The 121,896-nt window shown below is 37.2% G+C and overlaps 2 protein-coding genes across 2 annotated transcripts; one reads left to right on the top strand and one right to left on the bottom strand.

Moving 5' to 3' along the window:
* Positions 1-1,813: 1,813 nt before the first annotated feature.
* On the bottom strand, positions 1,814-52,372 carry LOC140148619 (E3 ubiquitin-protein ligase MARCHF5-like). Its single transcript, XM_072170638.1, has 5 exons — positions 52,317-52,372; positions 49,599-49,861; positions 28,267-28,472; positions 9,747-10,231; positions 1,814-4,004 (listed from the first exon to the last, which is right to left on the bottom strand). The coding sequence occupies exons 2-5, from the start codon at positions 49,685-49,687 to the stop codon at positions 3,888-3,890; spliced, it is 897 nt and encodes a 298-aa protein (XP_072026739.1). The 5' UTR covers positions 49,688-49,861; positions 52,317-52,372; the 3' UTR covers positions 1,814-3,887.
* Positions 52,373-56,799: 4,427 nt separating this feature from the next.
* On the top strand, positions 56,800-92,769 carry LOC140148610 (cytoplasmic polyadenylation element-binding protein 2-like). The gene is given in 9 exon segments (XM_072170626.1): positions 56,800-58,196; positions 58,198-58,212; positions 63,904-64,015; positions 73,929-74,078; positions 75,630-75,719; positions 76,397-76,515; positions 77,676-77,790; positions 80,114-80,295; positions 86,745-92,769. Coding segments are annotated over 9 exon segments (2,256 nt in total). The 5' UTR covers positions 56,800-56,948; the 3' UTR covers positions 86,970-92,769.
* Positions 92,770-121,896: the final 29,127 nt, after the last annotated feature.

Genomic DNA, 121,896 nt, shown 5'->3' with positions numbered 1-121,896 from the left:
GACATAACCTCAATATTTTCTTTGCCAAACTGTATTGCCAGAGAAAATCAAATCATTTGTGCTAGAAAATGCTCTTAGTGAATTTGTTACTCCAGATTCCAGGCTCAACTCAAGATCTAGTTTCAATACTGAAACTTTTAATGCAACATCATATTTAGGTCCTCAAGGGCTTAGTAAACAAATCAGACTTAAAGAGAGAAATGGAGAAATCCCAAGCTACCACAAAACTCTGCAATTTATTACATGCAGATAGATTGCCTCTTATAAGTTACATTCATTTTTCACTATATAATTTGCTCCTCAAAAAATACAGGCTAAAAATATTTAGCCTCCTAAATACTAAATACTCGTAATGTCCATTATGCAATGTTTACTTCGTTAACATTGTTAACTTTTAATACCTAATTTTCACATTATATCATGTAGCTTTTAAATATTCTGTCACAATTGATCATTTTCTGGCCCTTGTATCAATATAATAGTGGTGCAATTGATGCTTGAGTGAAGGATTCAAATTTGAATGAATGCAAAGCAAATTACAAGATGACCCAATAAAAACAGGCTTTTCAAATTCTAGCACTGTTGACCGTTAAGTACTAGAGAATTATAAATGAATACTTGCTGTGGAAGAGTACAGTGTGATTTTGCCATCTTGGATAATTTTGTGCAAAACTGAAGATACCAAGTTACTTATCCATCACAATTTGATATATATCCAAATGATTGAATTTTTGGATGTTTAGTCTTATAGTTGGGCCATCCCATATTGTTCCTTGCCATCCAAAGGTCAGCATTCTTGTTTACCACCTCTACAAATTGCCTAATGAAGCATTGAACACACAACTAGGTCATGTCAGAGCACATTCATTTGTTTCATTGTTTACCTCACTATCTCCAAGTGAGGAACCTTTACTAGGGTTTCATTATGTCTCCCAAATGTTGACTAGCTTCTGTAATACACTAGTAAGGCTTCTGATGTATGTTAACAGGTTTCTCTTTCAAACACCAAACCATGCTAATACAATCCGCCAAAACCACAAGTGAAATTCAACTTAATAAAAAATAAGATCCAAGGTATTACAATAACTACTTGTACAAATTCTTCTTTATGATCATTATCCATTCTGGGACACTTCATTTACTGTCAACTCATCAGAAGAAGACAAATCGACTGCTTAGTGCCAGAAGTGGGTAAGTGCAATAGCTGTCATGTACTGTATGCCACTGTGTCGATGAGTTCGATATAATATGTGTAAATTGCTAAATGTTCACAGGACAGCTATTACACTTACCCACTTCTGGCACAGAGCAGTCAACATGTTCTTAAGTCTGCACAAAAAGAAACTCAGCTGTTATAAACACGCCTATAGCTTCAGAACTAATAATCGTTTTCACAATATTTCAGCATTGAGGGAAGGATGCATTATTTACGCGTATTTTGATACCCCATTTGTCAAATATTGTTCAAATATTAACAACACAGTAGTGTTTTTAAAGAAAAATGTCAGAATTTAAAAGTTGCAGTTTACATCGATTAATGGTTATTATGCCAGCACGGTAGCACGTAAAGTCCGCCATTATCTTCACGCTTACTTCAAATCAATACAAATAGCTGCAACTTTTAAATTCTGCTATTTTTCTTTCAAAACACTGCTGTATTGTTAATATTGAACAAAATTGGACAAATGGGGTATCAAAATGCGTGTAAATAATTCATCCTTTCCTCTATGTTTAAATATTGTGAAAACGATTATTAGTTCTGAAGCTATAGGTGTGTTTATAACAGCTGAGTTTCTTTTTGTGCAGACTTTATAATAGTGTACACAATCCCCATGACAATGCAACTTTTCCTTACAAAAACAAGTGGCAAAGTTTCACTATGCATCATATGCTGTAACTTTTATGGGCATAATTTTTTGTAATTTTCAAGTTGTGATTTATCCTTAGTGTATAAGAGCACAAAATACTAATAGGATTAGAGTTAGGATTAGAGTTAGGATTAGAGTTAGGGTTAGGATTTAGGGTTAGGGTAGGATTAGGGTTAGGATTATAGTTGGGATTTGTTTGGTATTCTCTTACACGAAGGATACACCCAAGTTGTGGGGCATTGTGTGGAGTCTTGCATGTCCAGGATTACAATGCCCATTTGGTATTTTGTGAAATAAATCGCTTCAGTGCAAAAAGAACAGAATATATAAATTAGTCATGTGCATATAGGCCAACAACCTACCTTGGATTCAATTATCTGTGTTGTGTAAATAAGCTTGATACCTACTTTATGATAAGTGCTCACATAATGTGTGATGTAACATGGCTTTGATACACTGCCCTTCTCATAATCATTGATAATTATAGTACTCTGGATGCTGGCTACTGTATATTGAAAATTAGGTAGTGATACAACAATGTGTCTACAATAAATAGTTTTGAGCATAGAAAGCATAATTATTAAGATTCACTATCACTTGTCATTGCTGAGATCAGAAAAAGCCCAGGATATACTATCAGAGGTGACATGTAACTCTTTGTGATCACAGCAGCTGAAGGGAGTATCCCATTATGCTTTGCGGTACCATTATAGAACTGATTGTGCCATAGAAAATGTACACAAAATCCCACACTTCAACTTTCAATTACTCTCTTAAATCAGGGAAGCGTAGATTTCTGTTTGAAAAAATATCACCCATAGAGTATTGTGAATTTATCAATAGCTCTCAATATCTAAGCGGCTCTTGTTTATATTTTGTATACATTTGCTATGGAGCAAGCAGATATACTGCAATGCATGATGGGATACTCCTTTCAGCTGCTGTGCTTTGTGATGATAATGGCTATCACAAGCCCAACACCATAAAATGCCACCTGATGTACTAACAAGTGATAATGAACCTTTGTGATATTTGAACATCAATCTAGTCAAACTTGAACAAAAATCATCTAGCAAACATATGTATCTTAAAGATGAAACACCATCGTAAATCACATGTGTCTTGAATGAACCATTGCTTCAGATAAGGGGATTAGGGAAACCAAACAAACCATTGATACAGCTCTATGAATAAGATTAGTATGGTAGTAAAGAAGGTTAAAACAGTTCTCATATATTCTTAAAATATATTAATGTTATTATTGATCCATTCTGTTTTCATTCAAGATGGGGAGGAGGGGTCAGCTTTGTTACATATCTGGTCACCTTCAACTATATTAGCTGAATTTCGTTCTTACATAAAATGCGTAGTGATTTAGTGTTGCGCCCTCTTTACAGAGGTTTGTGAATCTTAATTGGTTCCCCTATTCAACTCAAAATGGGCATCTGTTCCTACTAATCCTGTACTGCATGCCCCGATTTAAGTATCACATGTCTTTATTCCATCAGTGCCACTCTGCTTGCATTTACTGATACACAAAAAGTATCTGGAGGCATACATTACAACTAATTTAATTTAATTAAGTTCAGCATTTCTAACAAAGGGTGTAAATAACTTTTAAAGAATATCCCTGCTATAGAGGCTTCTCCTGCAGGAAGCAATACTAGATACCTGCCTCAATAGTAGACATTGGTACAAATAACTAAATTGTTTATATTTCCAATTTTACTTGTTTTTTTTTAATTGAAAACTTTTAACAAAATGGTTTTGATTCTCATAATGCATCTGAGGCATAAATGAATCTGAGCTGGATTGACAAAACAATGTATGCCTAGCTTCCCAGCTAAATAATCCAAACATCAGATTCAATTAAGCCACAAATCCATCACCCTCCTATTTATCATGAAATAACCCTAATCAAGTAGCAGCGGAGACTCCCGTCATCTCCCCTCTGGATGGATAGATGGTCCGATTGCTTGCTTTCTTCATGTTACACACCCTCTCTGTACAGTGCTCATCTCATGGGCCATTCTCATCAGGGAAGTCTTGAATACTTCTATGTGCTTGTCGCAGGAACTGTTGCTGTTTATAGAAGACCTTGAGGGCACCTTTGATGGTTACAAAAGCAATTCCTCCCTGTATGTTGGATGAGGTAATAGAAAAGCAGTACATTCACAGAATTAGGTTAAATCAGCACATAAATTCATGGCAAGTCAATGCAGTACATAGCTGCTTTGAGATAAATATACAAAATAGTACTTTGTTTTATAACAACAAGGGTGCTTGTAAAAAAACAGAAGTCCTGGGGATATTTCTAACCTATTTTCCCAACTCTATACTGAGCTTAATGTAGTAAGAAGTGATTGAAAGAAACTAGAACAATGTATTCTTAAAGAGGAACCAAAAGGATTTAACAATTTAAGGCAATTTTCTTATCGTAACAGGCTTAGAACTTTATTTAAAACGTTACATTGCACCAGAAGACAAATGATGTCTAAAAGACTTATGATGACGATGATGATAAATAATGATGATGCTGATACTGATGAGATTTTAAACCAATTCAACAACTTTACATGCCTAACAAATTGAAGCACTCAGGTTTAAGTGATGTGGCTGTTTAAATGCCTTCCTAATTTGAAGAATTTGAAATTCTCATGGTATAACATTTCAAACTTGTTGAGTTCAGACCACCAACACCTGCCCTACCATGCTTGCTTTCAATTGACAAGTCTACTTGAAAATTCCAATTCAAAAGGAGCACATATTTTCATGTTATTTTCTTGATCATGTTTGACCAGTTAGATTTGCCTATATATCTCACATTGAGAAAAACATGCATCTCTTCATTTCATTCTTTAATATAAGTTCACTTGAATCCAAAATTTTAAAATTCTAAAATAATTATCACTGAATTCATGGAGGGAAAAATCAAAATCTGTCATTTTATGAACAATTGCTAATTTGTGTTATACCATTACCCAAACAGAAAAGAAGTAAACAAGATCCATGTACAAATCAATACTATCATACCCTACTTAGGTAACTTTTCTAACAAAATAAAGTTCACACACATAAATATAACCTTTGTCCCTCCACAAACCAATTGAAACAAGACCAAAGTCCTTCATTACACAGCGTGAGGATCTGTGACTGATCATACAGTAGTAAAATATACTATACACATAAATAGTGTATAAATAGAGATTAATTATCTAATAACAGACAATTAACCTTTGACCGGGCTGCTTAACTCTCTTCACGCGGGTGTCGACTGCAGACGACAAGTTTCAATTTTTTTTTTAATTCAAAAATTTCAGAAATGTAAATTTTTATGACCATATTTGGAATCAGCATAAAAAAATGCATTAAAATGAGTACAAACAAGCCTAGTATTGGTTCAGTAGTTCTTAAGATAGCTCTTGATATTTTGAGAAAATATTTTCAAAACTTTAAATTTCTGTTGAAGTGCATGGCTAGCATGCAGATCATTAATAATTACTGCGTCTCACAACCCAACCACTTTGAAATAATGAATGAAAACACAGTCACATGATATTTTCAGTCATTCCCAGATTAGACCTATATATGACATGCCTGTAACGCATGCCCTTGTCGCTTTAACAAACTCTGCAAAGGCCAAAAGAGATAAGGAAAATAGTATTCATAAAAAAAGAAGACCAAATAGAGCAAAATAAATTTGTCAAGGAGCATTTTGTTCTTTTTGGTTTAAATCGATGTGCTATGTGAGGGATTGTTTCCCTATTGTATACTGTAAAACCAGAAATATTCGCAGGTTTAAATTTTCGCGAATTAACCATATAAGCCATATTCGCGGCATGAAAATTTCGCGATTGTCAAGTTCAAGCATTGCATGTACATTTATAGTGCATGTTGCCTATAACAAATTTAAGCTTACTTCAGACATGTTTGGATAAATTCTGTTGTAAATGCTGACCCTGAATGTCGAAATTCCACTGGGATCTATTAGAGTAATATTCCATGGGGCAGCAGTCATAGTGGTATCACCTCTGAGCAACAATAATTTTTTTCAAATATTTTCCAAATCGCAAAATTTGCCTCGTGAGACCACACCACCGGAACAGGTGCAGGCTGGCAGCCATCTTGGTTTTAGCCATAAAAATGAACATTTTCTGAAAGTAAATAACCATCACATCGGTAGTGGTCCAAAAAAATTATTATCAATTAATCTGTGTCTTTAAAATGTTTTAATATTATTTACTAAACATCCTTACATGTTTACTTTATTTGTTTACTATCATTATCCTATTGTTTTGTTGTTTCTAATTAGCATAATTCTGAATGAAAAGTTTTGGCATTTTCCATTCATCTTGCGGGGGTGGTGGCTGATGGGGAATAATTTTTTGCTAAACTCAACAAAATGGATTTCAAAATATGATTAAATGCTTCATTTATCGGGTTCCTCTATGTCTACTGATCTTCTAAAGCTGAATACTTACTCTATAAAAATTTGTGATGAAAAATAAAAACTTATGTATTCAACATTTGGACCCCTACACACAGACGCAGTAGGTACAAAATGGCAGATGTGGATGACACACGTCACACGGTCATGGTCGGAGCATCTCAACATGCAACCGCAAGAAGATGGGGTATTATTTTTTTTATCAAACTGATGAACTTCAACATTTATTTTCAAAGAAAACAAAGGTATTACAATATTACAGAACTGATCTTCTAGCTTTAGTTTTTATAAAGGTATGCCAATACTTCATGTAAGCTTACTGCCTGCACTGGTGTTTTAAACAGGCATGAAGTTGGAACAACTTTTATTATTGATAGTACGGTGGTCACTTTGAGCAAAATATTCGCGGCATAAAATTTTCGCGACTCAACATCATTCATGAAATTCAGCGAAATTAAAATGCACGCTTGAACATTTCTGGTTTTACAGTACTTGGATCCACCCACATTGTAAGACTTTGCGCCATATGTGATTTTGTTTTTACTCATGAAGATAAACCCAAACAAAATGTTATTGCACAAAAATTGAGTTTATGTTAGGGTTCTTCTGAGAGACTGTATGTCTAACCTGCATATAGTAGGCTTAGGCATATTTCAATATTCTATAAAATCTGTGATATTATCTATAAATAAATGACTAGATATCTAAAAAGTGCATGTTCAGCTCTTGTTTTCGTTAGTTCCATTTTCTGTCCTATTTCCCCTCAGTTACACCATGTATATTCCTTTTAGCTAATAAACTCAACTTATATCTGTCAGTGTCACCACCTACTTGAAAATTCAATACACAACATTTTAACCAAAAAGGCAAAAACATTTTTATGAGATATCAAATTTCTCATCCGTTAGCAGGTTTTGCAGATTCTGGGTTAAATTCCACCACCTCCTCTCTCTCATCCTCTCTCGGAGCACTAACTTACACCTATCCATCCAGTGGCTTAAATAATGACTGCAAGCTAACTGTAATAGATAGTTCTATGGAAACCTCATGTACGTACAAAATTTTAGGCTACATACGTAGGTGTCAAAATGTTACACACCTGGGTATGATCTCACTCTAGCAAAATTAAACCTAGTTAATTCATATGCCACCAGGAAAACTCTCCCCCACCTCTCTCCACATAATTTTATCGCTATGTGTGCTTGTAGTTGAAATCATCCACAAACAGGTTTCTATGCATAGACAGTCCCAAGCCCGTACGCAGGATTTCATTGGGGGTGCTGATTTTGAAAAAGTGGACCTTTTTCCAAGGGGGGGGGGGCGATTTTGTGAAAAGTGGACAAAATTTGGACCTTTTTTGTCAAAAAAAGCATAAAAAACCTTGATTTTTTTTTAATGAAATTTTGGGACTTATTGTATACTATTCCAAATTCAATGCATCTTACTTACGAGTAGGCCTGTTATCAACTGTCGTATGTGTCGTATTATCGTCGATATGACCCTAAATCAAAATAAATTGTCCTTTTTAGACACTTTACGACACATATCAAAAAGAAAAAGAAAATTAAATTTCCATGCTATTTTGTCCAAATAAGATAATTAAGATTACCATACGATCATGTTTTCATCTGAAAGTCAAAAATTACCTCCCGAAGTTGACCCGAACCCAGAAGTAGAACGAACCAGGAAGTATGTTTACACCGGAAGTCGGCAATCGTAACTCATATCGGCGTGATTTTAAGCTTATCTATCGACTTTTTTCAGCATTTTAAAATCTCATTACGAGTTTCGACACGTGTCGATTGTCATATTTTTTTTCCCAACGAAGTGTTGAATTAGAAATCATGTGTCGATAACAGTCAAGTAAACCATATTCTGGTTGAAAGGGGTTGGCGGTTTATTTGACTCCACAGCATTCCCAATCATTTCTTGTTTATTTCTACTGCACATTTGCATTGTATTTTTTGTATTCATATAACGGTGCTTGATTGATAGGTGCTTGATTGATATAATGATATTCATTTTCAGTTGGCTTGAACACAATAACCAATTTCAGCATTTAAATCTCATTAAATTCATGTAAAAATGTCCTCAAATCAACCTCCAGAGCCCCACTATGGAACAACAGAATTGGGTATTCCAAGAATTGGGTATTCCAATTCTGGTATCAAAACTACAAACGAGGCATTTTTCTGTCTGAATTTTGCTTTAAATAGAGGCCACATCTGTTAAAATTTTTGTGTGTGCAAAGAACATGAACAGCATTTTGATCCAATATATTTTTAAGTTATCTGAAAACAATATTTCAATTAACCATGCATGATCAATCTAAACATAAAGAAGAGCAACAACAACAACAAAAAAAAAAAGATGTTCTACTTTCTTTTCCTGTCAAAATGATCTAGTTTATTTTGTAAGTTACAATAGGTATTCACTGTGATAGTCAGACTTCATTCGCCAACATTCCTATAAATGTGCTTTTATTGCCTCAGTCTAATCAACTGACATACAACTCAGCAAAATGAACATGTTGAACAATTAAGATTACTTTTTTTCATCCATTAGTCTTTCCATATTTCACAGGCATTAATATATGCAGAAACCCTACAAAAATTGAACTCATGGCTCTCTAGGAAAAATGCTTTTCTTATTGCTGAAAACTGTTAACAACAATTGAATGTTCACATCTTTTGTTCCCAACTAGCAATCCATTTCAGCGACATCTATCTCATTTTCCCCACTCACATCACCATTGTCACTTTCAATTTCTTCTATACACCCCCTCAACATCTCCTTTTCCCATTTTCAAACCATCAAGTCTTTTGATGCTAAATGATGCTGAATTTGCCCCAGTGTTTGGAGAAAGCATCATGTTTTCATGTCACAAATAATGTAGTAAGATTTGTACAATCTACATCAAGAACCACTGAAAACTTAATTCTGAAGATGTTAGTACTTATTGAAATGTATTATATTAAGTTCATGATTGAATTGTATAAAGCATATTTTGGACATTTAACCAAAAATAAACTTACATCAATGATAGTACACTAGAGTTAACTTAGTAGTGTAATTCTGCCTTTTTATTTGAGGAGACAAAGTCACACAAATAACATTTACAGGGAATATGAGAGCTTAGCAATGATGAGATAACAGGGAATACTGATGAGATGAAATACAAGATATCCAGTTTTTGTTTGTTTGTTTTCAAGTATATATTTTTCCCTGGTGTTGTTGTGTACTGTTGTAATCTGTAAGTATTTTTTGCTGTGTTTCTCCATGCCTGGGGTCAGTCAGTTTCCTTGTGCTTGTTTTTATTAATTAATGAGGATGATTGAATTTAAAATGTATATAAAGCTTGTGATTGCTACATCACAAAGTACACATTCTTGCATATTTTGCATATGCACCGATACACAAGTGATACTTACAAGTATTGTTCTTTGTAGATTTGAGTTGAGTGATCCAAACATAAACTTTCCGCACATTGTTGCAATCGTTGGGAAGATGAGGGCGCCACACAGCACTCTTGTAGCCGAGATTGGATCTGAGATCGGTGCTGTGTCTGCAGGGATACGAGGCACTGGCACGCTGGCCATATCTGGAAACAGTTTACTCCAAAATGGCAGTTTGGGTGAATGTTTACGCCACAGTTTCAGTACATAATCCTCCCAGCGGATCATTTTACTTAGGGTAAGCATTAAAGGGATTGTAGGCAGGCCTATTAAAAGAAAAAGAGGATCAGCTCTTTCCATGACATCAAGTCCTTCTTTATGACCTAGTACTTGCATTACTGTGACTGCACCATATGTAACGGCTGACCAGTATACAGATCCGACTACGATACCACCTGCGGCAAACGGGCAGACTTTGTAGATGAGTCTATCTACTGCATCTAGGAAATACACAAACGGACCTGCAGAAAATCAAAACAAAATAAATAAACCAGTGGTTTAGAATCGGTTGTTACATCTATTAATTTCTATACAGCTGGTAACGTATGGCTATAACACAGAAATTCTAAGGGAGTGGCACAATCTTTTCATGTTCTGCTTTACATTGTGCCCTCCAATTACAATATGTTTCCATATTTTGAGTTATATTGCTCTAGCAGTTTTGATATGAAAAGCAAAAATGTGCATAACAATGCCCCATGTTATAGTCATGATAGAATACACTTTCGGTGTGGTTACCACAATTTCGTCATGTTTTTACCATAACTTTTTAAATACTCAAAAGGTAACCTGAATGGAAATAATTGGGTGGGCACATAATAATTCATAGGTTTGCATATATATGTTATAAGTACAAAATGAAGAGAAAAAACAATAAAAAAAACATAAGAAAATGGATAAATTATGGTTAATAACTTTGCATCCAAGTATTCAAGAGACCTGGGGATTCAACATCGGTAATTGTAGGCACTGAGCAAGTTAGTAATGGTAGTAACTCAATTTTCAAAATTTCTGATTTTAGCCTCAGTGGATCAGATTGGGTCACATATGTTTTTATCTTGGGGTGGGTGCGTAGTTAATGGAACAAATACGGTAACAATACACACAAAACTGCAAATCTTAATGGAAAAAAACTCTTTCATCCATATGGGCAAAATGAAGTCCACTAATAAAGATTATTATGCGTGTACATACAAGCCAGACAATAAGATTGAATTATACTCAAGACATGGTACTTGATTGCAACCAAGTCGGGGATTCTGAAAGTATTACATTTAAATGGACACAAGTATCCAGGTGCAACCTTACTTGACCAAGTTACCTGGTGAATCAATAAAACATAGCAAATATTACACACTTTATTTTGACATTACCATGCAGTAGTAAGTAATGAATATGCTATCCCATGCTACAATGGGCAAATTATCACAGATTCCCCGTGCAGATTGGACCAAAATACAAGTGATTTTGAGGTTTGTTTATTGCTTTTAAGTAGGAGAATCTAAAGTAGACTGGCATAGTTGTTGTCACTGATGAAGAGAAAAATAGTGTACATACTACACTATCATTTTGATTCACACTTCATAGCATACCTACAACACACCTCAATGTCTTTGTGATTTGTAGCACACCTGGAAATTACAAGTGCAACATGCATAAATATTTGTACCACTCTCACTAGAACATGTTGAAACTGACTTTTTAATTAGATTTTGGGTTATTGTAATAGAACGCTTAAGGGAAGGGGTATGAACGTTTGGGCAGTATTTATTGTGGGGCATTAGAGCACATCAGACATATCGAATCGCATTCTGAATACTGAAGAATGTCCTTCTGATATCAAATAATTTTGATTTTTGAAATTCGCAATGTAATACACATTTTATGGCAAATCATTAAAATTGATATTTTTGATATTTAACAGTACTCAAGTAAACTTTATAAATATGATGATTTATACTTAAAGTGTATGTAGGTGGGATGAAAAGCCGGCGATCAATTGAAAAGTTTGACGTTGCGTATTGAAGATATGGATTTTTTTTCCCAAAACACCAACAAAAATAGGTTTTTTGGGAAAAAATCCATATCTTCAATATGAAAGGTCAAAATTTTCAATTGATCGTCGGCTTTTCCTCCCAGCTACATACATTTTAAGAATATATCATTAAATTTATCAAATTTACTTCGAGGACTGTTATATCTCAAAAATGTGAAAAATATCAAATTTGATTAATTTGTCATAAAATTTGTATTATATCGTAAATTTCATAAAATGAAAATTATTTGATATCAGAAAGACATTCTTCGTATTCAGAATGCAATTCAATATGTCTGATGTGCTCTCATGTCCCACAAAAAATACTGTCGAAACGCTCAAAATGCTCATTCCAGTTCCCTCAAGTTCAAGTACACTTTTTTGTTCCCATACATGACAAGACAATATGGTGGTGGATTTCCTGTCTAGTTATACAAATGCTTTAACGTGTCCACACTCCCCTAGTCTAACTCTCTTTCATTTTATCATTGGTAGTATCCAACACTTCCTGTAATGGATTCTGGGAAGAACAGAGGAGCATCAAGTAACCTACCTAACAAGCTAACCTGGAAAAGAAAGAAACACTAGCTACTTGGACTATAAGCAGGTAACCATAGCAGTGAGGAGTAGGTTACAGGCAATGTCTCCATACCTTGCTAAAAACACCTGGCTAGACCATAAGGCACTAATATCACAGAGCTTGAGCTTCTATTAGATTGCAACCAGAGATGGGCGACATGCTTAAATGCTTGTTACCATTGAACGAGGGAGATTTAAAGGAGCATTTTAGAGTTTGAACGTTTTCCCACAGATTTTGTTTAAATGCTGATTTCACAATTAACATGCCATGTACAACTGGTACATATATTTTGAAACTTATTTTGGCATGTTACATGGATCATATGTGACCATCCACCACAAAGGTGTCATAATGTCGAGCAGATTTTGTTCCCAGCAAACACAAAACGTCTTAAGAATGTTTTTAGAACGTACAAAACGTTTTGCTGGAGGTATGTTCCAATAAACATCTTAAAAAACAATAAAAAACAAAGAATTTCCCAAAACATTTTTTACCCCCTTTCAATCATGCAATAGGGACAATGGACATGTAATATCATTGCAAAGCTTATTTTGTAAAGCTAAAATTTGCCTGTTCAATATCTCAAAAAGTGGGAGTGCCAAACCAGTGATCCCATGTTCAAAATATACAGGCAATAATAGGTGATTGTACTCTGTACTTTCAAAATCTATGCATTTATTAGAAGCGGGGGGTTTAATAGAGCAAATAAGGTATATGATGTGTGCTTTTATTCTCTCCAGGACTAAAAATAGCAAAGAATACCATAATATTTACATGAGTTAACTTTTATTCACATACTCGGACTAGCATACCTTAAATTATGAGTTAGACTATGCCAATGTTTAAGAGTAGATGAAAAATAATAGAGAGACCCTGGTAAGTTTCAACAAACTTGTTCAAATAATAAAATGCTGTTGCAACTTTTCAGCAGTTTAAGTCTTGTACCACATGGACATTCTAAAAAAAACGTAGCTGACCATTGCCACCAAATTTGTGAGTGTCACTTTAAAAAGAGAAATCTAATCTTGTTTATTTGAAATGGAGATCTCCTTGTAAAGTCAGGTCACGTTGAGAAACTTCAATGTCCGGTAGAGGCGTGTCCAATTGTAAGATACACTCCTTGATAAATTTGGTTCAATTCGGACTGCTGGTGATCTGATGTTGACCTACTATTTAGGATCATACATGTGTCATAGTTCTATCAAAACAAGCATGTTATTCTCTTCAACTTAAATTTCTAATGACTACCGTTAGTAGGTTGGTCTGTATCTATAAAACATGGCTAAGTGCATTATTTATAAGGCATTCACTTAAAAGCCTGAAATACAATTCCCTTTGACAGGTTCGCTTCAATTTCTCCCATAATCTTTAAATCTTCACTTAAATGTGAGTATTCAAACTCTGCACCACTTTTCCAACACCCAATAGCAAAATAGTCTTCTGTGAGCACTCCAGATCAAGTGAGAATATGAAGCTTCTGGGAGCTATTTGCTACTCAATACTTGCAAACATCTACTATGTGGGGCTTTGCATCACTACTAGAATTCATAGGCACATCAGCATTTAAAAGGAAACGTAACATGCTTAATTCCAGCTAGACATGTTGTACACCGTCCCCTTCAAGCCAGGACATAACATAGTAAATTGCTACAACACCACCACAAGATAAAATATGACATAGGATCACAATCTCCCCAACACCTACGCAGTCTGAAATTATACTAAATGGGGCCCTTGTATTTGATTCACATCAATCACTTCAGCTTATCACTCGATATTAAATATTACTGCTGCATATTATCCACATAATCAACCCAAATGCATACTATTAAAGAAACACCAGTAATAAATCAGACAGACACCCACATTATGATTGAAATACAATAATACCAAAGACTAGTTTAATCTTATTTTACATGTATTCCTCTTTCCGTCAAATATAAAATGTCCTACTTAAAGGGGCATTTTGTGATTATAGCATCATCTTTTTAGGATGGTTCAATAGATATCTAAAAGAAGTTTATTTCCAAAATACGAGTTGATTCGGACATCAAATTTGTGAATTAAGCAAAATGTATTACAGCCCCATACTGTCTGTTGATAGATGGGAAATACAATGGGATGACATCATTGTCAAATCTGCAAGAAAGCTTCTTCTTCTTCTTCCTTTAAAGTGCCTCCCTCATATGTATGAGTATTATCGCACTGCGTACAGACAAGCTGTACTTATTTTTACTCTGGAACCTAGAGTAGATGAGTGTATTTTGAAGTACAGTCAACAGTACCGGGATGATCCCCTGCTCTTTTTCGAATAGCCTGTGATGTTCTTTAACGTGCACACTGCATTAATGTCAGAAATACATGTACACGGGACTGACAGCTCAAAATGCCCTCCAAAGCACTAAGCAAGTAGAGTGAAGTGCCTTGCTCAAGGACACAAAGAGCCCGCCGAGCTCAGGCGGACCTGGGATTCGAACCCTTGAACCTTGGATTCACAGTCCAACGCCTTAACCGCTCAAACAGTGTGTAGTCCTAGGTTTCTGATGCTATACAAATCTCAACTTTTTTGGATTGAGTGGGGTGATGAGGCTGTGGATCATGAAGCGCCCCTTAATAAAAATCATGCAATTTTGAGCCTTAATAATAATGCACAACTTGTTTTCATAAAAAACAAACTTATATAATTGTAGTTTCGCAGTATCAAATACTCACCATTCATGTATGAACATGAGATGACAATGTGAGTTTTACATTAAGCTTAAGGGGGTACTACACCCCTGGCCAATTTTGTGCCTATTTGTGCAATTTTCTCAAATATTTTAGCACATTGGTGACGAGAAAGATATGTATATTATAGGGGCAAGGACTACAACTACTGTACTGAAAATTCAGCAACTCAAAGCAAGTAGTTAATTGATTTATTGATCAAATATTGGTTTTCCCTCATTTTTGACTGTAACTCCACAACTGTTGTCTGTGCTGAAATAAATTTTTCAGTGCAGCAGTTGTAGTCCTTGCCCCTATAATATACCTTACTTGTCACCAATGCGCTTTAATTTTTGAGAAAAATGCAAAAATAGGCACAAAATTGGCCAGGGGTGGAGTACCACCTTAATACACAAGGTAAAATAATAAGAAATGCAATGTTGCAAGGTAGTCAATAAAGAAGACTAATACACATTTAATTTTATATTCAATATTGTTGATATATACCTCCTGCAATTTATTCAAATTTAAATTTGAACCAAGACAGTTTGAATACATTAACACTTTCTTCCATTGCTGGATTGAAAGACTCGATGCTTGATATTACTCTTCACAAACCGTTTCTCAAATGTATGAAAAGAAAAGTAAACATTTTAGTACTGAAGAAACTGACTGCTCATTTTTACCATTTTATTTGTTTAGAATTGATACTGATACTTGCATCCATAAGCTGAATTCATACTCCATCGGTGAGCGACGAACAATTGGTTTCTAGCCAATGAGCGATTGGTTTCTAGCCAATAAGGTAGTGCGCATTTTGTTGCGCTGTGAAAGTGCACTACCTTATTGGTCAATCGTCAAATACTAATTGCTCGTCACTCGACGATGGAGTATAAATTCAGCTATAGTAATTTCCAAAGTCAGTACCCCTTCCACAATCTGCTAATACTAATAGCACACATAAGCAGGTGCCATTTCAACCTAGAGAACAGGAACCAACGTTGTGATAATGTTATTCTATAATAAGCAAACATAACACTGACACATGCAGAAACATGAAACAAATCACTCCTGATTTATCATGCCAATTTCCATCTCGTTCTAAATTCACTCATTCCAATAGTAATCATCAAGGGAGAAGAACGATTGGGATTTTGTGTGTCTTAATGGGTGTCATTAATTGCATCCAGAAGATTTTTCTCCCTTCTCACAAAATTTTCCACTACTTCTCTTCCCATTATTGATTGCTATCTTCCGTTTTTCATGACAAGCGAGCAAAATGCCTGCATGAGTCAGATGCATACCAATAGAAGCAAAGTAAAGGAGGGAATTATAGCATACTACAAATCTGACAAAACATTGAATTTGAGAATCTTAACCATCTACTATTGCAATATAATGAGTGGTAATTAGATAAAAATACGCTACAAAAAGTCGGTGGTTTTGCGGATTCGATACCAAATACTATAATATATATATGCAGTTGCAGCCACATTATTGATTCCATTGCATGAATGGATCCTACATGATATTAATAATTTTAAAAATATGGGCAGAGAGAGATTCTTATTGTAAATCAGTAATCACCATGAATAATAACACCTTCTTTTTGTCCATTTTTTTTAACAACTGATCAAACAATGTATTAATCATATTAATAATCAGCCCAATCCAATGCTTATATCTTGCCTTATAACTCACCTAGTTCTGGGTACATAATAATGTATTCTGTGTTACATTGAGGACAGCTTATATCTTGCCTATAACTCACCTAGTTCTGGGTACATAATAATGTATTCTGTGTTACATTGAGGACAGCTTATATCTTGCCTTATAACTCACCTAGTTCTGGGTACATAATAATGTATTCTGTGTTACATTGAGGACAGCTTATATCTTGCCTATATAACTCACCTAGTTCTGGGTACATAATAATGTATTCTGTGTTACATTGAGGACAGCTTATATCTTACCTTATAACTCACCTAGTTCTGGGTACATAATAATGTATTCTGTGTTACATTGAGGACAGCTTATATCTTGCCTTATAACTCACCTAGTTCTGGGTACATAATAATGTATTCTGTGTTACATTGAGGACAGCTTATATCTTGCCTTATAACTCACCTAGTTCTGGGTACATAATAATGTATTCTGTGTTACATTGAGGACAGCTTATATCTTGCCTTATAACTCACCTAGTTCTGGGTACATAATAATGTATTCTGTGTTACATTGAGGACAGCTTATATCTTGCCTATATAACTCACCTAGTTCTGGGTACATAATAATGTATTCTGTGTTACATTGAGGACAGCTTATATCTTGCCTTATAACTCACCTAGTTCTGGGTACATAATAATGTATTCTGTGTTACATTGAGGACAGCTTATATCTTGTCTTATAACTCACCTAGTTCTGGGTACATAATAATGTATTCTGTGTTACATTGAGGACAGCTTATATCTTGCCTTATAACTCACCTAGTTCTGGGTACATAATAATGTATTCTGTGTTACATTGAGGACAGCTTATATCTTGCCTTATAACTCACCTAGTTCTGGGTACATAATAATGTATTCTGTGTTACATTGAGGACAGCTTATATCTTGCCTTATAACTCACCTAGTTCTGGGTACATAATAATGTATTCTGTATTACATTGAGGACAGCTTATATCTTGCCTTATAACTCACCTAGTTCTGGGTACATAATAATGTATTCTGTGTTACATTGGGGACAGCTTATATCTTGCCTTATAACTCACCTAGTTCTGGGTACATAATAATGTATTCTGTGTTACATTGAGGACAGCTTATATCTTGCCTTATAACTCACCTAGTTCTGGGTACATAATAATGTATTCTGTGTTACATTGAGGACAGCTTATATCTTGCCTATAACTCACCTAGTTCTGGGTACATAATAATGTATTCTGTGTTACATTGAGGACAGCTTATATCTTGCCTTATAACTCACCTAGTTCTGGGTACATAATAATGTATTCTGTGTTACATTGAGGACAGCTTATATCTTGCCTTATAACTCACCTAGTTCTGGGTACATAATAATGTATTCTGTGTTACATTGAGGGCAGCTTATATCTTGCCTTATAACTCATCTAGTTCTGGGTACATAATAATGTATTCTGTGTTACATTGAGGACAGCTTATATCTTGCCTATATAACTCACCTAGTTCTGGGTACATAATAATGTATTCTGTGTTACATTGAGGACAGCTTATATCTTGCCTTATAACTCACCTAGTTCTGGGTACATAATAATGTATTCTGTGTTACATTGAGGACAGCTTATATCTTGCCTTATAACTCACCTAGTTCTGGGTACATAATAATGTATTCTGTGTTACATTGAGGACAGCTTATATCTTGCCTTATAACTCACCTAGTTCTGGGTACATAATAATGTATTCTGTGTTACATTGAGGACAGCTTATATCTTGCCTTATAACTCACCTAGTTCTGGGTACATAATAATGTATTCTGTGTTACATTGAGGACAGCTTATATCTTGCCTTATAACTCACCTAGTTCTGGGTACATAATAATGTATTCTGTGTTACATTGAGGACAGCTTATATCTTGCCTTATAACTCACCTAGTTCTGGGTACATAATAATGTATTCTGTGTTACATTGAGGACAGCTTATATCTTGCCTTATAACTCACCTAGTTCTGGGTACATAATAATGTATTCTGTATTACATTGAGGACAGCTTATATCTTGCCTTATAACTCACCTAGTTCTGGGTACATAATAATGTATTCTGTGTTACATTGAGGACAGCTTATATCTTGCCTTATAACTCACCTAGTTCTGGGTACATAATAATGTATTCTGTGTTACATTGAGGACAGCTTATATCTTGCCTTATAACTCACCTAGTTCTGGGTACATAATAATGTATTCTGTGTTACATTGAGGACAGCTTATATCTTGCCTTATAACTCACCTAGTTCTGGGTACATAATAATGTATTCTGTGTTACATTGAGGACAGCTTATATCTTGCCTTATAACTCACCTAGTTCTGGGTACATAATAGTCCCAAACAAAATGTTTGGTAGACTCATAACCGGTGCGATCTTACCTTTCCGATGTTGATTAAGATACTTCTTGCATCGATCCCGAGATGCGGAAAAAACCAATAGTCATTTTGTCCCACATAAATGAATAAATAACAAAAACCCCGATCCCCGGTGGACTCACCCAAAAGGTGACGTCACACCATATGATCGCCCTTATCCGACTTGGGATCCCCTACCGGACCAAACTTGTAGGGGTGGCGGGGTCGGGATAATCAACATCGGAAAGGTAAGATCGCACGGTTATGAGTCTACCAAACATTTTTGTTTGGGACTAGACTCAGTACACCGGTCGATCTTACCGCTTCCGATGTTGATTAAGATACTTCTTGCATCAACATCTGAAAGATCGATCTAGCAAGTAACCGGACGGATGGAGGTACAAGATTGGTCAGCATCTGATCAGGGATCGGGGCGGTAGCGATGGTTTTCGCGAGGTCAGAAAATATTTTCCCCAACGGTCGGGAAACAAAAAGACCACGCGATCACAGACATAAACCTCCTTACTTAATAAGTTTGGTGGTTAAGAATAGCGACACTGGTTCTTACCATGCTGAGTATTCTGTATAGTCTGAAAACCTGGTACCCGTACACCACCGTATTATGATCGCCGAACAATGTCCCGGTAAACCTCCCGCCCGTCTCTGATTACTAACGTAAACGGAAGTATCGTGAGAGAAGGCGAAGGTGGCTTCCGGGACACCGCCTGCTAGATCTCCTCAAGGGACAACCGAACGGTATACCCAAGATGATGAGTCGAGTCGAGTGGGTCGTGGGACGCGAAACCTTCGCGATCCCCCGGACCCCACCAACACCTGGACCAGCCATTGCGACAGCGGCTGGACCGAAAGGCTCTGTAAGGGTGATGAATGCGGTCGTGAGTCCTCGCAAGGCTTGTGTTCGGAAGAAATAGTGCTGCAGCGCCTTTATCGGACACCCCAGCCTATCTTTGGCTTCAGCCGAACCTTGCCCAGCCCTGGGGATTGGAGAGGGACGAATGTCGGTATGCACCGCGCCCGTTCAGAGTCACGAGAACAGAGCGCCCGAAACAGTGTCGCTCCAGTGTTTGTGAACACGGAAGCTAACCTCGAGACCGTGTGCAACTCAGCACCGCCGTCCGAAGCCAACGCCAAACCGGAAAGCCATCTTGAGAGTTACGTATTTAAGCGCCGCTTTTGACGGAAGGTCAAAAGGGTGACCCTTAAAGTAATCTAAGACTGTGTTGGGATCCCTTAGGAGGATCACTTTCCTTTTGGTAGACACTGCGTTGAACATACCGTCGAGGCGTGAGACTAATAAGGTAACCATCGGCTATGATAGTCGACCCGCCTCGAAACCTCGGTGAATGGAGAGGACAGCTGACTTATAGCTGGCCCCAGTGGCCCGCTGATGTCTTGCTTGGAACTTTTCTGTCAGAAACTCCGGAACTAGCAGGACAGAGGCGATGGCGGGTGGGCTATTTGTGTCATTGCTCCAAGCGTAGTATGGAGCCAGACTCTGGCTATACGCACGGAGGGTAGACTTCCGTCTAGCCCCGGCGATGAGAAAAACAGCTTCTGATGAAAAGTATCCCTCCGCTGCGTGTTCCTGGTAAGGGCCATGCAGCTAACTGCAGGTGCTCTAGTGATAGACTGGTACCTCCGCTCCGGGCATCCGGAGTAGATCTGGTACTGGGAGTGCCAGCGGCCTTGCCGCTAGCAGAATGACAATGCAGTCTTCCCACCCGATCTTGGCCACCACCCTCATGAGTAGTGAGATCGGAGGGACTGCATAAGCTGTCATCCCTCCCCAGTCTATGGACAGAGCGTCCACGGTGAATGCTTTGGGGTCCGCGACCCTTGAGCAGTACACCGGCAGTGGATGATTGCGATGAGATGCGAACAGATCTTTCGAGGGGTGGTACATCCCTTGAAGATCGCCTGAGCGACCTGCGGAGCAAGGGACCATTCTGCTGGTCCCGACACACGTCCTCGTGACAGATAGTGCGCGAGGATGCTGGTGACGCGCCAGCGATGTGTATCGCTCTCATCGTAATCTGCCTGAACTTGCACCACCCTATCAGGTGTCGTGCATGCAGGCTCAATCGTGGTGGCCCGGAGTCCCCTTGTCTGTTGGGGTAGGCTACCACGGTTGTGCTATCCGTCAGGACAACGGTATGTGATTCCACGATCACCTCCTCGTAAGCGAGGGAGGTTGATGTGAAACTCTGTCTCTATGGCCCCCATAGGCCCGAGACGGAGTCTCCGTGGATGTGGACCCCCAGCCCCGCTTTTGACGCTATGGTTGTCACCACGTGACATACCGGGGTGCAGGAAACCTGACACCCTGGGTCAAATTGGGCTGATGGGTCCACCACCAGAGTTCTCTCGCGATCTCCGACAACGGAACCGCGAGGGATATTGGGTGACGACTGGGCCTGCAAGCAGGCTAGAAGGTGTAGTTGGGTAAGCCTAACGTAGAAACGGCAGTACAGCACGAGGTCTACCATACTGGCCATTAGGCCTACCACCTTCATCCATGCCACAGCGGGTTTTGCCCGAGACTCGCCAAGAGTCAGGCACACCGCACCATGTTCGTCACCCGCCGGGTGAGAGCACCGCGAACCCCTCCGTGAGGGTGATCCGGCCCCTACAAATAGTGGTGTTCATGCGTCGGGACCACGCTGGACTTTTTTGAGCTGATCAAAAATCCAGGGTCCCGCACCCCCACGGACTATCAACCCCATGAGACCCGTAGTCTTCAGTGGAGTGCGTCCGTGATATGAGCCAAACGTCCAGGTAGCAACTGATGTTGACACCCCTGTGCTTCAGGTACGCTGCCACCGCTCTGACCAAGAGTGTTAAACACCCTGGGAGAGATGGACAGGCCTGATGGCCGGTATCAAACTGGTAATTTTGATCCTGTACCTAGAAGCGCAGATGCCTCCGATCTTGAGAGGCGATTGGCATATGCAGATAGGCGCCCCGAGAGATCTAGCGATGCTGTTCCCATGCCCCTGATGGGGCAGGCTAGCACCGAGGCGAGAGTCCCCATTCTGAACCTCTTGGGCCTGAAGAACGTGTTCAACAGCCTGCGGTTCCGGATGGGGCTCCGTCGCCGCTGTCTTCCTTGGAGCCAATGGCTCCAAGATCACCCGTAGAACGGGGGGTAGACCGGGACAATCGCCCGCTTCGTGAGAAGCTGTGTGATCCCTGTCAGTAGTGCCCGACGCTGGGGGCCGTCTGACGGTACTACTGTGGACCTCTGAAATGTGCAGACGAATGTGGGGAGACTGGGTTGCCAGTCTGTAACCCCCACTCACCACTGACCATACCCAGGCGCTCAGAGAGATGGTTTCCCACCTCTGGGTGAAAGCCATAAGCGGCCCACTGGGAGATCCCCTGTGGAAAAACCGCTGAGCCCCCCAGGAATGCTCTGCCTAGCTTCCCTTGGAAGAGCGCTTGCTCTTCTTCGGGGCTTGCCAGCTGATCCTGTGCTACCCTTGCGCCTCCCAGAAATGGGTGCTGCAGAGGTAGTGGGCTCGGGTACTGTTGGTGGTGCACGGCCTGCTGAAGTCGGAGCTCCTACCCATGGTAAGGGCAGTTTCCGACCTCTTCAGAGTGCTCCCGTTGGTAGCTTATTTGCACGGTCCTCCACCGTAGCGCAGAAGCCTCCAAAGAGAAAAAGGACCCTGCCTTTCCATCGCGTTGAGCGATTGGAGTGGCAGGCCCCTCCCCGGGCGCTGAGTGGACACCCTATGGGCTAGGCCCATGGAGCTCTCGTTGAGGCTAGCGGTTAGCACCGCTAATAGGCTCACCTCGCGGAAGAGCTCAGATGTTGTCTGAGCGTGAGACGCTTGACGACATCTGGGTCCCTCTCGGATCCCCTCAGGTAGGTCCCGTGGTCCTCCCGCGCTACACGCAGAAGAAGCGTGCAAGCACGCGGCGTCATAGCTCTACTGAGCTCGACAGCCCTACGATATCTACCCGTGAGGTTTGCCGGGAATGAGAGTGCAGGCGTCCCCAGTGAGGAAGCAGCAGCTGAGCATCCTACTGAAAGGATCCCTGGTCCTCCTCCATGGACTCCCCCTTAGGGGTGTCCGGAGGAAGATCAGTGCTGTTGCTCCCCTCGCGGGCAGCGGGGAAGGAGACTGTAGTGATGTCACTACCGGACTCAGCTTCCGACTCCTTTCCCTCGCCCCCAGTATCCGTATCATGCTCCGAAGATGACGGTAACTGAGGACGGGCATCTGAAAGCGGGTAAGAAGGCATAACCACTGTGTGGCTCGCCGACTACCTGCCAGCAGAAGAGGGAGTACTCCCGCAAGACCCTGAGGTATCCGCCATGGCACCACTGGGTCCGCAAGATGCTCTCGCAGCCGTCGTCCTAGCGCTAGCAGCACGGGCCTACCCTGATCAAGATCTGGGTTAGCTCCATGCCGGCTGGCCTGGTCAACAGCTGATGTTGGTACTGCGTGGCCATCGCTAGGCGACACTTGCCACGGTGCTAGGCCGTGGAAGAAACACCCTGCGGCGGGTACCACGGGGCATACCCAGCCGGCAGCTGACCCTGAAAGGATCCGCCACCAGGGTAACCCCATGGTACTGTAGTACCAGCACCGCCTCCCCCTTGTTGCCACAGAGACTGTGGCGACTAAGCGGTGCTGCGGTACCGGGTGCGGTATCAGCGTGGGTACCCGTGAGGGTTCCCAACTGTGGACCGCTGTACCCTCGCCACACTGCGTTCCCTGTTTGGGGGATCAAGCTGTGTGCTGGCGTGGTACCGGCGCGGTACTAGCATGGGTGCCCGTGAGGGCTCCCGGCTGTGTACCACTGTACCCATGCCTCACTGCGTTCCCTGCAAGGGGATCAAGCCGTGTGTATGGGTACCCCGCTATACCGGCTGTCCCTTGGCTAGAGGGAGCTTGCCTAGTACCACGGGTAGCTGAGCGTGCAGATACCCCGATCAATCACCTCGCCACCTGAATAGGCAGCGCCAATCAATGGAGCTATGCCCTGTTGATTTGACAGTGATCGATCAAGAGAGGGTCATTGACCCATTGACGGTAATGGATCACCCACGCTCCGCTGGCTCTCGAGGACATAAGTGGGTTGTTGATCAGCTAGGCTGTTCAAGCTACTTACTGTACCCTCTAGAGCTTCGCCCAAGGTCGCTGTGTGTGGCGGACCACTCACGGCAGCTATGGGCGGGTGCATAGCGGCTACCACTGAAGTCAAGCCGTAGCTCGCCTTTGTAGCTGCCACCGAATGCACCTGGGTCGCTGTCCCGTGAGAGACTGCGAGCCCAACCCCTGAATAATCGCCAGCCAGTCCCTGTGGACAGCCAGCAGCTATTCTAGGGCCCAGGGTATCACTCGGCGGTCCCGCCATGGAACGCTGCCGTGTGACAACCCCAGTTGGTTCTGCTAAGACTACACCCACAGCGTTAGCAGCGGTATCGCCTCTGCTGAACCCATGCATGCTAGGGTTCAACCCAGGCAAGCCCGGGTACCCTTGCATGCTGCCCGTCGCTGGCTACTACTGTGGCTGTTTGAGCCTGTAGATATGCCTGCAACAGACGGGTGTCCTCCTGCTAAAAACCCGTGAGGATTTTCGCTAGAGGACTGGTATCCTCCTGCTACAAACCCGCTTAGGGTTTTCGCTGGTGGTTACCGCTCTGCTGCCTGCTACTTTGCTCCGACGTATAGTCAGTGCTTTTCGCTGGCTGCTGAGCCTTTGGACGCTTAGCAGTCCCGAAGGAACCGCCTGCTTGTCCGGGACCGGAGCCCCTTAACAGACCTGCCATGACCCATAGGGGCTGTCACAGCAGAAGAATCTACCGTGTCGACTGGTATCCTCCTGCTGCAAAACCCGCTAGGGTTTTCGCTGGTGGTTACCGCTCTGCTGCCTGCTACTTTGCTCCGACGTATAGTCAGTGCTTTCGCTGGCTGCTGAGCCTTTGGACGCCGCTTAGCAGTCCCGAAGGAACCGCTTGCTTGTCCGGGGACCGGAGCCCCCTTAAGCAGACCTGCCATGACCCATAGGGGCTGTCACAGCAGAATCCACCGTATCGACCTTACCAGTGCCCTTGGTAGATTTCTTCTTCGTCTTATGGCGATGACGGAGCCTATCCAAATCGTCAAGCTGGAACTCGGAGAGTCCTAAGCAAAAGAAAGACATCTAGAAGATCGTGAGCACTCCCTGTGGGTGAAACAGAGCGGGTGTGGGTCCCGCTCCGTCACCAGGGAAGGGCAAGCCCGACAGGGCCGAGGCGAAGCGAGGAGAAAAGGGAGGGGGGCACTACCCCCCCCCCCAACACGCGACTCAAGCCCAGTAAGCAAACCTGAGCACGGAGGCTGGTCGCTAACGTTAGTGGTAAAGTAAGGACTGGCTAACTTTATTACTAAAATGTCAGACGGGTCCCTACCAATCCCCACCGTATGAATATCTGATTAACTCGTCTTTATTGGACGGTAATGAAGACATAACGATAGAGTAATCACCCTAACATAGCAACAATAACCTACCGTACATGAAATACAATGTGTATGTACAAACATCTATTGTAACTTACAGGCTGCAATGGTTGTTTACGTGGGAAACAAAATGAAGGGCGCAACGCGCGGCCATTTTGAATTGCTCGTGTGTCCCGTATACAAACTGAGGCACGATATGTAGCTAAGTTTTGGATCGCTTTTTGTCACTTTTTCGTCAGAAAATGCCGTCAAAACTATCCTCAGTCGAACAATACCGGTTTGGTTTTACCTAAGGTGTGAAACTACAATCGATATCTCGCCTTTGGTCGAGAAATTGATACACAGTGCTATGAACAATCGATAGGCACGTCTGTGTCAGTCGGAGACCAAGGAGGATAAGGGCGATCATATGGTGTGACGTCACCTTTTGGGTGAGTCCACCGGGGATCGGGGTTTTTGTTATTTATTCATTTATGTGGGACAAAATGACTATTGGTTTTTTCCGCATCTCGGGATCGATGCAAGAAGTATCTTAATCAACATCGGAAACGGTAAGATCGACCGGTGTACTGAGTCTAATGTATTCTGTATTACATTGAGGACAGCTTATATCTTGCCTTATAACTCACCTAGTTCTGGGTACATAATAATGTATTCTGTGTTACATTGAGGACAGCTTATATCTTGCCTTATAACTCACCTAGTTCTGGGTACATAATAATGTATTCTGTGTTACATTGAGGACAGCTTATATCTTGCCTTATAACTCACCTAGTTCTGGGTACATAATAATGTATTCTGTGTTACATTGAGGACAGCTTATATCTTGCCTTATAACTCACCTAGTTCTGGGTACATAATAATGTATTCTGTGTTACATTGAGGACAGCTTATATCTTGCCTTATAACTCACCTAGTTCTGGGTACATAATAATGTATTCTGTGTTACATTGAGGGCAGCTTATATCTTGCCTTATAACTCACCTAGTTCTGGGTACATAATAATGTATTCTGTGTTACATTGAGGACAGCTTATATCTTGCCTTATAACTCACCTAGTTCTGGGTACATAATAATGTATTCTGTGTTACATTGAGGACAGCTTATATCTTGCCTTATAACTCACCTAGTTCTGGGTACATAATAATGTATTCTGTATTACATTGAGGACAGCTTATATCTTGCCTTATAACTCACCTAGTTCTGGGTACATAATAATGTATTCTGTGTTACATTGAGGACAGCTTATATCTTGCCTTATAACTCACCTAGTTCTGGGTACATAATAATGTATTCTGTGTTACATTGAGGACAGCTTATATCTTGCCTTATAACTCACCTAGTTCTGGGTACATAATAATGTATTCTGTGTTACATTGAGGACAGCTTATATCTTGCCTTATAACTCACCTAGTTCTGGGTACATAATAATGTATTCTGTGTTACATTGAGGACAGCTTATATCTTGCCTTATAACTCACCTAGTTCTGGGTACATAATAATGTATTCTGTATTACATTGAGGACAGCTTATATCTTGTCTTATAACTCACCTAGTTCTGGGTACATAATAATGTATTCTGTGTTACATTAAGGACAGCTTATATCTTGCCTTATAACTCACCTAGTTCTGGGTACATAATAATGTATTCTGTGTTACATTGAGGACAGCTTATATCTTGCCTTATAACTCACCTAGTTCTGGGTACATAATAATGTATTCTGTGTTACATTGAGGACAGCTTATATCTTGCCTTATAACTCACCTAGTTCTGGGTACATAATAATGTATTCTGTGTTACATTGAGGACAGCTTATATCTTGCCTTATAACTCACCTAGTTCTGGGTACATAATAATGTATTCTGTGTTACATTGAGGACAGCTTATATCTTGCCTTATAACTCACCTAGTTCTGGGTACATAATAATGTATTCTGTGTTACATTGAGGACAGCTTATATCTTGCCTTATAACTCACCTAGTCCTGGGTACATAATAATGTATTCTGTGTTACATTGAGGACAGCTTATATCTTGCCTTATAACTCACCTAGTTCTGGGTACATAATAATGTATTCTGTGTTACATTGAGGACAGCTTATATCTTGCCTATAACTCACCTAGTTCTGGGTACATAATAATGTATTCTGTATTACATTGAGGACAGCTTATATCTTGCCTTATAACTCACCTAGTTCTGGGTACATAATAATGTATTCTGTGTTACATTGAGGACAGCTTATATCTTGCCTTATAACTCACCTAGTTCTGGGTACATAATAATGTATTCTGTGTTACATTGAGGACAGCTTATATCTTGCCTATAACTCACCTAGTTCTGGGTACATAATAATGTATTCTGTATTACATTGAGGACAGCTTATATCTTGCCTTATAACTCACCTAGTTCTGGGTACATAATAATGTATTCTGTATTACATTGAGGACAGCTTATATCTTGCCTTATAACTCACCTAGTTCTGGGTACATAATAATGTATTCTGTGTTACATTGAGGACAGCTTATATCTTGCCTTATAACTCACCTAGTTCTGGGTACATAATAATGTATTCTGTGTTACATTGAGGACAGCTTATATCTTGCCTTATAACTCACCTAGTTCTGGGTACATAATAATGTATTCTGTGTTACATTGTGGACAGGACACTTTGGTAGAGCTATTGCCTCTCTGTTTTTCATCTATCCATCTCTGTAGACACATCTGATGTACCCATTTGGTGGTGCCACGGCAGCGACATGGCCTCGTCCAGCGTGCACTTCGGTCATCATCTTCTGTAGCAAAACATACCCAACAGGTTCTCCTATAAGAATAAAAGAAATAGTAATATTGAAAACAACATATTCAATGGTAGTACCAAAACCTTCAAAGAAATTATTATACATGTAATTCAAACATGTAATCTTTCATGCTCAGTAGAAGGACTCCTTTATTCCGAAGAAGAGCAGAATCTAGATTCATAACAATTTTTTACTGTACCGGTACAAATTGTATACAACTTAATATAAGTTTATTCTTAGACATGAGAGAGGTTTGGAAAGCATATAATTTATCCCTCTTGTAAATCAAATTAGGCAAATATGTCATACAATCCAATTCTCTGAATATCTTTTCTGCAAAATAAATTATTTAATATCAGAATATGTAAGCTCAGTGTCATGACATACAAAAAGTCTAATTAGTATGAGATATGCAGCTAGACGTAGGCAATGTATGCTAAAAGCACTGCTAAAAGCATCTCTAATGACACGGTTGTAAAAATTACTATGTAATAAAACATACACGAGTAAATGGTACAGCACACTGAATTCCAACTACAAATGGTGTTTACCAGTCTCTGCACACACTATTTTGCTGAATTCATTCCTATATGCATTGTTTTCTAATTTGGAATTGTTGTGAGATGTTGTGGGCCCAATTTGCTCTTACTTTTTTCCCAAGAGACATTATATTTTACCTTTGATTGTTATCAAAGCAATCATATTTTAGTTTGAATATATTCAACTATTAAATAGTCTCCGATGAAACAGCATTATTGCAAGGACAAAAATCGGTCAATAATTAAATCGGAATTGCAAAACAGGTGGATTTTATACGCTTTTATTTATCTATGTCAAAATGCATCCACAAATATCATTCTCTGCCAATAAATATCTTACTGACAAAGAAGTGTTTTTGATATTTAATATTAAATAACTTGTGTGTTTACCAATTTTTATTTTTATTGAGCCCTAGTTTTATGAAGGTTTCACCATTCCATTGCAGTGCAATTAGGCGTACTTGTATTAAGGGGGTACTACACCTCTGGCCAATTTTGTGCCTATTTTTGCATTTTTCTCACAAATTATAGTGCATTGGTGACAGAATATGTATATTATAGGGGCAAGGATTACAACTACTGCACTGAAAATTCAGCAACTCAAGGCAAGCAGTTATTGATTTATTGATCAAATATTGGGTTTCCCTCATTTTTGACTGTAACTCCACAACTGTTGTCTATGCTGAAATATAATTTCCAGTGCAGTAGTTGTAGTCCTTGCCCTATAATAATGTACATATATTACTTGTCACCAATGCGCTATTGTTTTTGAGAAAAATGCAAAAATAGGCACAAAATTGGCCAGGGGTGTAGTACCCCCTTAAACCCACAACAGCAATTCGCAATCTGCCAATAAAATTTAAAAGGTTTATCAACTTATCATGGGATTGTCAGCAGGCAAACATTATTTTCTTCTCTCTTTTTTTTGTTCTCAATTTTGTTAAGTACAGGTTTTTGTATACTAACTACTAACATCTTTGAAATTAAATTAGGCACTTCTCATCAGAACTGAATGGGCAGATAATTCATCGAGAACTGAAGGGGCAGACTCCTGTTTCTGTAGCCAACTTTACTGAAAACAATACCTTCATTTAACTTCTTTACACAAACCTGAATACGAAACTTATTTTGCATTGATTTACAAACAAATAAAAATTATTGTTTGAACATATTTCATGACTGTGATTACTATTCCTTAGTGTACATCAAGTGATGCGATGGTCAAACATGTACTTTCAGTGTAATTTTTCACTGGAGAGTCTGACCCACTTGAAATGAACACTGATCAATGTAATTGGACAGTGACTAATTAAATATGCAAATTAAGTGCTAAAATGTACATGAAATTAATATCACCCTTATGGCTTCTTCCTATAGGAAATCAATATACAGGGTTGCTAGCAAACAAAACCATCTGGTCTAATGACAAAATAATGGGTCCCTTCTCTAGATACTCCATTAAATTTATACACCAAAAATCAATCAATCAGTCTAATGAATGAATTCAATTACACATTTGAAGTAATGGTATAATAGCAAATTATTGACCATCAAACTGACCCATGTTGATCGTAGGGTTGCCTGTTTTAATTAATACACCGGTATGTGACTTTTGTGGTCAAGTATGAATCCATCAATTTCTGTATGAAACATCAATATCTTAGTGAATGAAGCAATGACTAAGAGACAGAATAAGAGAAATCTCTTTGTTAAGTATTCATTCATGTATAATTATATCATCAATTGTAAACTGACTATACATTGATAGAACAGTAATGAGTGAATTGATATAGGCCTTCATTTCAAACTATTACTTGCCCTTAGCTATGAGCCATGAGTTGCACTTTTGGGGCCATAAGTGAAGAAAAGAAGGAAAGAGAGAGCAGTTCAAATGCTAGTTTTATGAGGCTTCTTCAAGGGACTCACTTGTTTAAAATCCCACAATTTCACATATCATAGGATGCCACACTTTAACATCAACTTTACTATTGTTTGCTACCAGGTTCAATGTTCTTCGAGTATAGAAAGCAGAGCAAAAAAATATAATATGCTGGCAAACATACAAAATAAGCATGATCTTAACAGTCATACTCCATAGCTAATACCGGTCTCTTGAGGATGTAGCTTCCATACTTTGAAGTTCTAACATATACCATGTGCAAAGTATGAGTGTATTCTTGGTAGCTCCAGGGAGGATGAAATAAGAGCACACTTCCTCTCCCATAATAATCTTCTCTATTCTACACCTATAGCAACAGTGTTCTGCCTTGCATTTTGCCTTTATCCTATACAGTTTATCTCAGCTAAGGTTTTTTTTCCTATCTTCTGGTGTCACATTTCCAAGTTGAGCCCACGCAATATCATCAGCATCTATTCAGCAATCATAAAATGGGCCAACTCTACATTCATGGTTTGCATGTAAATGTGCATACAGGTGGTTCTATGATTTACACTTTTTGAATTGCAGGTGTACTGTATTCTTTACTAAAAGGCACTCTCTATTAAACACCTCCCCATATTATTAAAGTAAAAGGGACTGAAATGCAGAAATTGCCATGCCATAGCATTTGTTAGGCATCATGATCGCCAAAGTGGCAGAGCCAGAAGTAATTTGCCATAAAAATATAACTTAAACAGGAGGTAAACTGGAAGTGACTTGTATTTTGCTCATTTTTAAGCTTACATAACACAATTTGTTGTCAAAATTGAAAATTCTAATTCCCCCTCCCCCTTTTTTGCATTGCATTTTCCCAGGGGCTGTTTATTGGAGGCAGATTTTTAATGCATAAATAATGTTAGCTTATTCCATCCACAGGCGAAATATGATTTACTTCCGGGTCTGCCATTTTGAAAATGTTGGCCAGTATAAATAGTGTTTGTTCTACTGGTTTGACAAATTATACCAAAAATAAAAGAATACAAGTAAATAGTCCAGAAATGAACCATGGACCATGAACTTTATTACTACAAGTTCTGTACTACATGTACATGCTGTATTCATTGCATACTGACCTCTGATAAACTTGGACACATATCTAATTATAATTCTGATACAAACTAAATTTAGAACTTCTTGAATTAATCTGAAATGGACCATGCATGCAATTCACACGGTAACAGCATACTCATAAGTCCTATGCCTTGAAATGAATACAAGTTAAAGGGTATTTTATTTTCTCTGTGATCGGTATCACATATTGGTAGGGATAGACAAAACTTTACACACCAAGTGATGGAAGTAGCAAATATGTGTCAAAAAATTAATAAAATAGCATTGTCCCAAACTAATAAGGGTTTCAAGCTAAAACTTATATTTCAATATTTTGGAGCTGGTTATTTTCTCAAGATATATTATTGAAAAAGATGAAATCGTTAGGCCAACTTTAGTTTAATAATTTGTCTCAAAGCCCTTCCCAAGTTAAAAATCTAATGCGGAAATATGGAGCAACTTCAAGTATTGTAAACGAAAGCAGATTCAACCCATCGTGGGACTTTTACAAACAAATTCAGGCTACCGGGCGATCATGCATATCACGCTATGCATGACTGGTAGACGATTGACCGGCAGCCTGGATTAGTTGGAAATCTGCTAGAAAACTTTGGCAACTCGCATTACACTTACAGTATCTAGCATTACACTTTGGCCGTCCAAAATAAGGGACCAGATTGAGATAAACAAAAATCTTTCAACCCCCACTGATCAATTGTATACAAAAAAAAATGCAATACACCCTTAATGAGGATGTGTAAATGAGATTCAAAAGTCACAATTTTGGCCAAAAAGGTGTTTTTTTGCACAAAATTTATAGTACACATACATGTACATTTAACTGTAAGGTGGCTCAATTTAATGAGCATGTTGACCTCTACCATCTGATACCAAATAAGCCTATGTAGCACTTGTAATTTCAATATGAGCTGCACCAATATGTTTGGTGTTACGACCAGGGCTCCATAGGGGTTTTACATGCACAAATACATGTTACAACTTTGGCTCTGTGTGTGTAGAATTTTGCCTGTGCATGCAAAATTTGTGTTATTCAGCCCATTTTGAGGAAAAAATTACGAGTTGTGCATGAAATTTTATTTTCTAAATCGACCCCATGGTTACGACTTTGGAAGAAAATTGCACATCATCTTATCTTGTTTTACACCCGGGTTTTACACCATTATGCATCAATTGATATGTACAGTATTTTGTGTTGTTGCTATCTTCAGTAGATAGCAGGTAATACTAATTAATATACTCTTTATGCTTCAATTAATTTTGTCATTAAGTAAATACTAAGCTCTTACAATATAATTCACAGAAAAAGCTTACAAATGAAATTGGGACAAAATGTAACTCGCTTGCGGTTCGTTCCCGGGTTAAAATCCTATATGGCGGCACCCACGTCCCACATGTTGATTAATGTAACCTTCTATTTCAAGTGTTTCAATGTGCTTCTCATACATGTATTATGTATACATGTATATGCACTTTGTTTTCCCCCAACCTTCACTCTTTGAATACTATTTTATCCAGCGAGATCCAAAACAAAAGATGAAAATTTGATATAAACACTTCACACTTGGGCAGACATCTTAAAAACTGTTAGATGCTATTTTACATCAGGTGTGTACTGTATAATGGGTTTAATATGGTCATTTTCACAGTAAAGGGTGTAACTTTTGATTTTTAGGGTCAAAATTTCAAACCACTTAAATATGTTTCTGTTTACTGAAATCATGCATAGAAGCAACTTAAATTCCAGTAAAATAATGTTTCAAGGCTTAAACCTTTTGATTTCTAATAAAAATTTGACATTTCCATAACATTTTGGTTAAAATCTAAGAAAAAATGTATTTTACATAACCTCAGAAAATTATGACATGAAAGCTGGAATACATGTGAAATCCCATTCCAAAGTAAGTCAACAGATATAAGTTAAATTTTATACCATGTTTTGCTATGTTTGTAATTGCAGTTTTGAAAATTTTTAACATCAAGTGTCATTTACAATGGAAATTTCCAAACCTTAAACATATTTTTAAGTTTTAATTGGGTTCCTAAAATAATTTGAATGTCTAACTTCATGTACAAATACTACTTGATGAAAGGAACCTCCCAGCCAAGTTTCACAGAAATTGGAGTTATTTTTAGAAATGGCAATTCAAGCGATGTGTGTTTCGGAGGCTTCAGTTAACAACACAGGTGATCATAAAAGTAAAATATTTGGCTAACTACTACAAGTTGACATCAAAAAATAGGTAAAAAATATCACAATTACCAATTTTCATGCTTTGCTTCTAAGTATTGAATTTCAGTTGTGACAAAAATTAGTCCCAAACAAAAATGTTTGGTAGACTCATAACCGGTGCGATCTTACCTTTCCGATGTTGATTAAGATACTTCTTGCATCGATCCCGAGATGCGGAAAAAACCAATAGTCATTTTGTCCCACATAAATGAATAAATAACAAAAAAACCCGATCCCCCCGGTGGACTCACCCAAAAGGTGACGTCACACCATATGATCGTCCCTTATCCGACTTGGGATCCCCTACCGGACCAAACTTGTAGGGGGTGGCGGGTCGGGATAATCAACATCGGAAAGGTAAGATCGCACGGTTATGAGTCTACCAAACATTTTGTTTGGGACTAGACTCAGTACACCGGTCGATCTTACCGTTCCGATGTTGATTAAGATACTTCTTGCATCAACATCTGAAAGATCGATCTAGCAAGTAACCGACGGATGGAGGTACAAGATTGGTCAGCATCTGATCAGGGATCGGGAGCGCGTCGCGTAGGGTGACGCGGGGTCACACGGTAGTTTCCCCAACGGTCGGGAAACAAAAAAGACCACGCGATCACAGACATAAACCTCCTTACTTAAATAAAGTTAAATGACAAATGAAATTTTTGCATTTAATCACAGATTAAGATTGGCAAGGCGATAAAACTTTCTTGGTCATAGTCTATTGGCTGGTTTCAAGTGGTTGTTATTTTCCACTGGCATTATTGATTTATGGATTGAATTGGTTTCAACATGTTCAATGGGTTTTCAAATCATTCTTATGTTTGCTGTTGAGAAGTGAAGTCATACATGTATCTACCTAGTGTTCCAAATTTTTAAACTACTGTAGGCCTACACTGCCTGATTAATTTTCTTTGTTGGAAGTTGATGGAAACTAACTTATTATTGGAGTGACCATATTCTACTATGGAATAGAAATTTAAAGGAGATCAAATAGTAGAAGTACAGGTAAATAATCTGTTGGGTAAATCATGAACTTATAAATCATTTGTTTCATATTTGGATTTATTATTCGCTTTGAAGATTCTCAGAGAATTATGAAAGATGCTGGGCCTATTTAGCATCTACAAATCTATAATTTGGCATTAGAGAAGATTGAGATCCTGCAAGTATAAATAGACCGGTCTAGAAACATAGATTATTGTGAACATTCATTAAGTTTGTTGTTTTAATATTTATTATAAGAATTTATCTTTTTAGTATGATATTGGAAAGAGCTAAGTGTGAAGCAATAAGCATCAGTATTCAAGACTACATGTAATAGCCACAGCAGTTGAGATTTATTAACGCTGCATGTAACAGGTCCAGAGTAGGTAATAAAGAAACACCAAAACATTGGTAAGTTGGAAATGACAATATGTTATATGTTATCATAATTTATTTGTCCTAGTATTTAGTTTAACATCAAGCAGTGTACGGCAGGTTTTCGAGTAAAGGTGATATATTATTACAGCACATTTGATTTTAATTTTCATTCTCTAAAAACACAATTTTAATAAGAATAGACGATGGCTTAAGGACCCATTGGTTATATAAAAAAAAATGGGAGCTAGTGTTAATTTCATTTTGTCAGGAAGTCAGAGATTTAAAAGGAAGAAGGGCAAAACGAGATGGTGCAGGAGCATCGATTGATTGCAGACTATCACATGAAAGTATTGCATTAAATGAAACTAAGTATATGCCTATTTATAGTATTAAGATGAAAATGTCACCTGTATGAGGGGATGTGATGGTAAGAGGGGGTTTAATGATTTAATTACCTGGTTGATGATGTTAGTCATAGTAGATACCAATATAGCGGCATCACATATAGAAATGATACAATAATCACATCCGGTTAGCTTCTTGCAGCGAAGCACAGATTTGTGCATTGCATTAGACAAATTTTTCTTAATTCATATTAACACGTAATCATGGTGTATTATTGAAGTTATGTGAAACCCCTCCATTAAATATATTAATATTACAATTAGACATGATCATCTGTCCTATAGGTCATGACAAGTGTCAGTATAAGAGAGATGTAGAGAATATGTATCAATAAATTTTTTTATTTATTATGGATTTCATTTTGATAATCGCAGTTGATGTGTTCAGACCAGTGACTACTTGGGGCAACACCAAACAAGCCAATATAGAAAAAGTGTGGTAAAAACACAGTTGTATAAACTTGAAATTATATAGGTAAATGGTTCAATTATATAAAAAACATGATTAATATAGTAAGGCCCTAAAATCAGTCAAACGGAGGTACACAAGTTGAAATCAAAAAACAAGTTGATTATTGGGGATAGGTAGATAGATTGCTATTAGGGAATTGGTATCAGTCTATATAAGCCTACAGCTTGAATAACAAAGGAAGTTTCTTTCAGCTTGTAATTTATTGCAAGAATATACAGTTACACAATAGACTACTCCATAGGATTTGCAATTATATAGGTAAATGGTTTAATTATATAAAAACATGATTAATATATGATTAATATAGTAAGGCCCTAAACGGAGGTACACATGTTGAAATCTAAAAACAAGTCGATTATTGGGGATTGGTGGATAGATAGCTATTAATTGGTATCAGTCTATATATATAGCTTGAATAACAAAGGAAGTTTCTTGCAGCTTGTAATTTATTGCAAGAAGGTACAGTTAACTTTTTATAACTGTTAAAATACTAGCTTTGAGTGGAATGGTATGTAGAAAACTGTGAAAACTTGACATGAACAGCGCAGATTATGGTCATCACAAATAATCAATTTTGCTGTTAGTATAGAATAATCAATATATTGGTTTAAGTTAAGTGTTATCATCAGATGGAAAGGACATAAACTTGTCAGAAAGCATTATTCTATGGCATGGATATCATGTGTTCAATAAAAGCTAAAAAGAATTACTAATAAGATTTTAAGACATCAATTTATAGTACTATTTTAAGTGAGCTACATAATTGTTGTTATCAAGGGGCAAGTTAGTTATTATTTAGTAGTCACTGCCTCCCTGCTACACATTCCAAAGGTTTAAAAACAATAATTATCAATGTGTAATTAAATAGGATATACCCGACTAGGTGAAGAAGTACTTGGCACACAATAGTATTAAAACATTTAAGCGGAAATCATCAATAGTTAATACATCGATCTTCATTGAACTAAGCAAGCTGTCAGATAGGCCTATCTCAAATGGGTATATATTAATGCTTGAAACCTTGATGGAGACCAAGCTTTAGAGTTGTTGCTAATTAATTCTGATCAATAACTCAATATGATTTAAGAAGATGATGATTGGGCATTTATCAAGGAAAATTATAAAGCTTAGGCCTTTATTTAATTATAATAGGCTTACATTAAGGTTACAAATTATCAAATAACTTTGCTTGGGAAAACATACATAGAGTTTCAGTTTCATTTACCAATTGAGTCAAATCAATCACAACAAACGGTATTACAATGGAGGGATGACCAAAAAAGAGCACAAGGCTCGTACAAGTTTGGTCACCCTGAAAGAAATTTAATACTTAAATACTATTTACGTGCAAAGACGAGAGACATTAGGAAGCGACAAAGCTACAACGTGCAAAGCGAGACAGGACAACACAGGTGAGACAGACAAAAATGTTGGCAATGACGATATAATCATGATAATAAAAAGATGATTACGAGACTCAAAGTCACAATTTTGAGCCAAAAGTTGATAAATAAAATAACATTGTAATTCAATTCACTCAGCAATTGAAATTCTACTTATGATGAGATGATTAGAAATTAAACAGCATACATAAGTGGCAAACTATATAGTTTGAGTTTTATTTGTTTTCTGTGTCCGAGTACAATCTTAATAAGTTTGGTGGTTAAGAATAGCGACACTGGTTCTTACCATGCTGAGTATTCTGTATAGTCTGAAAACCTGGTACCCGTACACCACCGTATTATGATCGCCGAACAATGTCCGGTAAACCTCCCCGTCTCTGATTACTAACGAAGCGGAAGTATCGTAGAGAAGGGCGAAGGTGGCTTCCGGGACACCGCCTGCTAGATCTCCTCAAGGGACAACCGAGCGGTATACCCAAGATGATGAGATAGCTCGTGTCGAGTGGGTCGTGGGACGCGAAACCTTCGCGATCCCCGGACCCCACCAACACCTGGACCAGCCATTGCGACAGCGGCTGGACCGAAAACTCTGTAAGGGTGATGAATGCGGTCGTGAGTCCCTCGCAAGGCTTGTGTTAGGAAGAAATAGTGCTGCAGCGCCTTATCGGACACCCCAGCCTATCTTTGGCTTCAGCCGAACCTTGCCCAACCCTGGGGATTGGAGAGGGACGAATGTCGGTATGCACAGCGCCCGTTCGTAGTCACGAGAACAGAGCGCCGAAACAGTGTCGCTCCAGTGTTTGTGAACACGGAAGCTAACCTCGAGACCGTGTGCAACTCAGCACCGCCGTCCCGAAGCCAACGCCAAACCGGAAAGCCATCTTGAGAGTTACGTATTTAAGCGCCGCTTTTGGACGGAAGGTCAAAAGGGTGACCCTTAAAGTAATCTAAGACTGTGTTGGGATCCCTTAGGAGGATCACTTTCCTTTTAGTAGACACTCGTTGAACATACCGTCGAGGCGTAGACTAATAAGGTAACCATCGGCTATGATAGTCGACCCGTCTCGAAACCTCGGTGAATGGAGAGGACAGCTGACTTATAGCTGGCCCCAGTGGCCCGCTGAAGTCTTGCTTGGAACTTTTCTGTCAGAAACTCCGGAACTAGCAGCACAGAGGCTCTAGCGGAGAGCTATTTGTCTCATTGCACCAAGCGTAGTATGGAGCCAGACTCTGGCTATACGTCACGGAGGGTAGACTTCCGTCTAGCCCGGCGATGAGAAAAACAGCTTCTGATGAAAAGTATCCCTCCGCTGCGTGTTCCCTGGTAAGGGCCATGCAGCTAACTGCAGGTGCTCTAGTGATAGACTGGGTCCCTCCGCTCCGGGCATCCGGAGTAGATCTGGTACCTCGGGGAGAGCCAGCGGCCTTGCCGCTAGCAGAATGACAATGCAGTCTTCCCACCCGATCTTGGCCACCACCCTCATGAGTAGTGAGATCGGAGGGACTGCATAAGCTGTCATCCTCCCCAGTCTATGGACAGAGCGTCCACGGTGAATGCTTGGGGGTCCGCGCCCCTTGAGCAGTACACCGGCAGTGGATGATTGCGATGAGATGCGAACAGATCTTTCGAGGGTGGTACATCCTTGAAGATCGTCTGAGCGACCTCGCGAAGCAAGGGACCATTCTGCTGGTCCCGACACCCTTCCTCGTGACAGATTGTGCGCGAGGATGCTGGTGACGCCCGCGATGTGTATCGCTCTCATCGTAATCTGCCTGAACTTGCACCACCCTATCAGGTGTCGTGCATGCAGGCTCAACCGTGGTGGCCCGGAGTCCCCTTGTCTGTTGGGGTAGGCTACCACGGTTGTGTTATCCGTCAGGACAACGGTATGTGATTCCACGATCACCTCCTCGTGGCGAGGAGGTTGATGTGAAACTCTGTCTCTATGGCCCCCATAGGCCCGAGGCGGAGTCTCTGTGGATGTGGACCCCCAGCCCCGTTTTGGCGCTATGGTCGTCACTACGTGACATACCGGGGTGCAGGAAACCTGACACCCTGGGTCAAATTGGGCTGATGGGTCCACCACCAGAGTTCCTCTCGCGCGATCTCCGACAACGGAACCGCGAGGGATATTGGGTGACGACTGGGCCTGCAAGCAGGCTAGAAGGTGTAGTTGGGTAAGCCTAACGTAGAAACGGCAGTACAGTACGAGGTCTACCATACTGGCCATTAGGCCTACCACCTTCCTCCATGCCACAGCGGGTTTTGCCCGAGACTCGGCCAAGAGTCAGGCACACCGCACCATGTTAAATCACCCGCTCGGGTGAGAGCACCGCTTGAACCCCTCCGTGAGGGTGATCTGGGCCCCTACAAATAGTGGTGTCTGCGTCGGGACCACGCTGGACTTTTTGAGCTGATCAAAAATCCAGGGTCCCGCACCCTCACGGACTATCAACCCCATGAGACCCGTAGTCTTCAGTGGAGTGCGTCCGTATATGAGCCAAACGTCCAGGTAGCAACTGATGTTGACACCCCTGTGCTTCAGATGCGCTGCCACCGCTCTGACCAAGAGTGTTAAACACCCTGGGAGAGATGGACAGGCGGATGGCGGTATCAAAACTGGTAATTTTGATCCTGTACCTAGAAGCGCAGATGCCTCCGATCTTGAGAGGCGATTGGCATATGCAGATAGGCGTCCGAGAGATCTAGCGATGCTGTTCCCATGCCCCTGATGGGGCAGGCTAGCACCGAGGCGAGAGTCCCCATTCTGAACCTCTTGGGCCTGAAGAACGTGTTCAACAGCCTGCGGTTCCGGATGGGGCTCCCGTCGCCGGTCTTCCTTGGAGCCAATGGCTCCAAGATCACCCGTAGAACGGGGGTAGACCAGGACAATCGCCCGCTTCGTGAGAAGCTGTGTGCTCCCTGTCCGTAGTCCCCGACGCTGGGGGCCGTCTGCCGGCACTACTGTGGACCTCTGAAATGTGCAGGCGAATGTGGGGAGACTGGGTTGCCAGTCTGTAACCCCCACTCACCACTGACCATACCCAGGCGCTCAAAGAGATGGTTTCCCACCTCTGGGTGAAAGCCATAAGCGGTCGAATCCACTGGGAGATCCCCTGTGGAAAAACCGCTGAGCCCCCCAGGAATGCTCTGCCTAGCTTCCCTTGGAAGAGCGCTTGCTCTTCTCGGGCTTGCCAGCTGTTCCTGTGCTACCCTTGCGCCTCCCAGAATGGGTGCTGCAGAGGTAGTGGGCTCGGGTACTGTTGGTGGTGCACGGCCTGCTGAAGTCGGAGCTCCTACCCATGGTAAGGGCAGTTTCCGACCTCTTCAGAGTGCTCCCGTTGGTAGCTTCTTTGCACGGTCCTCCACCGTAGCGCAGAAGCATCCAAAGAGAAAAGGCCCCTGCCTTTCCATCGCGTTGAGCGATTGGAGTGGCAGGCCCCTCCCCGGGCGCTGAGTGGACACCCTATGGGCTAGGCCCATGGAGCTCTCGTTGAGGCTAGCTGTTAGCACCGCTAATAGGCTCACCTCGCGGAAGAGCTCAGATGTTGTCTGGCGTGATACGCAGCGACATCTGGGTCCCTCTCGGATCCCCTCAGGTAGGTCCGTGGTCCTCCCGCGTTACACGCAGAGAAGCGTGCAAAGCAGCGCGTCATAGCTCTACTGAGCTCGACAGCCCCACGATATCTACCCGTGAGGTTTGCGGGAATGAGAGTGCAGGCGTCCCTGTGAGGAAGCAGCAGCTGAGCATCCTACTGAAAGGATCCCTGGTCCTCCTCCATGGACTCCCCCTTAGGGGGTGTCCGGAGGAAGATCAGTGCTGTTGCTCCCCTCGCTGGGCAGCGGGGAAGGAGACTGTAGTGATGTCACTACGGACTCAGCTTCCGACTCCTTTCCTCGCCCACAGTATCCGTATCATGCTCCGATGATGACGGTAACTGAGGACGGGCATCTGAAAGCGGGTAAGAAGGCATAACCACTGTGTGGCTCGCCGACTACCTGCCAGCAGAAGAGGGAGTACTCCCGCAAGACCCTGAGGTATCCGCCATGGCACCACTGGGTCCGCATGCTCTCGCAGCCGTCGTCCTAGCGCTAGCAGCACGGGGCCTACCCTGATCAAGATCTGGGTTAGCCCCATGCCGGCTGGCCTGGTCAACAGCTGATGTTGGTACTGCGTGGCCATCGCTAGGCGACACTTGCCACGGTGCTAGGCCGTGGAAGAAACACCCTGCGGCGGGTACCACGGGGCATACCCCGCCGGCAGCTGACCCTGAAAGGATCCGCCACCAGGGTAACCCCATGGTACTGCAGTACCAGCACCGCCCCCCCCTTGTTGCCACAGAGACTGTGGCGACTAAAAGCGGTGCTGCGGTACCGGTGCGGTATCAGCGTGGGTACCCGTGAGGGTTCCCAACTGTGGACCGCTGTACCCTCGCCACACTGCGTTCCCTGTTTGGGGGACCAAGCTGTGTGCTGGCGTGGTACCGGCGCGGTACTAAGCGTAGGTGCCCGTGAGGGCTCCGGCTGTGTACCACTGTACCCATGCCTCACTGCGTTCCCCGCAAGGGATCAAGCCGTGTGTATGGGTACCCGCTATACCGCTGTCCCTTGGCTAGAGGGAGCTTGCCTAGTACCACGGGTAGCTGGCGTGCATACCCCGATCAATCACCTCGCCACCTGAATAGGCAGCGTCAATCAATGGAGCTATGCCCTGTTGATTTGACAGTGATCGATCAAGAGAGGGTAATTGACCCATTGACGGTAATGGATCACCCACGCTCCGCTGGCTCTCGAGGACATAAGTGGGTTGTTGATCAGCTAGGCTGTTCAAGCTACTTACTGTACCCTCTAGAGCTTCGCCCAAGGTCGCTGTGTGTGGCGGACCACTCACGGCAGCTATGGGCGGGTGCATAGCGCTACCACTGAAGTCAAGCCGTGGCTCGTCTTTGTAGCTGCCACCGAATGCACCTGGGTCGCTGTCCCGTGAGAGACTGCGAGCCCAACCCCTGAATAATCGCCAGCCAGTCCCTGTGGACAGCCAGCAGCTATTCTAGGGCCCAGGGTATCACTCGGCGGTCCCGCCATGGAACGCTGCCGTGTGACAACCCCAGTTGGTTCTGCTAAGACTACACCCACAGCGTTAGCAGCGGTATCGTCTCTGTTGAACCCATGCATGCTAGGGTTCAACCCAGGCAAGCCCGGGTACCCTTGCATGCTGCCCGTCGCTGGCTACTACTGTGGCTGTTTGAGCCCGTGAGACATGCCTGCAACAGGCGGGTGTCCTCCTGCTAAAAACCTGTGAGGATTTTCGCTAGAGGACTGGTATCCTCCTGCTACAAAACCCGCTAGGGTTTTCGCTGGTGGTTACCGCTCTGCTGCCTGCTACTTTGCTCCGACGTATAGTCAGTGCTTTCGCTGGCTGCTGAGCCTTTGGACGGCGCTGGCAGTCCCCCCAGGAGCCGCCTGCTTGTCCGGGGAGCGGAGCCCCCTTGAGCAGACCTGCCATGACCCATAGGGGCTGTCACAGCAGAATCTACCGTGTCGACTGGTATCCTCCTGCTGCAAAACCCGCTAGGGTTTAAGCTGGTGGTTACCGCTCTGCTGCCTGCTACTTTGCTCCGGCGTATAGTCAGTGCTTTTCGCTGGCTGCTGAGCCTTTGGACGCGCTTAGCAGTCCCGAAGGAACCGCCTGCTTGTCCGGGGACCGGAGCCCCCTTAAGCAGACCTGCCATGACCCATAGGGGCTGTCACAGCAGAATCCACCGTATCGACCTTACCAGTGCCCTTGGTAGATTTCTTCTTCGTCTTATGGCGATGACGGAGCCTATCCCAATCGTCAAGCTGGAACTCGGAGAGTCCTAAGCAAAGGAAAGACATCTAGAAGATCGTGAGCACTCCCTGTGGGTGAAACAGAGCGGGTGTGGGTCCCGCTCCGTCACCAGGGAAGGGCAAGCCCGACAGGGCCGAGGCGAAGCGAGGAGAAAAGGGAGGGGGGCACTACCCCCCCCCCCCAACACGCGATTCAAGCCCAGTAAGCAAACCTGAGCACGGAGGCTGGTCGCTAACGTTAGTGGTAAAGTAAGGACTGGCTAACTTTATTACTAAAATGTCAGGCGGGTCCCTACCAATCCCCACCGTATGAATATCTGATTAACTCGTCTTTATTGGACGGTAATGAAGACATAACGATAGAGTAATCACCCTAACATAGCAACAATAACCTACCGTACATGAAATACAATGTGTATGTACAAACATCTATTGTAACTTACAGGCTGCAATGGTTGTTTTACGTGGGAAACAAAATGAATGGCGTCAACGAGCGGCCATTTTGAATTGCTTGTGTGTCCCGTATACAAACGGAGGCACGATATGTAGCTAAGTTTTGGATCGTTTTTTTTGTCACTTTTTTTTTATAAAATGCCGTCAAAACTATCCTCAGCCGAACAATACCGGTTTGGTTTTACCTAAGGTGTGAAACTACAACCGTATATCTCGCCTTGGTCGAGAAATTGATACACAGTGCTATGAACAATCGATAGGCACGTCTGTGTCAGTCGGAGACCAAGGAGGATAAGGGACGATCATATGGTGTGACGTCACCTTTTGGGTGAGTCCACCGGGGGATCGGGGTTTTTTTGTTATTTATTCATTTATGTGGGACAAAATGACTATTGGTTTTTTCCGCATCTCGGGATCGATGCAAGAAGTATCTTAATCAACATCGGAAACGGTAAGATCGACCGGTGTACTGAGTCTAAATTATCACAGCAAGTCATTTTTTTTTTGTTTCGGAGGCTTCATGTTAACAATTGTTAAACATTGCAGAAGTAGTTTTTTTAAAACAACAGTGTTGGGATCATCTAAGCTGTTATTTTCTTGTGTGTATTGAATCAATGATTCTATGTGGCAGATATTGTAGATTTATCACATGTTAATTTTTTCACCCATTTGTTAAGTATGGTGTTTTTTGCATGTGAAGCCTCCGAAACAGGCTCTTTTGGGTATCAGTAAATTTTTCAAACATTAACCATAATGTCAAATTTTTTTTTAATTTATGACATTCTGCACATATCAAGTAATAATTACAATGCAGATATCAGTATGAAACACACCAATTTAGATATGCATAGATGATAATTAATCTTATTGTTGTTTCGGAGGCTTCATTTGTTTCGGAGGCTTCAATTGTTAACGGAAAGTTTGTATTGGGTCCCATTTTCAAACGGTGATATATATCTCCACGATTTAAAAACATGTGACTTGAGGATCTACTTTGCTACATTTTGATAAATAGATTGGATGAGCTCTTTTATTTATATTTGCACAAGCTTGCTGAACAGTTTGTTTCGGAGGCTTCAAAAAGTTAACGGAAAACGGCTCTTTGAAGTCAAGATTTTATAAAAATTTTAAAAGCTTGCAAATCGACTAATTTTTGTTACCCATTTCAAGTTAAGATACATTGGCCGTGCGACATTTACGAGAGAATAAAATCATTACATGTTCAATTAAGCGGCTGATCCGCCATGAGCTGTTATGGCGTGTGGTGGTGAGCCAACGACATGTAATCGTTAGTGCACGCTGGTTCGAATCCGAACGGTTCTGATTTTTCTCTCCTTTATTATAATGCCAGTTTGTCTGAGCTCCATTTCTTTAATTATTATATATTTTCTCAGGCATGTATCCTCTGGATCCTCGCATTTAATATTAAATGTCTCATATTGACTGATGTCATGCTATGACACAGCAGATAGGCCGCCCTCTCTAATTATAATTAATTTACATTGGCCGTGCGACATTTACGAGAGAATAAAATCATTACATGTTCAATACGCAGGCTGATCCGCCATGAGCTGTTATGGCGTGTGGTGGTGAGCCAACGACATGTAATCGTTAGTGCACGCTGGTTCGAATCCGAACGGTTCTGATTTTTTCTCTCCTTTATTATAATGCCAGTTTGTCTGAGCTCCATTTCTTTAATTAAGATAACAACTGTTATGAATCAAGAAGAAGTGAAGAAATAACCAAGAATTATGAACCAAAGCTACACCCACAAAGTTTGTTAACAATTGTTAACGGAAAATGAAGCCTCGAAACGACAAATATCAAGTCCGGTTCTCAAAAATACAGGGCTGTTCACAATTAAATCTAATGTGGCAGTGTTTACTGAACATATGACTGTACTTTTAGGATAAGAAAAATTATCCATGAACTAACTGAAGAAAACACAAGGTTTTACAAAAATGTTACTGTTTTTTATAGTTTTTCAAAATGGCAATATTAAGTACATTTAAGCCTGCTAAAACTGAACGCAGTAACTCCCAAAGCTGATTATGCTACCCAAGGTAGCTGCTAACTAGATGACTTATGTGGCCAAAAATCATGGAATTCTGTGGCTTTATTAGAACACTACGGATTAAAATGTTAAAAATCCAAAGTTACACCCTTTACCGTGAAAATGACCATATTCTTAGTCAAAACGGAAGTACATATAGCAACATTTCTTCATCATACAATAACCTATTTTCCTTCACAAATTACACCCTACAGTTTCAGTTATAATTCCATCCTGCTGATTTGTCAATATAGAACTTCAGAATCATTTTTATTACTACTTCATGATACCTGTTCTTGAAATATGAAAGACAATAAATGAATATGACACAACAACAACATGGTTCAATAGCTACATTTTTAAAACAATGACACAAAATGACACCTAGATGACCTTAGCCCTTAACCCTAACCAAACTGAATCTCACTAAAGCTCAATATGAAAAGCACTGTGCATGCATGATATCACATGATGCGATGACGCAATCAGCCTAAGTCATACTCAGGGAATCGCTGGCCGGGCCAGTGAAACCGCTGTGGGTACAGGCCGCGTAATTTCTTTCTGCAACCATAATGGGCCGCAATACGATAACATAGTACATACATGTATATGATTACATGTAAGTATAGGCCTATGAAGCTAGATATAACACAAGGTTATTACCATTATTATTTCCTCTTACTTAATAAAATAAAAAGAAATTGCTACAAATTAAAATTCTACAACGGTTTACCTAGGGTTCGAACCCACAATCTATGGATCCATAGTCTAATGCCTACACCACTGTGCTATGAGTCGTTGTGCCAGAAAAGTGTTTGTTTATCATACTTACTGATTACGGAATAAAGTGCATACACACAATATATTATTACTAGTAGTATATTAGTACTATTACATAACATGTATATAATCCTAACCCTAACCCCTTACCCTAAACCTAAACCCTAACCCTGAGACCCTAACCCTAACCCTGACAATCAGGGTTGTAGCTAGGCCAATTTCTATGCCAGGTGGCAAATTATTGCGAAGCCGAGTGCGCGTAGCGCGTGGAGCTCTCGCGCTTACGGCCGGGTGTCCAGGGGCCAGCTTAAGGGTATCACCCCCTAAAAAATTTTTTTTTTGCTCCTCTTATGATGAAACAATCATTTATTAAAAAAAAAAGTTAAAATACATATTTTTTTTTGTGCCGGGTGCCGGGCGGCCCGCCCGGCGTAGACTATGCCATAGTCGAATTTGATTAAAAATATGTTATTATTAGTCATGATGAACCCATTTCGTTGAACTCAAAATTATACTGATGTTTATTACAATTAAAGTATTCAATAGTAAAATGGTCATAAAGAATTAAGAATATCAGATGATTAGTGACAGTAAAAGTAATTGAATGCAACATTATCTTGCATAATTATAATGGCTTACTTTAATACTGAACAATTCTGATTTTGGAATCTACCAGTTTATTGATAGCGAACCACGAAAATCCGACTATGGACTTTGAATTTTAAGCAGAACTTTGCCCCGGGACTTTGCTCTCTAAAAACACACTGTCAAGCATACTTGTTTATCAGTCCATTAACCACAAGTACTAAGCATGGTATAGTACAAGACGCGCTAGATGTTTGATGAGAGATTAACTTTCGCGTCAACACAAAAGCGCCGCAAACACCACAGATACATGTAGTTGTGTACGGTGTAATTAATGGTAATGGCGCAGGCCCGGAAGATTTAAACCATAGCCCCCAGGACCATAGCGAGATATGGGCGACCAATCACAAGGCAGATCCATTTAAAGATGCATTACATCATGGCCAATTTTAGTTAGGCCAGAAATTGGCCTAACTCTCCATAGAGTCCTGTGTTAAAAATCTTAACCGCAAGGCAAAGTCAGTAGTCCACTTGGGAAGCTAAGAAACAGTTGCATTCAAATCCATCATGTCCATTAAATTGTCTGATCAACATAGCTTACTACTCATGGACCTTTGAGTCCAGTTTAGGCCTGGCATTTTTCGGGTAATTTTGTACCCGGTACCAGTGTTTTTCGGGCGGGTAAACCGGTACCGAAATTGCAAGTTGTTTTTTTCCGGTTTTGTAGTGTTGGTGGACCTAGACCTAAATGCTAGGATCATTCATGGTTGACCTAAAAAAAAAAATATAAAAAAATTCAAGATGTTTTGTATTTTAATATGAAAATTGATAATTTGTATTCATGTCATACTCTATTAATGATTTCAAAATGCATTGAATTTGAATGCATTTTGAAATCATTAATAGAGTATGACATGAATACAAAATATCAATTTTCATATTAAAAATACAAAACATCTTGAATTTTTTTTTTTTTTTTTTTTTTAGGTCAACCATGAATGATCCTAGCGTTAGGTCTAGGTCCGGGACACTACAAAACCGAAAAAAATAAAAAACTTAAAAAAAAAAAAAAAATTATGACATTTAACATATCAACCAGGGACTAATTTTATATCATCAATAGGAATACACTCTCCAATGCATTTTTAGATTTGTACCTACGATTGGTTTGAAAAGTGCAATGGACATCAAAAAACACCATGGACGTTAAAAACACACTTTTTAGCGCCACACAAAAGTACGATGCTTACATGTAGCTTAGAATGACTCACATAGGGTGCAGAACCTATGTAAAGTGTGCTTCGCGTATTGCATGATCGTAAGTTTGTACTTTATTGACGCATCACATGCAGTAACAAAATCCAAATTATTTTCGCCAGTTACGTAACCACTCGGGTATAAGCCCACCCCCCTAGATGGCAGATTTCACTTCAAAAATGGGGGTGGGCTTATAACCGGGGAAGGGCTAGTGCATGAATTTAAAAATAAGAACAATCTTCCCCCATTTGTATATGCCCAATGTACCAGTAATTTCTATCATCTATGTCAATTTCTTAAAATTATAAGTGTGGAATGTTAATCATCAACTGATATTTTTTTTATTTGTTCTTAAATATGAGAGCAAAGCATTGATTTGTTTTAAGAACTTGGCCAAAATTTAGTACTGGGCTTATACCTGAGTGCACCCTTGTTCCCAGAATGTTTTGAAAAATAGGGGGTGGGCTTATAGCCGATGGTGGGCTTATACCCGGGTGGTTACGGATATACCAATGGTTACCCAACTGACCCACCCATCTGACCCACAAGAAGTAGCTCATGGGCCCAGTACGACTCAGTGATTTAGTGAATTTTGTGATCCCGACTATGGCTTTGGGTCAAGTCAGGTTGGGTGGCACACAGACATTTTCCTGGGTGCCCTGCTCATCTCTATGTGAGAATTTATCTGGCATACTTTTTAGTTCAATTATTTCCTTCAAGTTTCGGCACATCAAAATATTATTCTCCGAAAAGTATTCAATAACTTACTTGTCATCCATACTTCTGCTCCTGGTCACTTTGTGTTTACTCTCCTCTATTTTATCTGGGGATTCGGGCTTACTCTCTGTGGTGCTCATACTGACGGTGCACAAAGAATTCGGAAGACCTCAATCACAATGGTAATGCTACTGAGCTCCTATTCTAAAGGCCATGTATGAGTTGGGGTAGCTGGAAGATCAGTTGTTTCACTAATGCTATTCGTAGTAGAAGAACATGGATCCCCGGATCACACATACACACAACTGTACATCCTGGAGTAAACAAAATAACACAAAAAACAAGTTGATTAGTCAATTAAGAAGTATGTAAAACATGGCTCCGATGAATAACAATTTCAAGTGAAAGAATACAGATCTTAGTGTTCATAAATATTAAGAGATCTCAAATTCAGGCATGGACAAATGTGTCTGCCCTTAATCTCATGAATTGGACTTTTGCCCTCTTGTAGTTGTAATTGAATTTGTGGCCGGGGCCTCATTGATACCATTTAACTTTTCCATGCAAGTACCATAATAATTCATCAAGCTTTTTGAACATATTTGTAAAATTATCTCAAATGACCCTCAGATGACATCTGTTGACATCACACGAGTCAGACAAGTCCCATTGAAATCAATCATATTACTACCACAATCTGCGGTCTTGATGTGTTTTTTTTGCTGGGCCTCCAGTATCATCAAAAAACATCAAGGCCACAGGGCCGGCAGGCCTTAGGCCGGAGACTTCCATATGACGACTAGACACTCCAAGTGAGTTCCAAAATAGAAGTGCCCAGCACTGGACAAGAAAACAACAGTAAGCTTGACACCATAGAATATATTCTACTTTTTAAAACTTTTACCCCATAATTTTCCTCATTCAATTTCAAGCCCTGCCCTCTATCGGGGGCTAATTTATAGTTAAAGCTTCTTGGATGTATACATATTTCTTGGTAATAATGAGTGAGTTATTTGATGTAAAAAATAACATTCTTTGTTTAATATCTAGTTGGATATCCAAATTTAGTGGTTAGTGGTTCTTTTTTGAGAGAATCTTGCGTCATTGCATCTAAAAGCGGGTCAGTCTTATTTCTATAGATTGGTTGCGATTCATGAGATGCTAATTTCTATTGTATTAATTTCTAATGAGACATACTTGCAGCTTTTCATTTCTCACACACTTCATGGACATGAAGAATATAGTTGTTCATGTCCAACTTAGTTTTGTCAGCACTGCCACAGACATTGACTGTTAATGTTATTTGGACAATAAGCTAGTCATGAAACGTGTAGCAGAAGCTTGTGGTTGTCCCCAGTAAGTGTATCCACACAGCATGCTAGGACTGAGCCAACTTGACACGGCGAACCTGTGTGTTTTTGTTCGGGGTCCAATTGAAATTGTGTGGCAGGCACCATTTCCAATAATTGAAACTCCCGACTCCGACCTGGACTGGAGTTCCAACAGGTGCAGTGTATGTGTTTATACATGTGTTTAATGTGCATTCACATACAAATGTAGCCGTTGGTACGAAAAAAATTGTTGCTTAGTATTAATTGTTAGTATTTAATGAGTGGCGCTGGTCGGTCGTCAAAACAACTTTGATCAAGCAAGGTTGCAGAATTAAACAGACTCATAATATGGGCGGAATTTGTACTTCAGCGCTTGTGAAGTTGCGTTTCCGGTGAAAGTAAGTAAATACTTCAGAGATACATAAATGTTAGCCTAGCTAAATTAGAGCCAATTGGACAATCTAAAAAATTGTTTTGATGCGTTTTAAAACTGAAGACGATATGATGACTGAACGTGTTATACTACCACCCTCTATCCAAGTTCTATCCACACAGTAAACTATCTATCGTGTCGTCGTGGTCGTGGATAATAGATAAGTAGGTATCCTAGGTGAATTCAAATTTGCCATCAAATTGCATCGTTTTATATATCAAATTAAAGCCCTTGAGTAAACTAAGCCAAAACTGAAAACCTTTTTTTCATAGCACTTTCCGTAGCAAAGTTACATCTTGTCAAAGATTGACTTTCATCAAAAAGATTCAGCTAGCAAAATTCCCCAAAACAGCATTTCGGGGGTGTTTCTAGATCTTAGTCTCATGGCGATGGCAGCTTTTTTAATGGAACTGCTATCAAAATCCTCTAAAATTCCATGTGCGACTTGATTATCACCATAAAAATCATATATTTGGGTCAAGTGAAGTATAGAAAACATATTTATGTAGGTTTCCTTCACCCACCTATTCTCGAAAAAAAATTCAAATTTCTATGTAAATATGCATTGTGTTGGGGCCCGGTCTCGGCGAATTAAGCTGACTAGTAAATGTGTTAACTAAGGTTTGGCTAGGTTACCTATAGATAGATTTCTCGATCAACACGAGCACTGCACTGCACTGTCAAGTCATGAATAGATTACGTATTTGTATTGTTCTTTAAAAAATGGGTTTTCTACCTATCATGCCTATGGCGCCCTTAAATACAGCAAGATAATGTAAGACAGTTTATATGTGAACCTGTTTAGGTATGTCAGTAAGGACTAAGGGTGCCGAATTTTGCACCTTAACCTTTTCGCCCTAAAAATATCCCCCCTTTCAGCATATTGCGTGAATAGAAACAACTACTAAAGCACCAAATATTCACTGAAAATCTTCGCTGAAAATGTTCAACCCAGTATAAGAATTGATTTCTATTCACATTAATAACAAACATCAATTTGCTTACCGAAATGGGAGAGTCTACGGGTCAAACACGTAAAATGGCGATCCAGAATGAACCATTTTGCAAATGGGTGATGGCATTAGGTATGTAAAAATAATAATAGAACTTGATTACTTGAACCAAAATTGCTGCTCTTTTCGTCGTAATATTTTCAACGGATATTAATAAATATAAAAATATTTTTATCGCAAATAAGCATTTTTTATCGGCAATCAATTTATTTAATGTTATTATGTAATTTGTTACAATGCTCCAACCTAAAATATAGTCGTATGGCCTTCATGTCAATTAATCAATTATCAATTATTGATCATAAGGGATTAAAGTTCCTCTTCACTGTTTAAGGGGTACTACACCCCTGTGGTAAATTTGTGACTATTTTTGCATTTTTTTCAAAAATTAATTACACACTGGTAAAAAAAATAATGTATATTATTGGGACAAGGAATCCAATTACTACACTGAAATTTCAGTGAATCAAGACAAGCGGTTCAGTAAATATGATAGGAAATGAGGTACATCCTAGCGGTACCTCATTTTCTATCACAAGTATTGAACCGCTTGTCTTGGGTCATTGAAATTCCAGTGTAGTAATTAGATTCCTTGCCCCTATAATATACATAACTTTGTTACCAGGGTGTTATTAGTTTTGAGAAAATGCAAAAATAGTCACAAATTTATTGAGGGGTGTAGTACCCCCTTAAGGGTTCTGTAACCCATATTTGCTCTGTTTTTGCACAGTATTTTTTTTTTTTTTTTTTTGCGGGACCTGAGAGCACATCCCAATGATCAGATACACCAAATTGCATTTTGAATACTAAAATATATAAACTCTTTATGACCATTTTACTATTGAACGCTTTAGTTTAAACATAAACATCAGTAGGCCTAGGCCTATAATTTTGAGTTCAACGGAATGCGTTCATCATGATTAAATAATAATAACATATTTTTATCAAAATTCGACTATGGCATAGTCTAATAAAAGGCACATTTAGTGATTTGCTCATCCGGATGATCGTAAAAAATCATCAAAAATTCAGATTTTGGTACCTTTGTCATTTATAGCATGAATGATGTGCTAATATATACTGGCAGTATATAAATAAGCTAATATGATGAGGCTTCAACTTTGTCAATAATGTTATTTCCTTGTTGTTTGCCCAATTTTTTCATTTCAAAAACACATAATGACATTTGAACTTTTTGATACTTTCGCTGAAATCACTGAATGTGAAAACAAAATAGTAGGTCTTTTGGGCAACTTCATGTATGTTTTCAATACAAAAGGTCAAAGTACCGGTATTCATTTTGTTTTTTTGGGGTTTTTTTTCTTCTGCACTAACAAGTAGAGGGTCATAAAAATTCTCAATGAAGGCCTATGCAGCGGTGTCCAATGGCGAATATTTGAGAAATCCATGAAATATTCTATAGTATACGTGTTTTAAAACTCATCCTTTGTGATTAAAAACGAATAGAACAAAAGTAGGCCTATATATGCTTCTGTATATTATTGCTTCATCCAACAAATGGAAGTAAACCCCTGCATAAATTGGCATTATGGCATTATAATTCAAAAATGATCAGAAATCTTCAGTGTCTATTAAAAAAAAATCAAATTGCTGAATTTTCCCTTTTAATACCCCCCCCCATGTTGTTTTTACACCAAATCTGTTTATATTTCCTTTTAAAAATATACACTTTTATTAACGTAGGCCTAGGGCCTATATACCACATCACGTTTTAATCAAAATAAATTATAAATAAATAAATGATAAATAATAGCCTAGGCCTATAGGCTATAGCAACAAAAAAAAAAAAAAAAAGCGCAGTGATTTATAGTGCGCTACGCACAGGCACAACGCCTAGACGTTGATCCACAAGCCTCAGCACACTTTTTACAGGTTGTCGCTGACCACTACGGCCCACGAGTCATTCCACAAACCATTAAACAACAAATCAGGGACTTTGCTGCTTAAAGGCTTAATGTACGATTTCCTTCAAATTTTAAATTTGTCATTATATACTCAAAATGCTGAAATAAAACTAGTAATAATGATCGGGAATGGTTTCTGTCCATTTTGAGCTGAAATAACGAGGTAACGTGAAAGAAACACTTCTTGTTATTTTGGCCGTTTAACACGTAGTTCTATGGGCGGACATAAAGTCATAATTTGAATTATGACTTTATGTCGAACTTTGCTCTGTTTACCTACAAACACAACAAATTTGGCTGATTCCATTTAGGTGCAAGTTGTGACATGTGTAAACATTACAAATATGCCAAAAAAAAAAAAAAAAAAAAAATTAACCAAATTCATATTATAAGATTGTACATTATGACTTTAACCATAATTAACAGCAGAATTAATAATAATCAAATAGGTCTATTAGGGCCTATAAACAATAATAATAATAGGCCCATAATAATAATAATAATAATAATAATAATAATAATAATAATAATAATAATAATAATAATAATAATAATAATAATAATAATAATAATAATAATAATAGTAGTAATAGTAATAATAATAGTTTAACAATTTTAATAATATAAATAGATATAATGTAATTAATATTATAATAATATTTTTCAGATATGGAGCTTATTTATAGGTTAATGTTTCACTACCTATGTGTGTATGTAAATAAATAGGGCCCTATTGTAAATATTGCAAGTAAACAATCTTGTTGACTGCTTTTTTTTCATGAAAATTGAGTTTAAAGTTCTTTGTCCATATTTAGGCATTGCGTATTTCTATTTCTTCAGCTTTATTTTACCACCCGCCAGGTCATATCTCTGTGTCTTGACCCGTTACCTGCCTGCGGTTTTCTCGGGGGTTTTCTTTGTCACTCCAGCTTTGTGTTGTCTGTTTAGTGAGAGTTTTCGCGGTCACCCCATTGTATAAGTCGCGTGCCGTAAATTAAAACACAGCTCGTTAAGGGTCGGGGAATCCCTTTATTCATTATTGCCTAATGACCCACATCATCAGCTATTGTTACGTCATTGTAAAAGTTTGAAAACAGAGTGCTTAAACCGTCCCGTCTAGCTTTTCAAATTCAATTGAATTCATCTGACTAGGATACCAGCTGTTATTGTTTTGTTTTGTTTTGTTTTTAAGTTTGGGTCTTTGAGCTTCTTTGTTTGGTTTCAACCCAAATTTGCTTGGTAGAGGGTAGTCCAATAGGTCTAGTTCATAGCCAATATACCGGTAACTAAGTAGACCCCCTTAGATTAGAATACATAGGGGATAGGCCTAATATTAGCCTATATTTACACTATTTTGTTCGATTTAGCTCCCGATTTAGCCTAGATCAAAATGTTATCAAAATTTCACTTTAAGCCTAATAGGCATTGGAAGCTATTGGATTATGAATGTAGTCCTGTTTTATTTGACAACATATTTTTTTCTGGAATCCCCTGGAATCGGAGAGGCAAAACATCTGAGAAACCATCGGGAGAAACATATCAAGGCATGTGCATCATCAGATCCATGTATGTTTTTGTATTGAAAAGAGGAGGGTATTTTTCTTGGGTCATTATCATATTAAACAAAGGAGTAACAATTGAACACTGAACATTGAACAATGAAAGTTAAACTAAAGTTTACCGTTGCCACGCGAACAGGGCGCCAACTTTTGAAAACTTCGAAGTTTAAACCCATAAAAGGAAAATGTGAATCATGAAAAAATACAGGGCCTGAAAAATACCGCAGACTATTTAGACTAGCGCCATCACACATTTTACATGTGACCTGCGTTGACCTAACATATGCTCGTGACCAATAGTTTCTAAATACCCCGGTGTGTACCGGCATTCTCGTAGCTATCCTACGCAATCTTTACACGGCCTGTTTCTTCATTCCTTTGTGATTCACACGAGAGCAACACAATCAAATATACGATCTGTAATAGAAAGTTCCTGTTTACAACAATCATGGAATTTTGAAAAGGATTTTGTCTTAAACAGAGGAGGAAATACCGTTTGCCGGTTTCTTTGCTCATTACGTAATCAGTCGGGTATCGCGAAACTGCAAAGGTTGCCGATATTTGCGATTTGGTCAACACGCATAATTTTGCAGCTGTAGCAGGAGTGCTTGTCAGGCTAGCGACACTCCGGCACTTTTTGGAAGACATGAAGTACAGCAGACAGTTACATGTACAATGTGATTTTCTCATTTATAATTAGGATTACGTCATTGCCAGAATGCCAGAGCTTGTTTCATTTGTTCATTAGAATGATTGACAGCGGTGGGCGGAGCAAATACTCTAAAATGTGATTCTCTAATAAATTATAGGTCACTAGGTCAATTCGGACCGTCTCTTCCTCAGATCTCTATGTAGGACTCTATGGTATCTTCTCATTACACGTTCGTAGTAAGACTTGGCCGGCGATGACGCCTGTCTTCAACCGCTGTATAGCACGGTATAGGCAGTTTGCAGAGAGTGTCGCTTCTCTACCTTTATTTTCTCTGTGCTTGTTGATGAACGTAAATGAACCGGCGCGGTCTCACGTTGATGTACGTGTTCGCCGGCTTGAACATACGGCAGGAATCTTGGTAGAAATCATCGAAAAATAACATTTGACCAAATCCAGCGTACTGATCTTATTCTTCTCATGTGCACCTAATGGGGGATATCGGTATTGTGGAGAATTCGGGCAACACACGGGCTTTGTCACCTTTAGAATTATACCCGAATTTTAGCACTGTGTCTTTGTTTTCTCCTATAGCTCCTACAATGCAAGATGACATGCTGATGGATAAATCTACAGGCAAGCAGCAACTTTTGCAGCAGCTTTCTCCGAATCCCGCCGACTTGAGTCCTGATAGTTCAGACCTTTCCCCAGGTTCGAAATCAAAATCTGGCGGTTCTAGCCCGCTGACAGTTCCTGACAAACACAAAGCCCCGGTGGACTCCGCGCCGAATATCCATCTGACCAGCTCCCCGTCTGTTCTACAACAGCAGCTCGCCTACAACCACGAAGCCCAAGGCACAAATATTGGGGTCAATTCTGCTCCTACCACTAGTGTATTCAGTACGCCTAGTTTATGGTCAACTGCTGGAACTGCTGAAGAAACATTTTTCCAGGGTTTACCAGCTATGAATCATGTAAATGGCATGCAATTTCAGAACTTTCCGCTCAACTCTTCGCCGTTATTCAGCCCAACATTACCGTCGCCGACACCCGCACAGCTGGCCAGTATGCAGCAACAACAACGCCGCAGTCTACCGCCACAACATCAACAGACCCCACAACATCAACAACAAACCTTGTTTCCAACAACCATGACCACGAGCCAACTTCAGCAAGCACAGGCCCAACAGTTACAGCAACAATCTGGAAATCTATATCTACCCAATCCCAACAAACATCAGCAAGGATATACCACAAGCTGGAATAGTCAGCAGCAGCAACAACAGCAGCAGCAACAACAACAACAACAACAGCAGCAGCAGCAGCAGCAGCAACAACAGCAGCAGCAACAACAGCAGCAGCAATCAACGTCATGGAGTTCCCCAGCTCAGCAAGCAGCAGCTGCAGCCGGTATGCAGAGTAACCCATGGGGTACAGTAGGATCACCCCCAGCTCCAGCGACAAATACAAATATGGCAAATCAGCAGCGAAGGTCCATGCCCCCAATGAATATGCCGGGACAGCATGGACATGGTCAGGCCACCCAACACCAAGGATCCATATCTCCTTTGAAAGCACGAGGCCCCTCGAATCCTGTTATCTCGCCCCCAAAATTTCATCGCAGTACCTCCCTACCAGGCAAGGGGTACAACCAGCCACCATTACATTCAACTTTAAACGCGGCACCAAACTATGAATTTACAAGAGATCATCCAAAACGAGATTTCAACACTAACACGCTTATTTCCATACCAGGTAAGAACTAGACTTTAACATTCATGCATTTAATTAAATGTTAACATTTCAATTTTTCAAATGTTCCCGATTACAAACATTGTGCATTTAGACTTACTCGAGAAGTCAAGCTTTGAATTTACTTGCCAATAGCTTTGCATTCGAGTCCCTACCCTCAAGTAGAAATTGATGAAGCATGACGCCATGCAACATAATTTGGAAGTTCGGAAGTTGCCAAAATTGCATTTCAACTCAATTTTAGACTTTAAAATCTGCAATCTTTTTTAAAGATACAGTTGACGCATCTACATGTACGGTACCGTACGGTATTAAATATCCCAATTTTAACATTGACACTGACAGAATATTTAACATGCATTGCAAAAGATGTCAATGCTGATCTACCGAAGCATGATAGCTTGGGACTCTATTCTACATGTAGCTTTGATTGAACCCGGCTTTGAATGAGGAACTATTGTGTGCAAATTCAAAGCAAGACTTCTCCAGTAATTTGTGAAAAGAGTATAGAGCAAAGACCCTGCATTTTTAAATGCTCTGGTTTCAGCCCCTCACTGCTTTATATTCGTAGCATACCGTAGTGTTGTAAATTTAAGACATTCATTTCTGTACTAATTCTCATATTAAAGGAGTATTTTGTGATCCTAGCATCCTCTTTTTATGACATTTTTCAGTAGATAAAAAAAAAAAAAAAGCTTATTCCCAAAATTTCATTTGATTCCGATTTATGCTTATGAGTTATGCATGATTATGTGTATTACACTGCTCCATAGACTCTGTTGTAATTTCGTTCTGGTATACCAGAAGTCCCAGAACGAAATTCAAATTTCACGATATCTTTGCTAAACGAATTAATCTGCAAGAAATGTTTTGTACATAAACATTATGTAGCCAGAGGTTTCCAGTGATATAAAAATCTCAACTTTTTTTGAGAAAAGTGGGGGGGATGATGCTGTGGATCACTAAATGCCCTTTTAAAGGAATTGAGGATGAATGATGAACTTGATCATGATGGTCTTTAATCTGAATTTGCATAATTAGACGAGAGTCAAGGCCAAGCCAAACATTGATACCACTATACATGTATGTTCCAGGGATCAAAATACATGACCAGGCCCAGGCTAACTGAGATGTTTCTCCATCTGGAGATTTGATGATTGTGCTTTCTGTTGCTATGAATGATGCACATTTAAAAAAAAATACACAAGGCCTTGACATTGATTTAAAATAATGTGACCATGGAACCTATTAAAAAAAAAAATTTTTTTAAAGATTTTGGATTGCATTGGCTCAGGTTTTTTTTTATCTAGTGATTATAGAACGTTTGTCTGCTCTATTTTAGCAGCATCTAAATTAGTACGGTACATGTAGGCCCGGTGCTCGCAATACCACATGCATACATGCACAGATGCATGTAACTTTAAGTGCATGTAGAATTTTGCCTGTGCATGTAAAATTGTGTGAAAATCAGCCAATTTTTAGGAAAAAATCGAGAGTTGTGCATGTAAGTTTTATTTTGTATTTCGACCCCTGTGTAGGCCTAGAATTTCATTGCAATTTGCAAGAATCCAGTTCAAGGATTTCTAGCAACAGTATTTTACCAGTGCACTGCAAAATCTACGAGAATTTCTTTAGATCCACATAAATCGCGGATTCTCAATCTCACCAAATTTGTAGTCCAAATAAGTAAAAAAATCTCCGGCTCAGAAATCCTTCACAAAATCAATTCACGCAAAGATTCTTGTAAAACATCAAATCCAATTCCGACACTGGCGATAGTTTAGAGGCCAGAGCAAGGAAAAAATACCTTCCGACAATGCCCATTAAAACCATTAGTTAAGCTTAAAACTCAAGCGCTAAAATGTGATGCGATCAAGCAAAATGAGTCTGATGTCGATCAAAATCAGAATTCAGTTTTCAATCTCATTAGATGAGCCATTTTCAGAGCTATATTGTGCTGAAAACCCCATCATAATCAGACTTATGGTTCTAGAGATATGGCGAATGGCCATTTTAGTGTTGCTCAGAACAATAAAATACAAAGAAGTTGAATACTATTATTATTGATTATATCTCAAAATCAATATTCCCGACATCTGACTCATTTTGCTTGATCGCATCACAAATGACGAACTATGAACTAGAAACACCGACTTTTGGTTCACTTCCGGATTTCCGATGCAGATTTTCGCCAATTATTGCTGCTACATGTATTTATTATCGACCAAGTGAGCAACTTGGGAAGCTTAACAAGATAGCATTTACAAATGTATATTAGGCCGTATAAAATTAATGTTTTGGTTCTCGTCCAGAGGATTTTCATGAATTGATGAGGGAGGGAGGTTTTTTTTTTTTTTTTTTCAATGTAAAATTAGCATTGTCAGTAGTTTTCGGTCTTCTCCAACAGTGCTCGAGGAAACGACGAGGCCCTTTTTTTTTTTACAAATGTGAGATTCTGAGGGATAACCCCCTAGAGTACCACAAAAAGACTTGGAAGTCATGCTTGTTCTCTAATAAACTTATTTATATGTATGAAGATTTCATAAATCATTACAAAGTCTAAAAAAATTGAAAAATCTTTAAAAAAAAAAAAAAATCTGACAAATCCCAGAAATTGAGGAGGGAGGGGACGAGAACCAAAATATTAATTTTACACGGCCTTAATGAGCTTTTTTGCATATTGCATATTATTAGTAGTACCGGTATTTATAGAGCTTTGTAATAATTGATACACCTTTGTGTGGGCCACCTTGATTACGAATTATAATTCTAGTTTGTATACTGTATGTGTGTTATTTTATAAACTATATATTCTGAGACAGAATTAGAAAGACTAGTCTGATGTCACTGTTGGTCAAACTCCCCACGACCCTAGATTGATTTAGTAGCATGTAAAAGGAAGGTTGAATCATCTGTTACCTTCATCAGAGAAAAGGAATTGCAGTTGGTATAATTAAAACCCTAGAACCACTGAGCCATATTTTGTAACTCCAACTAGGAAAGGGGGATTGTTGTAACCCTCCAATTTTCAATTACAAACATATTATATAGGCCTAAGTAGATGCCATTATATTTGGTACCATTGTATGTATATGGGTCTCCTCTCCTCTATCCAGTTATACCAAAAGAAGTACAAATTTTGCCCACATAATGTTGCTCTGAGTATGACGTCATAATGTGGCAAATTCTGGCTACAAGTACAAGTACATAAATTGATTGTCAGCTAAAAAGTCTACAAACATGCAATTTTCCCGAATTTTCTCCTAAAAAAGGAAATGACTAAAATCACTAAATGCAACCTATGAAGTAAAAAAAGTAAATTCTTTGGAATCATTTTACAAGAGTAGGGCCTAATGAAAATCATGGATTTGACTGTAGAAACCTCCCCGATCATCTTAGATGGTGGGTCCAGCACCTATCTATGATTAGCTTAAAGGTCGTTTGGGCGTAAATGTACATACCGTATTTCGTCAAATAAATGCCCCCGTGGGCATTGCATTTACCCAAGGGGGGGGGGGTTTATTCAAGGTCAATTTTAGAACGATAAAAAACGCTAAAATGACAAAATATGAACTAGAAACACTGACTTCTAGCTCACTTCCGGGTTTCCAATACAGATTTTCGCCAATTATTGACGCTATTATCGACCATGTGGGGAACTTGGTAAGCTTACTACACAAGATGGCATGAAAATATCGGCATTTTTGAAACATCTTGGTTGAAAAAAGTGGTGGGGGCGTTTATTTGAGGGGGGCAACTATTTGACGAAATACGGTATTTTATGACAGATGAAAAACCTGAGGCTTGGGAGACTTGGTATACCCCCCCCACACTTTGTAGTTCTAGGGTTGGTGATTGGGGTGATGATTAGGCCTACATGAACATGGAAATTATGGGAGGCTGATTCCAAGTTCTAACACTGTAACAATTTTACATGTATCATGTTTTCAAAAATGCTCTTGGTCCAGATTCCTGTCCAAATTGTATTGTAAACTTGAGGATGCACTTTTTAAACTGTTCATGTTTACATCTATTGTGTTTATGATGAGGCACCATTTTGTAGTCTTCTTTTCAAGTAGATCAATGCTACAATGGCTAAGAGGATCAACAAGTGTGTGAACAGGGCTAGGCTGAGTGTAGTATTGAAAATACATGAGAATTTAACAGTTGTGCTGGCTATTGAGTTGGTTTGTAATCAATATCCCTGCAAAATGTAAACAGAACAAACAGCCTCTTTCAATAATTTATCAGTACTGTATCTCAACTGAAGTTGTGTGTGACACAGTGCCAGCTTATATATCCAGCCTGCCAGGAACAATAAAACAACAATGTACTGAGCTAAAGGCATTAGAGCAGGTATTTCAACCTGGGTCAAATAAATTTCAACATTTTCTAGCACTTTTTGTTCCCCTGCACTTGATGTGTTTTTATTTTTTCTTTAAATATTCTAGTTTTAATAACTTGATCATATTTGCAAAGCACAAACTATGTGGCTCATCATGTCAATATTTGTGTAACAATTTGCAAGATTGTTACCAACAACACCAATTGAATGGTCATAAATGTATTTGTCATACATAACATAAAACTACATGAAAATAAGAAAATCCAGAGGGAAATATGATGAAGATTTATCTTTACCTTGAGTTTAATTAAGAATAAGTAAGAGTTGTCTGAATTGGAAATGCAAGGATTTAGATGAATAGTGAAATTTATCTTTTTTTATAAAAGGTAAAACAGCTTCAGTCACTAACACTGCTTCCCCAGCAGGCCTTCGTACAAAAAAGTACTTTAAAATTCCACAAAATGTACAGATTAACAGACCTTCATTTTTGAGGAGCTCAATTGCACCAGAGCAGGGGTAGCATAGCTCCTACAGCTCTTCTTAACAACATTCAAGGAGTATGATTTTACTGAGCTCCTCACTACTTGAATCCCTAGATGTGTATGGGTATTTACACCTATTTTTCAAAAAATAGAAAATAAAAAGCCCCTCTAACTCCCTTTTTTAAACCCGGACGAGAAACATGTTTTTATTTTTACTCGGCCTAATTGCAGTCTTAATTGCCAGCCCATAACATACTAAGACGCTGTATATCATGAAATTCAGATGCAAAGTTTAATGTGTTTCATTATTTTGGACGCACCTTTGTCTTCTTTGCTGGTATATCGGCTTTTTTTACCAAATGTATGGGAACAAGTCGCGCATATTTCATTCTGAAATAAAGGGGTATTTAAATACAGGGCTATGGGGCAAAGGGTGAGGGTCATCATGGGGATAATACAGAAGTTGGGACCATATTCAAGACGGGGTTTATCATGGTTATGCTCATAATCCAGGGTTCACATTCTTTAGGCTTCAGATACCCTGTGGGGTAGGAACAGGTCTATTGACTCAGGCAGGTATAGTAGTATACCAGAGCAGTGATCACATTGCCCCAATGAGAAATGTAAGGCAAAGGGTATACAAAACAACTTTCACAATTAGTTCTTGCTTCTTACTTGGCATGGGCTGAAAAGGTAAAATCATAGAAAACTGGATGGTTTTGCAGATTTTTTTTATATCTGCTTATACTAGTGATTAATTATATTGTTGTCTTTTCTTCCCTTGATCTATTTCCCAATAAAATGAAATAATTGTATGTAACCATCACTAAACAGTCATTGTTTCTCTGTTTTCTTAATATGCAGCAGGAGAGAACTGGAAATGCCAGCATTGACCACTTGAAATTGTCTTCATTGGAACATCAGCTGTATGACATCATGAGGGGAACTGAGAATTTGGAACAATATGCCCGTAGCTCATGTAAGTACTACTGGTTGCCTAAATTTATGTCACTTGATAAGGCCAATTACAATTGATCCTTAGTTTCCTGTTTCCCTCACGCGTCCAAAATCAAGAATGGAAAAATATTTAATTATTTTATTTTTATTTAGGTATTTTCATCTTTTAATTGACTTTTTAATTACTTTTATTTGCTAATATCTGTTTTTGATCATCTTAACTTTGATTATGAATATAAAACAAGAACATTGTAGGGTCCCCTACTAATATTAATGTAAAAAATCAATTATAAAGGTAAAATAATTAAATCCGTAGTCTTAGTCAAAATGACCAAATGGACTGTTGATAATAGTCATGACCACATTTTCAAAATAAAGAAAGTAATAGATAATTAATAATTAATAGATAATTAATAATTAATAATTAAAAGTCACCTCGTCCCTTATTTTCAAACTTGAAACAGGAAACTAAGAATTAATTGTGAAGGGCCTAAAGTGCCAGTTTTTATTTTATACCTGGTGAAGGTTCAACAAGTGCAGGTTGCACCTGTATTTTGACTTTTTTTTAATGTACAGCTATTGCTATTGTGTTTTTCATAGCTCATGTAAAAGTACTGGGTACCCTGAACATTGGCAAACATTGGCAAAAATTAATGAGCCTTTTCAGTCATTTTTAAAACTCAACTTTATTGATAAACGATAAAAACAAAATGATACAAAGAATATAAATTGATATATTTTGACAACCATATGTCCATTTTGCTTCAAACAAAAGGCATATGGGATGATATGGATAAGTGTGCTTTGCTCTGCTTTATATAAAATAGAGTATTGAGCACCAAAATGCCTCAAATACCACCTTAAAGTAAACCTGTATTTTAAGGGAACGTTGTGATTTGAAGCTGCACATGATGAGATTTTTCACTGACAGCACTTGGTCAATTTAAAACTAAGTGCCATAGGGTCAAAATCATTACATGAATGACAAAAGTGACAAATTTGGTACACAGGTTCCAACTCGATCCTCTATCATATGAAATGGGTTTCCAAAAATGGCCAAATTAAGATTGATATTTTTGGAGCCACATATTTTCCTAAACTTAGGTTCATGTGAACCTGTGTACCAAATTTGGCACTTTTGTCATATCTTCACACTACTTGACCCTAAGGCAATATATTAAATTTAATGTTTTTTTTAACATAATGGCAAAAAAATATCACTTCTGTAAAAGTTCTGTTACTTAAATGTGCATTATACTGTATTATTATTTGCTTTTGCTTATAAAGCGCCTCAAATCATGTAAATTTTTTGAGGGCAATTTTGATAGTACTCTTTGTTTGTGCCTTAGTAGATTTCCCAGCAGCATACAGACATTTCTTATTGGCATGATCAAAATGTGAGACTTCCATCCAGTTGCCTGGCTCTGATATGGGCCTTTGGCTTAACCTTTGCACGTGCTGGACTTGTTGAGGTGGCATGCAAGGAATTTCAGCTGTGCATATGCACATATCATGGGACGATTGGGACCACATTACCAAAGTGTTTATGTGGGAGACTAGCAGCACATGTGACTTAGCAACTTTACTATTACTATTCTTTTATTAAATCATAGTAAATTCCTGAACTATTTGGTCAGCACATCTGACCTGTATGGTTAAGGTCTGCTGATTTGCCATAATGGCTGATCAGGAAAGGGAAATTCCCAACTGAGCTGACTTCTGGAAGACAAAAGCTTTATACTATAAAAGTGTTATATGAACCCATGCAGCCATGCTTTTACATCTGTGTCTAGAAATTATGGCACATCATGCTGATTTAAAATCCATTGCCACATGGATCTACATTTATGTAAGAGAGCTGTAAACCATGCAAACATAGACATTACATATTTAGGCCACTGCACTGACTCAGTTTCCTTGGTGACTTAGCTAAAATGTTTCTCTTTCGCTAAGTTTTTCTTGGCAAAGCTTTCACAGATATTGCTTTAGTTTGGAGAATTTTGAGAATTTTGCTACACTCCATTAGAGCTGAATGAGTGCACTCTTGCATTTGATAGTAGAGAGGGGTTGATTATTCAGAGCCATTCAAGATTGCTGAGATTTTGCCTGTGGTATGAAAACTAAACCAGTTGAGAAAAAAAACCGGAGTAGCCATAGAATAGTCCATGAAATTGGATTTGTGATGGTAGTTGCCCAGGGGGACTTATTGGTAAATGACCTCTTTTCCAATCCTGTCTGACCTTATTGATTGTGGCAGTAGAAATAAAATTGTGCCACTAATTCAAGCTCCAACTTAGCAAGAAACTTGATTCGAAAGTAAACATATGATTTGGGTAAAATACGCTATAGATCATGATTCATTGGATAAGAATTCCAGGCTTTTGAAAGTTGCAGGTATTCACAAGTTGGAATGCACTTAAAAACAGCAGTGCTGTATTTCCATGGAGACAATGTTGTTATTATTTTGGCAAATAGGTCAACACTGGATTATCTGGCGATATCTACATGTACTGTAGATTTTAGGGTTAGATTTGGATAATTGTGAGTTGACCAGGGCAGTATTGGTGTGCTTCACTCCCTGTTGTATTACAAAATAATACATTTTTGTAATCATGCGAAAGTAAAACAAAGTCATACACTCAAGTACATGATTACATGTACTCATATAATAAAAGAAAACATAAACTGAATAAACAAAGCTCAAGAATATATACCATTTGTAAAACAAATTGGATCAGAACAGCTACAGCATCTACACAGTGCTGAATTTTAATACATCCAGGGTAGAGTGGCAAGTTTTCCGTGTCACGGAAAAACTGACAAATTCACGGATTTTAAGAAGAAAAAAACGGAAAACATCGAAATTCGCGGGAAAAATGTTTTTTCTCTGAGAAAAATAAAAATGAAGAAAAAATAATGAGATGTGAGGTTGAAATAATGAAAATGAAGTCCGTTTTCAAAGACATCAGGCTTGACTAAAAAGATAATGCATTTAGCATAAACTTCTTTTTACCCTGAATGTGAACACGGAATTGAAATTAAAGCACGGAATTTAGTATTTAAAACCACACACGGAAAATCGCAGAATTCGGTGTTTTAAATCACGGCAAACTTGCTACTCTAATCTAGTGACTATTATAGTTTTATGGTGATTTGCCAAATGTCGCAAAATAGCCCCATGTAAGCTCAAACTGATGAACTATACTCACAAGACTCCTTGAAAGCTTCTGAACACTTGATGAGTTTTGCCCCTGAAAACATTATGGGTAGTCAACATTGGTCAGTCATGAAGGAAGTCTTGGATTGCTGGGGAAATAGACAATTGGGGTTTAGAGGAACATAAGGAAGTACTACAAAGTTGGACAGTCTATTTCAGATAATGACCTGATATGGAGCCTCAATATTAACACTTTCCTGTCTCAATGTGGCAAATGAGGTTTACTCATGGGAAGAACTTATCAACCTAACTTAAATACCACAAATTTGTTTATTCTTGGGACAATTGCCTCCGATGCTAATATATTAGGTTGCAGCTTTACAGTTCGTTCTCATGAAGTGTAGGTAAAATGCCTTAAGTTGCATTCTGGGTATAAACAACTGTTGTGAATCCAGGGCATTTAATCTTTGAAGCTTGGGTTCAGGGTCAGGTTTAGCCACAAAAGAAAAAGTGGTTGCCTTGTAATTACATATTGTGGCTGAAAAATGGGGGAACTGGGAACGAAACACTAATTTCAGGTTCAATAGCTAAATCTTATCAAGGTCAGTTGCTTTAATATTTTTTCAAATATCAAATTGGCTTTACTCTTGGAATTTACTTTTACTTAGGGACATTTTATAAGAAAAAATGAGCTCCAAGTCTGGTTGAAATAATGAAACAGGTCATTGCCATGCCATAGCAATTGAATGGCCTAGCATAACTAAAATCAAAACATGTTTGATAAGAACTAAAATTTGGATTTGTGCAGTAGCGCACAAGCTTGATGGTTTATTGAGACTTAGGGACGCACCATTAGATTCTCAGGGGGGGGGCATGGGAGTTTGGGTCAGGAAGAATTTTTTTTTTCACATGAGAGCACCAAATTTTTTTTTAGCTTAGCCAATGGCGGTAAGTATTTTTTTTTCAATTTTAATGTAAATTTTTATACAAAGTTGGGTGGGGAAATTTTTTTTTTACTCATCAGTGAGGCAAAAAACATTTTTTGTCTCGCTAGTGAGCAAAGTTTTTTTTTTTTCGTCTCACTAGTGGCGCTAAGTTTTTTTTCTTCAAAAACTCCCATGCCCCCCCTGGAAATCTAATGGTGCGCCCCTTATCTGTGATGCATTTGTCTCTGAAGAAAATAATGAGAAATAGTTTATTGAGAGACTTATCTGTGATAAGAAAATAATGGGAAACAATGTTTTTATTTAAAAAGGTTATTCATTTGTGATAAATTCTTTATTGCATGTTTGATGTTTGGGCCACATTAAAAAAAAGAAAAGGACAAAAATGTGTGAATTTTAAAAGCTACACACAAGGTCATATTTATTAAATACTAATTGGAATCTATGGAACGTCTTGCCAAATTTGCTGCAATAAATAAAATCATTGAAACTGTATTTTACCCTATGCCTGTAGAGAATAGCGATGCCTGTTCATTGATAATAATGGGTCATTATTGATCAATTGCTTTCCAAATGCTAATATGTGCCATGCATGTACAGGAAAATGGACAACCAGGCATCAATTCAAATGATGATTATGTGTATTTGCCTGTGTTGTAAAAATGCAAGGACAAGCATGTATTGTTCAAGGTACCCAGCACTATTATTGCTCAGATAAGAATTGATTTCTTCTGTTAATTATGCAAGATCAATTAAAATTTTATTTCTCAATTTAAAAACAGAACTGTCAATAAGTCTGGCCATTTTCATGGCTGTTTCAATAATGGTTTAATTAAAATGGATGCACATGCATATGGGTGCGAATAACTCTACTCCTGAAACCAGAAAAATATAGCACCCAATTTTATTTTTAAGGATTTTAAGAAAAATGTGATCCTGATTTTCCAAAAGAAACACACCCCAATCCTAATCCTAAATAGTTAAAACAAACTGGTATTAAAGTTAAATTTTAATATCCTATATTACTTGGCCAATTTTTTGGAAATAAGGCCCCAAAACATGCATTTTAGGGTGTTTTGTATGCTGCATCTGAGATACCTTAAAACCTTTACAAAGTCTAATATAGATGCGCTCTTAATTGTGAGTTAAGGCACATTTTCTGTTCTATTTTATAACTGATTATTAAAATAATAAGATTTAAGAGTAATATCTTAGCCTGTACTCAAGATTCTGAATGTGTGTGTCAAGACTTTGCATTTTGTGACTGCAATTGTTGGGGAAAAAAATGCAAGTTAGCCAAATATTTAAGTCTGAATTATATTAAATTATTGCTAGTTAGTTTCAACTAGTAAGGGATTCGGATTGGGTTATGTTTCAATCATTTGGCAGAACAGGATAATATTTTTCAATCCCAAAAAAATTATTGCTGTATTTTTCTGGAATCACAAGTCTATACGACATACAAGAAGAACTCATTCAACATGGAAATAAATGCAGTGTGAAGATGTCTCTGCACCGTGCATAGTTGCCATCAAGATTGCGTTATAAATTAACATTTTTGATTGTGGAGATGTTAATTTTAACAAGCTGGTGATGAGGTTTGGGATGGGGTTTTTTTTCTGCTAATAATAAGAGAGAAATTGTGTGGGAACCAGTCCTGATGGGAAGCATTTCAATAATAAATGGAAGATGAGTTATCAGGGATGAGAGATAGTTGGTGTGGCAGGCAGGCTCTGTCCAAAGTGCAATGCACACAGTCAGAGATGTTTATCACCTTTTCTTTTAGGACTGTGTTTGACCTGGCTCGATTATGCATCAGATATCATAAAATTAACATAGTCAACAAAATTTATAGTTAGCATAAAGGTTAAAGGGGTAAAGTGTGACTGACTGAAAGGGTGTTTAATTAATGCAATGATGAAGATTAAAGGTCTGTCTGTATAATGCTATTTAAATTAAATTTTCAATTGAAGCTTTGTCTTCTGCTTATGGACATTTTGAGAACAAATTAATTGTATTATTTTATTCAAATTCTTTTTTTAATTTTTAACAAAGAACAATTTAGTCTGTTGTTTAGCAAAATATTTTATTTATTCCTGTTAAATTATTCCTGTTAAATAATGCCATCAATGCCATCCATCAAAAGCTGCAGTTCCCATAAAAACTGACAGAAGCTTCAGAGCTTAAACAGGGGAGATGGTATAAAATATGGCTAGCCAGTGAACTAGAAAACCAGTGAACATAATTTGAGGGATACTGGCTGGAACTAAAACATTTTGTTTTGCTCTAATGTCCGTTCGTAGGCCTGTATGGTTGATCGCTACATTATGTAATGATGATTGATGTTTATAACTTCCCATTTTAACATTCAATTTTTGTCATTTGCTTGGATGATAGGAATTTAAGAATAATTATTATTGTGTTTAAATGATATTCACTGAGCATTGAGCAACAAATATATATCCAACCATGCATTTTTAATGCTCTACCATTGATCCTAGGCTAGTTCAAGTAATTCATTCAGTATTGTCAAGCAAGAGAAGTGACTGTACACTTACTGCCGCTTAGTATTTTACAAACACATGTTTCATGATCATCTTTTTCTTTTGTATAGAAAAAATACTTCTAATTCTATGGTATTTATTTTATTTACGTGTAGTTATTTTACACTTCTTGCCCTAACTGAAACACCCATAAATTTGCACTGCAATTGTACAATTTCTAGCCTCAAATCAATATAATTTATGCACTGCAGATAGAGCAGAGGTATGGCAGGTACACCCGCACATACATTGCATTTACTCTCGTGTATACATGAAGGAGGCAGGCAGACATCAGGTGAATTTCATAGATGGCTTCCTATTCCATTGACGCCACCTCAGTCTTATACCAGCCAGCCTTGCAATACATTAGTGCTAATGCAAATTCTGATCAGCTGTGTGCATAGATGCCGGTATGCCGGTACAGCTTGAGATGACAGGCAGTGCATGTACATGTACATGTACACTTATGAGTTGCACAGTTTGTAAAAAGGCATCATTTGTAAAATGTGCATTTATTTTGCTCTTTTAAAATACACAAGCCATAATATACAATTTTGAATAATTAGGATTTATTTTACTTGTATGTTACAAATTTTCTGCAGCTCAGTTGTACAATTTTAGCTTCAAATTTATTTATAATTTATGCACGGCATCAGATTCAGAATATGGCATTTATGCAGAGGAATATTTTATGCCCTGAATTTGTCATTTATTTCTATTTTATCATATATTTCAGCAAGGCTTAAAAATATGTTCATGCTAAGTGACTTGCTTAAAATTTGTTATTTTAAGACGCTAATATTCTCAAGTATCATAATTATTTTTAATGTATTTTTAAAGGACCTTAATTTAAATGCATAATTTTCCTGTTAACATCAAGATTACTTTGATAAGGAAGACAATAAATATGAATATTGAATAAAATTTCTTTTTTCAAATTCATACAAAGTGCAGCCATTTTGATGACAGAAATTGTTTAGGATATGAAATATACAGACCTGTGGGTTTATTTTTTCCTCTCTCGCTTAAATTTTTTTTTTTTTTTGAAAAATAAATCTGACAAATTCCTAATTTGATATTATGTTAACACTCCTTGTAGCATACCATGTAGATCATTTACAGTTGATAATCAAGCCTTTGTATTGTAATAATAATATTCATCAAATTATGCACACAGATGGGCAAGCACCTAAGCAATTCTTTTAGAGTCTGGAATAAATTATGTAAATGTTACCTTGGCATTTTAAATTTGTCATTTGCTTTATTTGCAACTGTCGTGTTCAGATAAAGGGGTGTGATTTGAGATGTGTCCAAATTTCTGAAGGAACAGATCTATCTCATTTGTTTGAAAGGAAAAAAATAAGATTCCCAGTGTGTTATATTTTATGTTTCATGAACTGTACGCATCTGTTAAATTGAATTTGGGAGATGACCTACATGTGTTTGCATTCAAATATTGAAACAAATGGAGCTGACACACAAGAGGAATGGTAATTTGTATGGGTTCTATAAAAAAGATCCTAAGGTGTGTCATTTCTGCTCCATGTGCATGATCTTTCTTGGGAGGGGAAACATCCAAAACTTTTTTGATATGGCCTTAACTCAAAAATCGTAAGACCTATGGAAATGTATTCAGAAGTACACTGCAGGTTTTTACAGTGGAAAATATGGATCCTACCATCCAACTCGTCTTACTGTCTTACCATTTGGAAATTGGGAGTTGTTCTGACATTAGATGAACCAAATATATGAGAAATTTAATTCTATATATTAGGATCAAAAAAGTTTGTCTCAAATCTGCAATTATTAAGTATAACGCTATCCTTACGCAATACGCATGCACTGGGTCTTTTTTACAGGCTTTTTTTTTAATACATGGGAAATATTGTCCTTACCCCACCCTGTTTTTTTTAAAAAGGAATATTTTGCAAGTGAATGTATCACAGTATTTGACACAATTAACACTCAGAAATGTGTAGAACTAGAAATAAAGTTCATTTAGGGAGAGGGCACTAGTATATAGGGCTGCTAAGAATACACGATTTTGGAGGCCAAAAAATGCAAAATCTGAGTCCCTTGACCTAATATCAAGTGCTACCATCATTTAAAAAAATTTGAAAAAATTTAAAAAAAACAAAAAATTGACAAAAAATTAAAAATTTTGCAGATTTGGAGAGTCCCTTGACCTAGTGAAGTACTGCAATCATTTGTGGTTGATTTTAAAAAATATGGAAAAAAGTTACCAAAAAATTACAAATTTGTATCCAAATGGAACCGATTTGCAACTTGTGTTCACTGCATAATCTATTGAAGATATAAAAATGCATTGGTTTTGTACACAAGTCTACATTGTATATATATCTTAAATAGATTTTGAAGTGAACACAAGTTACAAATTGGTCCCATTTGGATATTTTTTAATTTTTATAATTTTTTTAAAATTTTTTTTTTATAATTTTTTTTTAATGATGGTAGCACTTGATGTTAGGTCCAGGGACTCTCCAAATCCGTGAAAAATAAATTAAAAATCGCAAAAAATCTATAAAAAAATATATATATACAGTACTGACTGGTATAGTCCCACCCCGCTTTGGGGTGAACATTTTTCAAAATTGGGGTGGGACTATACTCGAATTTCGATTTTTTTTTTTTTTTTTCGGTTTGAGTGTCCTGGACCTAAACCTAAATGGTAAGATCATTAATGGTTGATTAAAAAAAAATTTAAAATTTAAAATTTTTTTAATTGTAGGCCTATGTGTTTTGAATAAATTTGTATACAAATTCAATGCATTTTGAATTCATAATAGAGTATGACATGAGTACAAATTTATTCAAAACATATAGGCCTAAATTTTTTTTTAATCAACCATGAATGATCCTAACATTTAGCTCCACGTCCAGGTACACTCCAAAACCGAAAATATTTCTCAGAATTTTTTGAAACTTTGGGGGTGGGACTTTACTCGAAGGTGAGACTATACTCGCGTCAGTACGGTATTTAAATAAAAAAAGATTTTTGGAGCCAAAATATGCAAATTGCGGCACAAATAACGCAATTGCGTATTCTTAGCAGCCCTAGTATAATATGTAGAATACAGAAATTTGGGTTTTCAAGGGAGGGTGAGAAGTGATTTAAATCAAATTTTGTTTGATGCAAATCATAAGTTGGGAAATTTAGCAAGAAAACCTTTAGTTATGGTAGCTAGCACTATCAGACATGTCCTATGATCCAACCTGCTCCTGTTATCTGTTTTAATGCAGGGGATTCTGGTTTTTCCTTCCATGATGCAGATGGTCTACTAGACGATGGCCGCCATGACCAAATTGTGCCATCGCTCAGTTCACCGGGACACGCCTCCCCTCGATCCAGTTCAGACTATGGCGGTGAGCGCTACTCAAGAAAAGTGTTTGTAGGTGGACTACCACCAGATATCGATGAAGGTAAGCTTACATTGGTTATTTGGTAATTTGAGAGGCTCAAAATCAGAGGAGCTATTTATACTCTTTATACATTTGTACAGTGTTCAATGACAAGGAATCTGCATGAAGTGAAAATATTATTTTGTGTAGGTTTTTAAATTAAATTGCTTTTCAAAATTATCTGGAAATATGTCAAATGAATCATGCAGCTCATGCATAGATATCCATTTCTTCTTTGTTGCATCAACTTTGGTATTTGCTGTAAATAGTCAGTCATCTTGTTCAATCTGTGCCCAGAAGCTCAGAAATCACTTGTCATCTCAAATGTATACTGAAATGTTTCTGTGATGTAGTTGACATACTGTATAGACATGACATTGGCAGTGTGTAAAGGGATAGAAGCTGATTCAGATGGCCCTAAGCACTATATTTATACATACCAACGTATCCAATAATTGGAAATATAGAACAAAAAATGAACAATTACAAAAAAATATATTGATGAATGTGATTGTATGTAAATGTTTCGGTACCATACTAGTCTGATGAACGTCATTATTTGTGAGTTGCGGTCTGTTGAAACTTTAAGAGGGCTAAAAATACTTGTGGCACATGCCTCATGTAAAAGAATCTTGATATCCACATAACCTGGGGACAGATGAGTAAATAATCATTATGAGAAAATGAGCATGCTGCCGTATCCTGGGCCATTTATAGTAGTCTTCTAGTCAAGTTGAACGGTGATGTATACAACAAAAAGTTAGCCTGGGATCATGCTCATTAAATTGCAATACATGTTACCTTAGCCAAGTGTTTGTAGGTGGCCAGCTACTTGATACCAAAATATGTAAGCAGAGATGGATAGATGTCTTGAAAAACACCTAGAGGAGACCAAGTGTCTATCCAAAAGCAGAGCACCTCTCGGATCATTGTGATCTTGATTCTTTGTATTTGACAATGGTTATGGTGGTAGGTTTCACCTTTTCAGGCCCGTGGATATCCAGGCAAATTCGTAGTTGCATACTTATTGGTGCCAGGCATAACATCCTATTTCAGTGTAAATCGATTCCTTTTATTGAGCCAGTCATCATACTGTAGTATAATATTTTATCATGTAAATTTGAATGTGCATCTCTGTAAAACAATTTTCACTTCAACTGACTAGAGGCTATATAACAAGAGTACCATACATATTCCACCTAATCAGCATCCCAGGTGCTTTACCAAATCTTTTTTTTTCTTTTTTCGAGGGCCTCACTGGGGACATTGTCCAATTTCTAATAATCTTTATTTGTAAATACATTTTTGCAACCCATGTGATGAACAAGATGAGTCGTAACCACTACTGGTTGTCATTTCATTTTTACGGAATTTTATTTAGATTTTAATATTACAGAATCTACACTAAGGTTAGACATGACTAAGTTGGAAAAGTGCAAGGGACACTAATTCTGTGGAATATAAAGTTCTTTGGTACTACTTCCAAAATTTATGTAATTTGCTAGTTAACTAAAATTTATTTAGAAAGAGGGGCTAATTATTGTTATTTTTCCTTCTTCTTTGTTTTTCCAGAGGAGATCACAGCAAGTTTCCGAAGGTTTGGAAGTCTAGTAGTGGATTGGCCACATAAAGCAGAGAGTAAATCATATTTTCCTCCTAAAGGTATGTTATTGCAAACAAATAGCAAATTCTGACTGTGGCTGCTTGTCTCTCATGATAATTGGAGTATACAAAATATGAACATTTATTGTAATGCAAGCATGTGTGAAATGAGTCAGACATGGAAAAATATGCAATCCAGGAAGTTCATTCCAGAAAACTGATTTGAGGGAAATTGCTTCCCCACATAAGAAATACATGTGAAATTATGGGGAAATTTTCTGTCTTGGAGTAAAATTTGGTCTTTCTTCCAGTCTGGAAATAGTGATGCATTTGAATTTACATAAAATAACTAGGACTGCCAATTGATCATATGTGATGCGATCAAGCAAAATCAGTCGGAACTCGGCGATAATAAATTTTCAGTTTCCTATAGGATAGTAAAAAGCATTTACAAAGCTGGATTTTGCAGAAAGCCCCATTGAAATTGAACAACCAGTTCCAAAGATATGAGCAATTAAAGAGTTTCCAAAACAGGAGGAAACAAAAGGAAATACTTCCTTCGTTTGGCTATATCTCAAAATCAATATTTCCGAGTTCCGACTGATTTTGCTTGATCGCATCACATATGTGCTTATTTTGAACTGCAACTTATTTTGATAATTTAAGTTGCTAAATTGTATTGTTTTATAATTTTACATGCTATTTATTTTGTGTCCAATTTTGTTCTTATTTTACAGGTTATGCTTTTCTATTGTTTCAAGATGAGAGGTCTGTTCAAGCTCTTATAGATGCTTGTATTAAGGAGGAAGATAAACTCTATCTTTGTGTTTCTAGTCCAACAATCAAAGACAAACCTGTAAGTATCTCCCAAGATTGTTCCCCCTTAAAAAGATCTTTTCCAGTAATTACTAGGTGTGAAAAATTATTGTATTCTTTTGAGGCAAAAGCAGAAAAAGAAGAGGAAAATGCCACACAGGTTTAACATTTGCATAATATAAATTACAGCAATAATTATAAGCTGCAAAAACACTTCAAGAAAGGGAATAAAATAACTTGAACATGCTGGAATTAATCAATATGGTGTTTAGGTTCTTACAATCTACCTCTATCCTTCTTTTATAGTGTCTTTACCAACAAAAACCAAAGAAAAAATGTTTCTTGTCAATTTCTTTCCATATAAAAAAAGGAAAGAGGAGAGGCTCACCTTTTGAAAATAGAACCGAGTTTTGTAGAGGTCCTCATGTCTTGTAGGCCAGGAAACATGAACAAACATGAAATGCATGAATTTGTTTGTGCTGATATCCCGTTACCTGTAAATGCAAAAGGAGCTAGCGCAGCTCCTCTCTGCTTTCACTCCAAGCATTACGTCTTCTGTAGCGGGCTTGACGTAGATAATATATTTTTACATCCAGATTTGCTCAAATTCAAGATGGCTTCAAGTATTTTGAATGCAAAGTTACAAATTACTGTTTTATTTAGAATGTGGAATAAGACTCATTGTTTTTGGTATACTTTTTCTACCTAATTTTGTTTTGGACTTTGGTAGTACATATTTTTCTGTTCTTTTCTGGGAGATATTATTATTATAATTTATAATGCCATTCTCTTTCATGGAGATATTATACTGTGACAGTACACTTATACACCAATATAATGTACTGTAAATCCCTGTAATACTGAATAATGCCATGGTGTAGCTGCATTCATGTTTCTAGCAGCCACTGTTTAAATGACATAACTAACTTTGCCAATCCAGTATTAACAGGTATTTGTTAATAATCTGTGAAATAATCCAAGTGGTAATCTGGTGCTCCGGTGTTATATTTTGAACAAGAATCCTTAACATAATGCTAACATGATTTCACTTTCAAAATATTCCATCTCTTCATTTCCTTTTATGATGTTTTCTTTCCGCTTTTTTCCAAGGCACATTCTCCATACAATGTTTTGTACTTTCCTCTTGTATTGATCTCCTATCTTTGAAATTCATGTCAAGTGGCTTTACTTGTTTTGCAGGTACAAATACGTCCCTGGAATCTAGCCGACAGTGACTTTGTACTGGATGGCTCCCAGCCGCTAGATCCACGCAAGACAATATTTGTGGGCGGTGTCCCGAGGCCTCTTCGAGCAGGTGAGTTGTGGAGCCTAACAAAATGATGAATGTATATTGAAAGACATCTAACATCCTTTCTTACCATTCTGTTCAGATGAAAAAATTGACTTAAATTTGATACTTAAAAAAAGGGTTATTTTGTCTTTTATTCTGTAAAGCCTTTGCACTCGTCAGTGTAATTGTATACTCAAATGCACCAATAGTTTTGATCTGCTCTACCCTAAAAAAGCCATTAAGGAACGACATGACAACAATACGCCCACACGGAAGAATAACTAAGTAGTCATATATTGTACATGTAGCTCCATCCATTAGATAGGCTGTGATTTGTATCATAACCAACATGCTATCTGCCATGCACGAGCTTAAGAGAAATAATTCTCATAATGTGAGTGATGGATTCGTGTGCTTGGGTATAGCGTTATGACTCTGTGTACAAGTTCATATCTGCTTCCCATATTTTTCACCTGAAATTGATCTTTTCATGAATATTTTGCCTGTGGTATTTTATAGTGTAGTAAGAAGTAGGTAAAAGTCAACAATCTGTGATTCACTGCAGTTGGCTAGAAATTTTGCAATGTGATTTCAGTGAAGGAAAGCAAACATACATGTATGATGACAGATTAATATGATCCATGCATTTTAAGGGCGACATAGAGAATGCTGTCTTCGCATGACGGGACTGTTTCCTTTTATTTTCCGCTTTGAATGCTGTCATTTAAATAAAATATATGCACAGATCAAAAGGCGCATTATGTGAAATCCTATCAATTAGTGCACTATCATTACTTTCTTTCCTTTAAGTATGTGTGGCCCCTATGTAAATCCATGATATTCAAAACAAGGATCCCAACATCTATAAATACAACCGGTTATGAATCACTGTCCCCCAGACTGAAGGGTTCCTTCCCCGAGTCTGCTTTTCATACGGGTCTATCATCATCTTGCCATAATCCATGTAATTTGTTTGACTTGTTAAAAATATTACACCATGAGCCCGTTTCTGCTCGGATTCTCATTGATAAGTTCAACATGGTGATACACAACTTGTGCACAGTCATGACAGTGGCAACTGGGACGTCTGAGGCTATTTTGGGAACAGTTCCCAGGGTACACATAGCAATTAGGACTGGTATTAACTGGCCGGGTACATGGACTGCGACAGGGGCATGATATTTGAGGAAGGAGACGTTGTTGCAGTCATGTTTACTAGTTGACAGGTGAAGAGGATGGATTGTGGTGTGTCCGTCATAGGAAATCAATTAAATGCTTCCTTCCCCCTCTTACCCAATTTAGCCCTGGTCTTCCCTCTTTGAGGTGAATCATGGTGGCGTAGTACAGTCTATGACATCATGTCCGCTACAAATTATGTGCACAGTGATTTGCAAGTTTAATTGACATGCATGCACCCAAAGTGATACCAAAGAGAATTTGTTTGGCCAGTGATGGTACAAACAAGCATCAGGGCGATTTATGCAAAGAATTCCCCTAGGGACCTGAATCTAATTTGAGCAGAGACAGAAAGCTATAGTTAGTTCATGATGAGGATCTCATGCCAATTAAAGGGCTTCAGCAATGAGTGAACTGTTTGGGAAACAATCAATTTCTAATTGTGAAGCACATCCTTAACTTATTACCACAAAGAGGCAAATAAAGAAATGAAAGGGGGGGGGAAATGTAAAAACTTTGTAATAAGGCTCTCAATTTACTTGCAGATATATTTTAATCAAGAAAATAGATTGAAACCTGCAAAATGTGTTTGGTTTGAAATAATTGAATGCTATCGCAATAACACTTTGATTGGACCAAAGGTGTTGTATCAAATTTCAAGATTTATTTATCAGTCTTCAGCATTTCCTTCAGTGTCTATTGCTTTATTTCGCATTTTCACGTCATGTGAATCAATCAAATAATTCCCAGGTATGGCAAAAACAGATAGAACTTGTGGTTCAATAACCGCCATGTTTAAATGTCCTGTATTACATGTACTCTAGCACATTTACCCCGGCTTGTAAAGTTGTATTTCACATGTAATCTGTGAAATGTTTTGTGTACGTTTTATGTGATTTTAAAACTTTGTATTCCAAATTTTGTATACATAATGGCATTATATAATAATATATGTGTTGTTTTTGACTGTATGGAAACTGTATTTAGGACTGTTACGCTTTGTAAGACCGGCCAAGTGTGAGAGATTCGAAAATATTAAATTTTGTGGTACAAGTCTGATTTGTTTATCAAAGTTAACACTTCAAGATGGATACCAACTATCAAAATGATTACAATGTTAGCATCCCTTAAAATTGCTAACCTTTTTTTTTCTTCTTGATTATCATTGCAGTTGAGCTTGCCATGATAATGGATCGGCTCTATGGTGGTGTGTGTTATGCTGGCATAGACACAGACCCAGAGCTGAAGTACCCAAAGGGAGCTGGTCGAGTGGCCTTCTCTAATCAACAGAGCTATATCGCTGCGATTAGTGCACGATTTGTCCAGTTACAGCATGGCGATATTGACAAACGGGTAAGTTGATTAGTCTCAATTGGAGTAGATATATGTTATTATTAATATATTATCTCTTTCAGTTCCAGTGACACCTTGTGCATATATATTATTATGGGTAGGATTAGGCCAGTGTTCATATTTGCTGGAGGGGCATGAAAATTAGCACTACAGCCCTGTTATATTGATTTTCAAAATAAAATGTTGATACCTATCACAATACATTCAAAGGGGAAAATAATGAGGTGTCATTGGAGCTGGAATATAGATAATTTGTAGTGAAATACTTTTCTGTAGCAAAATATAATTGAATGTAGGTTGTTTTGCACTTCTGTCTTATTTAGATTTGGGGGGGGGGGGAGGCAACCATTTTCATTTAAAAGTAACATGTAGATGGATTGTAATTTAAAAAAATAGAAGACTCACTTGATGAAAGCCAAATAGAATCATGCTGCTAACTGTATGAGCATGCTGTAATAACCAGAAATCAAAAATACAACAAATGAAATGGAACCATAGAGTCTTTAATATGCTACCTGCACATACTGTAGGTTCCCCATCAACTTGCAGTAGTCATGTCATATCAGTGTGTTACACTGCTTCTTTCATCCTCCAATAAGTATCATTAATTCATCAGCATGGAGGTAGCACTAACGTCTCTGTAAGGTTGCAATTTGCCGTGAGGCATTACCTTTTGATGGGGTGTTAAAAACTGTCAGTGACAACTGAAAACCTGTTTCTGTCAAGAGGGTGGGGATTAAATAGTCCACTGTGTTGTGGTATATATTTTTTTCACTCACTGCAGATAAGTGTATCAGGTTTTTTTTCCAGCCTTAGTTAATTTACAAATTGCTAAATTAGAATTTTTTATTATAATTATTTATGACTAGCCCTTCATATTGATCTGCCAGTGATGAAATATTGATGAGGTGTTTGTGTATGAAATTAAATTTGATATTGGAATTCATGTGTGATGAATTTAATTCACACATACATGTATATAAGTTAACCTGTAAAAGTATGATAGTGCATCAGCCGTGCCCTATTATAATTGTATTGTTTCATGGGTCACAGACCAATCTATTTTGTCCAACATGTAATTAGAACAGGCTACAGCTATGGGGGAAAATACATATATTTATTTTATTGATTAATTTAAAAAATATTTATTTGCTTATTAATTTATTTATTACCGTGTTGTTGTTCAATTATAGGAGTTACATATTCTACTCATTCAAGTTGTTACTGGGACTACTTTGGGCACCACACAGTTTATAAATTATTTTATGGAAATATTGATTTGGCCTCACTTCTAGAATGAATCGCATAAATTAGTTACGATTGATTTTTGCCTCCCTATGAAAAGTCATTTATGCTATGCATCCCTGAATTCATTTTTTGTATGTTTGTATATACCTTGTTTATTGCAATGAATTGTAAGTAAAGCTATTCTTCTGAATGTCAGTCTCATTAATTATGTCAGAATTGAGTAATATTGCAATCCCAATCACGCCCAAAATGAAATTCTTTTGGGGATAATTGTATCATTATTTGCTTGTTTCATGTTTTTTGGTTTGGTTTTCTGTTGTGTATTTTGTTGTAGTTTTTATTTGGAGTAGTTTTTAGGGTATAGGAAAGTGTGGTTTTATATGGGGAAAAACACAGACAGGTCCATTGGCAAGGGCATTTGGCCCAAATGAATTTGAAAATGTTTCCTTACTTGCGAAAAGTCTTGTGATTTATATTCTCTCATCACATGCTTATTTATTTGACTTCCCTAAATACAAAATGTGAAGTGTGTGTATGTCAGGTTAAAAATTCAATTAGTAACCAAACACTTAACCTTGATAGAACCAGCCATTGATGATACTCGCTACCCTTATTGAAGCAATATTACATGGCACTAGAACCAGTACAGCTCCACGTGAATATCACTTGTGCCCGGCAAGTGTCGTCAAAATCAACTTGCCGTGCTCAGTCACATGATGCCAAGATGCAGCCAACACTTGATCATTGCAATATTTCATTAATGATAGGGACAAATTCTCCAGAGATGCCCCTGTGTTCATTAGCAGTCATGATGTCCTGGGCACACTGTAGATGTTATTGGTTCCAGTGGGGACCATCACGTGCAAGATGCATTGGCATGTAACAGACTACATACATGCTTATACAGATGCCGCGAATATGGGATGCAGGCAGAATGAGAAATTATGCCGGAATAACTTCCGAGAATTAAAATGATCTCCTCTGTTGGTGAGATTAAGAAAATAGTAATCTCATGTTAGCAGTTTCATATAACAAATTAATTTTTCTTAATATAGGACTTTCTTTATTCAAATCTTTTTTCTCTGATTCTTTTTACAAATAGATCAACAATTTTTTAATAAGAAGAAAATGGTTCTGCATATCATGTTGGAATTTTATGCTGTTGTAACACAGTTAACCACGAAAATCATATGTGGCAATTTTAAAATGCGAAAATGAATAAATATTTTAATTAGCCTTAGTCATCATAATTTTGTTCTGAAAAAATTAATGACAGTCCATTTGCCCCATTTTTATTTCGCATCGGTAATCCTTGATTATTTGAAAGCAATTGACATAAAGTGGTAGAGCCCATCATTATTCTTGATGAGCAGTTGCAGGGATTACAGAGCCTGTACAATGCTGCCTATTGGGTGATCTGATTGTATATGTAATGGAATCTTGGCTATAGTCCCACATAGACGCCGGTAATATGAAAATGCCTTTATATATATATTGACCCAGATATCTGGTATTCAGCTAGATTAGTGATAGGTGTACCAAGTTTATAGTATATCCATACCGACTGAGACCTTATCCAATGGTTAATAAAAGGGAAAAAAACAGTCCCCCACAGCTTGGTTTCCATTAAATTTTGTTGTAGTTACCATATTCAGTATGCAGTGTTCTTGGTGTCCAATTAATTATCGCAACAAAACAATTGGTAATTGGATCATAGACCCGAGAAAGAAAACAGTTATTGAATGAGGAGCCAGGTTAAAAATGGTGTTGCGGTGGAATATTGATTGGGATGTGGCATTTTGCCCTCATGTACTTTTTCTGTAATTGTATTGTTGTGTGGAAATTAACAATTTAGTTTGCTTTATTTTGAAATTGTATGGATATGACTTTTATTACATTTTTAATTAGTGTTGGTATTCTGTGGGCATTTTTTATTTGTATTTTTTGTAGTAGATTGTCATAACTAGTCACTTATGCAGAAAATCATTTGAAGATGACTATTTTGTTACCATTTAGCTGAAAAAAATATTTGCTTGTATTTACTGTGCAGTACGTGAGGGCTTTCACACATATTATGATTGATTCTTTAAATAACAACAAAATGAATTTAAAAAATACAAACACATAACCCAGATAAACATATTGTGAAAATTGCCTGTTAAAATCAATAATTCATGTGTGGTACAATTTCAAATTTCAACTTGGAGTTGCTTCTTCACAATACATGTAGGAGGCAAGTACCACCACTCAATTTAGTATGTATGAAAAGGGAACCTTACATTGTGTAAATGCCAGAGGTGATGCATGGTTTGATTATTTGAGTAAGGGGGGAGAATGGGTGATTTTGATGAGAATAGCAGTGACAAAGCAAAAGTGTCAAAAAGGCGGAGGTATGATGATGAAGCCTCAGTCAGTCACAAGATCTCGGCAGCCAAATTGAGATAGTTGGGATGCTTGTTCATTGTAAGGGAAAAGGTCATTGAATTCCACCGAAGAAGATATATGCCTTGGGAAGTTGCCAATTCAGTTGCCTGTTCTATTTCTAGATCTATAGATGTCTGTGAGCACTATGCATTTCCTCGTTGTTGTCACTCTTGATGGAAAGAACACAGCCAACAAGAGAATTTTGGTGTTTGCTTGATTGAATTACTGGCGGCGTAAAATACAGGCATAAAGTAAACGGAGCAGAGAGTGTATTTTAGAGCAAGAAGTCTATTGTGCTTAACCTAATTATCTTTTCTAAAAAATAATTATTTCATGTCTATTTGTGTTAAGGAGGTTTGAAAAATTAATTATAAAATGCAAATTCATCATAACTAATGACTGATATTTAAGAATTGTGATTATCCGGTTACACAGAACAAAAAAAAAATGAAAAAACATATACCTTAAATATTTGATTACAGAATTTATACAGTCATAAAGTCATTCACATGAATTTAAAGCCATTAAGAATGCAATCAGGTATCATGCAATGTGTCCTCAAGCTTAAAATTGAAGTACATCATTGCATTACTCTATAATTAAATTTTCTTCTCATGGCGTCAAGAAAATGTATATTGGAGTTTATGCAACTTGCTGTCTGACAAGAGAACCCATCCCATATATATTTTGCAACATAGGCAATATTGTGCAGTTGTCATTTTCTTTACCTGATAATACCAGAATGATATGGATGTAATAATTTGCTGTCCAATCACAGATGTTTGCCGGTTTGATATTAGCAGGCATTTTCACTCTCTCAGGGGACCGTAATTATCATTGTCAAAACTGATATCTCTCCAGACCAATATTAAACCATCTCATTGACAGCTGGTGCCAATTGTGTTATATTTGAATACATTTTGTATTCAGAAATTGAAATTGGTAAATAAATTAAAGATGCCCATTCTTGATGTTGTATAGCAGCATCACCGGCTTTCTCATGTGGATGTAGGTACAGGATGTTCAGTATTTAAATAAAAATTCAAAGCACCATATGGGATGACCTTTCAAGCTATTCATAGCACCTCGTGTTCAGGCTACATGTCGCTGTATATATTGAGGCCCTTATACAGGTATTTGGACTGAATAGCCTATATAGCTACATGACAGCATACTCGTATTCCATTCATCTCAACCCCTTTCTTTCTTTCTTTTCTCACCCTCATTTTTTTTCTCTAGCAGTTTCTCCTTATGATATGTACATGTAGTTTACTTGCAGTTTATTGAGACCTTAAAAAACTGGAGGGTGAAATTTAATCTGAGAGAGATCTATTGACATTTTAATGCAACAGGGCTGAGTGCTGGTTATTACCTGAAAACAGATCAGGCTTCCTGTGGATGTAGTATACCAAAGTGCATCAGTGTAGAATTTTCCCTATATCATTAGACTAAATTATTTCGTAGAAATCTGAATGTTGGTAATTAATATAACACATAAGGCTTCAAATAAATGTATGGTTTCGTGGAACTCCCAGGTGAAATAAACAGAAACACTTTTCATTATGAATTTTATATATTCTATTGCTTCACTTATCTTATTCAAATTTTGATATATGTGAGACACCGATGCAAAATTAATACTGATCTACCTATGCTAGGACGGAATGAATGAAATGAAATAAGAAAGAAAGTGTCATCATATTTTCAAGAGGTTGCAATTGAATTTCAGATATTTCAGGATGCCAATATCCGGAAACACATTGATCAGTGTCAGCTAATTCAACAGCACCAGTATCTTCAGTAGATGTACATGTGTGTGTAGTACGTGTGTGTGATTGAAGCATGTGACCTGTGTGGGCTGATGCATTTATTATGTGTGGCTAAGGGATCAGCGTGATATTGCTCTGCTATACTACTAGGCAAGGCTTGTCATGCCTGCCATGATGATGATTCCTGTATTTATTACCCTGCCATTTTCAACGTAATATATTTGTACATTGGAGATTTGTATCTAATTTAAAATTGGAAGGTTTGGATTTGAAAGAATCCTATTATAATAGAGACAGTTTAAGTTGGCATCAATTTTCTTCTGGCAGTTCATGAGTAACATTGGTTAAAATTAGTGAAATGTGAAAGGCATACTTTATGAAAAATGTCAGTCTTTTAAATGAGATACAGAAAAAGATATTCATTAAAAATTATGAGACCTTTCTGATCATGTCAAGATAATTTTATGCCAACCACCACTGTAGAAATGTAAGACACCTGAAGACGGATTGTGAAATATTGATTGCATTCACATGTGGCTGTACATGTATGTTACTTGCATCCATATGGTTACCATGTCTGTCCATACAACTAATTATTTATAATTATGTTAATACTTATAGAAAGAGTGTTTAGAGATTCAAATTATATTATTTGATTATGATTGGGAAAATAGGGAGGGAGTTCATTGAAATGCTAGCTGACCCATGGAGCGTAATTTCAGAAAAGATTCATGTATAAGCACACACACATAGGTCGTTCCCAATACTCATGGTGGAATCATTAGTATGACTATAGATCACTAATGGCCTCAAGATAAATAAATGTGTGCACATTCATTTTCTAACATAATACATTAACCTTTAAATGCACTGGTTAAATGGAAAAGGATTACAAATACAGTTTTAATACTAACAAATTTTGTAAAGTTGTTACTTTTGACATATCATATTTTGAAAGCTACATTTTTAATAATCGTATGTTTGTTTGTTTGTTTTTCTGTTGTACAGGTTGAGGTTAAGCCATATGTATTAGATGACCAGATGTGCGACGAATGCCAAGGTGCACGATGTGGTGGCAAGTTTGCTCCGTTCTTCTGTGCCAATGTGACATGCCTGCAGTACTATTGCGAATTCTGTTGGGCTACTATTCACTCTCGCCCTGGACGTGAATTCCACAAGCCCCTCGTCAAAGAAGGTGGGGACCGGCCCCGATCGGTACCGTTTCGTTGGTAGAGCGTTGATGCTGAATACTTCCTCATCATCATCCTCATCTAGGCCAGCGGCTTAAAAATCACGTAGAGCACACTGCCCCTCGTTATGGAAAGCTTAATTAGTCGGTAGTGCCCTATCTATCTATCCTCTAAGACCCATCAGTCAGGTGAGATGTTGTAACCCTTGGTATCTATTCATACAGTGTATGTATGTGACAACAGTTATCGGTATCAAAATAACTTGTCAAGTCAGTCAGTCCGTTAATTCAGTGTGATGGAATTGTATTAACATTCATTATTCTTTTAGTGTAATTATTATGGTAATCTTATATTGCATTTGTGAAAAAAAATGGCAACAATTTATTCCCATGTTCCTTGGAGTACTTCAAATTAACTTAACTCCTAGATTGTATCTTTGGTGATTTACACAAACTACAGCTACGTATTAGCTTGAAAATACCAATAGAATTGTACAAGGAAATATGAATTGAGAGATTTAAAAGTGTCTTTCATTTCCATTCAGAGAGAGAATTGTTGTTACACACAGTGATGTAGGTTTTAGATGTTTGCATACACTGTCATTATGTGGCACATTAGTAAATTATGACAATTATAAATGGAGAATTTAACTATTTAGACGTGTAATGTTTATTGAAACAGTCATTTGAAAATGTTATCCTTGCCATCCTATAATTGATAACAGTATGTTATTGATTAACTTAAAAAAGAGAATATGGGTGGGGCATTACTTGAAAATGAAATCAAATCTTAAATATCTTGGCACTCTGACAATTGTGATGGCAGCATCACCGAACCAGGGGACCAAACGTTGTATTCAGCTTCGCATTGAAAAGCAAGTTTTTAATCTTCTCATTGAATTTTTTTATTATTCAAATATTCAATTTCTGTGAATTCATCTTGCCAAGTGTTTTCAATTTCTAAATGAGAATTAAATTGTATTTCTAAATTACCAATATGGCATTTCAATTTTTATTTTATTTTTGCATCTGTCAGAGTCTTACTATTTAAGATGTAGATGTTGTTCCTAAGATTCTGACAGAGGTTTTTAAACTCTTTTATAGTATCAAATAAAAGCTTGTGTAGGTTGGACGGAATTACTCCACCTGCGTGCGATTCTCTCTTGTCTATTTAAATGCATCTCACTCGGTTAAGCATGTGTATTAATATTTAAGATTGCATTATCATACCTTCAGGTCGGCATTGCTATTTCGTGACATTTTGAAAAGATAGCTAGATGATCCCTCCTCAAATTACCCGAGCCATGTTGTTGAGGGTATGGTAGATACCCTTGATAATCAATTATGATTAGTCATTCCAAGTTTCCTCTGTACTGGACTTAACGATGAAACCAAATATCAACTAAAATATTGTTAACGTTATTAAGAAAAAACTAAAAGTGTGCTATTACTGTTTACAGCAACTGTTTCAAACCAATCTTGCTTGCCAGTTTGGTAGGCTGTTAGTTCACGTAAGAGGGCCGGAACCAGTGTGTTGAGGAGCATGCGCTTCTTCAGCACAGCAGAATAAACGCAAACCTCTTCTCAATAACTATTATTAAAAAGAAAAAAAGAAAAAGTAAAAAAAAAAAACTATTTTAAAAAGAAAAAGACAATATCTGTACCATAATACAGTGCTGCTATGGAATGGTAGTTATTTTTTTAAATATTTAAATCCACCATTTTCATGTGGTGTTAGCATAATTATTTTGTATAACTAGGCATAAGCGGGTTATGCACTTTTTTTTTTTTTTGTAATTTATACTAATATGACAGGTGTGCTATTTTCCTTACATTTTTTGCAAGTCACCAAACCCAATGCCAAAGGCATATTATCAGTATGGTCTTTTAATTACATGTGCAATGTTATTTTGTCATACTGTTTTTTGCCACTATGTTTCAACTGTTTTATAAAGCCACACAAGTTTGTTGTGCGCGCCATACTGAAATACTTAATAACGTATTTGGATGGGTTAGTAATAAAAAGATGAGCCAATTTTCTTTCATTATTTAACCAGCTGGTTATATTTAAACCACAGGAATATATTAAAACAAAACACCAATTGAGGTAGTTACAGCCTTGTGTTTTCACACTTCCTGTGAGAATCCAATCAATGGATAGGGGAAAAAACAACACCACTCAGCTGCGAGTGATTCCCATCCTTTTGTTATTGGTGTGAAATATCTAAAAATAATATAATCCAAAAATGAATGGTGTACAATGATGTACTACTCATTGCGTATGTACAGTATAACCAAGTTATCTCGCTCTTTATCGTCCGTCAGTATTTAACCTTTACCCCATCTGCTCTATGTAGTCTTAATGATGAACACTAGGGTTTGTTACATGCTCAACAAAACACCTCCTTCATTGTATTGGAGCGTGTGAAATGCCTGAACTTGGCATGGCGTTGACTGTGTTATTTTTTTATATTTAATATAATGCATGGTCCTTAGCTAAACGCTGTGAGTTGGGTGTAGCATGAGCGTGGCACAAACCCTAGTGTCTATATTCTAGTGGCTTTGTAATATGATAATTACTGATTGTTGTTCTTCTGTGAAAATGCATGAGTGATTATAGATGACATTAGAAAAAAAAACAGGATTTCTAAACAGTGTTGACAAATTCATGTACATTTCTCATGTATGTTCTTGTTGGAATTTTTAGAAAACAGCATACCAGTTCTCCATGTCCATTCTCTGGTACATGTACATTTTTTGCCTTTTAAATATGATACTGTAATTTGTTCTGTATGTTATATATACTATGTATAAGTAAACTAATGTTCATACCTCCAATAAAGAAACCACTGTTTGCTTACATAGAATTTGGGTCATTTTACATGGCCCAGAAAAGTATTTAGTATTATTATAGGAAACGCAAGTTATCAATGCAGTTTTGACATTAACTTTGCATGCAATTTTAGCATGGAACTTGCATTACAATTTCAGGTTTAATCCTGGTTTGTAGTCTTCACATTTTGTAGACTTGTATGGTAATATTTGACCATTTTTGCATTTCTCTGTATACCACAGTTTTCTGATGTATTTTTAATGGCTGCTATTTATGATAAAGAAAAAGTTATTCGATATTGATATTTGTAGTCGAGCAACCTCATTAACTTTAAAAGTTGTGCATGTATGGATGTATAAATTTTGTGGGACTTTTAGACATTTTTTTGCTTTTATATCATTCATAGAATTTATAATAAGCAGTGTAAGAAGATTCAAGATGTTCGTTTCACCCATAATAGAATTTTGGGTGCCATATTTTTACTGGTGATTCCTATACAGTTTGCTAAACTGAAACTATTCAGTCCAACTTTTTATAGCATAATTTTTGGTATGAATCCAGAAGGACATTTTTTATCTACCCTTTATTGTTAGGGTAGGAAGTCTTTACAGGATTTTATTCCAAGGAAGGAATAGTATTATAATAATAATAAACAAACAAGTGGATTGTATCATTTTTTCTCACTGAAATTGAAAGAGTATGTATTATAATTATTTATGAATTTTGCAATCAGAAAGTGATTCAAAATAGATTTTAGTAATTTTATTTTTCTTTATTATTATTATTACTCACTTTGCATAAAGAGATTTGACACTAACCCTCGTCTTCATATTAAGCTTTTATGGCTTTTTTATTACCAGATAGCTAGTTTCTCAGCCAGAGTTAATATATGGTTTGAAACTTTGTAATTGATGTTGTTGATGGCACGCATCCTCTGGGACCTGTGATATTCCATTTTGTACCTTTTTCCAGTGTTTCTAGCACCAAGTTTTGACAGGTTTTTAATGTATTTTTTGTGATAGGATTGGTGCGTTGAGCGGGTATGTGTAAAGTTTTAACTCTATGTAAAAATAACCCAACCAAGCTAGCTCTTATGGAGATGTACAGTGACTTTGTCGCTGAACAGTTTTTGAATACCAGTACCCATCATATGCAGTGTATAATAGTAAGATGACGAGCTTTGACCCTTGCCTTATTCAGTTCAAAGGTCAAAATATCCTCAGCGTTAGTCTATACTCCATAAAGTTAGCTTGGTTGTCACTGTGTATATCAGGCTCATTATAATGACTAGGTTCAGTTGAATGCCTATTCTTGTATATGAAAATAACCCTATTTTTGTGAAGGGTGGAAATGTATTCAATCTGTTCATAAGTCTGTACAAATAAAAATTGAACCCTGTCATTAGGATGAGGAGAAATCATAGTGTGTGGCATAGGTCAGCAAGATAATGGTGCTACCTTATTATATTCACTGATTAACATGTTTTGTGGTGGTAGTTTTAGGTTTATAGAAAGATTTAAAAATCACAGGCTAACCAACTGTATACATAGAAGTTTGTATGTAATGATTGGGATTGAATTGTTTTTCCAGTGCAATATGTAATTGAATAGATATCATTTTCCATTTAATTTTTTATATCAATATTAAAACTATTTTTGTTGCATGGAAATAATTTTTAGTGAAAAGAAAAAAAAATCAGCTGAGTTTATAGCACAAAGTTGTTTGAAACCCAGAAAGTTTAGCCTCAATATGCTGTGTTGTATTGTTGTTGTTATTACTATTATTATTATGATGATAAACATTGTGAACCCAAGTTTGGACCGCACTTTTTTAGAAACCGGCCATGTTTTCTTTCTTTTGTTTAATTTGATTTTATTTTTTGTAGTGAATAGTTTTGTTGTTTTGAAATAATTGGCAAACAATTAAATCGTCAGTATTCTAGTAAGTCAAATTGCTGCTGCATCTGTTATGTTGCACAGTGTGCTATATAATGGTCGTACTCTCGTCCTTTCCTTATTATTATATATATATTTACTGGTGAATTCAAATCATTTTGTGGACTGTATCGTGACCATATTTAAAGTACTTTTTGATTACCTAATGACAAGAATCATAAAAACGGATGATACATGTTACTAAATGATTAAAAAAATTGGTGTCATTGATCAATTATATATTTATCTCTATTGTTGTTGATTATTTCCCGTTATTCATTAAAGCAAATTTTATGTACTCTTGTATTTTTGACCTTTTCAAGCATTTGCATGTAATAAAGTCAATTGTACGTAGACTTAGATTTAGATGCCACTTTTTGGACTTTTTCAGTACATGATTATATACAATATTTTTTGTCATTTGGACACTTTGTTGTTGAGATCTTTTGATGCCTATTTTGTATATGGGATGGTTTTATTAGATAAATATTTTTGTTCACCCTAGCAAGATTTAACATACCAAAGTTTCTATGTTTTATGATAATAAAACTTCAATAATGAGTAAACAATTTGTTTGTATGGCATTTTTAGTTTGTGGGTGGGTCAATTGTCATTTTTTGCATTCCATGTTTGAGTTTTTTTGGTTTTAGTTTTTATTTTGTCATTTACTACAAAACACACTGATGTTAAACAGTAGTAGAACAAAGATAATGAATCCATTATTGTATTGTTAAAATATTTCCTACTTTTGTGAACCATTTTTATGAAAGAATGTTTTTGGTGAATCTTTTCTCATGTTTTTGAAAAAAAAAAAGTGAAATAATACAGCAGCTACTGCACACTGCCACATCTTTGTTTTATCGGTCGATGTACAGTTTTGTTTTAGGGTACTTTATATATTTGGGCTTCATCAGACATAATTCCCAGATTCCTCAATTTTTAACTAAGGACAATTTTTGCATTTGAAAGGTCCTAGCATTTAATAAAATAATGGTTGGTTATTATTAATACTACAGTTTTTTGGGAACCTACAACTTTGGAGCTCTTTGTGTGTATAATAAAACTGCTGAAAAACTATTACTTTTGTCTTGCGTGTTTGTTCATTGTGTTGGCGTCAATGGAGAGGATATTTTAGAGTGTTGAATATGGATAATGATGATGACCTATGAAAAGGCAATTGCTATGCACATAATTCATTGCTTAAACTTGGTCTCATTATTCATATAATTTTGTCAAACTTGTTTCAGAATATTATGAACTATAATCAGTCCCAAGTTAATAACACCACTAGTGCTGTCATAGAAATCTTGTTGACATGTCGGAAAATTTGTCGACATAAAAGTACTCCCATGACTCAGTCGAGAATGTCAATGAAGTTGAATAAACAATCGTATATACTACAGTAAATACGAGAATAAATGCGTATTTTAATAAGCTTAGTGAAAATGGCGATAAGTAGGATGAATAACGGTCACATCTTTCGAAAATGGCACTTAAAATTCGAATATTGCTTAAACATAATTTTAACACTTTCACAAATTCCATGTCAACATCGGCAACTTTTTCTGATGTTAACAACGTGTCGACATTACATGTCTGACAGCACTAAACACCACATTGGCAGATTCGAATCAGTGTGTTTATGCGGTTGCGGCACCAGTGTACAGGCTAATCGCTCTGTGTGTGTATACGCCTCACAGGATTAGGTTAGCACACATGATTCGAATCTGCCACTGCAAAAGCCAACATGGCATTACTCCGAACTTAAGACGAGACGGACTATAAGGAATAATTATTGGTAGTGGCTTTATTTGGAAATTGCGAGTATTGGAATATTCCATTTAGCAATACATTCTGTATATGGAAGACATGATCTTTTAAGATTAAAATCTCCCCAACATGGAGTGTGAATTTCGAATGGAATTACCTAAATGGGTGACTGCATTTGAAATATACACTCCCATGTGCAGAAGATTAAGTTCATATTTTCCATAGGGAGTTTATGTATTTCAACTGAAATAATTCAATCTAATATTGAAATGAACAGCTTGCATCACTGTGTCTCATACACGGCAATCTGTCACAAAATAAACAATAGGCTCATTAGTACATGCACTTCCAAAAGTAACACTTCCTAGAAATTAATATGCAACAATGCATCCAAATTTGAATTGATACCGTTTTGGGGAAAAAAGTTATTTTGGAAATTGTTTTACCTGCTTAACGGACCAATGCATCTAATATTGCTCTCAATATAAGGGCTGAGTATAATCCGAGTATGTTTGACATAAAATATTCTATGTAAAATGTCTTCATTATTTAATCTATTCCCATTAAAGTTTAAGTTGTAACAAATGTTTGATGATGTAAAATCTACAAAATGTTATGTAGAATATCTGGTGGAAATATATTATTGATTTTACGTCATCAAACATTTGTTGGAAGTTAAACATTACTGGAAATAGAATGGGAATAAATTAAATACCAAAGACATGTTACATCAAATATTTTGCATCACTAAAAAGTCTACAGCAGCCGTAAACATATATATAAAGCTCATTAATTCAGTCCATTTTCCACATGATAGCCATCAAATCCACCTGCCTGGTGAAAACAAAACATTGTCTGGGCAGGACCTGATGCCCAGTTCCATTTTACCAGTATATTAAGGGATCTGGAATGAGCGTTTCGACAGTATTTTTTAGGGGACATGGGAGCACCTGAGACGTATCGAATTGCATTCTGAATAAGAAGCATGTATATCTGATATCAAATAATTTTCATATTTTGAAAATCACGATATAATACAAATTTTATGACAAATTATAAAAAATTGATATTTTTCAAATTTTTGATACATAACAGTCCTCGAAGTAAATTTTATAAATCTAATGATATATTCTTAAGTGTATGTAGCTGGAAGGAAAAGCCGACGATCAATTGAAAATTTTGACCGTTCATATTGAAGATATGGATTTTTTTCCCCAAAAAGCCCTAATTTTTTTTTTTTTTTTTTTGAAAAAAATCCATATATTCAATACTGAAAGGTCAAATTTTTCAATTGATCGTCGGCTTTTCATCCCACCTACATACACTTTAAGTATAAATCATCAGATTTATAAAGTTTACTTCAAGTACTGTTAAATATCAAAAATATCAATTTTTAATGATTTGCCATAAAATGTGTATTACATATTTGCTAATTTCAAAAATCAAAATTATTTGATATCAGAAGGACATTCTTCGTATTCAGAATGCAATTGATATGTCTGATGTGCTCTAATGTCCCACAATAAATACTGTCCAAGCGTTCATACCCCTTCCTTAAGCCACACACAAAAATATAGGAATTGCAAACGAATGCATATAATCACCCTGAGTAAGAACGTATACTTGTGCATCACATATTAAATGCGCATTAAAACGGTGAATGGAGGGTGGCCATCATCCTAAACACAGCTTGTAAAATGTCCTGAAAGTACATGTAGTACATGTAGAAAATCTTGAAAGCAGTGTGAAATTGGTCTAAAATACCCCAAAACGGGCTAAAAATCAATGCAATTGCGCATTTTGGCCACAAGAAATCCTGAAGAATCGCACCCCTGTTATAAATCATTGTGATTTCTTCTTTCATCATTTGTTGTGCGTCCTTGATCACAAATTTTATGTCCCTCCATTTGGTCAAGGGAAAAAATTGTCCTTGGCAAAAATAGTATTTGCCTATACCTTGTTCAGTCAGCCGCCTGGACAACCAATTCTTTAGAAATGCTTAGTCGCGCTAAAAGTCGATCGATACATGTAAAAATCAGCACAATTCAGAGATACACCTTTTTGCTATGAAATTAATTTTCTCGGTCAAATATAAAGCAATACTTTTTTTTTCTTCAGTAATGTCAGTTAAAAACTTGGTGCTTGGATATACATTTTTTTTAAAAATCCTGGTGTTAAAATTAAGCATCAAATTGTGTCTTTTAGTGTGATATTTTTGATTTTTATAGGCCTTGAATTAGCCTCACGAGCTTTTTACGGAATTCATGTTTTAGCGTCTCAAACTAATATAGTTTGCTAAAGAAAGATATTTCCCACCTCTGTAAAGCACATCGTGTGGGTCTATATGTTATAGTTTTGTCAGAATTTCCGTTTTGTTTTACCCTTTTTCCATTCATGTTCGAAAATGTCAAATCAGTGCTTTTATCTCGAGAGCAACCAGCAGAAATAGTCGATATTTCCTTTGTTGTTATCCAGGTCAATTTTTCATTGAAAGCAAATTGCCCGACCAGCGATTAAATCCCCAATTGGGTGTTCTGGTTAAACATGATCAGTAGGAGCGCTATAGGTCTGGGAATTTCTTTGCTATATTGAAGTTCTGGCAACACTATAGCCATGCCGGTATTCCTATTAAACCCAGGGATATCGATCCACAATGCTAGTACTAGCCTTAGATTTCAGCGTTGATTTTGAATTTTTTTCAGCCGACAGTGAAAGATGGTGAAATCAAAGCGGAAATTCTGACAAAACTATGATATATCGCTCACGGTGATGTGCGTTAGAAAGTTGGGAAAAATCCTTCATTAGCGAACTATATTACTTTGAAAAGCTAAAGGTTGATCCAAAAAAGGCTCGTGGGCAGAGTTTAAGCCTATCAAAATCGAAAATCTTACACGAAATGACTGAATTTCACGCCTAAGTTTAACACTAGGATTTGAAAAAAAAATACAGTATCAAGGGCTACAATTTGACCTGACATGTACTGAAAAAATGAAAATGATTGCTTTTTATTTGGCCGAGAAAATTAATTTTACATTGAAAAGGTGTAACTCAAAATTTAGCTCATTTCAACACCAAATTCGATCATTTGTATTGCCTCATTAAATGACTGAGTGAGCCTTGCAGAACAAAAGAATCCGTTGTCCAGGTTGCTAACTGTGTTCGTCTTCATATATTGATCCTCATCTACAAAAATGACATTTACAAAATATTATACAATTTTTAGAGTTCATATAGATTTTTTACAAAGCATATCATATCAAGTTATATGTAAGTATTAACCAGGTAAAGCCAATGTCACCTAGTTCTCATCCGCTGTCCTTTTGTTTCTTTAATGTTTGTACCATTTTGTACTATTCTTGCACAAAAATAGAAATAATCAGTTTCATTGCAAATACGTGATGTGAACCAGGCAAGCTTGACAAACATACGTGTAACTGATATGATGGAGGATTTATATATAGAACAATACCCTGATGTGAAGATGCATTCAACTGTCTGCTGATATTACATGACTACAACTTTTGTAAAATTATATGTATAGTTTTATGTAATATGTTCATAAGTGCAGTCATATCGCAGAATTCCATCTATATACAAGCAAATATGCCTCTAAATGAGTGTTTTTTGATGAAAGAGATAAAAGGTCCCTCCACAAAAACATCATTTGGAGTTTTGAGCAACTATATTACAGATACAGGTGGCTGTACACGGGTCGGATCCAGGAATTTTCAAGGGGGGGGCGCCGAGCCAACGCCACTCTGCAAAAATACACACAAAGTCAGGCACCACTCTGCAAAAATTAAGAGGGGGCACTCGCCGGGTGTGCCCCCCCTTAAATCCGTCCCTGTTACAAACATGTATTATTGTAAGACTAATCTTATTTGATGTTTTTGTGAAGGGTGTTTGCCTGGTATAACAATATCCTGCATGTGTGTTAGCATTTTTACAAAATGGTCAAATGCCCGGATCAAATGTGTCTGCATCACACATAGTCTTGACTTGTCTTGATGAATACTGCCTCTTGGCAGGAGTCAAACAAGTAGGTATTCATGCATGTGCATATTTTTATGGAACGCAAGCACCCCCGGGTAAAAGAGAAGGTGCAAAAAAAAATAAGGGGCGGTGGAAGGAGAATGGGTGGCAACAAGAATTATTATAGAAAAAAGGGTGAAAGAATTATGAATAATGTATGAAAATTTTGGAAAAAATGGGACTATAATAGGCCTACATCAATATTTCTTTCTTTTTTTGGTTGGTAGTGCCTCGGTATAAACCTTTGGGTCAACCTTTTCTGGCCATGGTACGCCACAGTCCTGTTATTATGAAGAAACTAGGATTAAACAGTAAATGAAAAACAAAAAACAGACACATTCATAGGGCACAACAAAATGATTATGTTCTTTCCATGTACACCTTGCTATTTGCTTAAATAAGTAGCCCCTATAGGTTACTTCACAAATAACATGCCATGAGTTGAAACTAATGAGATAATTGACTATTCACCACTACATTAAGGATGAGCTGAATAGGCCAATTAAAAATATCCTTCCCTCTTAATTCCAATAATTTATAGTCTAGTGCCTACGACAAAAACTCAAAAGTAGCATCTGCACAATGTTTGTTGTTTTCTATACATCTCTGAGACCCACTGAGTCAGAATTTGTCCGATACCACCATGCCAACCTTTGGGCATTTTGAAATAAATGACCCCAGAGGATTATAAAGGAGTCAAGAAATAAATAAAAGTGCTCCAATGTCACTTCAAAGTAAATCAAATTATTTGTTTAGGAACAAGGATCCCAAGATTTTTTTCTCAATACAGCCAATGGTTCAGGATTTTTGAGACAGTTGTAGGGTTGTACAGTTAGACCCTTGTATTAATTTATATTATTGGGGTCATATATTTAAAATACCCAAAGATGCCATCATGGTGACACACTGACATATTCTGAATCAGTAGGTCTCGGATATAGAAAACACCAAAGAAACATTGCGTGGATGCGACTTTTTGAGTCAAACCAAATATTTCTAATTCAGCACCAGAATAAGCAGTCCTTAAAATAACCAGGGACACCAAGTCAATTTGTCTGGTCATCTATATAGTAGCAAAAAAACAACTGCCTTAAATATGTTATTTTCAATAACTGTTTATAAGACTCAAGAATCTTAAATCTACTAATTACAAAAACTTCCAGTCAACGACTACATGTAGCTAGGTAAACATATTCAGCATTTTCACTATTATTGAGACTAATGTATTTTAATGTTAGCCAAAATCATTTGCATGGAAAAGACTAATTAGCATACCAAATAAGGTAAAAGGCAAACTACTTGTAATGGCCATCTACCTAATTTGAAAATGCTCTTAATAATCCTGTCATCAGAACACAAACCAATTAGTGATATCCCAGTCAAGGGATACTATACAATTAGGGATATCCTGAAAATCTCATACTAAAATTAATATGTTGATGTTGTCTGGACACAGTGGCATCGAAGGTAAGACAAAGAAACATTAATGTAATGTAAATGCAACAATCAAGCAATCAATCAATCAATCAATCAATCAACAAATAACAATAAACAAAAATAAAAGATAAATAAATTACTAAATAACTAAGTAAGTAAATAAATAAATAAATAAATAAATAAATAACATAGATAAATAAATAAATAAATATATAAAATATATAAAACAGCGTAATTATGTTATAACAGCATGATTTATTACTCGGAGTTTCACGCCTAAAACGGCGATCATCAGATAAATAGCTGAACACTGAACTGTAACTCCAAAACAAAAACAAATATTTTTTTTTTTTGTTTTGTTTTGGAGTTACAGTTCAGTGTTCAACTATTTATCTGATGATCGCCGTTTTAGACGTGAAACTCTGAGTAATAAATCATGCTGTTATAACATAATTACGCTGTTTTATGTATTTTATTACACGCTCTACTATCTAATAGTATCGAGCACTATCTTCAGCTGTTTTGATTAACTATATATTAAATAAATAAATAAATAAATAAATAAATAAATAAATAAATAAATAAATAAATAAATAAATAAATAAATAAATAAATAAATAAATAAATAAATAAATAAATAAATAAATAAATGTATTGTTTTTTCATTTTTAGATTTTTAGATTCGGATGTAAACAGTATGGTAACATATGCCTCAAATTACTTATATTTGTTGTCAAATCAGTGCAGAGTAGGTTAGATGTCAACAGTGGCGGCGCCGGGAATTTTTTTCCGGGGGGGGGGCATTGAGGGGGCAAAGTGAATTTCAAAATTCCCGCAAAAAGGTGAAGGTTTTATAAACTTGGGTTTTTACTGGGGGGGCAACAGGGGGGGCAAGAGTTCTGACTGGGGCATTTTCCCCTCATGCCCCCCCCCCATGGTGCCGCCACTGGATGTAAACATTGATAGTATACAGAAAATTATAGATTGGTTTTCATTGAATATTTATTGATTTCATATTGCATGTAAACAAAATATATGAGAAAAATATTTTGAAAAACATTCATCATTGTGTGCATGAAAATATAATTTTGTATGGATTTTCAAATAAAAAAACACTGAAAAGCGGTAAAACTGCTCTCAAAAATAAATTGCATGCAGCAGGAAACAAACTTATTTTATTTAGGGAGTGTTCATAAATACTTTGGTGGGGGCTGGAAAATATTTTTTCATGTCGAAAATTTTTTAACCCCCCTCTTGAACCCAAAACTTTTTGACCCCCCTCTTAATGGACCTAAAACTTTTTGACCCCCCCTCATATAGGTTCAAAACTATTTTGACCCCCCCCCCCCCATCATAATGTACCATTCTACTACTAATTCAATTCTACTACCATTCAAATGACACTAATGATACTAAAATTTGTATTCAAGTGCAAATGAAATTGTACGCATGTCATTGATATAAAATATGTGGAAATGTTTTAAAGTAGCACGCTAAAATTTTTGCCATTTGGAAGCTAAACCAATGAAATTTGATGTAAAAGTGGATTACATACTGTTAAGCGCTTTAAAAATGTGTACTTTGGGGGCAAAATGGCCAAATATGAGCTTAATTTGGTCAGAAACACACATACAGGTGTCAACATTGGGGGGATGATTGAATGTGCCATCCCCCCGGGATCTATGCCTATGTTTACTGGGACTTTTTGTTGCGGCGAAGCGCGCAAAAACAAAACTATTTTAGCCCAAAATACAGGGGCGTAGCCAGTTTACCTGGTCGGGGTGAATAAAATTTCGGGGGCACAGACGGGATAAATAAATTGCAGTTGCAAATACATATACCGGTTTTATTTTTTAGAGAGACTGTACATGTATTTGAGCTTCAAAAAAGGCTTTATTGGGACAAAACGTGTGCAAAAATTGTGTATTTCGCCCATGATGGGATGAAAATGCCTTTATTGTGACAATGTGCGCACACAGCGTGCAAACATTTTGTATTTTACACTATTTTGGCCCATGATCGGGTTGAATTCATATGGAAAAGGGTCTCCTTGCTCCTTTTCTTTGCCCTCCAGATTTTCTCTTTCATTTTTTGTCAGAGGGGCACTTTTCTCTTTCATTTTTGTCAGGACCCTTCGCCCCTGTCTACACTACTGCCGAAATGGTGTGTTTTGCTATTAAATTGATGGGCCAGTTCGTGTGATCGCGAAGCGCAAAAATTGTGCAATTTTACCCTATTTGGCCCCAAAACATAGTGCTTTTCGATGTGCTAAAAAAAGTAGCACATGGCAATTATTGCTTTATTTTTTCTTCTTAAAGGATTTTTAGGGGATGTCCCCCATGGAAAAAATTAGGGGGGGGAGGATGTGTACCCCTGTTCTCCAAGCTTCCTCCTCCTATAATTGTAATGCAACATGATTTAGTTGTATATATCATCACTGATAATAAATGAATAATCTGTACTACATGAAACATTATTATAAAAATTGTCAACTCTAAAGAAGAGCAAAGATATTGCAGTTTTTAGTGATTTAAAGAGCTGACCAGAAAGAACTGACACAAACCTCAAAATTAAGTTATAGATGACAATTTTTACACTGGATCAAATGTACTTTTGTTTTGGTTTAATATGGGAACATTTTTGGCGTGCAGCCTGTGAAAAAATTTTACACCCCCTCACGTGCGAAAAACTTTTTAACCCCCTGTTCATACACCCAAAACTTTTTAACCCCCTATTCAGAACTCCTAAAAATATTTGACCCCCTACATATTTTCCAGCCCCCCCACCAGAGTATTTCTGAACACTCCCTTAGCTCAAGATTATTCAGATTGATCCATATATACACTTAAAGCCATATTATAACATTTGCTGAGGAGAACGCCCTAACAAAATGTTAAATTCTGGTTTTTACATGATTGTAATGTACTTTAGTCAATAAAGATACTCTGCAAAAATCAAGACTTTAGGTGCTGTAGTTTTGTCAAAATCCGAGATTTTGAATAAAACGATGGAACCAGCGTTTTATTATTACGATGGAAATATTAGTCGAACACGTATGCACACGTACACGGCGAGCGGGATACACATACACACACACCCCGTATGATTGTAACGTATTACAACCGCGGAAGTAACATGCATGGGTGCTAGTATGAAATTCCAATTTTCTATGCTTTACCTCACTTGTTCGGCTCAAAATTAAAAGGGGACATATCTGACAGTAAAAGCTAACATTTTATGGAAAATAAATACTAATCTATTTTTTCAGAAATGTTATAATATGGCTTTAAGTATCACATTAACCTATTTCTTAATATGAACAGAATGATAGATGAATAACTAAATAGAACATGTCAATTTTTAATCAATTATAATTTTCTGCCGTTCACCTTTTCCCCTTATTGTGTTGAACCTTTAGTGTTTAAAATCAATGAACACTTTCTTAGTCCTTACTCATGCATGTTATTATTGGATAATGAAAAACAAGCAATTTAAAGTGCTTTCCCCCAATTAGGGTACTGCTAAAATACGCATTCTTTACGCACACTATATTTTGTATCTTAAAGACATTTATTTACCAAATTTAATAAATGTCAATGAGGATTACTTAAGCTTTTGATTTCAATTATAATGACAGATCAATTTGCTTGTCAAATATGACTGTGTGTATAGATCTCATATTACATGTATATGCCAAAACTGTGAAATTATTTAGATATTGAATATTTCTTGCTTATCAGCTATTGATTAGCATGTAGTAGTTTCATATTGTATATAATTTGGTAATGGGAATAGATCGATTAAGAAGCTCATAATTATGTACAGTTTTAGTGAGTTTTTAGTTTAGTAGCCTATATATGGCTATGATTTTGAGTATAACAAACCTGTAAGTATCCAAACACACTTTGAAAGGCCAACCATAAGGGTGGGTTGCAGCTTTTTCGTTTAAATTTGAACCTATTAATGCTGGATTTGATGTTTCCATTATTATGTTTATACATCTATACTATTATTATATTTAAGGAAAGCAAAGTTACAAAGTTGTATAAATCTGGGGGTGGCTCCCTTTGCCTTTTCTTGAAAGTGCTTCCTATTGCATGCCTTTATCCCAGGCCTTTATATATATATATTTCTGGCTCTGTCACCTAATTGTCAAATCATTTGTTTTAGTCCAATATTGTGTAGAGTGTTGCATATTGTTTTTCTTGAAACAGAGGAACACATGGGACAGGTTCCCATCATTTGTTTCAAAATGTTCATGAGTAACTCATATTTCAAGATGTGTACAGTTGTGCATGTTATCATCCAGGAAGGTGTTAAAAATGGACTACTAATAATTATGATATCTCCTCACTTTCCTTTTATGGGATGTTTTTCACCATTTCTCACATTTACCACCAAAATCCTCTTTGATCTCCATCAGACCAGCCAAAGCTCCCATGTACCTAAGTAGAAGCATGTCATCATTATGGCTTTGATTGTATTCAAATTCTCCATAATTAGCTATAATTAATGAAGCTATCCATGAGAGCAAATAGTATCAAGTGTGTCATTTTTTTTCTCATTTGCATAAATTTGCATAATATTTTGTTTAATTTAATTGTTTTTTTATGGTTGGAATGATTTTTTTGTGTGTGGATTTTTCCCTCTCCAGCTCCAAGTGAAATTTCCCACATTAAAATGATGGATGTCAAGGTGCGGCCACTGAGCAGTTTCTGTTGAGAATCGCATAAACCAAGAACCACCAAATTCTGGTTTCTAATATGTCAACTCCTTATAGTTCATTTACTTCAGCACTTACATTATATCTATTGCTATTATTATACAATCTAGCTCCAAAAATAAATAATTTCACAAATTACTACTGCCATCACGGAATACAATACCACTCAGAATAAAAAGCTAGCATGAAAATTGGATGCACATGATCCAAACCATGTCAAATAACGTAAACTAACCTGAACTAATCAAGGAGGACAGACATTGAATCTGCCAACCCAACCAAGCACCTGGACACCATGCTATTTATATTGTTGAATCCCTGCTAGACCCTGGATTTCTTCCTTATCACAGTGCCTCTTTAGGTATATACTACAATTCATACGCCCACGCAAAATAAATGAATGCAATAACCCTGTTTGCATTAGATTACTCTCCCTCTGTCTCATCTCACTCCTGCTCCGTTTTTAAGAAAAGAGAGGAGTCCTCTCTTTTCTTAAGCTTCCCCTCTTTCTCCGTTGTCTGATTATCACATTTCATTTATCTTTGTGTCTCCCGGGGGGCACTCCAACTTTGGAGGTGACGCGTATGTAGGGCTGTTAAGACCCCTTTTCAGCATCGCTGTCACCCAAAGACCCCATATTTTTTACGATCACGTGCTCTGTCACCCGAAGACCCCCTATTTTTCCATTTGATCTGTCACCCAAAGACCCTTACAAGTTCAATTTGAACAGTAACTTTCATTTATCACTGATTTTGTTACTTATTTTGAAAAAAAACAAAGACATTTGAAGCCATTTTAACTAGAAATTCGATTTTCGAGGTTTCTGTAGTACTGTTTTGGTTCTCACCCAAAGATTCCATTTAAAAAAAGGTCATGTTCTCACCCAATGACCCCATATTGTTTACATTTTGCTCTCACCGAATGCCAAAAATCATGCTCTCACCCATTGACCCCATATTTTTTACATTTTGCTCTCACCGAATGCCCCTAGTGCGAAAGTGCCAGCCCTACACCTATATCCATTTCAAATTGAAGTACCCCCCCCCAGGTGGCTCCCCTCCTTCTCTCTCTCTATTTATCGGTCTGTCTCTTTTCTTTGCTAAACTGAGTTTGATCAACTTTTCATTAGTATATTTTTCTTTTTTTAATGCATATTTTGCCGTCATGATGCGATTCAAATAGAAGTCTGCTGTCATTTAGCACGTAGCCTTCTTGATTTCCAGTTAACAGGTGTGAGCCATCTGGCTTTGTATTCATATTTATTTTTATAAATAGACAATGTTTTTTCTATGTTTTCCATGTTACTATATTTGCAAATCAATCAATTCCTAGAACAAGTATTTTATACAAACCAACAATGTTTTAAATTCATGAGATGAACAGTAAACATGAATGGTTATGTTCCATAAGGGAACAAACAAGACTGATGAAGTCCTATAAACATTACTAGTTTAACTTGAGTTTTATAGCAGACCCATCCCTGCTATAATGAAACCAAACCTGGGTCAAAATAACATGGATGGTCTCTAAGAGCGTAGGATAAACGTAATCAATATTTTAAACCTCTTCCTCCTTGATGAAACAAGTTTTGTTCAAAAGACATCATCAATATTTTGGTTTGTTCCCTCAGAAGTCTTGACTAGGCTGAAGAATTATCATCTCACATGCAATAATACTGACAATGATAATGTTGAATCATACACATAATGAAGTACACCCAGTACATACCCACAATCACATACATGCATTGGGCAGTGGCGGTGCCAGGAATTTTTTCGGGGGTGGGGGGTGCATTGGGCGGGCAAAGTGAATTTCAGGGGGCAAAATTGCTGCAAAAGTGGAAATTTATGTGATTTTTGCCTCAAAAGTGAGGGGGGGCAAGAAAAATATATGGGGACAAATGCCCCCTTGCCCCCCAGAAAGCACCGCCACTGGCATTGGGTTGTTCCAGTTGATATCCATACACCCCTACTAAAACACTCATCTCTGCTCATAAGCGGACTTTCACATATATCGCTCCGCATATCTGGAACAACTTACCAGCTGAAATCAGTAGCTGTGACACACTTGCTAAGTTCAAAAAATGTCTGAAAACACCGTACTTGTATCCAAATGATGAATTGAATTGTATTAATGTTTTTGCTTGTATTGTATATTTTTCATACTGCGCTTTGATCTTGATGTAACAGCGCTATTTTAAATGTACTTTTGTATGTATGTAAGACATAACCACCCACACAAGCAGTGTAAATTTCAAATGGGGTTACCTGAATGGGTGACTCCATTTGAAATTCTACACCCCTGTGTGGGAGATCAATGTCATGTCTGCCATAGGGGGTGTATGAATTTCAACTGGAATATATATCCCAGTGCACATCATACCCCCCCCCCCACACACACACACAACACATCTATAATACTAACCCAAATTGCACATAATAATGTTGTCTTTCCTTAACATGGGGCATCATTTAGCAAGTCATTAGTTATAGCATGGCACAAGAACCAGGATATTACAAAAGACAAACATGGTCACACCCCACACCCATGGGTGTCAATTCTGGAGGGGGAGGGTGGGTATGTCCCCCTCCCCCCTTTTGGCCAAATGACCCATTTTTTGTTTTCGTTTTCAGCCATTTTTTGACAATTCAGGCTGAATGTCCCCCACACATTTCAAGACAGATTGCCCACACCCATACCATTTGCTTCTCTTGCCAACACTATGTATTACTTTTTATTGTTCTCCGCTGTCAAGTTATGACCACATCAAGTTGACCAAATTTTACACACTATTCTTTCTCTATAGAAAAACAAGATTAATTATATTTTTGCCACTTGAAAAACCCGGCAACAGAAGGAGAAAGTTCATTAAGCTTAAAAGTGTCTGCTACAAAATATATTAACAAGTGTCTTTCCAATCTCATCAAGGCCATGTGATAAAAGAGGAGAATCCAATGCGATTCCCCTTTGCAATTAATAGCAACTGATTAAACCCATCCTTTTCATCATGAACTGGAATGCCAGCCAGCCTCACGCCTGCAAGCACATACGCAAGGAGAATCAGGCCTCGGATATCAATTGGAAAAAAGGAATGCAAATCAGGCAAGTGAGCCATGGTGATGAAACAAGGATGGGGTGCTTAGCAGCAGGCTGTAAATGGTAATTTATGCAAAATTTACACGCTGGTTACAAATCCGAAGAAAAAGAGGTAGTTAAACAGGCAGGAAATAAGTTCCCATTGGAGAATGATAGAGAATGAGACATGTTTCTCCTATATGCATATACTTCTTATTGTCTGCCTTGAGTGTAGTGAAACTAGATATCTTTCATCATTTTTTTATTTAGAAATTGGGAGCAATTTGATAAGTTTATTGCAACAGGATTCAACAGTGAAAAGTATGGGGAAATGGTATTAAAATGAAGATTGCTGCAGGATTGCTACTTTTATGAATCCAGGAAAAAAACTGATTTTTTTTCATTTCTGATGTTTGGGACTTGCAAAATGCAACATATCAGTTTTGTGAACAAATATTGTAGACATTTTTAATTTTAAACAAAATGTTGAGGTTTAAATATGTAGCAAGTATAGCATAATTATAAAAAATACATATGTAACACTTTTGGAGTTATTTAAGTTTATGTATATACAGTATTTCAAGTACTTGAATGCAGAAACTACTTCTAGGGTTTCTAGAAAAATTCTGGAAACACTACATAATCTAGAAACCAGGGTCAAGCCACCACTCACGAGTAGAAACCAAACAAGAAAGGTTTCGCAAATATTGAGCCTACAAAATGTGAGTGTATGTTTTTACAACTCTGATTATTTGAAATGAACTATCCAAATGAAACTATTCTAGAATGCTGAAACCAGTGGGGACACCAGGAATTTTTTTCAGGAGGGAGCATTGGGGCAAAGAATTTCAGGAGGGGGACAAAATCAAGAAATTTTGCGCAAAATGTGGAAATTTACGTAATTTGGGGGTTTTGCCTCAAAACTGGGGGGCAAACTGGGGGAAAGATTAATATTTGAGGGGACAAATCCCCCCCCCCGTAGCGCTGCCACTGGCTGTAACTGCTATTTCTATTTTTATACTCTTTGAAATGATTGAAAAGTAGGAATACTTGTCTATGGAACTATTAATTCCTTTGGTTTCTCTGAAAGAACACTGATGAATTTTTAATAAATGCTTTGTTTTTAAAAGAATGGTAATTGTGAAGATTTCTAAAAATATACTTTTGTTAAACAAAGGTATAAAACATTGATGTAATCATGCAAAACAGAAGCCACATATCTATGGCAAGACATAGTGCATACTAGTAAATGAATATTTATTAAAGACAGTCAAATGCACTCACTTACATATATACACACCAACAGACACACCCCCACACATGGAATTTTTTTACAATTGACGTGGTAAAATTAATGGAGCATACACCGGCCAATAACCCAAGTTGACGTAAACGGCATCCTTTAAAATAGCCAATTACAAATTGCTGCTATAGGCACTTTTATTATTCTCATCCTGGCAGCGACATTTTATTACATGTTCTGTTCATTGACTATCTTGTCCAGAATAATGGTATATATGCCTTTCACAGATGGTAGTAATTGTTATCAAGGCTGAGGTGCAGTTTGCAATATCACTTAAATTCTGTGACTGTCCATATTGAACAAATTTTGTGCAAGTTTTTTTTTCAAAATTATGTTATTTCCTCTCTAAAATTAGTATTCTGATTTTGCCCAGAATAACACTATACATTTTTAAAAATCAAATTGTTATCAAGGCTGAGGTGCAGTTTGTAATATCACTTAAATTCTGTGACTGTCCATATTGAAAAAATTTTGTGCAAGGCTTTTTTTTCAAAATTATGTTATTTCCTCTTTAAAATGAGTATTCTGATCTTGCCCAGAATAACACTATACATTTTTAAAAATCAAATTGTTATCAAGGCTGAGGTGCAGTTTGCAATATCACTTAATTTCTGTGAGTGTTCATATTTACAAAAATTGCATTTTTTTTCTTTTCAAAATTATGTTATTTCCTCTCTACAATAACTATTCTGATGATCTGATCTTGTCCAAAATAACTCACTCACCCTCACTCACCAGGCTGTGTTCGACCATTGTTGGACGTAGCCCTCTTCATGATTCTTCCACTGTTCTCTGTCTCTTGCATTTCTTGTCCATGTAGGTCCCATGTAGGCAGTAATGTCATCACGCCACCTCCTCTTCTGTCTTCCTCTTGATCTTTTCCCTGTTCTTGGTTGCCATTCTGTAAGCCGTTTAGTCCATCTGTTATCTTCCCTTCGTGCAAGGTGACCTGCCCATCTCCATTTCGCTTCTTTGAGTTTCACCATAATGTCTTTGACTTGAGTTTGACGTCTTATTTCAGTGTTCTTAATTTTATCCCTTAAGGTAATGTGAAGCACCTTCCTTTCCATTGCTCTTTGGGCTGTTTGTAATTTCTGTTCCAGGTACTTGGTTGTTGTCCATGTTTCTGCCCCATATGTCATTGTTGGCAATACACACAAAATAACACTATACATTAAAAAATAAATTTTATAAAATGGGAGAAAGTTTATAATATCAGTTATATTTGTGAATTGCAACTGATATTTTGGTACATTTTCAAAGCCACATCACTTCATACTTCCTTTTTGCTCTCATTAATTGTTATTATCATAAGAAACATCACTTCATTAGAATCATTGTTATTTATGAAGGTTGCATGTGTTTTCATATTTTCCAAATTCATATTGTTTTATTAGGTGCTTTGTTTATTGACTACTAATTACTCTTTCCAGAATAATATCATGCACCTACCAGATGGTTAATATTATGAAGACTATAGGACAATCTGCAATATCATTTGATGTTGTAATAATTGTCAAGGTTGCTAGCGTTTTAGTGGTACAATGTTTGAGATATTTTTGTGTTTTTCTTACACTTACAAACCACTTACAACTAATCACTGTCCCTTAGCATTTCACTGCCAGTAGAGGGTGACATTAGCAAATTTTGGGTACTGGAAAACAGTTCTTATCATATGCACAACCAACCTTCAGCTAATTGCACATGATACAGGATTATAGGTGTGGTATAGTAAGATGGTATTTGTCTGTATGCACAAATCATTGTTATAAAATAGTATGCCTTAATGACACATGCTGGTATACTTGGAGAATGAAAAGGCTAGGCTACCTGTGCAAGCAAGGCAGTAGGGTAATGGGGAGGGGGGGGCTAATGTAGGTTACATTGATTTGAATTACTATCTTCAGTAGATAGTATTGCTTTAAATTGCTACCTTCAGTAGATAGCATTGCTTTAAATTGCTATCTTCAGTAGATAGCATTGCTTTAAATTGCTATCTTCAGTAGATAGCATTGCTTTAAATTGCTATCATCAGTAGATAGTATTGCTTTAAATTGATATCTTCAGTAGATAGCATTGCTTTAAATTGCTATCTTCAGTAGATAGCATTGCTTTAAATTGCTATCTTCAGTAGATAGCATTACTTTAAATTGCTATCTTCAGTAGATGGCATTGATTTGAATTGCTATCTTCAGTAGATAGCATTGCTTTAAATTGCTATCTTCAGTAGATAGCATTGCTTTAAATTGCTATCTTCAGTAGATGGCATTGATTTGAATTGCTATCTTCAGTAGATAGCATTGCTTTAAATTGCTATCTTCAGTAGATGGCATTAATTTGAATTGCTATCTTCAGTAGATAGCATTGCTTTAGATTGCTATCTTCAGTAGATAGCATTGCTTTAAATTGCTATCTTCAGTAGATAGCATTGCTTTAAATTGCTATCTTCAGTTGCATTGATTTGAATTGCTATATTCAGTAGATAGCATTGCTTTAAATTGCTATCTTCAGTAGATAGCATTGCTTTAAATTGCTATCTTCAGTAGATAGAATTGATTTGAATTGCTATCTTCAGTAGATGGCATTGATTTGAATTACTATCTTCAGTAGATAGCATTGCTTTAAATTGCTATCTTCAGTAGATAGCATTGCTTTAAATTGCTATCTTCAGTAGATGGCATTGATTTGAATTGCTATCTTCAGTAGATAGCATTGCTTTAAATTGCTATCTTCAGTAGATAGCATTAGTTTGGATTGTTATATTCAATATGTAGCATTACTTTGAATTGCTATCTTCAGTAAAAAGCATTGCTCTTAATTGCTATCTTCAGTAGTTCTAATGAAGATAACATTGCTTTGAATTGATATCTTCAGTAGATAGCATTAGTTTGAATTGTTATATTCAATATGTAGCATTACTTTGAATTGCTATCTTCAGTAAAAAGCATTGCTCTTAATTGCTATCTTCAGTAGTTCTAATGAAGATAACATTGCTTTGAATTGATATCTTCAGTAGATAGCATTACTTTAAGTTGTATCTTCAGTATATAACATTGCTCTTAATTGTATATTCAATGTATATATACTGAAGATAACATTACTTTAAATTGCTATATTCAGTAGACATGATGAATAGCCATTGCTTTAAATTGTTATATTCAGTCTGTAGCATTGCTTTGAATTGATTGCCTCAGTAGATAGCATATCTTTCATTTGCTATCTTCAGTAGATAGTACTGCTTTAAATTGCTTTCTTCAGTAGATATCATTACTTTGAATTGCTATCTTCAGTAAATAGCATTGCACATAATTGCTATCTTCAGTAGATCTACTGAATATAACATTGATTTGAAATGCTATCTTATCTTCAGTAGATAGCGTTACTTTAAAATTGTATCTTCAGAATATCCACTGAAGAGTATATAGCATTGTGTTAAATTGCTATCTTCAGTAGATAGCATTGCTTTGACTTGTTATATTCGATATGTAGCATTGCTTTGAATAATTATTGCTGTCCTCAGTAGATAACATTGCTATCTTCAGTAGATAGTATTGCTTTATATTGCTATCTCCAGCAGATAACATTACTTTGAATTGCTATCTTCAGTAGACATGATAGATAGCATTGCTTTGAATTGTTATATTCAGTCTGTAGCATTGCTTTGAATTGATAGCTTCAGTAGATAGCATTTCTTTAATTTGCTATCTTCAGTAGATAGTATTGCTTTAAATTGCTATCTTCAGTAGGTAGATATCATTACTTTGAATTGATATCTTCAGTAAATAGCATTGTGTTAAATGCTATCTTCAGTAGATAGCATTACTTTATATTGTATCTGAAGATAACATTGCTTTGAACTGCTATCTTCAGTAGATAGTATAGCTTTAAATTGCTATCTTCAGTAGATAAAATTGCTTTAAATTGCTATCTTCAGTAGATAACATTGCTTTGAATTACTATCTTCAGTAGATAGCATTGCATTAAATAATGCTATCTTCAGTAGATAACATTGTTTTAAATTGCTATCTTCAGTAGATAGCATTACTTTAAATTGTATCTGCAGTATATTCACCGAAGATAACATTGCTTTGAATCACTGTCTTCAGTAGATAGCATTGCATTAAATATGGCTATCTTCAGTAGATAACATTGTTTTAAATTACTGTCTTCAGTAGATAACATTGTTTTAAATTGCTATCTTCAGTAGATGACATTGCTTTGAATTGTTATATTCAGTCTGTATATCATTTCTTTGAATAGCTATCTTCAGTAAATATTATATAATTGCTATATTCTGTAAATAGATTGCTTTTAATTGTATCTTCAATGATATCATAGTGTTGAATTGCTATCTTCAGTAGATAGCATTGCTTTGAATTATTATCACAATAAATGAATATTTTTAAAGTTGTTATTTATATTGTTTTATGAAAGCAAGATGACTGTACTTAACAATTTCTGATAGCATCCCCATTTGAAGTATCATGAATGATCAGAGGCCTTGCAAAAAAAAAACATTCATGCTCAAAAAGTAAAGCTTTATCACTTATGGCAGCCCAGCTGGTCTTTAAAAGCAACATAGGGGAATAAGTCAAAGTTAGCTGATGATACTTGAAACCTGTTAAGGGAATAAGGCAGGTCACCTTGAGAAGGAGGACCTTGAACACTCCTCCATTGGCTGAGCTGTCATAGCATATCATTAGAGTTGACTGTTTACAAGAAACAGTTCTCCTTATATTAGTTTAGTTCTTGATTGCACACACAACCTTAACAGTCACCTAAAGCAACAAACTGTAGTATCTCATATTTCAAAATCACTGTAAATATACACCTTTCATATTTGCTCCCGTATTTTTCAAATTGCTTCTTATTTTTTGCCTTTAAAACTGCTAACTGTTTTTAATATTGACTTCCTTGACCACTTGGTCTCCGCCTCTCAGCCATAAGTACTAGCCTATTTCATGCATTTGCAATTCTGGGCATCCATCCATCCGCATATCCATCTATCTATCTATATACCACCCACACACTTTTCATGCTAATCCCCCATTTTATTTCAACTACCTGCATAATTTCAGTACATATATGATCCTTCACAACACATGGAACTAAATTTAAAGAAGGGAAATACATACCCCACAGGCACACAAGCAACATAATTTCATTACTGGTAGAACATGTATGTGTTCTATCACACACACAAATTTATATGCAATTATTATGAAAAAACCCTAATGGACGTTTTGATTTTCATGTCAGTGTATCTGCAATGCAGGCTAGCCCAGGTGATACAGGCTATGTCAATTAAGGAGAGGAGAAAGACAAGAAAAAACATGATGTATTTAATCAATTTGATGGCTAACGGGTAAGGAGATGGTAATAATAGACAGTATTGAGTATGCAGGTAATCAGTCTCCATGTGCCTTGAAGAATGTGTACTTTAATATTAGTTTCACAAAATATGAACTTGAATGTGTTGCCGAATAATCATGTACTTGAATGTTGCACCAATAGTTATACATTGGATACGATATATTGCTAGAGTGAACAGAATCTTGATGTTTCCTAAATTATGTTATGCTGTCTCTTTATATAATTTCACAGATGGTGGTGCCGTTTCCAAAAAAAAGAACATATTGAAGGTTTTTAAAGACATTGACATTCCATCAAAGTCTATTATTTGCACAGATAATAATTAATCCCTTAGAAGTACGTAAATACCCACCATTTCACTGGTGCAAAGTGAGGATGGATCCAGGGTGTGTTGTGCAAAATGAGCTTATTTGTGGGTACTTTATGTAACAGACAGCTTCTCAGAACCCAATAATTTGAGCATGTTTCACATCCAGTTGGCATTTTCAATATTGTCAAAGGTTAGGACCTTTGTAAGAGAAGTGTTTATCAGAGACAATATGTCATCCAAATTAAAATTGGTATGCGGTCTCTTCCAAATTCTCCTGTTAGAACCCTATTGATTCGAAACAACTTATGGTACTTACATCATAGCTCCTAAAATCATTGTGAAAGCTTAGCCAGAAACCTGGAGAAGAGGAGAATTTAATACGTAAATACCCGCCATTTTACTGGTGCAAAGTGAAGGGTGGATCCAGGGTGTGTTGTGCAAAATGAGCTTATTTGTGGGCACTTCATGTAACAGACAGCTTTTCAGAACCCAATAATTTGAGCATGTTTCACATCCAGTTGGCATTTTCAATATTGTCAAAGGTTAGGGCCTTTGTATTAAAGAGAAGTGTTTATCAGAGACAATAATGTCATCCAAATCAAAATTGGTATGCGGTCTCTTCCAAATTCTCTACCAAATTCTCCTGTTAGAACCCTATTGATTCAAAACAACTTTTGGTACTTACATAAATCATTGTGAAAGGTTAGCCAAGAACTGTGCCCAGATAGATGAGCATGTTGTGGATCCTAGTGGTTCATGCAATATTAAGGGTTGCTAGATGAGCCGAGTGTTAATTGCACTGATCACAGCTGTATGATCACTGGGATCAACATTGGGAACATTTGCACTGACAGTCTGTGTAGCTCAGTGGTTAGAGCGATTGCCCCATATGTCTGGGGTTCAATTCCCGCCCAGGCAAGTTTTTTCTCTGGTTTATCTGTCTATGCACGTCATGTTTCCATTGTAATTTGATGTTTAATTGTGCTAGTGTGTGATTTGCACTGAATTATTCATGAGCTATTATCATCATTTACATATGTACAGGGCCATTCCGACCATTAGGCCAGGTAAGGCGGTCGCTTAGGGCGGCTAACGCAGTGGGGCGCAAAAAAGGGGGGCGAAAAAAGCAAAAACGGGCATGGAGAAAGAAAAGGGAAGACAAAATGAGGGCGGAAAAAATGGGCAGTATACAAATAGGTCAAAACTGATGAGGTTTCAAGGGGGTAACCCCCTTAACAATATTTTGGTATGCTTGGGTAGGGCGGCAGGGAGAGGCTTTGCCTAGGGTGGCAACATCCCTAGGAACGGTCTGCATATATATGTTTGTGGATTGGTTAATGTTGTCACATATTTTGCACAGATAATTTCAGATCATGCCTTAAAAGGGCATTTCGTGATCCACAGCATCATCCCCCACTTTTCTCAAAAAAGTTGAGATTTTTATATCACTGGAAACCTCTGGCTACATAATGTTTATGTACAAAACATTTCTTGCAGATTAATTCGTTTAGCAAAGATATTGTGAAATTACAACACATTGTCTATGGAGCAGTGTAATACACATAATCATGCATAACTCGCAACCGCAAAATCGGAATCAACTGAAATTTTGGGAATAAGCTTTTTTCGTGGATATTTACTGAAAAATGTCATAAAAAGAGGATGCTAGGATCACAAACTACTCCTTTAAACAGCTCTACATGATCTGTGCGTGTTCTAGGGATATGTTCAAAATGCATTGTCACATCATCTCCTAAATGTCAAGACCTCTTTCCTTAGCTTTCACAATTTCTCTCTCAGTTTATGACATCAATATGCCAAGAATGATATCGTCAACTCATCTACTCATGTTAAAGCTATTCTCATGATATGTCATTTCTGCAACTACATATCATACTTTTAACATGAATGTGTCACAACCTTTCCCAAGGGTTTACGTTATACAAGGTTGTCATATATAACACGTTGTATTTCGAACAAGGGTTATGCTATAGAGGCTTGTCATAAATATCTCTTTGTATTGAGAGCAAGGATGCTAATATATCTCATTTGTATTGTGAGCCACAGTTATGATATACAAGATACAAGGCTGCCACGCATAGTACTTGTTTTGTGAGCCAGTTATGATATACAATGCTGCCATACATATCACTTGTATTTGTGAGCCACAGTTATACAAGGCTGCCATGCATATTACTTGTATTTGTGAGCCACAGTTATGATATACAAGGCTGCCATACATCTTACTTTTTACAAGGTTACCCATACATATTATTTTGTATTGTGAGCAAGGCTGCCATACATCTCACTTGTATTGTGAGCCACGGTTATGGTATACCTACAAGGCTGTCATACGTATCACTTTGTATTTGCGAGCCACTGTTATGATATACAAGGCTGCCATACATATCACTAAATTGTATTTGTGAGCCACAGTTATGATATACAAGGCTGCCATTCACCTCACTTGTATTGTGTGCTACAGTTATAATATATAAGGCTGCCATACATCTCACTTGTATTGTGAGCCACAGTTATACAAGGCTGCCATACTTATCACTTTGTATTGTGAGCCACAGTTATGATATACAAGGCTGCCAAGTATATCACTTGTATTGTGAGCCAGTTATGATATACAAGGCTGCCATACATATCACTTGTATTGTGAGCCAGTTATGATATACAAGGCTGTCATACATATCACTTTGTATTGTGAGCCACAGTTATGATATACAATGCTGCCATACATAGAATCCAAAATGATCTGCAATGCAATCCCTGTTTAAAAAGTATAGAAAATAGGCCGTTGCAAAAAAAATGCAAGAAAATATAGAAGAAAAACAGTAAACATTTTTTAATATTGCATATGTTTGAACTTTTTTGGGAGAAAAGTCACACATTTTTGCATTTTCAAAAACTGGCACACACATTTTAATCTCAAAAATAGCACATTTTCCCTACGCATTTGTTTGAGTTAGAATTGTTTGTTCTCTTCACTTAAAAGAGACAGAAATAGCTATTAATATAATTCTGTAGAAGTACAAAACCAAGCTATTATCATAAACAGGTAGATATATCTGCGAGTGTGAAGTAAGACACGTTTACAACCTTGATGTTTAATAATTTATCATTTAATGCATTGAATGAATAAATGATGAAATACTTGTCTATAAAATAGTCAATATCTTACTTAACAACCCACAAACTCTGTGCATGCATGTTTTATAAAATACAAAAGTATGGTTTTTAATAAATAATAGTGGCAGATCTAGGGTGGTCATGCAAAATCCTCCTACTTCTGCAAATATTAACCTCTAAGCATTCTGATCATTTGAAAAATTCTCAGTTGATCATATGAAAAGGGTATGCCACAAAATAAGGTCCATTTACCACAAAATAAGGTCCATTTGCCACAAAATATGGTACGTTTGCAACAAAATACGGTCCATTTCAGTGCCGCAAAATATGGTCTATTTATTACAAAGTATGGTCCGTTTTCTATAAAATATGGTCTGTTTACCACAAAATATCAGTGGTCTGTGTTTGCCATAAAATATGGTCAGTTTGTCACAAAATATGGTCCGTTTGTCACAATATATGGTCAGTTTGTCACAATAATTATATGGTTCATTTGTCACAAAATATGGTCCGTTTGTCACAAAATATGGTCCGTTTGTCACAAAATATGGTCCGTTTGCATCAAAATACGGTCCATTTCAGTGCCGCAAAATATGGTCTATTTATTACAAAGTATGGTCCGTTTGCTATAAAATATGGTCTGTTTACCACAAAATATGGTCTGTGTTTGCCATAAAATATGGCCAGTTTGTCACAAAATATGGTCCGTTTGTCACAAAATATGGTCCGTTTGTCACAAAATATGGTCCGTTTGTCACAATATATGGTCCGTTTGTCACAAAATATGGTCCGTTTGTCACAAAATATGGTCCGTTTGTCACAATATATGGTCAGTTTGTCACAAAATATGGTCCGTTTGCCACAGAATATGGTCAGTTTGCCACGGTATTGGTTGTTTCCGAGATTTGAAGATCTTCAATACAAAAAAAAAATGGCCATTTGTCCTTGTTATATTTCAAATCACAATACTTCACTCCATCCATCCAACTCATTTCATTTGACCACACCATAAATAAATAATTCTACAGACTGGTTCATTACGTTCTTCTCCAATAATTTATTGCTCTTTTATTACCTTGTCCTTACAAATCTAAGTGGCATATAAGCTAGAACCAACATCATGGAGTTGTATAATGCTTGAACAGAGCAGCAGAGGAGAAATAATGACCATTTATGTAATGCAAAGCTACTGATTGCTTGCCTCAAATAATACAGTTTCATTGCGTATATCGCGGTGAAACTCAATTTATCACCTGCAGAAAGAAAGTTTCAGGCCGGGTCAAAGGTCAGGTTTTTCCCGGTAACTAGCTTTGGCCAATGGCGTGATTCGTTGGTGCGTTTGTAGGGTCCAATCACGGCTGTCGGTATTATGCGTGTTCGACGCCATGCTTGTGAGCGGAATGTCATTCTCTGTCGATAAGCATTGGAGGAAGATCGGTGAAAAATTTTCTTAAGCTTAAAGATTTTAGGTACGTACTTTGTGCATTTCATATGCACTTTATTTTACTTTACTTTACAAAGACAGTATAAATACCAGCTATATTTTCGTTTGGAGCAGATAATTCAGTGTGAATTTCGCCGTAAACATTGTCGAGATCGTCAGGATTTTAATGGACTAAAGATTTTCGTGCCGTACTTTGTGCATTTCATATGCACTTTACTTTACAAAGACAGTATGAAATACCAGCTATATTTTCGTTTGGAGCAGAAAATTCTTTTCTGGAGTGTGAAATTTCGCCGTAAACATTGTCGAGATCGTCAAGATTTTATGGACTAAATGTACCTGACTTTGCCACTAGCGGACTTACATGTACCATATACACATGTACAATAGCAGCGTAAACTAATTAATTTGTCAAGATTTCATTGGGACTTTGCCACTACCGGAAGACAGGTAATACAGATAGTATCAGCGTAAGCTTACTAGAAATTATGGGGAGAAGAAAATCAACCAACAGAAATCAGCGGTTAAATTGAATAGTTCGATATTCAAAGAACTGGAACTCAAGCTCAGACCTCAGTCAGGGGCTCGTAGTACACCAGGAGACCGAGGAAGGGGAAGAACAAGAGTGAAATCGGGCGAAAAATGGCGTTGAGCAATAAATACAGCCACCGTCGCCCGAACTCTAACCAACAAGTAGAGCGTGCATGTTGATAAAATGCAACTTGATAGACAGGTGCAACAAAACAAACCATAGCAACCATAGCAAAACAGCAACATCAAGTTCAACAAGTGCCGGTAGAACAGCAACAAGTACGTGAAGTACCAATACCAGTCATACAACAGATACAACTTGTACAACAGTATGCAAGTATGGCAGACAGGCTTATAACAGGTATATATAAACCGTATATTTAACAATGCTCAATCTCTTGATAATAAAGTTACAAATGTTAGTACAGCATGGTGAATCCATTGTCAATCGTCAATCAGGCAAATAATACCAATAATGCATGTACTCCAATCAATAGGTTAACAACAATAATGCAAGGGTCTTGTCAATCAATAGGGTGACCAATAGAGGGTATTCATTACTACGTCATTGATGTAATTGCTCATGCATAAATTTCCTCCTCATAGGCTGTTTGGCTTAATTGGGAAAGAAACATCTTGAAATGATATCACAGCGATCGTTATGTTATTATGAGACCCATTAGTGAACGATGCTACCGCCAAATTCTGTGGGGAAATTGAACTCTCGTTGTCTGATCATGCATGTGTTTATGGTTAGGATAGCGCTTACTCAGCAACTCTCGTTTCGCTGGGGTTTATTGAATAAATATAATAATAACAATACATTTTCAATCAACAGGTTAGCCAACAATAGTAATGTAAGTGCTGCTTCATGCAATTATCCAGTAATAATACGAGAGCCTCGCCAATTAATACACACATGGTACCTGGTAGTCACAACAAATGAATTCAAATGGGGCACTCATGAATAGGGGTGGGAGAATTTAGTCAATACTTGGCCATTTCATGTGGTCGTGAATACAGCAACCATTTGCAATGATTTTATTTATTTATGTACGGTATTTATTACACTTTGAGGCTATTAGGCAACATCAACATCAATAGAAGATAAAAAGTCAATACATACACAATGCAAAAAAAAAAAAAAAAAAAAAAAAAAAAAAAAAAATAAAAAAATAAATAAATAAATAAATAAAAAAATAAAAAAATAAAAAATAAATAAATAAAAATAAATAAAATAAATTATAAGGCGCTTCTTACAGAGCGATCAGAGCGCACACAAAAAAGAAAACAAAAATAAGCAAAACATATCAACATTCTGGATACAAATGACATTTAAGCATTTTTTTAAAGAGTGAAGTGATGAAGCCTCCCGGATGTCACGTGGGAGGCTGTTACATAATGAAGGTGCCGTAACACAAAACGATTTGTCACCGATGCACTTTTTACCAACACGAGCTTTTAGTAATGTGGTGTCTTTGGAAGATCTTGTCCTACAACCAGTTGAAGGTATTTCTCTATGAGAGAGTAAAACACATAAATATTGAGGAGCATTACCTTGGAAACGTTTATAGACATACATACAAATCTTGAACTTGATTCTATCAACAAACAAGCGTGGGCGATATTAGATGAGAAATTGCGGGCCCTTTATGTACATGCACTCAGGTGTTGCACCGGTGACAGCAGGAACAGGAACTACAATTTTGTTCCTTTCGTGCAACCACGAGGGTATCATACTCAGGGGGAATGCGCCAGCAATTTGGAAACAGGGGCTAAAACTTGCAGCATTAATTTGTGAGAAATTAGGCGTACCATTATCCCCAGATACGTCAGTAGGCCCAACAACTAAGATCGTTTATTTGAGATTGCAGATTGCAAATTGATCAATATTAGAGGTAAAATCAAGAATGCGCTTAAGCTGACAAAAATAATGCTAAGGGATCGGCAATCGATAATAGGTTCGTTAAATTTTGGTATGTAAAGCCGTTAATCCAGGAAGGGCTTTCTTACGTCGCTCAATTGACTTAACGTGCGTGTGCAAGAAACCATGGTACAAAATTAGATGGTCAGCGGGAGCACAAAGCAACTTAGAAATGCTGCGGGTGTTCTTAGGTCATTTTAATGGGGCAGCCATTATACCGGAAGTAACGGGGTCGGATGAAAGCGATTTGCAGCTATTAACCATGTTAACGGATGCTAGCGGTGAGATAGGAGTCGGGGATTTTTGGAGGTAAGTGGTTTCAAGGATAGCCAAATGAAACTGCCTCGTCATTCAATTGCGTGGTTAGAATTTTTGTTTTTTCCGGGTTGTGGCGCAGTAGTGTTATGGGGAGATTAATTTAAAGGAAGAGGGTCATCATCAGGTCAGATATATAATTTGCCAGTATCTATCATCAATAGACAATCTTCAAAGTGTGCCAAAATCATGAGGCTAGTGCGGTTCTTCGTGTTGCAATGTTCAAAATGGAAGCTAACATTTTTGTGCTAAGCATATTCCAGGCAAACTTTATAGTATAGCTGATGCCTTTTCCGCTTCCAGATGGAACAGTTTAGGGAGGAGGCACCACGAGCAAAACCAGTGTCTATAACGGTGCCCCAGTTTTTATGGAAGCTTTAAAGGAGGAGTCGCATCAATTGGCACGTGCATCAGTAGCTTCAAGTACATGGATGTCATACCGTAAAGGTATAGAGAATTGTAGGGATTTTGGGAGAAATTTATTAATTTAGGATCGTCATGGCCAGCGAATCAATCGCACATAGTGGCGTTCATTTCCTTCCTATCGTCAAAAGGGGGCACCTCATCAATAAATTCAAATATTTCGGCGATAGCTTTCGTACACAATATAAATGGTTGGTTAGATCAGACAGGTTCCTTTTTATTCAAAAAACAAAACAAAACGTGTATGTTACCTATTACTCCAACAATCTTGAGTAAATTGATTAAGGCAGTTTTTTTTTAAGGCAGCTCTTTGCTAGCCTTTTTCCGGTTTTTAAGGGTAGGTGAATTGACATGACAGAGGAAACAAGGGGAGTGATATTTCGAGATTGATATGAAAACAGGACAT

This window comes from Amphiura filiformis, chromosome 1 (assembly GCF_039555335.1).
Source record: "Amphiura filiformis chromosome 1, Afil_fr2py, whole genome shotgun sequence".
In the NCBI taxonomy this organism is placed as follows: Eukaryota; Metazoa; Echinodermata; class Ophiuroidea; order Amphilepidida; family Amphiuridae; genus Amphiura; species Amphiura filiformis.
This window is presented reverse-complemented; position numbering and strand designations above follow the sequence as displayed.

Coding starts and splice junctions, on each gene's coding strand:
- LOC140148619 (XM_072170638.1), bottom strand. CDS start 49,687: ATGAGCACCACAGAGAGTAAGCCCGAATCCCCAGATAAAATAGAGGAG. Junction 28,473..49,598: donor AGCAGAAGTATGGATGACAA/GTAAGTTATTGA, acceptor TTATTCTTATAG/GAGAACCTGTTGGGTATGTT. Junction 10,232..28,266: donor TATTATGTACCCAGAACTAG/GTGAGTTATAAG, acceptor GATTTTCTGCAG/GTCCGTTTGTGTATTTCCTA.